The sequence below is a fragment of the Pseudochaenichthys georgianus genome, chromosome 22 (genome assembly GCF_902827115.2).
Source record: "Pseudochaenichthys georgianus chromosome 22, fPseGeo1.2, whole genome shotgun sequence".
Classification (NCBI taxonomy): domain Eukaryota; kingdom Metazoa; phylum Chordata; class Actinopteri; order Perciformes; family Channichthyidae; genus Pseudochaenichthys; species Pseudochaenichthys georgianus.
Genome location: NC_047524.1, coordinates 11,010,421 through 11,153,803, shown reverse-complemented (window position 1 = coordinate 11,153,803; position 143,383 = coordinate 11,010,421). Strand labels below are relative to the sequence as shown.

At 40.4% G+C, this 143,383-nt stretch overlaps 11 protein-coding genes and 1 long non-coding RNA gene across 18 annotated transcripts in view; 9 read left to right on the top strand and 3 right to left on the bottom strand.

Moving 5' to 3' along the window:
- The first annotated feature begins 10,143 nt into the window (after positions 1-10,143).
- LOC117467949 (B2 bradykinin receptor-like) lies at positions 10,144-12,941 on the top strand. The gene is made up of 2 exons (XM_034111895.1): positions 10,144-10,238; positions 11,576-12,941. Exons 1-2 carry the CDS (start codon positions 10,219-10,221, stop codon positions 12,618-12,620), a joined length of 1,065 nt encoding a protein of 354 aa, XP_033967786.1. The 5' UTR covers positions 10,144-10,218; the 3' UTR covers positions 12,621-12,941.
- A 1,110-nt stretch (positions 12,942-14,051) lies between these two features.
- Positions 14,052-15,080, top strand: LOC117468003 (B2 bradykinin receptor-like). Its single transcript, XM_034111955.1, has one exon. It carries the CDS (start codon positions 14,052-14,054, stop codon positions 15,078-15,080), a length of 1,029 nt encoding a protein of 342 aa, XP_033967846.1.
- Positions 15,081-17,146: 2,066 nt separating this feature from the next.
- bdkrb1 (bradykinin receptor B1) lies at positions 17,147-18,223 on the top strand. The gene has a single exon (XM_034111081.1). The coding sequence runs from the start codon at positions 17,147-17,149 to the stop codon at positions 18,221-18,223; it is 1,077 nt and encodes a 358-aa protein (XP_033966972.1).
- Positions 18,224-19,746: 1,523 nt separating this feature from the next.
- Positions 19,747-23,129, top strand: LOC117467731 (B2 bradykinin receptor-like). The gene is made up of 2 exons (XM_034111566.1): positions 19,747-19,833; positions 21,167-23,129. Exons 1-2 carry the CDS (start codon positions 19,814-19,816, stop codon positions 22,233-22,235), a joined length of 1,089 nt encoding a protein of 362 aa, XP_033967457.1. The 5' UTR covers positions 19,747-19,813; the 3' UTR covers positions 22,236-23,129.
- A 990-nt stretch (positions 23,130-24,119) lies between these two features.
- LOC117468002 (G-protein coupled receptor 4-like) lies at positions 24,120-24,920 on the top strand. The gene has a single exon (XM_034111954.1). It carries the CDS (start codon positions 24,120-24,122, stop codon positions 24,918-24,920), a length of 801 nt encoding a protein of 266 aa, XP_033967845.1.
- Positions 24,921-25,754: 834 nt separating this feature from the next.
- gpr65 (G protein-coupled receptor 65) lies at positions 25,755-29,063 on the top strand. The gene is made up of 2 exons (XM_034111952.1): positions 25,755-25,771; positions 26,813-29,063. The coding sequence occupies exons 1-2, from the start codon at positions 25,755-25,757 to the stop codon at positions 27,786-27,788; spliced, it is 993 nt and encodes a 330-aa protein (XP_033967843.1). The 3' UTR covers positions 27,789-29,063.
- A 15,010-nt stretch (positions 29,064-44,073) lies between these two features.
- Positions 44,074-59,448, bottom strand: kcnk10b (potassium channel, subfamily K, member 10b). 2 transcript variants are annotated; one of them, XM_034111799.2, is made up of 7 exons: positions 59,357-59,448; positions 55,122-55,537; positions 48,947-49,064; positions 47,206-47,366; positions 46,906-47,098; positions 46,568-46,710; positions 44,074-46,154 (listed from the first exon to the last, which is right to left on the bottom strand). In XM_034111799.2, coding segments are annotated over exons 1-7 (1,674 nt in total). In that variant the 5' UTR covers positions 59,358-59,448; the 3' UTR covers positions 44,074-45,512. The 2 variants fall into 2 exon arrangements, with proteins under 2 accessions (XP_033967690.1, XP_033967689.1); XM_034111798.2 differs by lacking the exon at positions 59,357-59,448 and adding an exon at positions 58,773-59,031.
- A 2,091-nt stretch (positions 59,449-61,539) lies between these two features.
- Positions 61,540-69,659, top strand: spata7 (spermatogenesis associated 7). Of its 2 annotated transcripts, none has more exons than XM_034111702.2 (12): positions 61,540-61,746; positions 62,462-62,518; positions 62,625-62,714; positions 62,980-63,027; positions 63,535-63,638; positions 63,717-64,186; positions 64,314-64,359; positions 67,590-67,711; positions 67,803-67,853; positions 68,019-68,096; positions 68,224-68,281; positions 68,431-69,659. In XM_034111702.2, exons 1-12 carry the CDS (start codon positions 61,704-61,706, stop codon positions 69,064-69,066), a joined length of 1,803 nt encoding a protein of 600 aa, XP_033967593.1. In that variant the 5' UTR covers positions 61,540-61,703; the 3' UTR covers positions 69,067-69,659. The 2 variants fall into 2 exon arrangements, with proteins under 2 accessions (XP_033967593.1, XP_033967591.1); XM_034111700.2 differs by having other exon boundaries at positions 67,587-67,711.
- A 319-nt stretch (positions 69,660-69,978) lies between these two features.
- On the top strand, positions 69,979-87,392 carry ptpn21 (protein tyrosine phosphatase non-receptor type 21). 4 transcript variants are annotated; one of them, XM_034111129.2, is made up of 20 exons: positions 69,979-69,995; positions 71,197-71,495; positions 72,567-72,736; positions 73,013-73,110; positions 73,965-74,032; positions 74,140-74,210; positions 74,437-74,524; positions 74,645-74,733; positions 75,183-75,270; positions 75,613-75,692; positions 75,809-75,916; positions 76,515-76,575; positions 76,713-76,794; positions 76,940-78,459; positions 79,355-79,495; positions 81,307-81,525; positions 82,392-82,520; positions 82,611-82,845; positions 83,475-83,635; positions 85,494-87,392. In XM_034111129.2, exons 2-20 carry the CDS (start codon positions 71,316-71,318, stop codon positions 85,620-85,622), a joined length of 3,717 nt encoding a protein of 1,238 aa, XP_033967020.1. In that variant the 5' UTR covers positions 69,979-69,995; positions 71,197-71,315; the 3' UTR covers positions 85,623-87,392. The 4 variants fall into 4 exon arrangements, with proteins under 4 accessions (XP_033967020.1, XP_033967018.1, XP_033967021.1 ...); XM_034111127.1 differs by lacking the exon at positions 69,979-69,995 and adding an exon at positions 70,174-70,358; XM_034111128.1 differs by lacking the exon at positions 69,979-69,995 and adding an exon at positions 70,441-70,483.
- A 232-nt stretch (positions 87,393-87,624) lies between these two features.
- fam98b (family with sequence similarity 98 member B) lies at positions 87,625-91,648 on the bottom strand. Its single transcript, XM_034111131.2, has 8 exons — positions 91,476-91,648; positions 90,727-90,875; positions 90,516-90,644; positions 90,247-90,419; positions 89,757-89,837; positions 89,539-89,655; positions 88,707-88,874; positions 87,625-88,623 (listed from the first exon to the last, which is right to left on the bottom strand). The coding sequence occupies exons 1-8, from the start codon at positions 91,523-91,525 to the stop codon at positions 88,357-88,359; spliced, it is 1,134 nt and encodes a 377-aa protein (XP_033967022.1). The 5' UTR covers positions 91,526-91,648; the 3' UTR covers positions 87,625-88,356.
- Positions 91,649-95,673: 4,025 nt separating this feature from the next.
- On the bottom strand, positions 95,674-126,708 carry spred1 (sprouty related EVH1 domain containing 1). Of its 2 annotated transcripts, none has more exons than XM_034111017.2 (6): positions 125,818-126,708; positions 114,739-115,006; positions 109,976-110,144; positions 106,282-106,328; positions 101,130-101,285; positions 95,674-100,941 (listed from the first exon to the last, which is right to left on the bottom strand). In XM_034111017.2, exons 1-6 carry the CDS (start codon positions 125,847-125,849, stop codon positions 100,243-100,245), a joined length of 1,371 nt encoding a protein of 456 aa, XP_033966908.1. In that variant the 5' UTR covers positions 125,850-126,708; the 3' UTR covers positions 95,674-100,242. The 2 variants fall into 2 exon arrangements, with proteins under 2 accessions (XP_033966908.1, XP_033966907.1); XM_034111016.2 differs by having other exon boundaries at positions 101,091-101,285; positions 125,818-126,707.
- A 15,485-nt stretch (positions 126,709-142,193) lies between these two features.
- The window catches only part of LOC117468198 (uncharacterized), a 2,610-nt gene continuing 1,420 nt past the window's right edge, over positions 142,194-143,383 (top strand). The window contains exon 1 of the long non-coding RNA XR_004554438.2: positions 142,194-142,399. This is a non-coding gene — a long non-coding RNA (uncharacterized lncRNA). The remainder of the gene's footprint in view (positions 142,400-143,383) is intronic.

Genomic DNA, 143,383 nt, shown 5'->3' with positions numbered 1-143,383 from the left:
ACGAAGCTGAGTATGCTAAACTAGAGAGGGAATCGCTAGCAAGGGTGGTACTACATGCATACATATAGTATCTTATATCATCTTCCCATTATACACACATGCATTTCCAAACATCTGGACTACCTATGTTGCAAATGTATTATCTTTTCAATTTACACACGGCATCTATTGCACGTCTGTCCGTCCTGGGAGAGGGATCCCTCCTCTGCTGCTCTCCCTGAGGTTTCTCCCATGTTCCCTTTAAACTGGGGGTTTTCTTCGGAAGTTTTTCCTTGTACGATGTGAGGGTCTTAGGACAGAGGGTGTCGTATTGTCATACTGATATGTATGGATGAATTCCCCCATCCAATCTCTTCACATTGGTCAAAACTTGTTCCTCTGCTGACGAGTCCGAACTGAAATACTCCACCATTTTTCCGTGTGTTGACAAAGTGAACGCATGGATGACGTCACGACCATCACGTGACTACTGAAAATGGCAAACATGGCGGCGGCCAGACGGAATATACAGGTCTTGATAAAAAAGAGCTATAAAATCATTATTTACCGGGGAATATCGCTGATTTCTTCAGGGTATGGTTTAAACATAACGTTTCACTAAATACTGAAGTTTTGATTAATTATCTAATGAGTGGACCATTCCTTTAATGACTCCCCAATACGGAGTCGTAATTGAAATAATTGCTTCCCCGCTGATTTATTAGGTCTACTTGCCATTTGTTTAGGCACAAGCAGCAGCCGAAATGTAGAAGTAATAATATCTATTCCACTTCTGCATTACCTTTTCCAATCTAGCTCCAATTGCATGGGATCTTGTGCTGGGAACATAGAGTCTTTATTGCAATCCCAAGGGCTCCACCAACCCCTGATGCTACAGCAGTCTCAGGGAAAATGCTTCATTACTGTTACTTTATGATGGGAGCTCAGCATCACCCGTCATCCAAGGCGCCCTATTCTCTTGATTTAGTATCGCTCTCTCTCTCTCTCCCTCCCTCTCTCTCTCTCCCTCTCTCTCTCTCTCTCTCTCTCTCTCTCTCTCTCATGGGAGAAGGACAAAGTATCTCTCTCGTTCTGATAACAGCCTTAGAAACTATTTATGAAGAAGGTGCCATTTTACAAAATAGCTACAGCCCTGCCCACCTGTGGCCTTTGCATAGTGTCTAACATAATAAGCGTTACAATCCGAATGTAAAGTCCAAATAGCTTGATCCAGGATGCCACGATGGAGCCAGGTCACTGAAACAGTTATATCTCACACAGGTCCCTCTACTGGACTCTAATCTTCCACCCCATATTGGGGCCAGGGAGGCTAGATTGCACCTCCTCTGTTATGTGGAGCGCACGGCTACCCTGAGGCGCACTGAACAGCTGTTTGTGTGCTTTGGGGGTGGTGTGGCCGGTAAAGCTATGTCCAAGAAACGCCTGGCAGGATGGTTCTGCCAGTATATTTCACGAGCCTTCCTCACTATTTTTTCATGCACACTCTTCACGAGGTAAGCGTGTCTGAGTGTGCTCTACCAGCCAAGTGATCTGCGGCCCGTCTTCTCCACGGTCACAACTGGAGGAGAGAGAGTGGCGGCGCAGTGGCTGTTAACCAAAGGCCGGTCAGGGGCAGTGTGGGGGGGCCGATGTTGTTGGACGACAGCGCGTTTATGCATCAGGGCTCCGCCCACTGTACCCATAGAGTCCAGTAGAGGGCAGAGCCTGTGTGAGATATAACAAGGGGTTACGTATTGTAACCCTAGGTATATAAGCACAGGCGGAGCCCTCTACTCGGGGCACTGTCTGTCCTATACCGCTTGCTGAAGAGGGTGTAGGATGACGGTCAGGAGGCGAGGCCGCCTTTTATACGGTGTGATTGTGCGTGCATTCAGGTAGGCCCGCCCCGGGGGCCGGCTACGTTTATAGAAGTCTCAGTGTGAATGCTTGCATGGTATGGTTGAGAGGTAGTACCCATAGAGTCCAGTAGAGGGCTCCGCCTGTGCTAATATGACTAGGGTTACAATATGTAACCCCTCGTTTCTGAGGTCAGGGGGTCCGCCTTATTATCTGTTGCGTTTGGTCCAGCAGATCTGGCAGGATACCCAGACAATTCAGTGGGCAGGGATCGTCTCAAGGTTTGTTTACTTTGTCCAATCCCCATTCTTCAATACAAATAATGTTCTTGAACCTTGGTTATCTGTGCCACATGTAATGTCAATCAAATCAGGCAGCTGTTTTTACTATGAAGATTTAAAAAATGTCAACCTTGTGGTGGTGGTAGAGGAAAAAGTCAGGGCTCACTTAAATTAGTACGATTCAAGCTATTCAATTATCTTGAGTGGAAATACAACCTACTTTAAATACAATTCTTAGAAAGTACCGGAGGATTTCTGGAAATAGATGCCAATACCTCAGCAAACCACGGCCACAGCTCCGTCGCTGAAAATGTAGAACATCAGCATGCAAATCATGCAGGCTGTCACCATGGAGACTGACATGTATCACTCCAGCTGCCTGATTGGCAGTCACAGTTGAGTCTGTCTTTCTCGGTTGCTTGCCAAAATTAAAGTGGAAACCACAGCGGGGGTAATGGGGGATCCATTGAAGAGAGAGTGAAACAAGTAAAGAGACAGATAGACGGATGCAATGGCTAAAAGGAAATGACAGGATGATTTAGAAGAGCAACAATGTTATAAAATGGGAAGGGAAAGGATCGGGATTAACAGTGGAATCCTCTTTCCAGTTCCCTGTTTTGTAAAGATTGCTGTGTTCTCTCAGAGATTGATTGATGTTGAACCTTGTCATCTCTAAATCACTAAGTACCAAGGCAACCCTTTTGTCTGCAATTTGTATTCTTTGTTATTTATGTTTCATGACAATTGTAAGGTCATTTCAGTACGACTTACGACAGTAACGTGTTGAGGGATCTTCTTAATTTAAGTAGTACACTAGTATATATATATATATATATAGTACATATTTTGGACTAAGGACAGTCATTGACTATCCCAACGTTAGCCTTAATGTCATGTGGTCTCCCAGTTTAAAGTAAAGGTCCTTCATTCAAGTGAAGTTCACAAGTATAATAATCACAATAAGGCGTCAAAGGTAACGATTATAAAGAATGGCTCATGTCAGCGTTTAAATATAATTGTTTCTCAGTGGTGGATAGGAAATGTACTTGTGTTCTCACTTTGTGTTACTTTATACTTTATACTTCTATTCTATGACAAATCAGAGGCTATTATTGTACTTTAATTACAAAGTCACAAAAAGTACAACATTTGAGTCAATGTACTTGAAGTAGTGCTTAATGTTATAGAGTATGATAGCATATTTTAGACAGACCAGATAAGGGTAATTTCTGGTCAGAAAGGTCACATCCTCACAAACCAAATATTTCAGTATGAGAAAAATAACAGGTCTTATGACACTCACATGGACATAATGTGTGTGTTAAGTATGTAATAGTTATTTTCATACATGTTTTATTGGGCCTGTGTTTAAAAAAGAGGAGGGCTGACTGTCTGCACACTTGGTATGTTGTCTATTATATATCCAAAGCTCACACTTTATAGTTCATCCAGTAGAGGGCTCTATATCAATAATTTGTTCAGACGGTGAATCAAGGATGATGAGGGTAAACATTATTTACAGTGCATTATAAACTGCTCACTGGACCAGCATGTTTTCAAATGTAACTTTTTAATTTTAAATATACTCACACTTGTGTCTGATGGCATAACAGTGTAATGATGCTTTAAATCAAACAAAGTATAGAAATAACACAGCATGTTGTTTTTATAGTTAGACTACATTGTTTACAAAAGGATCCATGGAGAATATATGTGTAAGTACAATAGATCCTTTTTTATTGCAGGGATATTGCACAGACATTGCTCTGTAAAGATAATATGGGTGATTTAACAGAGCACGATGTTCATTGAGCTGTGTAGCGCCGGCTAGAAGGAACAAGTTGAAGGAAATTGATTACGTGCATGGTGTGAGGAGTCTGTGGGGATTACTTCTCCTACCTATCTCAGACTATACATCCTTTTATTTTGACATAAAATATCATTCAAATATATTGTTATTCAATTGATGTGTTACAACAACATGTCATGGATTTCTAGAAGATCTAGAAGCAAATCAATTAAATGAAGGTTTAAAAAAGTTTGAAAACATATGCTTCTATGTTTTAAAGGAGGTTTTCTTTTTCGATAGAAGCTGTTTCAAGGAGGAGACACAATTGTGATGTGCCGAAGCAATCTTAAGTATCACTGTACTGTCAAAAGTAATGCAGTTACACAAGCAGTCATCTGTTTTGTCCCTCTGAGGCAAACATTTGTAGTCTATCAGTCGGCATCAGAGTAAAAAGACATATTTGACAAGAGCTGTCTGTTTGTCACGTTGCATTTAATGTAATTTATTAGACATAACTTTAATGGTGGAAAATCTCAGAAGCTGACATCTTGTATAACAAATAGTTTCTATTGTTTTTTTTTTATGGACTTTATGCATAACAAATGCTTCCATAGAAAATGTTCAAAAGATATTATGTGGCAAAGTAATTTGCTTGGGTGGTTTTAAGGACATATAAGAACTTGCAGTATTTGGTCTGATGCAAAGACCAGATTGGAAAAATCTCAAATTTCTCAACATCACTCGCAGATGTTGGACAACTTGTGGTCACTTAGAAGTTGTGTAGCCCAATAAAATCATTTGGAGTCATAACCACAACCATCCACTCTAATAGCGCCTGGATGATCAAATATTCATTCCCTCACTCAGTTCCTCTGTAAACTACTTAATTATTCTCCAAGCTTTCAGCTCGGTCATTGCGAACAAACATGTTTATTTGACCATAAATGGCAGGTTTTCTGGCTTAGCTCAAGTATTTTTTCTATTCGTTCTGACCAAATCACAGAATGAAAACAAGACTAAGTCCGACAACAGATGTTTGGATTCCGCCCACCAGTAGTTTACTTAATGTATTGCATAATGTCTTATGTCTGGTTTGTTAATGTAAAAGAGGGATGTGAAATTGAATCATTTTTTTTTCAACTTCCAATAGTCGATGTGTTGATTTTGCGTTGCCTTTATTTGAAAGAAAGATGGAAATAATAAATGAGCCATTTGAAATTCAAGAGGAAAATATGAGGGTGGACACAGATCACTATCCAAATCCTGTCTAAGCCTGGTGTGGAAAAAGGAAATTACTGTAAGTCCCTGTCTGTATAACAGTAAGTAAATAAATACTGGGTGGGCTGTGTTTTTGACGCCAGGAAAAAGTGAGCAGTCAGACACACATTATTAGAAGCAGCGGTTGAATTTTACTTAAAAAAAAAAAAATGACTTATTGTTCCATGGCTGGCTGCATTAGTGGTATCACACAGTGTTCGTCAAAGTTCTATAAGTGGTTTCGGACATGAGCCAAGCCGGCCCGGGGCCACTCCCAGCATCAGTCCCTGGGGTTGAACCGATACCATCTCTTTTGAGGTCTCATTCACTCCCCATTCAAAGCCCCTCATTGTAGCTGACAGCTGTGAAAACACATACATATAAACTACACAATAATGTGTGGCTATGAATGGCTTAAGTCAGTGAGGAGTAGCCTACTGAAAGAGGGAACTGGGCCGAAATCAGCACCAAGTTATGGAGCTCACAGCCTGGAAAAAAAATGTTAAGCAGACAGGCAGAAGGAGACAGGAAATGAGCTGAGTATTTTTGAAGAGAATCATGAGCATGGCCGCCCCCTCGTCCAGACATTAGTTTTATACCTCATTACACACCACTGAGACATAACTAACGGCAGCAGACAGACGTTGTAGTCTGTTGTCATGATAACTCAAGGACCTTTCAGTTTTATATGATAAATTACTTTAGAGTATGAAACAGTTATATATTGTGAGAAATCATTGGGTGTGTCTCTATATAATTATGAAGGATTAGACAAGGATGGAGACTTAAATCACTAATAGGCTTAAGTTTTGAGGCTGTTACATCTTATAAATGATATATGTGGCCCAACACCTCTAAGAAATCGCTTCACTTTCTACCCTTAATTAAGGTTTAATTTGCTGAGGTTTGAGAAAACCATTGTGTTTTGTGGTGCTCATGTCATTATTAAATTACAGCCTGTTCTTCTGGTAACTCACATTGTTTTGGTAACATCACTCAGAGCACAAGCCAAAGACCAGTGATTTCTGGGAAGCAAGCATGCAGAACAGAACATTCTCTTAAAAACTAAACAATGAAAACTATTTTGATGCAGGACCATTTCTAGAGAGGTTTATATATTTTTCCCTGGAAGTTTGTGCGATTACCTTTGTGGCTCAAACAATTCCCAGAAGTATCAAAAGGAAATGATTTGGATAAGTTTGGTTGTTGAAATAGTTTCAACCTTTCTGTTTCTAATTTACGTTTCCTTATCTGACTCTGTGAGGAAGCACACACTCCCTCACTATCATTTGGATACACTATTTGTTTGTAAAGAAATGTAGGCAATTTTTTTCCAGAATTGTCTTTATTTCATTTAAAGTTAATAATATAAATGTACATAGGCAAATTCATATACTATGTATTGAAATAAATCTCACTTCTTAAAAACACACAATCACAAAATGAAACACCATTTCCTTTGTTCAGACCTGGAAGCCATCTTGTGCCAGTGCTCGGGAACACGCCTCCGAAGTACTCCTCACATGTTCTGTATGAGTAGGAGGAGCCAATTGACAATTGACTTACAATAATAAAATATCAGTTTTATCAAATCTTTTTTGTTTTGAATGTACAATCTTTTTTGTAGATAAAGTGATGTATTGACTTAGGCTTTGAGGATTTTGTTTGTTTTGTTTGTGTTATTTTTGTGTTTAACTCTTTACTTCCCTTTCAGAGTCATGACCTGATTGGCCAGGAGGAATTAGGGAAGGCTGGCAATCAGCTATACATAGAAAAGAGTTGAAGGGTGGCATTTTTGTCCTTGTTGGTGAAAGAGCAAGGCATGTAGAGAAAAAGCAGTTTATGTTTCTGAAAAAGAAGGTTTTTGTTGATTTAAAGAAAACCCTCTCTCCTTGTGATGTTTTAACACCTGCACCTAACATTAAAACAGCCTAATTTTACTGTTTTAGATTTGGTTGAAAGAGATACGGCCAAATGTTGTTTTCACTGCAGAAATTATACTTCAGTCATAGCAATTCATCTACCAATACATGTCTACATATTTTGCATCTTAGGTATGTTGCAACATTTTGAATAAAAGGAACCAACAAGCTTTTCATGTTTATGTTTGGATCAAGATATTTAATTGTATTTGATATACAAAGATAGAGGAAATATGTTGTGTATCATTCTCTATTTGTAAACACAAACATAGCTTTATTGATTAAAGCTATTAATATGGCTCAATTAGGACATTGACAGTCTTAAAAAAACAACCAAAAAAAGCAATACGGAAAGAACAAGGTTCAGAGAGAAAACGAGGACCAAACCCGAGCTTATTGGAAAGATGAGGCCTGAGAGGAAGTTGACTGAGGGTCAAATATGTGTTCATATAGCGAGAACAAACAGGGAAAGCAAGTGTTATGATGTCTGAAGTGGCTCTCTTAAGAAGTTCAATTTATCAAAACACCGAAATGAACATATTAAAATATCTGTCATATCAAACCTGGTCATTCAAGGACTTCCATTGTTTGAAACATGGGTGTTGAATAACAACACTTGTTCTTGTGTTTGGATATCCAATATCCGTCTAATGTATTTTATTCCAAGGAAATGTACTGTAATGTGTCATGAGTGGGAAGTCAATAATATACTCAGTACACAGACCAATCTATTATACAAGTGTATAAAAACATCCGTCATTTGGGACATATGATTTTGATTCTTATTATATCTAAAAAGAGGAAAGGGGACAAAATGAGGAAACGATATCTCTGTGTCAACACCAGGAAGTCTCATGACTGGGCTGTTATTAGAGTCTATGTTTGACAGCCTGACCTGTCTTAGAAAATTAATGGTGGGCGAGAGAACGGCGTCAGAATGGCGCCAGCACCAACTGGATGCTGCTTCAGATGCTGCCAAAGCTATGGGCTCCCCCCTTACTGGAGGTCACTTCAAGGTTACCATTCAGATTGTCCTTTCACTAAAACACAGTTAAGGGAGCATGTGTCTTAATAACAGGTACATTTTCATTACGGTAAAGCACGAAGGTCTTCTTCCATGTCTGTGTGTTTTAAGGACCAACAGGAAGTGGCATAACTGAATCATTATCATTGCAACATGTCTTTTTTTAAATCAGTCATGCATTTACTGCACGTTAATCATATGAATGTGACACACCAGATCAGTTTTTACACATTATTGGCTGCCTTTAAGCCCCATTGTCTATTCTAATCAATGCTAACTAGAAGATGGCCTTTGGGTTAAAGTGAATTCTCCCTATTTAGCTGCACTGTGAGATCGTAATGTCCCTCAAATGGCCATGTTGTTCATCCCAAATGCTGGCTCTGAGATAAATGAAGATATCAGCCCTCAGATACAAGCTGATAATCACAGGCTTGATGATTGAGTCACCAGTCAATCTTCCTGCACACACACACAAACACAACCACACACAGCATAGAAAATTGAATTAGTCAATTATAAATATAGTTTAGTATATTTGAAAGATGATTGAAGGGGTCAATATGGAACGGACTGAGTCCTTATATAGCCGTAAACAACAAATAGGAAAACGTTTTTTGCATTGTTATAAGATAAATAACTTTGCTGTTCACAATTTCTACCCAATACATAACACCCTGCTTTCAGCAGTAGAACAGCATGTGGAAAAAAAAAGCCTTAACCAGCCACAATGGCAACCATTATAACTCCAACCCTGTTGTGTTGGTTAAGTCAACCCTTTGGAAAACTAAGCACACTCATCCTCATGCCAAACTTGCCATGTGCAGGGCCAGGGGATTGTGACACATGACGGGAAATGTTGGCTATGTTTTTAAGTGTTTTGTAAAAGCCTAATCTAGGAGAGGATCTTCAAATGGTTAAGATGATCTAGTCTAGCAGTGTGATTCATTGCACATTGTGTTAATCGTTTATAGGCATCAACATTATAAGATTTGTTTCGTGATACAATTATCTGTTCTTGAAAATGACTTTTGTAAAATGCAACAATCAAATATTTAATTGGCCATACTGGTTATGTAAGCCATGGTTTTAAGTTTACAACAGTAATCATAATGACTATCACAACGCCTTTCTAAAACCATTAAAAACGTTCAAACCAACCTGCAATAACAAACACAACGCAGTTGTGCTGGATGCACAGTCATCATTTAAAGGCTTTGTCACAATTCTTATGTCATGTCACGGTTTTAGTTTTGTGTCTGGTAATGGGTTTTGTTTTGCTGTTCTTTTCTCCCTGTGTTTTCCTCCCTGTCGTTAGTTTCCCTGGTGTGTCTGATTGTCTAATTGTGTTCACCTGTTGCCCTTGTGTTTCTGCCTCCCCTGCCCGGCCGTTTCTCGTCTCGTGATTACCCCTCCCTGTATTTAGTCTTGTCTCTTCTTGTGTTCCCCTGTCGGTTCATTGTTAGTCTTTCCCTTCATGTCACGCTCCATGTTTGTCCTTGAAGTTTTGGTCCTGGAATATTTACTCGTGCTCCCCTGTTTTGGTAATGCTAAGTTTGTCTTGTTTTCTTTTGTCATCGGCTTTTTTTGTAAATTAAAGCTCGCTTTTTGTTAATACTGCATTTGGGTCCTATCTTTTCCACACATCCTGACATCATCATCATAGTCCAAGCTCAAATAAATTGGACTTTAATTCTGAGAAAATAACACCACTATGCCCACATGTGAAATGTCTATGCAACAGGATTTTAGTGTTTATACTGAAATTCTCAAATATCTACACAAAGACAGATGTCTTCCTCCCACTTTGAAACTGTATACCTCCAGCTCAAGTGGCTGCAGGAACTAAAACATATTTATATAATGAAAAACATTTAGCAATAAAAAACGAACTAATAAACGTGCTAGATGACTAACACATGCTGTGTGTGATGACGAGGGCAGGGGACAAACAGGAGAGAGAGAGAATGCAGACAGAAGTTCCCCGACATCTTTTTAATTACAGTTTTCTATAAGAGAGCGAGTCAGTCACAGACAGAGGAGAGTAAGGGAGGGTTACTGGAGCAGTCGTGCATCTGGAGGTTTCACATCTGGACTTAGGACTCAGGAGCAATGAATCTTCAACCTACAAGGTATCTATAAGCTTTATTTAGTTATTTATCGTGAAATATGTATACATGATATTTTTTCACATGGAAATATCTATAGTTTCAATGTCAATGACTATAAAAGTTGTTTTGTAATGACATTTTCAGATTTATTCTACTTCTTTTGTCAAGATGTATTGAGTAACAAAATATCTTGATACATAATGGTAACATATACAGTAAAATACATCCAAAACTTAGCGTCTCATTTATTTAGTTTACATGTCAGCAAGCAGTAACCCCCCTCTTTTGTGCTGAGTACATTATGGTTATTTTTTTTTTTTTTTTTTCGACTATGCTGATACATTTAAAGTAACAATTTAAAATGTGTTGATTCAATCGAAATTTGAAAGAAAATGAATGAAATAACATTTATTGTGTTGATTATCTGAGCTCGAATTTTTTCCCTAAGTAAAAAAATGTATACAATAGAAAACCAAACATTTAACAACAAACATTTTGCACTTTTCAAAAGTTGATTGTACATGCCACAGAACTGGTACCTTCTACATAATGTACAGTAATAAAAACAATAAAAACAATCTAGTTAAAAAAAAAATGGATTTAGACCTACGCTCTTAAATCGCAGCTCTATTGTGATTGATTCTCAATAGGTGTAGAAACATTCGCATGTACGTATCATTAAAGAATACAGTTGACTTTGATGTAAAGGTTCAGTGCAAAACAGACTCCCAGATGACAAAGATGATAGCCTATCTCATATTGTGCAGAGCAAAACCAAATTACCCCTGGGGGAAATTAGGATGAACAGAGCCCAGCATGTTGCTCATTATGTGGAGATGGTGACCACTGTACTACGCAACTTACAATGCAAATACAATGGAGAGAGTAATCGATTGATGGGTGGCGGCAGGACTGCTGATGGAGCATTTCAAGATTACAATGCAGTGATCAGTAGTTCTCCCAGCAGTTAGATGTAGAGGGGGATGGATATTTAAATTCCCCGCTCTGTGTTATGATTTAAGTTTGAAGAGATCAAAGACCTTAGAGACTACATTCGTATTTTAATGGTTGGTTATGTCATTTTAGTGTGGTACGATGCCCAAACAGCTTGGGAGTTATGAAGCTCAGAGGAGGACCCTATAAAGACAATTTCCCCGCAAACAAATCACACAGGTTGAATGTTGCCAGGTTAATGCAGTTCATTCCCATGGCTTTCAGTATTTATGCTAAGCTAGTCTAACCAGCTTCACATTTACTGTCATGACAGGAGTATCGATCCTTTGACCTCCAAAGATTGTATGAAAATTATGTAAACGTTTTTATTAATATCAATGTTTAATTTACTTTTTTTTCCACAGCATCCCATACCTCAGCACCACAGCTTTCAATGGAGACCAAAACCACACCAATGGCACAGACTGTCCTCAACAGTACGACTGGGAGTGGCTCCACACCGGCCAGCCAGTGTATATCCTCATCATCACTGTGGTTGGGATTGTGTTCAACGTGTTTGTCCTGGGGGTTTTCTGCTTCCACAAGAAGGCCTGCACCGTGGCTGAGATCTACTTGAGCAACCTGGCGGCCGCTGACCTCATCCTGGTGGCTTGTTTGCCCTTTTGGGCTGTCTACATATCCAATGGTTTCAATTGGCCTTTTGGTCTGTTCATGTGCAAAGTCGTCAACCTGGGCATTAAGGTGAACTCCTACAGCAGCATCTACTTCCTCGTTCTGGTTAGCATAGATCGCTATGTGGCACTTGTTCATACGATGTCCCATGCCAGAATGCGTCGGACAAAATATGCCAAACTGGGCTGTCTGCTGATGTGGGGTTTCGGCTTGCTCTTGAGTCTACCCACCATTATCTTCAGGAGAGTGAAATATTTCCCTGAGTATGGTGGTGTGAACGCATGTTTTCTGGACTACCCAAATGTCACTGCAGGACTGTTCTTTGATGGGATTTTGATTGTTTTTAGCTTCATCATCCCCATTTTGTTTATCTCGTTCTGTACTATCAAAATTATTCAGGCTTTAAATATCCAGGCGATAGAGAGGTTCAATGCTCAGAACACGGAGAGGAAGGCCACCAATCTGATGCTGGCCGTCCTCCTGGCATTCCTCATCTGCTGGGTGCCTTTCCATGTGGTCACCGCACTAGATGTTCTCTTAAGAGCTGACATCCTCGGAGGATGTCACCTTGAGTCTGTCCTAGATATCTGCAATCAGATCTCCACCTACTTAGCTTTCTTCAACAGTGTTCTCAATCCCATTCTTTATGTCATCGTGGGAAAGAACTTCCGTAAGAAAGCTTGTGAACTCTTCCAGCATTGGAAAATTAGAAAAAACCCCAACTCTGAATCCTCACATTCATCACACTTGTCAGCTACACTGAAGACTTTGGTGTAAAATACTACTTTCATAATCACTGGAGTACATACAAATACTTATTTTTAAGAAATGTAAATATATGTGCAGGGACATAAAATGTCTTAAATTAATTGTTTTCTCAGTTTATAACAGTTGAACTACATGAATTAAACTAAACTTGTTTAAAACTTTTCCAAACAACTGTATCTTTAACATGATATCACATCATACATGTGATATAAATCAGCCTGGAGCTGTACAATTATTTATTTAACATACAGTTAACATATCCTGTCTTGTATATATTTGTTTTTGTTCTGAATATAAAAGGTCCAAATAAAATATACATATTGTTTTACAGATGCCTCGTGAATCTTTATAGTATATTTAAATGTTGATTGGAACACATAAACTAGAATGTAAGAGAGAACCAACAACTGCTTGCTACGTTTTTTCTGATGTTATGACTTAGTGTCTGCAGAGTTTAAAACGGTATCATGTCAAAGAGTTTCCAGTGCTGATACACAAACATTCCTCTTTTTGTTGGCTGTATGCACTTCGCTTCACATTTCTTACCACACCACCATTTTACTGCCCGATGTTGACTCATTGTGGGCTGTGGGCAAGAGTACACCCCTACTTGTCCCTTAAATTAAGGCACGTCTTGCCAAACAGGAAATCTGTGTTAGGAGTCTGTATTTACCACCATTGCCAGAGCTGGAAAATATTGTGAAACAGAAAAATGCAGGCGGACAAAGTTACCTTAAAATAGAAACGATGCATGCAAAAAATACACTGTTTGACCTTGTTGCCTCTCTGGATTTTGCTAATCTCCTAAATTGCTTGATTTTACCCTTTGAAGGGAATACACTTTTAACTTTATAATGCTTAAAGGTAAGGGAAATACAAACTTAGAGGGCAATACAGTATGATGACGTACTCCGTCAGTAGCAATCCATGGTAGTTGACTCCAATGTCAGCTTGCCTTTTAACCTGTAGCAAGAAGCTTGAAGTTTGGCCCAAAAATGTGTATATTCTCTTCTGAAAAATGGGAAAACACAATAGTTTAGTTAAGCATATATTCCCTTAGACAACATCTGAGCAGATGCCAGTTACATTTACATTGTAGTTATGCTGTATGTGTTTGTGAATGCATGCACGTACGTATTACAATGACAGACATATTCCATACAGTATCTGTTGCTAGGACATCCCTTTTTATGTTGGCATGAGCAGGCTGTGTGCTCTTACTGATAAACCACCATTAAATCACTAACAGTCCATTACATCTATTATTCCTTCTCACCTTGGAACTAACATTATGATGTGAAAGTAACAACAGAGACATTTAACCTGTGTTGACACAGTTGAAAGGTTTTTACTTGTATGTTCACTTTGAACGCAGCCTTTTCTTCTTACTCTTAAATCGTCGTTACTGTGGAACGGTCTTCACATTGAGCCACAGTTCTTATGGAGACTGCCACGAGAGATGAGCCTGTCTGCAACCACACAGATGCATGGGACTGGGTTTACACCATGCAGCCTGCCTACATGTCCATCATCTGCCTCTTTGGAGTGATCGGGAACTCCTTTGTGCTATGTGTGTTCTGTCTCCAGAAGCGACGCAGCACTGTGGCCGACATCTACCTGAGCAACCTGGCAGCAGCTGATCTCCTCATGGTCTCCTGCCTGCCGTTCTGGGTAGCAACAGTTATCAACAAGTTCCACTGGAGGTTTGGGGAGCCCATGTGCCAGCTTATCAACATTGTCATTGGGATGAATTATTATTGTAGTGTGCTGTTCCTTACGCTTGTGAGTGTGGACAGATACCTGGCACTTACCAGGCCCCTAACCCATGGGAGAGGGAGACGGGCCTTCTGGGCACATGGGATTTGCTTCACTATCTGGATTGCTGGGGTCTTGCTCAGTATCCCTGCTGTCTTCTTTCGCTCCGTACAGTTTTTCCCTGATCTGGGCGTTGAAGCATGCTACCTAGCATATCCACATGAAGGCTGGAGACTGCGCTACAACGTGACTGTCAGCACTGTGGGCTTCCTTATCCCCGTTCCTATTGTGTCCTTTTGTAGTTACCACATCACTAAAGTCCTTCGCCACAGCCAGAATCTGAGAAAAGGAAGCAGAGGCAGTGTGGAAAGCAAAGCGGCATATCTTGTTCTTGTTGTTTTGGCTGTGTTTATTCTCTGCTGGCTGCCCTACCAGCTTTTGATCTTCTTGGACACCTTAGATCATTATGAAGTTGTCTCTGGATGTACTTGGGCGTACGTGTTGGACATTGGAAACCAGTTGGCTACTTACCTTGGTTATAGTAACAGCTCATTAAATCCTTTCCTGTATGTGATTGTGGGGAAGCACTTCAAGCAGAGGGCAAGGGAAGTGTTTAGACGCGTGCTGTGCAGGAGGAAAAGGGAGTGTGGGAAGTCAGGTCGCTCCAATGTCAATCTCAACTCAACTAAACAAACTGAGAGTACTAAATTCTAAATCTACACACACACACACACACACACACACACACACACACACACACACACACACACACACACACACACACACACACACACACACACACAAAGAGAAACGTATCTATCTATCTATCAGTTTAAATTAAGTACAACAAAAAAAACAATTCAAAAGTCAATCATAAATCCACTGCCATTTGAAAGCCATATTTGGACATTTTGGGAATACTCTTATTTGGTTTTTGCTAGAGGTTATATGACTAGGTCAATACTACTCTTATTTATAGGCTAAGTGTGGAGATACAGCCATAATCCCATTAGCTTAGCATACGGACTGGAAGATGGGAAAGGGGTTATCATTGTGGTCGTGAGGTGACAAAATGTGCCTACCAGTACCTCTAAACCTAACTAATTATCATAACATCCGTGTTTGATACAAACACTTTAAAACCATACTATGTCGTTTTTTGCACTTTTTAAAGAATTAAATAAATGAGATCATGTGATGACACGTGATCTTCGAGGACCTCTTCCAAGGCTTTTTCTTAACTTCACATGTTGGAATCGGCTCTATAACTGATGCAACAGATATTAAGAGTAATAAATATGTCATATATTGTATCCTGCCGCTGTGTTATACATGTACGTATGAAATGTTTTCCTTCTGCAATATCAATATAACAGAAATGACGTGAATAGTATCACCCACAAAACATTTGAATTCCAGATAATAAAGTGTCTATTAGGGCTCTAATAAAGATGTTTTTCAAGTTAGTTAAACTATTTATTGACTGTTTCTTGTTTTCAATAAAGTATCATCTGTAATCCTCAAAATAAAAAAGAGTTTTTGTTTGGATAATAATGAACTGTGACAATGAGCCAGATTTCCTTTCAAAAATGTTTAACTCGACTGCATGATTCAAGCATGCTGTTATCATTTTGACCATAAAGGATGCAGCCTCATCCTCATTTTTAGATGACACTTCCCACTGCATACTGACAGCAACACTGTTTATATGTTGTATTCTGTCTCTGTTTGTTTGCTATTTAGTTGTTAACCATATCAAGTTGTTATGACGGCTTGAGTTGGAGGGACATTTAGAATAGAATAGGACAGGATAACATGACGGTACACGGATAAATAGGAACATGACAACCTTTGTTGGGATTAATTAGGCTATGTATTATCTGTATATGCAAAGGTAAAACTGATACAATAAAAAACACGTCAATCCTGATAATCGATGTGATCGGTTGGATAAAGATTTCTATCAACTGCACGTTATCTTCCCTTTGGACACGAGAATTGTTGTTGTGATAACATAGAAACACTCTGAATCCCTGTTTCACATTATCATTCATTTGATTGTTCATATAATAAAATACATAAAACTACCTTACCTTACCTAACCTTCCTTGACAGTCTGCACTACTGCTAATGGAGTTGAACACTCTCCAACACATTTGGTGCGATGCAGTTTAAGGCTGTCTATGACACTATTTGTGCATAGAGCACATTTTGACTCTCTCCTAAACAAGTTGATATATTGCATACTAGGTGAAGAGTGAGGAAGAATGCAACTGTATACAAAATCACTCGTAACAGATCTCTCCTCTGACTTGCTTTGCACTCTCACTGGGATCTCAGTGTACACATGAGCCCTGTCCCAGACATGCCTGTTATCATTAGCATCCTGAACATAGGAGGAACATGGTCATGAACAACACGGTAAGAACTTATTCATTCCATATTCTTTCCTTTTTTCTTTTTTGAACATCAACTTATATGTACTTTAAAGATGCTCAGAGATGCTAGATAGTCTTTCAGCATAGACTCAGAATGACAATTAATGATGTAGACTGTTTAGCCTTTTTGGTAGCACAACATTATTATTTTTCTCGGGCACTTAAGCTATCTAAATTTAAAACATTTTTGTGTATTTTCCAACATGTCTTATTTATTTTTGTTGAAGCTAATATCAAATGTTATGTCTCTGATGCAGTAGCTTTCAAAACGTGTTTTTCTCTCATTAAAAACGTTTTAATGATGAAGCATGCACACATATTTTTGTTTTCTAGCCGCCAATTATGCTTGTAGCTGTGGGGACATTGTGGTCTGAAAACAGCAGTGCGTCCCGGCCATCAGAGTTTCCTATCACTGCAGAATGGGAGCTTGTCCGTACCATCATTCCCCCGTACATCTTCACGTTGTCTCTGTTAGGCCTGCTCTTAAACATCTTTGTCCTGGGTGTGTTCTTCGCCCACAAGGATCGACTGACCGTAGCAGAGATCTACCTGAGCAACCTGGCGCTGGCTGACATTATTCTCCTGTGTGCCCTCCCCTTCTGGGCCATGAACATCCTCAACAACTTTAACTGGCCGTACGGAGACGTGTTATGCAAACTGGTCAACTCCATCATCATCCTCCATTTCTACACTAATATCTTCACCCTAGTCATGATTAGTGTTGACCGCTACCTGGCACTTGTAAAGACCATGAAGGCCAGGTGGCTAAGACGGACACTCTATGCCAAAGTGATCTGTTTCCTCCTGTGGATTTTAGCTCTTGCTTTGAGCACGCCAACAATGGTTCACAGAAAAGTGACGTTCATGCAGGAGATCGGAACAATGTCCTGTATTTTGGATTATAGTCAAGGCGACTCTTGGAAGTTGGCCCAGCAGATTCTGATGAATGTTGTTGGCTTTGTACTGCCTGTTCTGATCATTGTTTTCAGCAGTGGGAACATAATCAAAGCTTTAGTTCAGAGAAAGGAGAGGGTTGCATTCCATGACATTAATGACACAAAGGCCACAGTACTTTTGTATGCTGTCACACTACTATTCTTACTGTGTTGGGGCCCTTTCCAGGTCTTCACCTTCCTCGACACACTCTGTGATGTCAGAGTGCTGGATGAGGAATTGTGGTTCCATGCTCTCGATATAGGAACCCAGATTTCAGTGTATCTGGCCTTCCTCAACAGCGCCCTGAACCCACTGCTGTATGTCCTCTCAGGGCAGTACTTTAGGAGGAAAGTGTGCGCCATCTACAGGAGGACCAGACATTATCGCAGAGGATCAGATACGACAATATATCAACGCTCAGTTGTGTCCACTTACATTAACAGAACAGAGAAAATTAAGCCAGTGGTCATTCTAAATGCATAGGATCCCATTACATTCTCGACTTGCATAGCTGATTACGGTGAACATCTTTACAGTATACAGGATATGAGTCTCATAATTGTGCTTTCACGAGACAGTTAATGGTCTTATATGATTAACCAGCACTATCATCGGATGTTTCAGACTGTTCTAATGCATAAATAATGGACACAAGAGATAATGGCTGTAATTTGCAAAATACATAAAAGCAGATTTTATGTTTACACTTCTATCACGTTCTGAAGAAATGCAGTATGTATCTAACGTCATTAAAATGACTCGAAAAGTGCAGTTTACATTCTGCAGGCCAACCAAAGAGAAAGGCCACCCATGTACTTTGTGTGTATTCACATTCATAAATCCCCTTGTACGGTATATATCATGACATGTTAACAAAACATCTACTCGGTGACAAACACATGCAAGCTTTTCTTCAGTATCAACAGTCATTATTTAAGTATGTTTGTGTCTTGCTGGAATAATGTGTGCAATCAACTCAATTAAAGTACTAACATGCAAAGACATAGCGTAAGGCAGTGCTTCTCAAACTTTTTTCAGTAATGTACCCCCTTTGAAACATTTTCTCAGCCGAGTATCCCCTGACCGACCCCGAACATCTGTGATAGAAGAAGCCTATAAACATAATTACAATATAGTGATGTTCCATCAGTGTGTGATTTATTAACTCCTTCATGCATGAATTACAACAAACTAAGGATTGTTTCATCTTTGTGCATGAAAAAAAAGAACATAATACATAACGATTTTTCCAAGGAGTTTTTCAATTGAAGTAATATATATATATATATATGTTTAACAAACCAATGAACAAAATGATATATTATGAAAAACTATAAAATACAATACACAAATTTGACATGTTTATATGAGGACCCCCTTGGTGGTTCTAGAAATATTTTATATACAATTGTGTTTTCTATTGTACTAAGATTTTTATTTTATTTTTTAAATCTCACGTAACCCCTGCAGTACCCCAAGGTACCCCTAGGGGTCCGCGTACCCCCATTTGAGAATCACTGGCGTAAGGCATAACCTGTTGCAAACTCATAACTTTCCTAAACTTTTGTAAATGGATCCAAATGTATGTATGTATTGTAAAAACATTGTTGACACCTTCTGTTACATACATTAAACAGTATTAGTCAAGCAGGCCCTCTAACAGTGTCTACTTCAAGGGGGAATATGTGCCCTTCTCTCTTTTCAAGATATATGTTTCTTGAGTTTAAAAAAGCAACCACATTTCTTATCTTTGTTGACCTCCAATGGTCTAATTCCTCACTGTATTTTACAGAATCACGCCACGTTGTGTCAATGTTCACTCTATGCAGAAAGCTAACTTGTATTAGTAAAGTCTAATCATTTGAAGTTATTAGTGAAGTTCACTCCTGAACCGAGGCGTAAATACTTTAAAAAGCTGAAACCAGAGTGAGGATGAAGGCGGGGTCTCAACAGCTGTTGAGACATCTGACATCCTTTTTCATTGGATTCCTTTCCCTTTCGGAGAGCATGTCAGAGGCAGACCGAGGACAGTGAAACAAAGTATTGAAGCAGTGTATCTGCACAAGAAGAAGAATGGCTCTTCCGTCCACAAGGTAGGCATTAACAATCATATGGTTTGTATATTACTTTCTTAATGTTTTAACACGATTGACTGTTGGAATGTTAGCATGGGTTATAAATAAGGTTCAAGGCTTTTTTTTGTCATTTGTACATAGCTACAGTTTAGTTGTGACAATGAAAATCTTAGGTCACAGGACAACACAATAAAACAGATGAAACAGATCAAATAGTGCAAGTCAATCAAATAAAATATAATATAATAGAAATAGTGCAGAATAGTCAGTAAAGTAATTTGAATATTGATAGATATAAGTTGCAAACAGATGGATGATATGGATGATGTTCTTTCAAAAGTTCAGGTGTTCAACATGACCTGTGGGATGAAACTGAAATTTAGTTTAATATCGGCACCACATTTAGACACAGTCTGTTAAAATGGAAGACAGTATATATGTTACTTCCCATTGTAAAGCGTCCTTGGGTTTCGTGAAAGGTGCTATATAAATTGAAATTATTATTATTATTATTATTATATGTTTTTTCCAACAAATGAACAGTTCTCTAACTGCATAGTTTGTGTCTCAACATGTTATTAGATGAGGGTTAGATGTTAGACGATGGTGAGGTGTGTACTATGTTGATGCATTTTAGAATTACTCTTGATGCATTTATATTGAAAACATTTAAAATAGTAAATCAGTGGTGGCAGGTTTGGACATTTACTCAACTACTGTATTCAAATGACGATACTTGTACTTTACTTGAGTATTTAGAATTGCTGCTAATGTATACTTATTTACCGTTAATCTGCATATACAAATATGATCACGTATTAAAGAGAACAATCCTAAGAGGGCAGGGGCATCCCTTGGATTCCACTTCCAAAATCGTCAAAAGTCAGTTTTCTTTGTGAGAGCCAAATGTAGTTTGAAGATCAGAGTAAACCAGTCAGAGCATGTTTGCTCTCCAGCTATTCCTTATTTTGTTGAAATTCAAGATGTGCTATCCAATTCCACAGAATGAATGACATATTCACAACATTTATAACAGTTGTCGAGGGGAGAGAAATAAAAAGCCTGCAATAAAAGTTATTAAAAAAACCATTTCAGTACTTTTTGTTTTGCTTATACATAAACATACATGTATAAGTAACATCCTTATTATTATTTTGTCATCCTTTTTATTCATCATAAACTAGTCTGGCACCTGCATTACACTTGGAATACAACTATTTCACACTGTTCAGTGTAACTGTGTTTTCAAGCATTATCTCAGCATAACATATTTCAAAGGAAATGTTGAAGTTCCTTGAATTTGTGTTTGTTTAAACATTTTGTCTTGTTTGCCTTCCTCTTACTTCCACAGCATCCTCGCTGACTTCAACACTACGGCTATAAAAGGAGAGCAAAACAACACGAATGGGAGTCAGTGTTATAGTGACGAACCACATTTTTGGCACACCTCCGTGCTGCCGGTGTATATCCTGCTCGTCGCTGTGCTGGGAATTGTGTTGAATGTGTTTGTCCTCGGAGTTTTCTGTCTTCATAAGAAGTCCTGTACCGTGGCTGAGATCTACTTAAGCAACATAGCTGCTGCTGACCTCATCCTGACGTCATGTCTGCCCTTCTGGGCTGTGAATGCAGCCAACAAATTCAACTGGCCCTTTTCTTATCACCTGTGCCGACTGGTCAACTTTAGCATCAACATGAACGCCTACTCTAGCATCTACTTCCTCGTTTTGATAAGCATAGATCGTCGCATGGCACTGACGGACCCTCTGTCCCATAAAGGAATATCAAGGCCAAAATATGCCAAACTGGGCTGTGTGCTGGTGTGGGGTTTCGGCTTGCTCCTAAGTGTCCCCACACTTGTCTTCAGGGAAGTGAAATATTTCCGTGAAATGCAATCTAATATATGCCATATGGCTTTCCGAAATGTCACTGAAAGGGCTGTGTTTGATGTGATGCAGTTTACATTTGGCTTCATCATCCCCCTTTTCATCATCTTCTACTGTACTATACAGATTCTTCAAGCTCTGAACAACCGGATATTTGAGGGGTTAAACACCCAGAAGAAGGAGCAAAAGGCCACCACTCTGGTGCTGGCGGTCCTCCTGGCGTTTGTGATCTGCTGGATGCCATTCCACGTGACAAAGACATTACGTTTGCTGAAAGAAGTTAAAGCCCTGACAGGGTGTAGCCTTGAGTACGCCCTTAACATCTGCAGCCATGTCTTCATGTACCTCGCCTTCTTCAACAGTGTTCTCAACCCGATCCTCTACGTCATTGTAGGACAGCAATTTCGGCAAAAAGTGAGAGGACTCTTTAAACAGTTGAGATCTACCAGAAAATCGTCCGTTAACATCGCATGCACAAACTCAACCCGGATGAGTAGTGTTAGACCTCAGTTGTCTGTACTGAAGGACCTTTCTTAGGAGCTGTTGTTTTTGTTCACTTACTTTCACATAATGAAGTTATTAGTCATGTTCCCCGAAGAAGATATGGAACAGTAACTTAGTCATTTAGAATTTAGTCAGAATACACATTAAATACAATCCTGTCTGATGAGAGGATGTTGTCTCATACTCAGACCTTACTTTTTATTTCAGAATTAGATTGGTCTCTCCAAACTGTTTTCTTCATCTCATCTTCTTTGAGCAACAGGAGGAAACCGAGGGGAAGGAGGAGAAAGATAACCATAATATTTAGCAATATGTAAAATCTACTAACATTAATAGACCAGAGGAAATCAATGTTGTGGTCACCTTTTAATGCATGGGGTTATTACAATTTGAATGCCATTAGTAATGTAATGTTCAAAAGAGATGGAGACAGACTGTGTTTCTTTGTAAATGCATGTTATGAAGTCTTTACATGACACATAGTCTGTGTGTGCATATATGTGCTTCTGTGTACTGTCAAATGCTGTTGTTCTTACTTTCTTTATTATATTTTTTATATTTTAATGTACATCCGAAAAACATACTCTATATTTTCATATGTCTTTCCTGGTTATGATAACATTTTAGATAAAAATTAATTCCTGCTATTTGTTTATACAATGTCATTACTTTCATGCAGTTTGAAATCAAGCCAGCACTATAGCAAAATGATCAATGACCTTTTTTTGAAGTTTATTTAAAATTGAGTACACCCAAAATGTGATAAATAATCTCGCATTGGGTTTATGCATGCCCAAGTTATAATAAGGTCAAGGTTGGACTGAGCTGTGAGTCTGTTAACTTAACCAACCGGTTTTGTTTTATCTTATAATCATAAAATGTGTATTTACTGAGTTGTTCTTTGTAATTGCTCACGTAATAAAGTAGTGACCATAAAAGCAATGAGTCAGACTTAGTGATAACATCTGTATGATTGTGAAAGCTGTTGGTTGTTTTTAACCTGGAACATTTGTATTGACGTCGCACTGTTCCCAGAACTAATCCTAACTCATTGAATATAACACTTTGCAAATGCAGAAGTAGCCACAAAAAAACACAAGAGAGTGACATTACAGAATACCTTAAGAAAAGCATCCACACTTCCACACTCCAGATGCATTCTCTTCACCAAACTTTAACTCTAGCTACTTAGTCTTATTTGGTGAGCTTAGATTCTTAATTATTGGATAAGTAAACGTTCAACCCTCTCAGCCATCTCAGGCTTTTTAGCGTCACCATATTCTTGTAAATGTAGACAACAATCCACCCCCTATTCCGTGTTGCTGTATGGCCGGCCCTTTGTTCCTGGCTTGCCTGAGGAGCTTTGCCAAATTTCCTATCCAAATTATATACTTTTAATTCAACTTTAAAACATTTTTTAATGAAATAATAACTTTCTCTCTATATAGATCATAACATCTGAGGTTAATGGTAGAACTATTGTAGCTGACAACACAGTGCAGTGTCCATGTCATCCTACAAACACTCAGGTACAATGTAACGTTTTGGTTGGCCTTATCATGATCTTTGAAAGCAGCATACAATTACAGATGTCTACAATGAAAGCATTGGATGCTGTTTACATTATCAGCAAGGCCAAACATTTTTTAGCAGGAACTATTTGCATTGCCAAGCTTATCTCAGTTCACCAGAATACAGGGCTCTCCATTTTAATCCACATTCAGGTTTGGTCATCAACACATGAGGATGGACGCAGCTCCTGTTAACCAGACTAACTCATCTACCTCCTGCACCGTGGAGTCCTCAGTGGAAACGCACATGTATCCAGCTGTTTATTCTCTTTTTTTTATTGTGGGCTTACCGGCTAACTGCCTGTCTTTGTATGTAGCCTGGATGCTGATGAGGAATGGCAACAACATGGCAGTCTACCTCTTCAACCTGTCCATCTCTGACCTGCTCTACACTATCTCTCTGCCTGTGTGGATAGAGCTGGCCCTGCAGAGACCTCTCGGTGGTCTTTGCAGTCTGGTGGCAGTGATCATGTACAACAGCTTCTACGTAGGCTCGGGCCTCCTTTGCTGCATCTCTGTTGATCGCTACCTAGCAGTGGTCTATCCTCTCCACTTTCACTGGGTCAGAGAGGTGCAGACGGCAGCAATAGTGAGTATTGCCCTCTGGACTCTGGAGATTACCATTCACATCATCTTGCTTGACCACACGGGGGCACTGCAAGCTTTCTCCTCAAGAAACGTATGTGATGAGCGAATACCCATGACACAAGAAGACGGCAACCTCGCCCTTACACGTGTCACCCTGGGTTTCTTGGTCCCTATTTTCATCATGACCTTTTGTTTTCAGCAGATCATGCAATCGCTCAAAAAGAACATTTCAATCCTGACAGTGGAGCGCAGGAAAGTGGGACTGCTGCTGTTTTACCTTCTTCTAACCTACATCGTGGCTTTTATGCCCTACCAGATTGTCATGCTGCTGAGAGCCATACTGGAGCCAGGGACCTGCTCCTGGGCCACAAGGCTTAGAGATCCATACCTGGTCACTGTCGCCACGACAACCATAAATAGTACACTGGATCCCATAATATACTGTTTAATCAGCGAGAGCGCTCAGAGAGAGTTAAGGAAAGCTGTAGAGAAATGTTGGGGAGTTTTTCTGAGAAAGAAATTGTCAGAGAGTTCTAATCAAATTCAGTCAGTTTCCTAACCAAATTATCTATTTGTTTACATTCATTCATACATACATTCAACCCATAATTGCAAATCAAATTAAATATTAATGACAATATTGTATTGAGGCGAGGATGTCTTAGATCATTTAGAAGAGCACAGTGCTGTTTCTATCCAGGAAGGAAACTAAAATGTATCCTATGTAGGGGTAGTACATTTATAATACTTTAAATATAAATACAGTCATTTACATTTACATACACAGAGATGTTGTATTTCCACTTCTGAGTGGGTATTTTATAACTGTAATGTACTGCTTTGTTTGATTTTGAACAAGATCATTTTGGCCTTTATTTTTCTTAATTGATTTTATGTCTGATAATAAAACTTGAAAAGCAGGAAATCTAAATGTTCCTCTTTTGTTATGTTTTTTTTAAGTTAATTTCCTTTTTGTGGGTTGGTATTACTTTGGAAGATCATTATTTTATTAGTTAAACTTTGATTGGCTAATAAAAAATGTACTCAGAGCAAGGAATGTGGATTTTGTCCCCCTGTCACTTACACTGACATTTCTTTATGAAGGGATCTCCTTGTAGGCAGCATGGACCGGATTTAACAGCACACAAAAATACTTTAAATGTAAATATAGACTTGTGAGAATAAGAAAAGCCCAACAATAATGTATGTGCCTATAATTTAGGAGCAGGTAGGCTCAGCCAACATTATTACGCTATGGAAAAAATAACAGCCTTTATCAGACGGGTTTATGTCTATGTTGACACACCAAACATGAAGACAAGCAGTGTTATATAGACTTAGTTATTAAATTAAATCTGCCATGTGGTCTGTAACACCGGTAGTTTGTTCTGCCATGGCCTGTCACCCAGAGTAAGACATACGGTACTCAGGGACGACTCTTCCGGTTCCTCTGATCCGCCTGACCAAGCAGTGGAAGAGGAGACAACCGAATGAATCCACTCTGCATCTGCTTTAATGTTTTCATGTTGCCCTTAATTACTTTTATGGACATAATTTGGAGCGGAAACACTTCTGAGTAAAGAGTAAGTAGATCTTTATATGAGTTCAATTTAATTTGTGGTTTATTTGATCTGGCTAGAGGAATAAATGAATGTTTATGGTGCATTTGAAGCCTAAGTATAACAAAGGTTGTTCATGTTCTAGTCCATTAAGTAGACCTTTTATTAGTTATTTGTAACCACTCAAAATGCATTAGTTTTAGATTATTTCCCACCTTCCAGGGGTCTATTGGTTTTGATGCATTTCAGAAAAGTAAAACAAAATACTTTTAGTCTTGATTTTATGTAGATAGTCTATGATAGCAAACATCTGATCAACAATTGCTTTTGTCACACCATGTTTTTGTAATGCGGAAATGCAGGATGTGTTGTGAAATGACCCTCTTCCATAAAAGTGCAACATTAGAGATTTTAAAACGACATACTACTAATTAGTGATGTTACGTATTGCGCCGAGGCTTCGGAGCGTGTGTCGAGTAATCCCCGAAGCTTTTTGTGAAGCATGTATCGAGGCTTGCATCGTTTTGGGCCAGTGACGTCATCGATGACAAACGAAGCCTCGCTGCCTGTCGATACCACGTGACTGCTTCACGAAGCGATTCAGATCGGTTGAACCGGTGAACCACAACGCTCATAATACCCATGGATGTATAATAAGAACCATATTAGTAGTACTAATGTTACGGTGTGTGTAGGAAGCAGGACCCAAATGCAGATTAAAGTGTCAAAAATAACTCCTTTTATTTCAAGGCTTAAACTATTCACAAAGACAGAACAGAACACTCACCGAAGAGGTGAACAAACAAGACTTTGTTTGTTCTTAAGCTTGCCACAGAAGACATTATTGAATGTGACATAATTAGCTTGTTTCTTCCCTTGTTTCTCTGCAAAGGTATGAGCACATAAACTCCACATCTGCAATGGAAAACTTAACCCTGAGGTCAAATCATTCAGAATGCTACCCAGTTGATAGCGCTTCAAGGAGGAGGTCGTTTATGTTTTTTCACCTGGCTATCATCGTCACTGCCATCCCATCCAACGCCTTCTCCCTGTACGTGTCGTGGCAGCACATCAGACAGAAGAATGGTCTCGGTGTGTATCTATTTAACTTGGCGCTGAGTGACCTGACCTCCACCATCGGCCTCTCCATGTGGCTGGACTTTCTGTGGAAAGGACTTTGGATCCACGGAGGCTACGTTTGTATGCTATCTGTCTACTTCCTCTACACTAACTTTTACACCAGTGAAGCTCTCCTCTGCTGCATTGCTGTTGACCGCTACCTAGCAGTGGTTCACCCCTTTAAGTACACTTTCTTGAGGAAAGTGAATACTGCAGCAGCAATTGGTGTTGCCATTTGGTTGTTGGTGTTCTGTTTTAACGCTACAACCATCTCTTGGGAGGACTCATACCATGAGTACAACAAGTTTGCAGTGTGCTTTGATATTTTGCTCCCGCTGTCACGGAACCTTGTCTGGGCTAATCTAGCACGCTTTATCCTGGGCTTTATTCCCTTTCTCCTGGTGGTGTTTTCCACCTGGGGGATCTGGGAGGCCGTCAAATCCAATCAGGCCACAAAGGAACGAGAACGTAAACGTATCCTAAAGCTGCTGACGGTAGTTCTGCTCTGTGTTTTGTTCTGCTTTGGGCCTATCCACGTCATGATGCTCCTCCGCACACAAATGGATGACTGCAGGGAGGTTGCATGGCTCCTTTACCCATACAAAATCAGCATAGCTCTCTCCAGCTTAAACTGCCTTGCAGACCCTCTCCTTTACTGCTTCATTACTAGAACGGGGAAGGCAAATGTCAATCAGGTTGTTCTATTCTTCCAGGTAAAGAAAAGGAGCAATGATGAAGATGTGGTGTAGTTTTAAAAAAAAGTAAATAGCTAAACTATTATGACAAATGTGTGGTAAGATTTAGAGTTAGAGATTAAACTATATGATCCTGAAGTTTGTATCAGTTGCAGACACATGGTCAAATGTGAGAAAGTTGTCAACTGGTAAAGATTCTCAGCTATTACGCGACAAAGTTGGCAGTGTTGATATGTGTCTTGTTGACGACAAATCTCATTACACTAAACCAAACAATGGGTTACTCTGTCTCTAAAACAACTTCCTGGTACCGGTCTATTGCACCCGAACCCCAGAAGAAGTGGTGGAAGAAGTATTCTGTTTTGTTTTTCTTAGAGTAAAAATACTTTTAACATTCTGTGAAAAAGATACATTCAAAATCTTATTTAAGTAAAAATATATCAAAAGTATTATCAAAAATATGAGTACTCCCTGTTGTTATTGTCCCTTGATGTCAGTCTTTAAAAAAGAAGAAGTTTAACTACTGCACATAATAAGTCTCCTTAAGTTAAAGCTAAATTCTGCTTTTAGGATGTGTGCCGTGTCACACTTCGACCTTTTGACACACACATACATCGTTCTGCACACACCAACATGTTTAAACTGACAGTTTACTTTGCTTGCTTGCACCTCTGCTATCACGGCAGACAGCTGTGTATACACTTTATCAGCATGGACTTACATGCAACAGCTGTTCCAAGGAGGAGTATTTGTATAACATCAAAGCTATTCTTTTATATAAAATGCTCTCTACTGTATAGAAATTTGCACCATTTGTAGTTTGAATAAAACATGAGTAGGAAAATAAAATGTATAACAAACCCATTGACTTTAATCACTGGGCTATGACCACAAATCTGACTGGGGTTCGATTTAAGCTTATCTTACAACACCATTTGAATTTTGACAAAAAACAAACGAGTGGTTGTCAAGGGAAGTATATATTTGAGTCAATTATTTTCTCCTTTTCTAAAAAGCTATTTCTCTTAAAGAAAAAAGGACATATGACTGTAAAAGATTAATAGAAGCTGCATCACTCACTTAGAACAAATGGGAATCTAATGAAGTTGCAAAAAGAAAGGCTCTTTTCAGTAAACAGAGAATTGTTTTTATAAACTGGTCAAATGTGTGGCAGACTAAATGTGGATATATGTGGCTCTCTAGTGGACAATTATAGTAGTGCAGCAAACCGTTTACACTTTGAACAGTGGTTCATTTCCATTTGCACATATTGTTTCATGACACAACCTGTAGTGTTTTATGTACTCCAATTAAACCTCAAATGGTGAATATATGTCTTGTCTTTTTTTAATAACATGAGTGAGGATATAAAAGGTGGCCTTAGGTGGTCATTCTGGTATGTGTAAAACACAGAAACAATACACAGTCATGCAGCTCATACACACATGCATGTACAAACAAACACACATGCACACACAAACTGTGCAGGTATTAAAATGACACACACAGTTAACCAATAGGCAAGGCAAGTTTATTTATATAGCACTTTTCTGTACGCGACAATTCAAAGTGCTTTACAACACAAATTAAAAGACTTTTTAGGAATAAATACAGTAAAACACATTATATAATGGCATTTTACAACAGGCATTGCAAAGATAATAAAAAATAAACACCACAGGTATACAATACATGTTTAAAAGGCATACTGTAGTTCGAATATGATCATCTCAATTAAAAGCAGCGGCAAAGAGATATGTTTTTAGTCTCAATTTAAAAATAGTAAGCGTTTCTGCGGACGTGCATGATTTGGGTAGTTTGTTCCAGAGTGTCGGGGCATAACAGCTAAATGCTGCCGCTCCATGTTTTGTTGTTACTCTCGGAACCGGAATAGAGACCAGATTTCTGTTTCCAGGTGACAGGTGAGTCCCATTAATGTACACTCACACGCTTTTCCTGGTGCTATTATATATATATATATAATAGCACCAGGAAAAGCGCTATATAATGTTTTTATTATTATTATTATATATATATATATATATTTAATGTAACATTTAATGTATTAAATGACTCAAAAGTGGGCAAATCTGCAAGATTCCCCATCTAACATTTCCCGTGTGTAACATTTGAACTTCACAACAACAAAGTCAGGCAACGAAAGGTGTCCTTCCATGTTAGTCCTTGTCTTGCCTCTTTATTCTTTCCATCCATTCATCCATGTCAGATAATATGCTTCACCTATCGCTAAATAACCAGATGGAGGTTATAAAGCCCATTCGAACATCCATCTTCACCTCTCACCAGTGTCCTTGACTCTGGAGTAGACAGCCTTCATCATGTAAAGCACAGGTGTATGTAGGGATAGAGTTAGCTGAGGATCAATGGGCTTCTTAAGTGAATCCACCTGGATGTTGGCAGAGATTCAACAGTTGCTTAATGGTATGAGGGTCTGCTCCTTCTCATCCATGAATGGTGGTCTTTTTTGTGTAGTCACATTTAATGAAGCATGATGCTTGTTGGAATAACTATAGGCAAAGTGTACAAAGGCAAGGCAAGGCAAGGCAAGTTTATTTATATAGCACTTTTCAACATAAGGCAATTCAAAGTGCTTTACAAAAAATGAAAGACATTAAGCAAAAACACAAAACACAAAAAAATACAAAGCACAAAAAAATACAAAGCAAGTTGCAGTACTGTAGTTGATCCTTTGTTCAAAGTGTTGGGGTAAAAAACATCAACAGTGAATCCGTCTGTATTGACCAGATTACTCCTGGTATCTTGTCATTAAAAAGATCCACCTCTTTGGTTGGGAAAAAAAACACATCTCGAATCAGGATGCACAGCCACATTTTGGCCAATCCCAAGCCTGGCAGCTATGAGCGATGTTGGCAGGAAGGCTGTGGGGGCGGTCATGGTAACATACACAACCATGTGCCTCAATCTAAACTGAATACGCAGATGTGCTGAAGAAAGGAAACAGATGGAGAAATAAAGTGTAGAGTCGTGATGTCAATGTTACATAAGCCACTTTTTATGTAAACTTATAATATATCATCTATGTAGTTTCACCCCAGTGATTTTAATGGTGTTTATACATCTATAGACTGCACTTGCTACACCTGTAATACATCCTTCTTTATTGACTCTTTAGAATAAAGACATGCAGTAACCAGAACTGAAACAGAAATGTAGTCTCTATCTCCAAATTTAAAATCTAGCTCATAGGCTGAAGGCTTAAAGAAGAATCTGTAAATGTAGTTAGTTACATCCCACGAATTCATATTACACCTCTTTTTACTTCACAAGTATCTCACCTGCCAGACACGTTGTCAGGCAGATTTCACACTTCTCTCCCAATGCATTTCATGTCAAGCATGCTGGGCTCCTCCTGTGACTGTCTGACACTCCCCGCAATTCTTCCTCTTCATCAGGGAGGACACTGTTGCTCTAAGCACTTTCACACTTTCCACACAACAGCTCCCAATTCCAGCAACAACTCTCAAAATCTATGTGGGATAACAAAAAGTACTTGAAGGCAGGGGGTAGTTGTTTAGCTTGTTCATTTCAATAGACATCTCTGCAACACAATACATAATGAAGACGACATAATGTCAAAACGATTTCTGTTGCTGAACTTATCTGGTTGCCATACTCAGTTATCTGAAAAACCACATCTTTCTTTTATACAATGCTGGTTGTACTCTTTTGTCCTTTCATTCTATGCTACTTTTGCAAGGCTTTCCTTGATGGTGAAACATGATCATTTACATGTTTTAAGGGAAGTGAATGTGGGCATGAATCACTTGATCAATGTTTAACAGGCAGTGCATTTGTTTTATGCTCTCCATCACACACAAGCGACTTCTCAATCTGTTGTTACCCTTGCTGAGATTGCCTTATTAAAGATCACTTATAGATTCAGATGTGTGTTCATGTATGCAGGCCCATCCCTGCAGGGTGAGACACAAAAGCTATTTTCTCATTCATACACACACTCTTACAACATACAATTCTTCATAGTTTTGTGATTGTACGGAGGCCCTCGGGAAAATTGCACAGCTCTCTAATGGCTCACTAAGAGCTGTAAAGCAACAGCACTCTGATAGTTGACATCAGTTCATGTTTCTTTAACGGTCACTGCGCCAGACAAAAACTGGCTCCATAAAAGATGCTATTTGGCATCAGAGAAGTTGTAAGGCCATGGAATGTTCCGTTTGTCTCACTCTAGCAAAGTGTCATGATTTATGGAGGCCAGATGGATCAATATACTTTGCCAAAATATCAAACACATTCATGCTTCTTTCTATTGCATACAAACGCCAATTTCAAACCACTCCATACATCTTAATGTTCAGGTTTCATTTTAAATTGCACCTAAGACTGCATGTACAAATGGGACATATGCATTCTTCTTCCTTCCCGGCTTTCACTTTAACCAGTCATAAAAGGAGGCCTTTGGGTGCAATCAGATGAGGGTAGGCACCCATCACACTTCCTTTCATCCCCTACGGGGGGTAAATAAACACAGTTGATAGAAGGAGGTTCAACACTATGCATGCACACAGGATGAACAGAGGTAAATGGAGGAAGAAGGGAGCTGTAGAGGAAGACCTGCTCCACCCCACTCCTTCCTGCAACCTACGCTCCACTAATACCAACCTCCTGGCTCAACCAATCAAAACCAGGCATTGAACATGGGGCGACAAAGCCATTCTCCCTCCCTCTGGAAATTCTCTCCCCAAACACGTTCTTGCCAGTTTCAAATCTAAACACACCTTTTCAGAACTGCTTTTAATGCATGTTTCATATTGTGCTATATATATTTTGTGTTTTTTTTATATAATATAAAGTGTCCTACCCATTTACTAGAGACTGCACATGCACAGTTTTATTAACAAATAACAATGAATATGTTAATATACTACATAAATGATCTTTAACTAAATTATATACATTCGTGTACATTTTCTATTGAGGTTCTGAAAATGCATTCCCACACAAATGTGCATCATCATTCCTGCTTCAGCTCATCCTTCAAATCATGAAGCATGACAGCATGTCAATATTTATAACTGGGATTGTATAAGGGGTGAAAAATAGTTTCTGTTACCTCAGAGCAATGAGTATTCCAGTTGATCAGTTATATTTGAAAAGTGTATTCTTACATAACAATGTATATGGGAGGCCAACCCAGTCTCATGGCATTTCGTGTTCACCAACACGATTTTGAATCTATTGATTCGTGTTCACCTACACGATTTGCCCCTTTTTGCGTGTTGCACAGCACGATTTTTTTAAAAGCAATGTATTTCTACTGGTAATGTGTTTCGTGCCTGCAGGCTGCAGCACGTCTTTTTCTCCGGTCGGGTCGTGGAAGACCGGAAGCTGTGTGGTTCATAAAAACATGTTCTTACTCAATATCAAGCCACAGTTATTGCTTTTATTTTAAATCGTATAATTTCGGACTTTTGTTGCCGTCTGTGAGGAAAATAAATGGGGCTCAGAGCCTCAGGATACTGAAATCTGTATTTTTTAAATCTTTTTTTCCTTCTAATTTGTTATTCTTTTCAAAATAACACACTGTTATTTACTCACCAATAACACACAATTATCCTTGCTTTTATTTATTGGTTTGATTCCAAATTGATTAATCTCTGGCTTTTTTGGCGTCCGTCAGGAACTGAATTTCAAAATAAATATAACCGGAAACAGACGTCGGCATTTCGAGCGATTACCCAAGATGGTTTTAAGCTCGCTGATTGGATGTTTTAGCCGCAATTAGTGCTGCGTACCGGTACGCCGAACCGGTACTGGACTTGTAAAAAGTTTCGGTTCAAGTCCGGTTAAAACCGGAACGTCGGGAACCGGTACTTGGACTCGCAAAAAAACTAGCACTTACGTCTATTCTGGTTTCTGTGGTTATTTAAACATTCCCTGATAAACGTTATTCAGTGTCAATAAATGAGTGCTAATCCCAGTGTGCTCAGTGTACAACATCACATGTCATTTCACCTTCAATTCACGGTTTGAAAAAGTAGCATTTCGCCACATGCTAATGCTAACCGGAAGTGAATAATTTTCAGAATAAAAGTATTAAGTTAATAGTGTGTACTTCCGGTATTTTCAGAATAAAACTGATTTAAATTAAATAGTGTATTTAATTCAAAATTACGCCATATCAACATTGATTTTAATTTCTAACAGTATGTATGTATATCACTATGTATGTAGTATGTACTGTATAATGTACACATGTAGAGTTGTAGAAAAAATACATGGTGTACAGACAGTACAGTACACTCTGACTGTACAGTCACTACAATGTAGCCTATACTGTATAGTAGGTGTGTAACAGTGTAATGCGTATAGTCTACTCTACACTCTACCTTTCAGCAACGTTTTAGGCTCAGTCAGCTCAGGGACTGTTTGGTTACTTTAGTTTGGTAAATGAAATAAATGTTTGAACTTTGTAGTAGTTCACTGTAGTTGCTGTCATAAGTCATTTGTAGACTAAGTGGCAAAAAGTTTTTTTTTTACATTTGTACTTTGTAGAGAAATGTAGACACAAGTTGGAAGGGAGCACAATAAATCTGATGAGTTTGAATTTGAGTTGATTGAGTTAATTTTCAATTGATAATTAGCTCACAATAAGTTCACTTTAGTTACTCACACAACTTGACACAAGCCATGGGTTCAGGTCCGGACTTATAAATCCGGACCTGAACCTGAACCTCTGGACTTGAGTCCGGACCTGAACCTGAATGTGAGTCCAGGTACGCAGCACTAGCCGCAATGCATGCTGGGTTTTTCCAAAACTGAAGAAATGCCGCCGAAACTGAATACTTGACGTGGATCATAAATATATCAACAATTAAACAACATCTTCAATTTCTCTTCACACAATACGTCTCCTTGCAGTATCATCACTAATTCGGCTGACTTTTACATTTGATCTAATTCACAGATTTATTTATCTAAGTTATATTTACACCATAACGGTGCACAGCTGATATAAAAGGACTGTAGTTTTTAAAGATATTACTGATTTTCTTTGAATGTAAGAATGTAAATACTGAGTCTGAAATAGTATAACAATATGCTGTAAAATTATGTGAAAGCATGCATAAAACTATACATCTTCAGATGTTGTACATACATAAGCCTACACTAATAATACAAAGTTATTATGGCTGTGTGTACCTTGTGTGCACCTCCTAGTGGTTAAAGCACGTTATTGAATTATTGTTTTTATGTTATATTTGATTAAAAAAATATTACAGTAGTAGTACATAATTTCATAGGGGGAAAGTATAAATATAGAAATATAGAATATAAAAAATCAAGAAGATACTATAAGTGATCTCTACAATAAAACAGTTTAGTGCAGGATGTACAAAGATATTAATAGGAGGAGGTACAAAACAGAAAAACGAATTAACCTTTATTTAAACATTAAATAACAGATTAAGGTCTTCTTTTAAATAAGAAAAAAACTTTGGGGGTATCTATCTACAGATAAATATTAAGCCTGACAAAGTACTTAACGTCTAATATATTGCTTTCCTGCAATGTTAACTATGTTGAAGCACTTATTTTAACTGATATTATACATATGAATTATACTCTTATGTATGTAGATAGAATAAGAAATGTGCAGAATATGACAGTTTAATGGTGGAGGTACACACATATTGATAGATGTCTTGTAATGCACTGTTGAGGAACCTGTGACCCAAGTTTTTCATTCATTGCATAACGACACCGTAGTTGTGTAAATGATATGTCAATAAACCTTTGAAAATCTTGAAAGGGATGTGCATAATAGCCATAATATACAGTCTTTAATGAACTATTAGTAGAGAATAACGAGTAATGAATATACTTTATTACTCGTTTCCATTCATGTCAATTGCAGATACATGTTTAGTCTTCTCAAGCATCAAATATCTCTCCTGATTGTTGGCCCTTGACAATCACCTTCCATGAATTTTACTCAGGTGTAACTAAAGTCTGATTTAAGGGTTGTTTATATTTCACATCATTAATCAGAATCTGCAAAGTAACTCAAATAAATGCAGTGGAGTAAAAATACCAGGTTAACCTCTGAATTGTAGTGGAGTAGAATTACAAAGTAACAATGAGCTGTCATGTGGGTATATATTAATGCTGCGCATTATGGACACAAGCGATTTTCACCCAAATATTAATTATATGTTTTACATTTGATAACACCAATGTGTTTAATACTGGCAACTTCTAATTGTGGGAAAAACGAAAACGTTCAGTAGAGACGTCCCATAGAACATTTTGCGAAACACAATAGCCAGCATGTGTAGTTCTGGGGGGGTGTTCGATTCCAGTTTTGGATAGTCTGGCGTGATTTCGTTCCATTTCACACAGCTGTTTGACGCTCTGCGTAACCTTACGGGGACTGTAGTCCTAAACGATAAGTAAGTAAGTAAAACTTTATTTATATAGCACCCTTCTCAACACGGATGTACAAAGTGCTTTACAGTACAGTACACAGTTCTACAAAATGTAGAATAAAAGGCATAAAACGGCAGCAGGTAAGACGTAGGATAAAACATACGACAAAACAAAATAAAAAAAAGAGAAAAAAAGAAGACAGCCACTAACTCACCTCCTCCGACGACCCAAAGGCCTGTCGGAAGAGGTGGGTCTTTAACCGCCCCTTAAAAATCTCTATTGAGGCCGAGGTTTTCATTATTCAGCTATTTATAATAGCTGGGGATTATGGGTAGTGTAGTGTCTTCGGCCATCCTAAACTCAGAAATGTTGACAATCGCAATGATGCTCGAAATGTCCCTTATCTGTTTCCGGTTATTTTTATTTTAAAATTCAGTTCCTGACGGACACCAAAAAAGCCCGAGATTATGGAATTAAACCAATAAATAAAAGCAAGGATAATTGTGTGTTATTGGTGAGTAAATAACAGTGTGTTATTTTGAAAAGAATAACAAATTAGAAGGAAACAAATATTTAAAAATACAGATTTCAGTATTCTGAGGCTCTGAGCCCCATTTATTTTCCTCACAGACAGCAACAAAGTCCGAAATTATACGATTTAAAATAAAAGCAATTATTGTGGCTTGATATTGAGTAAAAACATGTTTTTATGAACCACACAGCTTCCGGTCTTCCACGACCCGACCGGAGAAAAAGACGTGCTGCAGCCTGCAGGCACGAAACACATTACCAGTAGAAATACATTGCTTTTAAAAAAATCGTGCTGTGCAACACGAAAAAAGGGGCAAATCGTGTTGGTGAACACGAATCAATAGATTAAAAATCGTGTTGGTATGGTACACGAAATGCCGTGAGACTGGGTTGGGGAGGCACAACTTTGAATGGAAATACAAAACATCGTATTTTTAATCTAATTATAATTCTTGAATTGTATATATGACTATTACTAATTGCATGCATGGCACTTTTAATCATCACCTCTTGTTTGTCCAGATATTTCAGTTTCCTGTGTTTCTTCCAGCCTCTTCCGTATTGCCGATTGATTCTCCAAGGACATGAGTAAATACACTAATGAACAACAAAAATATGAATAGAAAGCAGTTGTTGAATCATCATATGTGTGAGGGAGGGACAGATGTAAAGCTGGATGGGCAGAAATATAATGAGAGACACACATTGACTACATGCATTTCCTAGAGACTTATCCTAACCTTAACACGAGTTTCCTCCATCAACCAAACCCATCAATTTGAGTAAATATTGTCCCCTTGAAAACCGTTACTGAACTGATTTTGGATATTTGTACTTTGATAACCATTAATCTGCCTTCAATGTTGACCATTTTCTGGATCTTCTCGGGGATTCTTCAAGTCCCGCCAAAGTATGTGTGACGTCATTGCAGGCACAGCGCTCCAGCTGCACCGTTCAGGATCCCAGCATCTGCATGTAAACCATGGATGTATAAACGCACGACGGCGCACGGCACACAGCAGCAAGCTCAGACAGCGGTGACAGTTTAATTTTGAACGTGTCTGAGAGCTCATATGAGGCTGAAGGATCGGTTTATGTTGAATCTATTAGAAGTTTAGGAATGAGGTGCGTCAATATGGTCATGTAGCCAGTGGTGGACTGGGACTAAAAATCATCCCGGGACTCTCGACCGGCCCACTTCGGTACCGCTAGTAAATTGTCAACGGGGGGAGTGGGGATGTCAGGGGCGGCGGGTGCTGTAGATAGTAAATGTAAATATTTGTGTCACTGCATCCTGGTATAATACAAATATAATGTATAATGTCTGTGTCTTTGACATTAGCGCTGCTAGCCACCTGTGCCCTGTACTACGAAGCCAGTTCAACATACCCTTGATATTATGTTTGAGTAACAAACAAACTAACAACAACAAACTAACAAACGAGATCTCGCTAAGCGGTCCTATGACGCTGGTTATCAACTCGGTAAATCAAGCCAGGGTTTCTCTCTCCAGCTGAGAGCGCGTTCACGTCTAAGACACGAGTGGATCTGACTTTAATTACATTTGACTCGAGTGTTTCGTCAACATAATGTGTTGCTTAAAATAATACTTCTGCATACAGTATGTGACACTGTAAGTGTTGCACGGCCAGATACGGCTCAGCTGACTCAGATAAGGAAATATATGTTTATGATTAGTGCTGTCAAAATTATCGCGTTAACGGCGGTAATTAATTTTTTGAATTAATTGCGTTAAAATATTTAACGCATTTAACGCATGTGCAGAATGGCCCGCCCCATACGTGCCACCAGTGGCAGCGCCAGGGTATGGCTGGGGTAGGCTACACCCATACCAAGAAATGGCTTAGCCCCACCATGAAAAATGATGTTAAAGTAAGCAAAATAAAGTCTGCCAACTCGCGCGGAGTAAATTGCACAGACAGCAGTTAGTAAGATTGATTTCAGTAGCCGCGGTTTTGAAAACTTTTGTCACGTAGTGATCGTCTTCTCAATAGAACATCTTTGATAACGGCGTGGTGTTGTTGCAGGAAGTCCCGACGCAGAATACTTTTGCTGTAGTACAGGGCAGAGCCAGATAATAGTAATAATATGGCTCTGGTACAGGGGTGCACATAACTGGTACGCAGGTTATGTGCGTAATCTGAAATGCGTACCGTCACTTGTGTCACAACGCGCATTTGCGTACCGACGTACTTGTGAAGCTTTTCCAGAAGGCGGTTAGATCACCGGACGACAGAGTCGGTCTCCGTGTGCACAGACAGGGCTGCTGTTAACGTCGGTCTGTACAACGGATTTGTGCCAAAACTACGCCAACCGGCTGCGGAGGGAGACTCCCCCCCCCCCCTTCACTGGAGAACTGCGCTAAAACAGCTGATCACAACGTTCACACTCTGTGGTCACGAAGTACTCCACTAGCCCCCCCCCGTCGACTTTCCTGAAGTACTCCCCCGTTGATAGAAATCAACACGTAATGAATTAAGACCCCACGGTTTGATGATTGATAGGTGTGTGGGTTGTCTTTCATTTTGACATGCAGACAAATGTTATAATAAACATAGATACTGTATGTTAAATTGATATATCCGCCTTCTTTCATTTATCTTTCCATTCCCACAACAATATACATAAATAAATGGCATATTTTGGACATAGTTCGAATGGTGATTAATCATGATTAATTAATTTTTAAGCTGTGATTAATCTGATTAAAAATTGTAATCGTTTGACAGCCCTAATTATGATATTATATGATCGATGATCTGATTGATGATGTAATATGAATGATAAGTGCGACACGTCGGCATCTTCTCTGCATACGGCAGTTTAAACTGTATTTCCTTTATCCTGTAATATGACTTGAGAGATTTAAACTTCGCACACTGAGTTGATCTCTTTTCTATAGACGCCGGAGGCGGGCAGCGTCAGGTAAAAAAAGTTATTTAGCCTTCTCAAACCTGAGCCTCACGCGCCGCCTATGGGGGATGTGCTAGTGACTTATCCGACCGGCCCACTTCGGTACCGGCCCATCGGGATTCGTCCCGATGGCCAGTCCGCCACTGCACCCAGCCCACGTAAACTGTCAACGGGGGGAGCCTCGCTGCGGGGAAACGGTGGACCTAGTATCCCGATCGGAGTGGGAATAATAATAATAATAATAATCCGTGCATTTTATCCATTAATTTCCCCAACATTGTGGTAAAAAACCACACGTTTAATCCATGTTGGTGTACTACAACTACAAAAAGCATCGGTTTGTTTTCTCATCAGGAAATACAGACCGACACAAACAAACGATTTTTAATCATCATTCTCACGATCATTTAATCTATCATATGTTGGCCGAATTGACATGAAAGCACTAATAAATGTAGTTTCATCCACTTGAGTTTACAACTACAAAAATAATCGATTTGTTTTTATATCACATCCTACGGGAGGAAATTCAGTAGCTCTCACTACCGATTTTTAATCCTAATGTAATCATCTTCACCACGATCATTTATGTTTATGTTCGCCGAATTGACATGAAAGCACTGACACATATGAATATACTGTAGTCAACTTCATTAAAACGTTATTAACGTGCCTAAACTCAGTAATTCACCATTTCTACGCATGACAACACACTTTGTCCGTGTTTGGCTCTCTCGCCGCACAGTGAAGCGTTCCCGCATTGACGTCACTTCCGGCTTCCCCCAAAACTTCAAAATGAGTCGAAGGAATTTCCCCGCGATGTTCGAAATTATTGATATTTAACGGAACGGTATCGCTTTTTCTTTTTTAAACTGACGGTTCGAGATTACCAGTAGCCCAATATTTCATTGCACAACCGTTGTTGGGATCAGGGGCGGCGCCCCCCAGGATTGCCAAAAGCACCCCCAAGAAATATGTGTTTTTTTTCGAAAATTATTATTCTTTTTATTAAATTAAATTAAATCAGAAAAAGTATTGATTACATCAATGCAAATGTGAAACAAATAAATGTTTGACCAAAAACATAAAGCCAACACAGGTGATATGATTAGGCCAATGGCCAGCACCCATTCGATTTTTGACCTACCCATAGGCTAAATTACTTTGTGACACTTGATTGACTTCCTGTTAGCTGGAGCCCCAAATGATTTGCTAACAGCAAAGTGACAAATGGATCGTTTTTTAGTCCTTTCACGTCGTGTGGACACTCAATCAAAACCACCTGAAAGCGAGAGGAATTCTGCTGTGTGTGTGTGTGTGTGTGTGTGTGTGTGTGTGTGTGTGTGTGTGTGTGTGTGTGTGTGTGTGTGTGTGTGTGTGTGTGTGTGTGTGTGTGGCACGAGCCATTTTGTGTGCGTGCGCAAGCGAGCGAGAGAGAGAGCTCGCGCACCGGTGGGTATCTACCGGAGATCGTTGTGGTTAGCATCTGGTGCTAGCTAGCCAAGCTAACGGATATAAGGAGCTTTTTCAACAACAAGGTGGAGGGAGAACTCTCTCCTGTCAGACTGAGAGTCTCAGATAACCTCAGCTTAGGTGAAGTAAAGGACTCTCAGTGTTTAGATAGTTAACTTTAGTCTAGTTATCTCAGTGGGTCTCAAACGGTTTGTTTTAAAAGGGGAGTGATTTGTAAAATATCTATAAAGAAATAGAAAATCTGTTTACAGTTCTGTTTCATATGTATGTTGAGAGATACTGTATATCCATAGATCTCTTCATTTTGGCTCTCAAAGTGCACCAGATTGATGCTTTTAACTTCAATATTTAAAAAAAAATCTTCCCGGGGGAGCAAGCTCTCCTGGACCCCACTAGAGGAGGTGAGGACTCTCCTAGAGGAGGTGAGGTCCACTCCCCACTTGTAAAAATTGCACTTTACCCCTGCTTACACCTATATGCCGTGAGCTGATTACCGAGCCTTCATTGTAACAGTCGCGGGTACACTGTGTGGGGAGTGTTGCAGTAGAAAATGCAACTGTAGCGCTGGTGCATTAATGGGAAACCCTTAATGTTTGAGCACCCTCTATGAAACGTCAAGCTACCCCACAGCACCTCCTAGAGAAAATCTCTGGCGCCGCCACTGGTTGGGATGCTGTCACAGGCTCTTTAACCATAACCAACACATGCCTAACCCTAACCCTTACCCTAACCCTAATCCTAAACCTAACAAAGTCTTCACCCTAAAATTAATGATTCCCCTTATGGGGACCTCCAATTTGTCCCCATAAGGGAGGCGAGTCCCCACACGTGACTATGTAAACAGATTTAGGTCCCCACAAGTATAGTAATGCTAGTCCACACACACACACACACACACACACACACACACACACACACACACACACACACACACACACACACACACACACACACACACACACACACACACACACACACACACACACAATTTATAGCTCTGCCTTTACTGACTTGTCTCCCTGATTAATTCTATTGTGGAGCTGTCAGCTGCTCTTTCTTCCTGGGTGCCTGAACACACTTTGACACACACGACTCTGACACGCACTGATGGAGACCTTGGGCTCCAGCATCCTTTAAAACGCTAGTTAGCTACAAAATAATTAATTCTTTAATTGAATTACACACATGCAGCATCAAGGCAAATTCAAATCAATTTTATCTTGTTAGGCTTAAAAGTGGGTAAGTTTGAGGAACCGGCTCGAGATACACTTTTTGTTATATTCCATGGAATGCTCTTAACATCCCGATAGCAATGAATATCTTAAGTGCTTTGACAAAAAATCCATAAAAAAATGTCATCTGTGGAAGCCGTAATACTGTAAAAAGTACAACCAGCCTTCCATCTCGTGCACGCACAAATGTATCTCGCGCCCTCATTGGGCGTGCATTGCAGCAGTACTTCAATGACTCGCCAGCAACAGGCGGCCACTTTCACCAGTCTGCTGACGTCATGTGCGCGTTCATGTGTGTTGGAGGAGGTGCTCTGTAAGGAAGTCTGAAGGACGGGGCGGATTCTTTTCGGCTGTGTACTTTCAAATTTTAGTGCACTCGAGCCGGTTTCTGAAATGTACCTACCCCACCTTTAAATGTTGAAAGGAGTGAAAAAAAGTGATAAAAAAACTTTTGCAGAGAAGCAATGATTTGTTCACATAATGTGTTGGAATAAAATAAGTCAAATGAGAGCATGTGAGTTTGAGTAGGAAAGAGACAAAATAACAATATACAAAATTGCTGTAGAAAATGCTATCATTGAATAATGTGATCTATAATAGAGCACTATAAGAGCACTTAGGGTTAGGGTACTGTATATTTAAAAACATGTAAATACATATAATATATATATATATATATATATATATATAAAAGTATACAAGGATAATAACATTATGCTACATACCCTGCTAAAGGACCCTTCACATTGTTTTACAGTATGTCACATAAATGAAGTCCATTATGCTAGAGGTCAAATTTAGCCATTAGTGTTAAATGGACCATAATTCCTCACAGCAACCTGCCAGTAGAAACCCCATCGACCAGAAATGTACGGTGACAAAAGCAAAATGCCTGAAAGATAATTGAATGATAGCCAAATACCATTAAGATGCTTCAGTTTCAGTTCATGCTGTTTTGCATTCTGGCTCATTGACACACTGTCTTGACTCATTGCCGACAGAACAAAACAACCATTAACGTTGTAATTGTCGCTAAACAACTATCCGTGTTCTAGTATCAACAAGTCATAATACCTGATGTGAAAAATAAACAATATTTATAATATTTCATTTGCAGCAATAACTCTAGAAAAGCAACGATTCCCAGTACAACATATAACGAAATAATATGCAAATGGTTGTGTCTCGTCAAATGTGCTAGTTATGTTTATGTATTTTGTCTGTCATTTCCTGTTTTATTTTGTATTTACCTCGTCTTTCATTTCGGGCCCTGTTTCTTCCTCCCCTTGTGTGTTTTTCCCGCCATCATCAGTGTCTGCCCCACCCCTGATTGTTTCCACCTGTTCCCACTCACCTCATGTTTAAATAGTCCTGTCTCTCCCCTGTCCTGTCAGTTTGTCTTGTTTGTTGCCCCGAATGGTCGTGCCAAGCCTCTACTCAGAAAGGATTGCTTTCTCTCATGTCAGGTTATGTTATTTTGTTGATTTTTGTAGCCTTAAGTTTTTTCTCCTTTTGTTATGCCTAGTTCTTTCCTCCTTGTGAGCGCTTTTTGTTTATTCCAGCACCTACTCTGTTAAGAGAGATTTCCTGATCATTGGAATTAATAAATACATGTTATTACATTTAAGACTTTGTCTCTGGGTCGTGCATTTGGGTTCATCAGTTTGTGTCGAGGTCCTGACACAAATACAGCATTTGATATAGTTACAACAACATCTTTAATTACCTGTGTAGTCTTTATTATTTGGAAAAAGGCACTCACTACATTTAATGTGATCTGTTCGTAAAATAAACTGTACACAACAAACTTGTCACAGGTCATGGTCAAAGGAAAAGGTTAATGATATCAGATGAATAGGTTACGAGTACCACCAGTGTGTACTTTGTCTTTAGTATGCATGCAATGCACACTATAGTGATACGTTGAATAATTCAGTAACATTTCAAGACGGCGTTGAGTAGTGCCAGTGCCTATTTGTAAAATGCAAATATGAATTGGTGATGTGTCAAACATTTCAGTCAGTTAATGTAGGAACAACAGCAAAACACATTTCAGTGTGAAGACGATTGAAGCTACTGTTTGACTGTGTTCCAGAAAAAATAAATACGATAAAAGAAACTTGTTTTGTTCATATTCTCGATTCTATGAAAAATATAACTCAAGTGCTTGGCTGGTATAAAACAAAGTAAACACGTATACAAACATGCCTGATAAGTAAAAAATCAACAGCATCACATTCATTAATTAAAAAGTAGTTGAAGTCGTCAGAAGACATGTGTGATAAAAGTGAATGTAATTTACAAAATATGTGTTTTCAACATGGCGGACAATCTCATAGCCAACGGTGATTAAATGCGTCTATCAGGTGAATTCCAGGTTGGTGTATTCTTTTTTTACAAAATGTTAAATTAAGCAGTACATTTCATTTTATTAAAAATATTATTACAGCTGTATTTCAAGCTTTCAAGTAAGTAAATTATCTGCAATGCTTGTGGTTTAATAACCATGCACAATTAAGGTGAATAGTTATTTTTTATGAGCTCTTATGTAGTAGTTTAAGCCCTAAGGCTGCATTTTCAAAGCCACATACCATATAGGAATACTTGTACATGCCAGGAAGGTAAATGCTTGTATTGTCTCTTGATCCAGCAGAAACACAACCTTCCACCCTCCAGACGTTGTAGTCTTTAAGCAGCAGAGCTCAAAATAGCCAACACAGCATGAAACGACAAAGCGGCGATCGATAGTGGTTTTGAAGATGGATGACATTTTACTAGCTCTCTGGATGTCCTGCCCACATCTGTAAAAAATAATATTCTGCATTATTATTCTGACAGCCGTTGCCCAAGTGTCTCTTAAGAGTCGTCTGGAAGACAACCAAACTGGATTGATAGCTCCCGTAGAAATGAAGGTTCTTAAGTAGCCCAGTCTACAGTAACATCCCATGTGAGGTATTTTAACTAAAGCCTCTTCTGTCTCTTTACATTTTTGGCAACACATTTCTTTCTCATGGCTATGGCACAATGACTGAATTTCCTTGGGAGCAGTTATGATGTAAGTGTAGGAAACAGAAAGGCACATTTACTGACATCTCAAAGGTCCATGCACTCTTTTTCTGCGTCTCTGTCTCTGTGTGTTTCACTCTGTCTCTCTCTGAAGCACTCGAGTATTCATCGCCTAGTCGTTCTCTCCCTCTTTTACATTCACTGTTGTGAACCCATTCAACTTGCTGCGCTCCGTTGCGTAATGTGACAGGTTTGTCAGACTGGTGTTTCCCTCTTTTCTTTCTCGACTTTCCTCGTCTGGCTCCACATCTCCTTCTTCTTCCGTCCTCTCCTCACCCAGCATGGCATTATTTATTCCTAGGCTTGTCCGTTGCACATCTTCATTAATGTTCCTCCGCAGTTCACGGTTCTTGTTGCGTCTGGCCAGCTTGGTAAGGGATCCAAAGCGCAGGTTGGAGAGATTCTCCTCTGAGGAAGATGCTGTCTGTGGTGTTTGCTCGCTCGCCTGATGGTCGTACGCCTCACAGGCCCCCTTCAGCCTCAGGTTGTTGAGCTTGGTGTCGATGCTCTCCTGAGAGGAAGTCTTGAAGCGAGCAGCATCCAGACTGGCAAACAAGGCCCTCTTCTCAGGAGACAGCATGTCCAGAGAGAGAGCTCGCTGCTCCAGGCCCAGCTGGCGGCGCTCCATGCTGCGGATGGTGGCGGCCCGCTGGAGCTTGTCATGGATCTCAACACTCAGGCGCCGCCGCGTTTCACGAAACTCTGCTCTAACATTTGCCTTCCATTCAGCAGCATGAGCTTTAATCTCCCCAACCTGTGACGATAGTGCAAAAAGGAAAGGATCAGGAATCGGTTTCAGAAAAAAAAAAGAATTCTAATTCAGCTTTTGCAAAGAAGTGTGAGTGATGGGTACTTCGATGATAACAAAATGTTCTGCCAACGTTTGTACAGTTGTTTTTTTTTCACTTTAACCTTACCAACGAAATCTGAATAAATGAAGATTTTTACAACTACTTATACCTACCTATACAGCGTTTTCATTTCATTGTCTTCTATTTGGACGATGCTGAACAACTCAAACAATATAGCAGCCTGTTAGATACCATTTTGACAAGAGCTAATCAGCGATTATTGGGAGAAATATAAGAGCAGAAGGGTAGAGAAGGCAGTAGCAGGGTCGGAATGTCTAGTTCTATTATAGTTTCTCTACAATTGTATGAACCTCACCTCTTCTTTGGTCTTTATGGACAGTACTCGAAGCCAGTCTCCAATCATGCTGAGGACGGCCGCAAAGTATGCTAAACCCACCAAGATCCAGAACCACACCAGGGGTTTGTACCACTGCATATAGTCGATTCTACGGTCACCACCTGGAGGGGAAGGAAAAACACCAAATATGTAAGTCATGATAGTTCAATTAAACAATAATCTACATCGAGAGATACAGTACAATTCAGTTTTCAATCATCATCAAATGTTGAGATTTCCTGTTTTTTTCTGTTCGATTTGATATACAAAATGTTGGCTGAAGAAAGAAAACATTCTTTAGTTGTAGCATGATCTACCTGCCACATAGTCTCCTATTCCCACTGTGGTGAGTGTGATCACAACAAAGTAGATAGCCTCTAGTGTGGTCCAGCCCTCGATGTGTTTGAAGACGACAGCAGGGATGGTGACAAAAACAATGCAGCCAGCCAGAATGAACAGGATGGTTGACGTCACTCTGATCTTAGTTTGGCTGATCTGTTTGTGTTTTTGCTGAAAAAGACAAACAGGGGATGCCATTAGAACAATATAAGAAGTTAAAAGAGGATAAAAACTGGCAAATACGAATAAAACAATATCTGAAACTAGCTTAAACTCACCCTGAATATCTTCTCAACTCTCAAGATGCTTTTCCCAAAGAGGGTCCCCAGCTGGTCTCCAATCCCCGCCAACAAAAAGCCAAAGAGAGGGATGCCAAATATGGCATAAAGGATGCAAAGGATTTTCCCGCCCTCCGTGCTTGGAGCTATGTTTCCATAACCTGATAAAAACAAGGGAAACACGATGAAGAGCAGAGAAAACAAAAAAGATTATTGAATCATGGCCAAGTGGTGAGGGGGAGGGGGAGTGTTATGAAAGCAATAGAAGACAATCAAGACCTTCTTAACCAACAATCAATTGAAGTCCATATCATGCTCCATATCAAGGGTCTGTAGTAAATAAGCTCCTCAAGAAGAAATGATCCTCCTGAGAGATATTGCATTATTATTTGACAGAGATACCAGGCCAGGGAGACACATAAAGGACAGTTTCATCATGTATATTTCAAATGCAATTGAATTGAAACTCATTGAAGAGGATACATTTTTATTTTATTTGTAACATGTTTAATTTAAAGCTGTGTAGGGTCTTACTTCTTGTATTCTCTTAAATCTGATATCTAAAAATCTGATATCCAGATGTTAATGAAGCAACTAAAAACTACTGTATCGTAGCGTAGTTGCAAATCCCTAGTTAATGAAATCTCTGGACCATAACGAGAGGTTCGGGACTTTGTGTTTTTTCCCTTTTATTTGAAATGAGGGGACATGCAGCTAATAGCGAAATATAAACTTTAATGTATGATTTTTATGTTGGAATTATAGCTCCTATATGGAACTATATCTATTTTAAATATTCAAAGCATCAAGAGCCTTTCAATTTCATTGCAAAATATGTTTGATCAATCAATTGTTTTTCTTGTTAGAGCAAGTAAAAAAAGCTCATAGAGAGACATAAGGTGAATTGAAACTAAATAATCTGCATAAGCAGTGTGTGTTTTGAACTTCACCGGTTGTTAAATCCCACAGGGCTTTGTATTGCATCATTTAGCACCACCTCATGAGGGTGAAGGGATTTGTAAAACTCACCTGAGGATAGCAATAAGAGGGAGGGATTTACACAGCTTCACAGACATGTGTGTTGAGAAACACCTTCGACAAACTGAAAGGACAAAGCCTTTCAAAAGCATTCTAATCCCTTTTCAAGGTCTTGCATAATAACATGTTGTTGTTTGGTTCATCACAAAAATATTTGTTTTTTTCAGTGAAAATTACAATTTTTAGAATAGTACTAATGTCATATTGTTTTTCTCTACACACAAGCAGTGTTAGGATTCTGGGTCACTTTTTAATTGATTGGGTAAAAAGTGTATGGCCATTTTTCGAAATAACATGAATCGGTCAACACCTCTATTTTTTTTATTTTTTTTTTAAACCTTTATTTATACAGATAAATCCCATTGAGATCATTGATCTCTTTTCCAAGGGAGACCTGTTCAAGTAGTTCCACATGAAACATAAAAACATAAATAGAACAACAAAAGGACATCATACAGCATCATTTACATAATTATCCACATAAACAGGTACCAATAGCTTCCGATTGACTAGCATCCAACCGAGCTTTAAAAACATTTAGTGACACCAGATTGTTCAGTTTCCATTTAATTTGCAGACTATTCCAAGACAGAGGAGCTGCGCATCTAAAAGCTGTCTTAGTTTGGCTGATCTATGATATGACCTTATGCAACATAACTATAGCAGAAATGAAAGCATTAGAGTGGATTATTCAAAACGTTACCTATGGTTGTGATGACAGTCCCAGCGAAGAAGAATGCGCTGCCCATGTCCCAGTAACTGGAAGTGTAGGATGTGTTTCCAATAGGACTCACTCCCGCATTCACAGCATCTATAGCATGCTGCAATTAGAACATAATGGAATATAAATTAGATAGAGACAATCCTAGATGCATGTCATAAGCTGATTATACGTTCAGCTAAGTAGATGCAGTTACAATAAATTAAATCAGTTCAACATTGGTGTATCTGCCATTGGAATCATATGCTGATGTGATCATGGGTGTGTGTTACAAAACGCTGTTGTGTTATAACATTTAATTAAAAAATAACTAAATAAGCATTGCATTGAACAACACACATACAAATCAGTAAATGCGGAAACATCTATGAGATCTGTTTCTCATTATTCAGTGTCTGACTCTTCACACAGAGCAGTGTCTGCATTCTAACCCACTGCATGTTTTTACACTTCACTGACTTAATCTACATTGACTTTCACTTGCAGCAAACAGACCTTAATCTATTTGTTCTTCTATGTCAGGTTTTCCTTTACTCCCGGAGCTTTCCTTTGTCTCCAGCTTGTCTAGGGAAACATTTAGAACCTACAACGCTCTCACACCCTGCATCATTATTCTCAATGATCTCATTCTGAGCTCCATTATGTAGCAATAAAAGTGAATACACCATCTTGAATTGTTTCTACATTTTCTGTTTATGAGCTTTTTATGAGAATCGCATTTAATTTTCTTATCTTTGTGGACATTAATAGTTTGCATTTAGCTTCTGGGCTCAACATCACTTTCTGCTGGCATGAAAGTCATGGTTGCCATTGGTAAAAAAATAGTGCATTTAACAACATCCTGAATTCCGGGCAACCCCCCTAAACTATCCATGCAAGCTGTTAGTAAAATGCACGTCCATCTGATAAAATATGTATCAACTCTTTTGACATAGCCTACATTTCAAAGCAGACAGAGTAAGGGATCACTTCCACATTGCTGCACCTGCCTACTCATAATCATGCATGTGATTACCTCGGCTCCATCAGTGCACCCCCGCACCCCCCCCACCCCCCCACCCCCGATGAGACAGACTTTGGTATCTGAAATAGAGTCATGCCCACATAGCCTCAATATAGGAGCCAAATCTGAGCGGTAATTATATAATAAATCCCAAATAGCCTATTTCTTGAGCCAAGAGAGAGCTAATAATAGCCTCACAATATATCTGAATACTTGATGAGGAAGTCTATTTTTGCCTCCAGTTTTCACAGCCAAGTTCACAGTGCATTAGATATGTGGAAAATCCTCTTTATCCAGGGGCACTTATGAAACACGAGGATGCTGACGATGATTTGTGTTGTTGTGTGCTAATTACGACGCAACTTGTGTTATAATGTTAAAGCAACTCTCCTCCTATTTGATTGCACAGAAGATTAAGCACACAGACGTTATTGTAGACACACAGTCAACCCCAAATGTTTGTGACGTGCCCTTTGCTAATGTGTGTTTTTATATTCTTCACTTCAGGATCAATAAAGTGCAGGCTAAATCACTGCAAATCTTTATCCTCTCAGTGTGTCCTTCTGCCCCACAGCAGGTGACAGCAATGATCCAGCCAGCATGGTGCCTCGCTCTCTGTGAGCCGGTGCCAAGCTCTCTCCCCTGCAGCACTCGCTCTTTGACTAGTATCTATAACTTCTTCTAAACCACTTTGAAGCATTAAAGGTGCCTAAATGACTGCCAAACTGGAAGACTCTGGTCCATCACAGATAAGGCTAATCATCAAAACAGTTTTAAAGTGAGCAAAAATAATCAAAACCCAGCTTTGATACACAGATATATTTCATTTTTTTGCACAAAATCTTCCTGGTTTGTGGTTTTATTTAACATGAGATATATATTTTTCCATATGTTTTACAATTCACTTTTTAGTTTAGGAACTTTGTGCCAAACCCTTGCGGAGCCTCTTTCTCATGAATCACTGTAGACCTTTAATAAAGCAGCCTAACTTTGACAATCATTCTCACAAATAACTATACATCCATATAACAAAAATAAAAAAATAAAAATCACGTAAATCATGCTGTGAACAATTATTATGCTGTTATTTCTGTGTCATGACATAGATTCCCTGCAGGTAGTCCAGTGTTTTTGAAAGTATTTTGTAGATTAAGTGAGTCATCAATAAAAGAGATTTGACAGGTGGCAACAACAGCACGGCTCCACATTGTGCCAAAGAGTGAGTCATCCCGACAGCGCTGGAAAAGCCAATTTGGTCCGCTGCCTTTGTGGGCGCCCAGCGGGTAGGTGGACAGCACAGATGCTGAAGCAGACATGAGTGAGCGGGTCAACATACATACATTGACAAGCACACACGAACACACAGACACACACTGAGCCAACATGGGTTTTGGAGCAAAGCCTTACAAGTGCTTGGTCTATACACCGTCTTCTTTTCGCTCACCCACACACTAGCTGTACATTTACACACATGTCTCTTAAAGTTGCAATTTTTCAATCAAATCCTTTGCCAAATATTCACTGAACTGTCAGTAATCACTGCCGTGTTACCATAGAGGATCTTTGTTTGAGTGACAGGCTCCACGCAGCAGGAACGGACCGATAACAGAACCTGTGACCAGACAGACTCTATGATGGAGTACTTGTGAAGAAATATGTCCTGAAGGCCTTTTTTTAAGACAGCCAAGGGAAAAAAGTGTTATTTGTCAGTTCGAGTTTCACACATGGCACGATTTTCGTTATTTTATACTTGAAGAACTGTCATAGCTTAGTGGAAGGATATCTGAAGGAACAGTTTGAAACTTTGGAAATTCACTTTCTTACAGATGATTAGCAGAGAAAACTCTCAATCTGGTACGCATTATATCTGCAAACAGTTAGTTTATCCTTATCTAAATCATGATATGTCATTTGTTTAATCTGTAGACAAACAGTAATGTAAACATGACATGTTGTAGTTTAAGGTTGCTTGGGTCACTGCTTCTTACAAAAAATAATCTGGCACATAAACCATAACTTTGTTTACAATTAGATTGTTGTACGTTTAACACAGCAGATTCTGTTCAGTTTGGGTAGACCTAGTTAGGCTACATGTCTCCCTGTATTTCCAGTGAACGTTAGGTTAACTGGCTGCTGGTACTAACTTTATAAACCATATCGACATAAAGGCAGCGGTATTGATCTACTAATTTATCTCTCTGCAGAAAAGCCAATGGATCAACTCAAACTTAATCTGATCTCATCATAGTTGTACAAGGACTATACAAATCCTATCATTGTTAATACATTCAATTTGGCAGAGGTAATATTGTAAATTAGTTCTAAAACAGTTTAATAGAGGCAAATAACTGGTGAGACATGCCGTCATAGACGTTATGTCCTGTCTCTGGATCTGATCATTAGTCAGCTGTTGCTGCTGCTGCTGCTTGGAGCCACAGGAGGTCTGTGACTGCTGGCCTGTGCAATAAATAATTGATTCCCTCCAGACCTCAGGCACACCTAAAGGTTTTCATTTACAAACATCTCCCAAGGAAATACTGTCGTTGATTTATTTTCACAAACCCGGGATAGCACTTTTGTGCTTTAAAGGTTGAGTGCTGCGAGGGAGGAGAAGAAAGGATGCTTTTCTGAAATAGAGTAACAGAACAGGCGTGGGTGTGCAGAAGGAGGGAGAGACAGATCGGCAGTCCAATATTTACTGGAGCAGTGTTGAAGAAGCTACCTTCAAATGGAGCCATAGTAGCAAAGTGAAAGTGAAAGTGAAGCACACCAAATGCCTTTGGGGCACTAACATACATGGAAAGCACATTATGCAAAAAAGCTCTCTTTTTCACAATCTACTGTATTCATGTGATTTCATATGTTTTCTGCTGAATTATGCTAGTGAGGTACTACTTAGGCAGGTAAAAGGGATTTGCCATTTGGGCCTTGTGTCACAAACATTTGCCCTCAAAGAAATTAACCCACATAGATGCAGAATCCCTCCCTCTCTTGAGAATATTCTCTGCATAGGAGTGTTTGAGTGATCTGAGTCCCGCTTTTTTCTTTTGCAGCACACCCTCACAAATAAAAGTTTCAACACAGCAGAGTGCAAGCCGACAGATCTCAAATTATTTTCCAATCGCGCTTCCAGTTATCAGCTTGATGTATTGACCTTAAATCTCGACATATACTATCAGAGAGCGGCGCAAAGCATTGCTATACACTGTGGTATAAAGCAGCTGACACCACAAGGAAATGCCCAATAAAGTCATGATGTGATGGGCATGATTTTTGTCACTATCTGCTTGCTATCTAGTCCAGTTCACACAGGTATTGGTTGATAATGAAAGCTTCTTATTCTGTATTAGAAACATGTGGAACATTGCAGAAACAGCATGATTTAGGTCGACCTGTCTCAAGGGTTGTCACTCGTGTTTTTAACAACAAGCTGTTTAATCAAGATACACATGTTAGAATGAATCATTCTTAAGGTTGTCATGATCTGATTTTATGATCAGACAGACATTGATGTGATGCCAAGAATAGCGTTAAGAATTCAGGGTCCATCTGCCCCAGAAATCTCTCTGGATCTTTCCAGTTTAACAAAATGTCTTGTTAAAATAGAAAATATATCACACACTGTTTTGGTAGAAGACAGAGAAAAACTTGGCTACAAACGTTTCTTACAGCAAAGACAACAATGCTCTTGTGGCCGTGAGCTAGTTTCCTTATTTAAAACGTGTGGGTGTAGTTAAAGCCTCACTCTGGAATATCATGCACAAATACATGTATTGTTGAGGGTATTAAGATATAGCTTAGTTATACAATCTTGATCTCAAAACAACCCACAATCTTTTGTAATGTGGGTTGTTTACTATTACTAGTACTATTTGTTTGCTCAAGTTGAGTCAGGGACACAACAACATCAATGTAGACCTGCGATTACAATTCACCGTTCTCCACTCTAAGCAGCTGTAATCCACCATTTTGACTAGGATAAACAATTTCCCTTACTATGAATACTGGTTACTGTATATACTGTTACGTAACATTCAACTGTATGTGCTAGCAGGTCAAGTCGGTTTACTGACATATGTGAAGTGTCACTGAGAATTATGGGTATCTCTGTGGTGACCCTGAAGGTATTAATGTGCTCCCCGCTGAATGATGGATCTGCCTCTAAGTCTTCTCGTGACATTTACCCATCATCTGGGGGGGCCCAGAGCATGGGAGTGTCTTCTGTCACATGTGTCTATAAATAAGCATTATCGGAGCAATAACAGCACTCTGGAAAAGGTTGTGATTGAGTTCAATACAACCCTTAAAACCTAAATCTTAATTTGAGTGACTCGACATATTCAAACCATCTCCTTGCATACCTATGTGGAGGTTAATTGCGACTGAATAGAGAAGTACAATAACAACGAGTCAAGGTATTGGGTTCTAACAATCATTTTTCAAGAAAGAGGACTTCACTGCTCCAAGTAAACACCTACACAATTTCTAAAGGTTACGAGGTAACGAAGCAGTATTATCATTTGTTTGGTTAATTTCTTACTCATTGTCATTTCTACCCTTGTTATTCTAAAAATGTTATTTATAGCAGCTTTTAGTCGAGGCTATTTGTACAAATAATCTTTGCAAATCAGAACTCTTCAAAAATCAGCAATCAAGATGTTTTACTCAATATTTAAATACAGAAATTGCTATATCTATTATAAACAAACATGACAACAATTTTTTTGAAAAACCTAAACAATTATACCGTAAAATTCTGCAAAAAGGACAATGACATCAAAGTCTTGATCTTGAAAGACAGTATCATCCAAGATTTTCATGTGAAAAGCTAAAGAAACAAGATTTAATTAACCTGAGAACCTCTAACTACCTCTGATAGCAATCACCATCTTGAAAACTGGTGCTACAAAAAGGTAAGTCCTCTGATTCTCTTCCTCTTATCTACCAATCACATGGAATGGCAGTCAGTATCAGATCACTTTAATTAAATCTCTCTAATCGTTCTATCCTCTTACAAACTAATCTTTGGATGAAGATATACTGTGATGAACAGATACAATAAACGCAATGCACAATCAAAGGGCTGAATGAACAGATGAAAGGAAGTTCAGGTCTGTTAAATGTGCAGATCCATCTCGACTTTCAATCCCTTACCTTGATGAGTACCTCGAGCTCTTGAGGAGTAACACACGGGTTTCTCTCCAGGAACGAAGCCTTCTCCAGAGTGATGCTGGTCTTCTGGTTGCTCTCAAACGGCTGCTCCAGCGCCTTGAAAGCCAGACCTCCGCAGACCAGGTAGAGAACGACCATGATGAACACGGCCAGCACCGTCTTCCACTTCATCACTGAGTGGAGTGCAGCGGCCATGCCGTCACAGCTGGCGTCCATGCTGGCCACAACACTGGCAGAGCGGGAGGAGATGGACAGGCGTGGCAGTGGACAGTGACCATTGGCCTTAGGATCGCAGCTCATCGGATTCTGCATGGTGGCCACACTGGCCTGGACAAGACTCGACTTCGCCATGCCAGACTGGGCCTTTTTGGGAGGGACCAAGTTGCTTTGGACCGCCACTAGGAAAAAATTGGAAAGAAGAGAATATTGTTTTGTTTGTCATTGTATTTGAGGATACCAAGAAATAAACTGCAATCCTGTATCTTCTGAAAGTGATTCTCTGATGATTTTATGCAAATAAAACTAATAGACCATTCTTGGCTGAAGGCTTTGAATCTGTTACAGACAGATTGAGCTTTGAGAACCATTCCTCTGAGATTATTTATGATAACACACTAATTGTTTTTACATTCATTTGTTCTATGCCCAACTCTGATAACAAGTCTTTTGAGTAAAAAATACAGTATTTTCTCTATCCTTTAAGCTTTCATGCACGTCAAATGCATTAACATCAAAAAGGAGCCAATAATAAAAATGTTCTGCTTCCCAGGTACAATAAGTAAAGCAATATAGCTTTAATATAAGTCCAAATTGGGTATTCATCAGGTTCATACTAGGTATCAACACTGATTGTTTAACTCTGTTAGTAAGAAAGGCCTCCAAATATTGTACTTTTTTTTTTTAAGTAAATAATTTTAAAGGGAGGTCTTAGGAAATATATCACTGTGCAGGTTTGGACTCCCCAAGCACAAGAGAAATGTGTATCTGTTTTGCACATTGAACACGACATTGGACATAAACACAGGGTCATTAGCCATTAAAACCTATAACCACCTCATTACGCATTAGAACGTAATTTCCCTTCTACTCTGAGCTGATAAAGGGCTCTTCACAAAGCTAACACTTAAAGCTATCAGCATAAAGGACATATTCAATACGCTCAACAGCAGTCATCTCACACTTCACATACTGAGAATTTGGTTTGGGTTTTAAACATAAAAGCCACTATATCTGTGAATTGCAGTCTCTGCGCTACCACCTCAATCACGCAGGCAGAACATCTTGTCATCGAATTATTGTAATAAATGAAAAAAATGGAGGTAACAAGCATGAGTCTGCAAAACGGAAAAATAAGAAAATACATTTACAAATATCTAAAACATAACACAACCAAACCCTCACAATATTGCTAAGAGGAGGTGAAAGCTGAGTTACCCTCTGCTAAGAAAGCAGGATTCAATTATGCCAATTCACTGTAAGAGGGGGTAGGGGGGATGAGTACCACTTTCAGTAATAGGTTTCTGGGTGGGTTTTTAGAATAACGCATGGGTGCTGGAACAGGTCAACGAAGTGGCAAACAGCATCTGGAAGGTGGCCACATTTAGATTCCTTTAATGTGTATAACGCATTGAATAAGCTATTCAGAGCATCAACCTTCACCCCTGACGCCCCCACCTATCTTAGATCGGAGAGTGCGGCATGCCTCGAGCCATGGGTGGAGCCTGTTGGCTTTAATGTTGGAACTCTTGTATGCAGGAACACAATATGGATATGTTTGAGAGACACTCTTTTACTGGTATGGGATCACTAATGGGATATTCTAAGTACAATGTATCCTCTCACTCACACACCCCACCTTGATGAGTCAAGGGCATCCAGGAAGTGTCTCGTTCTCTGCAGGAGCTATGAATCGTGTTAGTTAATGCTTGTATCATGAGTGAATCAATAACAGCAGAGTGATGTCAAGCTTAGGAAGGTGCAAAACTGCCACTTTCAATGTATACATGTGTTTAAGGGCAGTGGCTGGCTATTTTTTAGAAAATGAGATGGATTGGAAAATTAGAACTGAATGCTGAAGCAGAAGAAAGAAAAATAACACATCAATATTGTATGCTGCATTTGATCTTGATAGATGTAGATGAACTTCAACTGTCAAATGAATTGCAAATTGGGCCAAATCAATAACTAGTTACACTGAGACAAGAATGCATCTCATCTCAACTCATCTGAAATGTAATAAATCAGTTATTTGCAGCAGAGTGACGGCAGCTATAGGCAGTTCAAAAACATGGATATTATTGAGTTTAGTTCAGCTATGTAATAGAAAAACCTAAGAGTAATAAATAAATAAAGCATAAATAAAAGGTTACATGTCTGTCAAAGTTTAAAACCATAGGGGCAAAATCGAACCGGGGATAAAGATAATTGTCTTTGCATTTCATATTTTTGAGGCTCTATCGCATTCTGAGTGGGACACCGTAATTTGTATCTGATAGTATCTCTCTCTCAGCCCTTCCTCTATTTCCAGCAGGTCTGGCCAAAGCAGAGGTAATGTTCACTCACTGGGGACTCAGGTCCATAAAACAATGGAAAGAATATCAGGATGCTAATGAGAATTCTAATGATAGCAATTAAATGTTGCATTTATAATGTAACACACTGTTTAATGGGGCACAGTTGTGATGGGACAATACCATTCAATTTGTCAATATTTCAGCATACAAATGCACATTGCGTGTAGAAAAGCATTATTTACCCAGTGATAAACAAAATGCTAAACAGCAGAAACAGTTAACACGAGGGAGCATTAAGGGTTGGTTCAGGACTCTAGGCTCAGTTCTTCCCTGGGGTGCAAGGTTATAGGCGTTGAACTAACCAGCTGGGACCAACATCTAGCATCAAGCCAGCCTGAATCACACATGAAGGCCAAGTAGGCCTACTTCCGGCAAAAAACTGATTCCAAAATAAAACTGAGTACGTTTCAAGGAGTGGTGGACTGGTCCTGCTAACTCTATATCACAAAACAAAAGTAGAACAAGTAATTACAATATCATTCAAAGACCAAGCAAAATCCTCATGTTTTCTGTAACCTATGTTAGGCATAATAAATAAACTCACATTCAGAGTAGTCGTGGTTAATTTCCTACGAGATTAATTATGTAATAAATAATCCACTGTCACCAGCCATCTTTGGTAGTTATAATTGTATTATAGTAGGCCTATGTCTTATTTTTTAGGATAAGTCATATAACATTATTCTTCAGCAGCAACTGTATGCTTTTATTTTTATACTGTTTCCGGTTTCACGCAGGTGGCTGAAGCTCCGCTCTCAGCAGCGTCTCCATGCACAACAGAGCACAAGGAGGATAGAGAATTAAAAAATACCCCCAACATCATTGTTGCTTGTTAAATGTCCATATCGAAACACAGACTAGACAGAAGAGAAAACACGAAGTGTAATCAGCTAAAGTAGATACAAAATAGTGCAAAAGTGTTCAATTCCTTGAATAATGCAGCCTGGTGTAAATTGGTGTGTCTCCATGAGATGTTTCTGAGACTAGGAGTAGTTTAAATGACTAAATGACACATATATATCTAAAGTGATCAGATAATAAGAAAGCATTTTTCACCAACCTTGTTCTGGTTCCCAGTTAACTTGTTTCCTTGGGGTTTCTATTGGAAATTTCATCTCTGTTTTTGTTCTCAATCAAAACGTAAGGGACTTTCAATATGATTTTAAAAATAAAATAAAAATATCCAAATCACGAGGAGTCATCCAGCATCTTCGGGACATCATATGTTTGTGGATGGTGGAGTAAATTCTACGCAGGAATAAACGCATCGCAAAACCGCATTGTCTGCCTCTGCTTGTCCCCCCCTCCCTTTTTCTCCTCCTCGCTTGGACGCGCGGTGGTAGTCTGACAAGAGAGATCCTTGAGAGACCTTTCACTGAGCTGTCGCACAGGAGGACCAAACCAACCACATCACGTCTCACACCCGAACACACAAAAAATGGGTTGGTCCGGTCCACAAACACAGCCACAGGGTGTCCAAAATAGCAACTTTACGCCAGAAGGTATAGAACAACAGGGATGCTCTCCACCCTTCCATTCCCAAAGCTCTACTCCACATGCTTTGCTGTAAATACCTGGAGGAAATGTGCCTCTTGCATCGGTTACATACTCACACATGTTCATAATACATTTTTGAATACTTACTGTTTTGGTTATTTTATTCCCCAAAACGGGATTATCTTCTCGTCATTTGGCAACCGGCGACGGAGCACATGGCGCAGGGCGGCAAGTCAGAGCTGCACGGCAAATCAGCTGACTCAAACCATGACATCATTCACATGTATGGGAAAACGTTGTATTATTTATGAACTTCTACAAAGTCACTTCCTCCATCCCGTCAGAAGCTGACCAATTTAGGGAGCCATTTTTTAACAGAGCCAACATTGACATTTGTAGAAACTAAATTGAGCCTGAATTTATTTTGATTATGCCAATGCTGTTTAAGTCATTTTCACACAGCAATTAAGACATCCACAATCGTTTGCATGTAAATGACACGAGGGGTCAAAAGGTTTATAAAACAATACAAGGAACACAGCAGAGTTAACAATACGCTGCTGACAGACGTTTCCCATGTCCAACATGCACTCAGTTGAATCAGAATGTATAGCACTGTGTACTCCCCACCACATTATATATAAATGAGGCCACTGGTTTTGTTTTTTAGCAGGCCAGATGGTGTGTTTGCCTCAAACTGTCCTCAAAACAGCAAACCAGTAATTAACAAGAGGCTATCAGCCAGTAATTAGGAGCAGCATGCACATAACTAACAATAATAGATTCAATATAAGTGTGATAATGGATGGATGGATAGATAGAGATAGATAGATAGATAGATAGATAGATAGATATGTAGATAGATAGATAGATAGATAGATAGATATGTAGATAGATAGATAGATAGATAGATAGATAGATAGATAGATAGATAGATAGATTGATTATTGATCCCAACATCTATTATAAGTTGATGGAGACATTATCTCTCTTGTCCCCTCTTCTGGATAATATTTAACTAAACGATTAGGCAGACAATTATATAAAATGCGGTGCAAGTTTAAAGCCATTTCTGGCAAAGGAGCTACAGTTCGATCCAGTTTATTTAATTGGTGGAAGAAGTGTTGATTCAGCTATTTGTATAGTTCTACTTCTACAGAAATACTCCTAATCTTGTTCAAGTATAAATACAAAAGCAAGTAGGCCTATTTGATATTTCTAATGTCGTGGATCTGATTGAATTCTGAGTTATATACGTTATGCCTTGTTGTTTTTGTTCACTATTTCCTTTCAAGTGACAGGTGTGTTGTGTATGGGGGTGAGTGGTTGGGGCAAGGCAAGGCAAGGAAAGGCAAGTTTATTTATATAACACTTTTCAACACAAGGCAATTCAAAGTGCTTTACAAAAAATGAAAGACATTAAGAAAATGGCATTTAAAATCAGTCATTAAAAAGAAAAGCTAATAAAAGAAACATTAAAAGAAAAAATACATGGATACAAGTTACAGTGCAGTCTAAGATATGAATAGTTCAATTAAACATTAAAAGAAAAAGTACAAGGATAAAAGTTACAGTGCAGTCTAAGATATGAATAGTTCAATTAAAAGCAGTGACAAAAAGAAAAGTCTTCTAGCTGGATTTAAAAGTAGTCAGAGTTGCAGCGGACCTGCAGGTTTCTGGGAGTTTGTTCCAGATATTTGGAGCATAATAACTGAACGCTGCTTCTCCATGTTTAGTTCTGACTCTGGGGACAGAAAGCTGACCAGTCCCTGAAGACCTGAGAGATCTGGATGGTTCATCATTTAGCAGGAGGTCAGAAATGTGTTTTGGGCCTAAACCATTCAGTGCTTTATAAACCAGCAGCAGTATTTTGAAATATATTCTTTGACACACAGGAAGCCAGTGTAAAGACTTCAGAACAGGAGTGATGTGATCCACTTTCTTAGTGTTAGTGAGGACTCGAGCAGCGGCGTTCTGAATCAGCTGCAGCTTCCTAATAGATTTTTTAGTGAGACCTGTGAACACCATTGCAGTAGTCGAGTCTACTGAAGATAAAAGCATGGACAAGTTTTTCCAAATCCTGCTGTGACATTAGTCTTTTAATCCTAGATATATTCTTTAGGTGATAGTAGGTTGATTTAGTAACTGTTTTAATGTGACTGTTGAAACTCAGGTCAGAGTCCATGACTACACCTAGATTTCTGGCTTTATCTGTTGTTTTGAACATTGCAGACTGAAGCTCAGCGCTAACTTTTATACTGGGCGTGAGTGACTTTCCTTACGCATGAGCGTGATGACGAAAGCAATCATAGCAACCAGCATGGCGACGGGGAAGCTTCGCTCCGCCACTCATCTGCTTATAAACTCGTATTAGGCTGTTACCGTTTCGTTACTTGATTAGCTTTCAGCGTTAAAATGTCCGTCGTTAAGTACACTATAGTTTCTGGATGTATCCAAGCTCTACCGTCGCTGCCCAATAGTATTTCTGAGGAAAATGGGATACGCTGAGTGTAACATTACCATGGAATCGAGAATAGGTATGCAACTACTGTTAGCATTAGCTAAAATAGCTGTTTGGCTAGTGGATCAGCTGCATGAAGCTAATTCAAATTGTGCCTAGGCAGCTATGTGAAGATCAACTCTGGCTAAATCTGTATACGCTCACTAATGTGGCTTCACGTTTATGTAGATACTGGTCAGCCCTTTACTAACTTGTTAAACTTGAAATCTATAACAACACAGTAGCGTTTAAGCCTGTAACACGGTGCTTCTGTTAAAGTTAGCTAAAAATAGGTTACTTTATTGTGGTACATTTATAGTTCATAGTACACGTGCTAATGTATTTTCTCAAAGATGTTCTTAAAGTTCAAATTAAATGTATTTCTGTAAACTTCAAAAAAGGATAAACTTAATGTAAAATGGACCGATTGTATTTTTTCAGATCACATATTTGTTGATAAGATATCTGTTCTGAAAAATATTGACATATTACTACTACTCATAATAACTGAGCAAGAATGGAAATGTGTAGAAATACAACACAAAACGTGTTTACCCCATAGAAAGACCTACAAGTATTAACCAAGACTGAAGGACTGTTAAATAATACATTTCAATACATATACATTATATTTGAATAGTTTAATGTAAATAAATAATCGGTTTAATATTTGTAATCGATTAGTAAGCACATATATCATTCAGTAAGTTATAGCATGTTTAACATGTCAACATGTATCTGTTTTCATTCAGGGAGTGTATCATCTGGAGGGGGCTGCAGTGTGAGAGGACGGACTTCAAAAAGTAGCCGTGAGTAATATTATGCGCTTATATTATCATTTAAAACATTCAAATGAAAGCTTGATTATATCATTTACTGCATGTTGTATGTGTGTTTTCTGTCTTGCTTCTATAGCATTCTGCCCTCGCTCCTCCAGCATGTTGACACAGTCCATCGTAAAAGACCACATGGTGTCTCATTACAAGAAGGTTTACTCAGCTAAAGGTGAGCTACATGGCAGGAATACATTATGATCATTACATTGACATTCTGTAAAACAACTAAATCAGCTCCTGAGAATTCTGAATAACTAGTTTGGTCATGCAATCATGGACAACTTTTAATCTTGTTGAAGCATGTAAAGCACTTTGTAATTTGATTTTTAAATGCTCTTTATAAATAAATAAAAAAATCTGTTATTATTAGTGGTTGCAAAGTAATTGGATTCATTTTCTGTTGTGATCTTACATTTTTTTGCCTCGTTCTACAGCTGCCATTGATGCCTCAGTACCCAAAAGCCTGATACACAGTGTAAAGTGTAAGTTTAAAAGTATCAAATATCACATTATTAATTACAATCGAAACACTGTTTTGCTGCTGAATTTAGGGTGTACCTTATATTACCATTACTGTTTTTCTATTTACAGTATATTTAATTCTCATTTACTGTCACTATAATATAACCACAACCAATCAGATAATGGTATCTCACTGGTTATCAGAATCAAAGACCAAAACGTTCTCTTTAAACCCAACATTTTGCCCAGTTGTTCAGTATTAAAGTCCGACCTGTTTAGTTTTACAGGCAGACAGGCTGACAGTAGCCTCAATAGGCAATAATGCAATGCAATCACTGATCCTGTTTGAGTACAGGATGTATGTAGCTCATCCTTATCTTTACTGGTAAAGTAATGCTCTCTTCTAATGACTGTACTATAACAACTGCTCTCTTGCCCCTCTCATACGCTGCACTTAAGTACAGTGAGTCTTGGCCTATTGTTGACTATTCCCTGTGTCTATTCACTCTTCCGTTGCCTGTTTCTAGACAATGACCAGATCACACAGGAGCGGTTGAGGAGAGGGGGTCGTCCTCAGTCAGCCAGCTCTCTCTCCCAGAGGAACAGCAGAGCCTCCTGCTCACCTGCCCAGGTAAGAAATCAAGACAGATTCACTGATGTGTCACTCAGAAGCCAGACATTGTTTAAAAACAACATGTTTCCTTTTCAGAGTAGATTATCTGTGCAGTATGATGACAGCCGCTACCTCTACTCAAGGAGTTCCTCAGTATCCAGCCCAGGATTCAGCTCCTCCTTCCATGCCAAGGAGATAGTTTATCCATCGTATACAGTGGATTCTGACAAGTTCTCTCATCACATACGGCCAGCTTCAGAAATAAAATACCGTAGTCCTCCTGAGGCAACTTCACACAGAAGGCAGTCAGCATATTCAATGGGAGCTTCAGGAGATCACAGTCACTACACGTCTTTCCAGGACCCTGTTCAGAAGACTTACAGTGGAGACTTGCTCCAGAAACATTCACAGCACTTTACCCAAGACAAACCCTTCACCCCTAAGACTCTGAAGTCAGAAAAGAGTTCATACCTTTCACAATATCGCTACTACCGAGCTCCCCGGAGGAAACCTACTCAGGATAGCACCAGCTCAAAATGTATGCGACAGGAGACATATCATGGAAGGTACTTACCACACATCTACATGAGTCTCAAGGGAAAACAATAGATATACTGTATGTCTTTAAAACATTTTCTTAACCTGTGTTCCTATGTGTTACAAATAACGTGAATTCAACCTTTTTCTATGCAGCACAAAGCCCAAGGAATACACACAAGAATTATATGAGCCATCTCAGGTAATTTTGAGGGATTAATTTGATTATTGAAATATGTTTTCCAATGAGTCTTACAATCCTAGTACGGTGTCAACTTATCTTTTGTTAATCAAATTATCCATTTAACCCATCCTTTTGTATAATGGTGGAATGTTTTTTTCTCAAGTTATTGTTTGTGGTTTATCAAGGTTTTAATGCTTGCACTGCACTTCCCGAATATCAATTAAGATATTTAACATTTGCATTAAGCCTTAGCTGTTATCCCATAATTATTTCCAAGGTCATAAAAGCCACATGTTTAGTAAAACCAACACTTACTGAATCAGAGGGCATTCTGTGGTGCAGTAGCCACATACAAATAGTGGTTTATAATTATTTGTTGCTCAATGTTGGTCATACACTGAACACAAATATAAATGCAACACTTTTGTTTTTGCTCCCATTTTTCATGAGATGAACTCAAAGATCTAAAACATTTTCTATATACACAAAATAACCATTTCTCTCAAATATTGTTCACAAATCTGAAAAAATCTGTGATAGTGAGCACTTCTCCTTTGCCGAGATAATCCATCCCACCTCACAGGTGTGGCATATCAAGATGCTGATTAGACAGCATGATTATTGCACAGGTGTGCCTTAGGCTGGCCACAATAAAAGGCCACTCTAAAATGTTCAGTTTTATCACACAGCACAATGCCACAGATGTCGCAAGTTTTGAGGGAGCGTGCAATTGGCATGCTGACAGCAGGAATGTCCACCAGAGCTGTTGCCCGTGAATTGAATGTTCATTTCTCTACCATAAGACATCTCCAAAGGCATTTCCGAGAATTTGGCAGTGCATCCAACCGGCCTCACAACAGCAGACCACGTGTAACCACACCAGCCCAGGACCTCCACATCCAGCATGTTCACCTCCAAAATCGTCTGAGACCAGCCACTCGGACAGCTGCTGCAACAATCGGTTTGCATAACCAAAGAATTTCTGCACAAACTGTCAGAAACCGTCTCAGGGAAGCTCATCTGCATGCTCGTCGTCCTCATCGGGGTCTCCACCTGACTCCGGTTCGTCGTCGTAACCGGCTTGAGTGGGCAAATGCTCACATTCGATGGCGTCTGGCACGTTGGAGAGGTGTTCTCTTCAGGGATGAATCCCGGTTTTCACTGTTCAGGGCAGATGGCAGATGAGCGGTTTTCTGATGTCAATGTTGTGAATCGAGTGGCCTATGGTGGTGGTGGGGTTATGGTATGAGCAGGCGTATGGTATGGGCAGGCGTATGTTATGGACGACGAACACAGGTGCATTTTATTGATGGCATTGTGAATGCACAGAGATACCTTGACGAGATCCTGAGGCCCATTGTTGTGCCATTCATCCACGACCATCACCTCATGTTGCAGCATGATAATGCACGGCCCCATGTTGCAAGGATCTGTACACAATTCCTGGAGGCTGAAAACATCCCAGTTCTTGCATGGCCAGCATACTCACCGGACATGTCACCCTTTGAGCATGTTTGGGATGCTCTGGATCGGCGTATACGACAGCGTGTTCCAGTTCCTGCCAATATCCAGCAACTTCGCACAGCCATTGAAGAGGAGTGGACCAACATTCCACAGGCCACAATCAACAACCTGATCAACTCTATGCGAAGGAGATGTGTTGCACTGCGTGAGGCAAATGGTGGTCACACCAGATACTGACTGGTTTTCAGACCCCCCCAGACCCCCCCAATAAAGCAGAACTGCACGTTTCAGAGTGGCCTTTTATTGTGGCCAGCCTAAGGCACACCTGTGCAATAATCATGCTGTCTAATCAGCATCTTGATATGCCACACCTGTGAGGTGGGATGGATTATCTCGGCAAAGGAGAAGTGCTCACTATCACAGATTTTTTCAGAGTTGTGAACAATATTTGAGAGAAATGGTTATTTTGTGTATATAGAAAATGTTTTAGATCTTTGAGTTCATCTCATGAAAAATGGGAGCAAAAACAAAAGTGTTGCATTTATATTGTGTAAATCCTCGAGTTGTTTATCATCCCTTTAGATCAGGGGTGGGGAACCTCCGGCCCCCGGGCCGTATACGGCCCGCGAGACCATTTGGTGTGGCCCTCGAGGTAATTTATAAACACACGCAAAAAAGAAAAAAATTAAAGAAATCTAGACCGCAAAATAATTAAACAAGTGAGTGCCTGTTTTTCCTGGCCACGGTCAGGGTCCTTGAACACAACACAAGCCTAATGTGTCATCACGTGGTATATATGTCGTCTGACAGGGGTGTAGTTCTGACGGAGAGCAGTGAGCACCAGAACGCAGCTCCGCTCCGGCACTTCCAAAAATTGCAGTACCCATAAGGAGCCGTACACATGCTGCAGTTTTTGCGTGGCTGTGTCTTAGTTGTAAACCCAGTGGCGATCTGTCATACTGATCATACAGTCAATAACTTTGTTGTTATTAGCATCTGGTTAGCTAGCTATGCTAACGAATATAAGAAGCTTTTTCTACAACCAGTGAGGTAAAGGCACATCTTTATATGATCATTATAGTTATAAAAAAATAAGAGAATAAAGTAAACAGGTATAAAATACTATATGACAGTAAAAAAAAGTTGTTATTAATAAACAAGAATACAGTTTGAAAGGGGAGTGATTTGTAAAATATCCATAAAGAAAAAGAAAATCTGCTTACAGTTATGTTTCATATGGGTGTTGAGAGATGTATCCATACGTAGATCTAATGTTGCTCTCAAAGTGCACCAGATTGATGCTTTTAACTTCAACATTTAAAAAAAAAAATCTTCCCGGGGGGGAGCATGCCCCCGGACCCTCCTAGAGAAGGTTAGGTCCCCCCCACTTAAATCATGTTCACATGGATAGGAAACTAAATACATTTGCACACATCTTGTGTCCATATCTTTCTGTTTTGGTGGTCATGCCACAACCGTGCACGTGCATGCATACGTGAGTCATGGTAAGATATCTGGATTAAGAGGTTGCTTTTTCTTTGCACAACATGAAAGAAAGGCGAATTGAATGGGCTGTGATTTTAGTATTTTTAAGCAGAGGTCAATAATTTGTACGGCCCTCGGAGGATGTTGAAAACATTGAAATGGCCCTTGAGAGGAAAAAGGTTCCCCACCCCTGCTTTAGATCATGAAGAACTTAAGTATTTACAGCTACATTAAACACTTAATCGTGAGGCAGTCTTGGCAATATTTAATGTCCTCATTCAATCCTTTTTGTTTAGCAGGGATTTCATACAGAGCACGAGTGGTCTGAAGAAGAATTCAATGGCACATATTTCTCTGCATCGAGACAACAGAGTCGAGCACACAAGAGCAGAGACCGTGATTTATTTGACTCCTCATCCAGGTGAAATCATTGCATTGCATTTTAAACCAAATGTTATACCTGGTGTATTTTGTGTTTAAAGTCCTAAAATAATTAAATTCTCATTTATTAGGGGCTCACTGGACGGCGATAAATCTTCCATCAACAAAAGTTTATCTGCAGAGTAAGTTCTCTTTGATAATGTCTAATCCTTAAACAGCTTTAATTCATATAAACCAAAGCTCTTGCCAGATGTATAGGGGTTGACAGTACGACACTTCTGTGATTCTTTGGTTCCATGAACAATAATGTCTCTGGGAAGTTGCTCATTCTAATTTTTGTTTAACAGGGAAGAAGAATTAATGTACCTCGAATTCATTTCTGCTGTAACAGAGGATATATTGTCCAAGGGGCACATCTCTGACAGGTTTGTCATGTTTTCTATGAACCGCTTTATGTTATGCTACAGACATTTACAGGATGGCACTTTTTTAATAGGCATGTGTTCTATATTTGATTATATTGTTAAACCATCTGTCTGTGTCCTCTTCTAGGTTCTTAGACCGGGTGATGAATCGCCATATCGACATGAATCGGCATCAGCTTGATGTGGTTAGTGACTTTTTGCAGAATATGTTAAGCAAGTCTTTTTTAAGTGTTCGGTTTACAGCTTTAAATACAAAATACAAAATTAAAAGGAAATGTAAAACATTGTCACAAAGGACTTTTTTCTTGCATCTGATTATATTGTTTGTTTTTAGGGTAAAATGCGCCACCTTCTGGAAGTGCTGCGTAAAGAGTTTGAAGAGCCAGCCAACTCATTCACCCCCAGTACAGAGATAGAAAAAAAGAAGAATGATCGGGGTGATTCATCCTTGCCATATGTTGAATCAGGAGGGAAACAAGAAAAGACCAAAAAAGACGATGACCTTCTTTCCTATGCATCACTTATTAAATCCTGCGTTTTGCAAGATTATGCTGATCCCCTCTTGGTGTCTACGCCCTTATACTCTCCTGGAACGACTGCTGCCTCACCAACTGAAACAAACGAAAAAGACGAAGCAGTTGACAATCAGGAAGAAGGCAATAGCTCTCCTTGTCTCAGTGACCATGTTTCTAATAATACAGAAATCAGTGAAGAAGTCCATCAAAATCAAACTGGCACAACTGAGTCAAACAAAGAAGTCACCTCTGAAAACCATGAAGTTACCCCCATAACCAGTGACCGAGACCAAGAAGAAGTCAGTTATGATGGACAATCTAAAGAACTTGAAGATCTGGGGAGAAGTTTGTCAGAGTCGCTTCATGTATCCAGCAATAAAAACCACGGCAATGAGGATACTGTTGCTGAGCAACCTGCACATTCAGTTGCGTCTGTCAGTGATGACGAGTTCTGAGTTTTACCTGTATTCTGTGATTGAATGTTCTTTTATATTCTTGTTACCAAGTGAGTGTTTTTTCCAGAGAGTAATGTAATATTTGAAATTTCTGATAGTATAGTTTTGTATTTCTGATTTATCACTGGTTGTTTTGTCCAATTTTCTTTTTACAAACCCCACCAAAATGGTGTTATATTCTGAATTTTTAAAAGAAATGTTTACAAAAATAAACAGAGAAATTATACTTCCTAATTTGGGATATTGTAAAGTGGCCACTTACTGGCCGTAGTGGTATATCTTCAATTGACCCTCAGATTACATTTTCTAGATTGCCCTGTGGTATCTAGTGAGAATAGCCAATTTGCAAATGATAGCACTGATGTCAGATGTGTGAAATGTGTGGTTTCATTTTGATTTAGTCGATTGCAGAGTTTACCTATAGTCTTAATGTAGCTGCTGTTTACATTTGTTGATTTCCAAAAAACAACAACAACACTTGTTGTAAAGAAATATAAACATTTTCCAGTGTGTTTGACTTGACATATGCCTCAGAGATGTAGCAACTAGGAGATGATTGTCACCGGAAAGTGTCTTTACAATTGCAATACATTTCTTTTGATCCTTGAATCCTGGTATTTTTATTATTAACACTTTATTACAAACTGATAATTATTCGATATGCAACCTGCAACAAGCGCGGCCATTATTACCACATTGAGGGAGACTTTTACATTTTAGCAAAAATAATCTATGTTTGCAATTACAGCTGTCAGCCGATGTAAAGGTAAACAGACAGGTCAGCGGCCAGCAGTTCCAGGCAGCTGTCCCATTTCTGGCATTTTCACCGCTCCGCATTCCAGCAGTGTGATGTCATGGCTCTGAAAACCTAAGTGTATTCCTCCGCCACGGATGCACTATAATGCATTTTGAAACGTCTGCTCAAACAGGTACGTTTAATCATATATTGTGTATGCAATTATTGAAAAGTCGGTATATATTCCAATGTTATAAGGTGATTTATAAGATGTTGAAGGACAGCTAATATATCTATAGTGCCGCGGATGTAGACGGAATACGCTTGTTGCTCTTCCAATCCCAGGAAGCGAAACACGCTTGGAACTTGAGTGAACTGTTGGACCAAGAGGCATGGGGTGCTACGTTAGTTTTGATCCACCAACAAACTACAGACCAACAGGCTGTCTCTAATTTAGAAACATATCTAAACAGTAGAGTGAGCCATTGACCTTGATGGCGGAATCCGTCAGGACTGAATCCTAGTTGGACTACTTTTTTGCATCTGGTGGCTAACGGTAACGTTAACGTTTTTGGCCAAAATAAATATTTACCGGCAACGTCAGCTTCCCAAGGGTGTCGTCTATTTGCTGGAACACAAGTTAGCATGCTAGCATTCAAGCTAATTTGACGCCAGTTGTAGGTAACGGTTAAAGTTATGGATGTATCAAAACGACTAACGAAAAGTAGGAAGTAAGAGCGGAAATTAACAAATATTTGGGAAACCCATCCTTTAGTTTCAGTAATGCTAAGTCGGTTAAGTTATAGAGTATAACCGTTGTAATACAATGGTTGTATGTTTGAGTTGGAAAGCAGTAGGGATTTTGCAGTATTGTGTTCGACAGTAGTAGCTTGCTGCGTATTGAATCTGGTTGCTCTTGTCAGTGTTTGTATCAGACTATTCACTGGAAGGGTTTCATTTGACCACAATCGAGGAATATGGCTTGCATACCATGTTATACAATGTCAATTAGACAGGTCAGGAAGCCTATTACAAATAGCTGTCTATCGATTTGCTATAAATGTTTGTTTGAGTGTAAACTTAGAGAACTGCATTATGAATTGGTAGCAAACTCAAGCCAAGTCAGGTATTTAAAAACATGCCTAATTTAAGAAGATTACTCTTCGATAAGTCCTGTGTTGTCTGGTCTGGCGTCTGGTTCAGGGTGACAGACTGACTAGCTGTGAAGAAACTGTTGTTTCTGTTGTGATGATGTGTTGTGATGAGTTTCTGTTGTGATGAGTAAGAACACTATGGTTGTGATTCATCATGGCATTTATCATCCTATTCCAAGTTTTCTATTTTATATCGTTATGTAATTTTTGTGAATTTACGTCTCTTTTCTCTCTTTTCAGATCTGTCTGTTGATGATGAACCTCATGAGATGTAACATTCACACAGTGTTCGAGGGGACAGTAAGGAGAACTATTTCTCTGGACTAAGTGAATAGCTCCCTCTTGGAAAAGTGTGAAACATGCCCTTGCCATTTGGCTTAAAACTCAAAAGGACTCGAAGGTATACTGTTTCAAGCAAGAGCTGTCTTGTCACTCGGATTCAGCTGCTCAATGGAGAGTTTGTTGAGTTTACACTTTCAGTGGAGAGCACCGGGCAGGAATGTTTGGAAGCAGTTGCTCAGAGACTTGAGTTAAGAGAGGTATGTCTGTTTTTTCATCCAAAACAAGTGCAGATTGTTCTCTCTTATATACTTTTTGAGAATCATCTCAGATACTTATCTTTTGGAAATGTGTTAATTACATATTCTGTTAGTATTGATATGTAATAACATGCATGTTATCAACTCATCACAACTTGTTGCCCACATTCACTTTCTTTTTTGTATTTCCTTTTAAACAAAAGTTCCAGCTCTCAAATCATGAACAATATGTTCAAGAAAAACTGTGAGTCAGAATTGAATAATGCAATGAGCTGAAATAGATGCTGTCATTGTTAGACACAACTCAAATTAACAATAGATACTGCTATACAAACAGGTGTTTTGCCTGGGAACATGCACTAAATCACAGTGTCTGTTATTTTGATGCAAAGTGGCTAACGGGACTAAGCCTCTAGCCACATTTAAACGTTTTCTTGACAGAGCAATAACCATATTGTTTTTTTTTTTATATCACTAGGTTTTTTGTGTGCAATCATGTGGTTCTCGATCCATCTCTCGTAGAGCATGTTCTGTCACTTTACTTGATTTAGGGATGATATTTACAACCACTGTCTTATGTGTTACTATTTTCTCTCCTCCAGATCATTATTATTTAAACAACATTTTTATTAATGGCCACATAGCTTTAAATAATAGTTTCCAAACAGTGTTGTTATGTTGGCCATGTTTCTAGTTGTGATTTGAGAGTTGCTGCAAATCACAAAAGGCCTCTTTCAGCAAATGTGTCTTTGGTAGACAGCAAGCCTATAGGGGGTTACTTTTCTTACCAGTGTTTATTGTGAGATGTTCGGGCAGTCACAAGACTGAACAGGGACTGCCAACAGCCTATACATCTGGGAACGTCTTTGTTATAGGTCTTCATAAGTGTTGAATGTAATGATGTGCAGTATTGATCTAAAGCAGTCACTCAATATTGTTCTAAAGTTGAGTGTGCATTCATTTGGGGTTCAGTACAGATAGTAAAACCAACATTCTTCAGCAAAATGTCCTTAGGGTTTCTTTCATCACAGCATGCCTAAGGTGTAATGTTTTTGCTTCTCTGCTTGTTAGATAACATTCTTCAGCTTGTGGTACTTCAACAAGCAGAACCAGCAGAGATGGATCGACTTGGAAAAGCCGCTGAAAAAGCAGCTGGACAAGTATGGGCTAGAGCCCACCGTTTACTTTGGAGTCGTGTTTTACATACCCAGTGTCAACCAACTGCAACAGGAGATCACAAGGTGAGGTTTCGTCAGTGGCACGAGGTCTCTTGTACTAGGCCTATTACCTTAGTGACAATTTATACAATTAATGCCAATCAAAGAGGTATTTTGAGATCATTTTGCCTGGTTAAAGTGGCCAACGGGAAAATAAGTTCATCAAGCACAGTTGATCAGTGATTTCATTTTACCTATGTTTGTTTTAATACACACATCAATTCAGAGCAGTCATTTCTTTTTTTCTTTTCGAGTGCTTGTTTATTCCCCACAGAAGTAACCCTCTCTTCTTCTCCACAGATATCAGTATTACCTACAGATGAAGAAGGATTTTACGGAGGGCAGGATCTCTTGCTTACCAGAACAAGCTATTCGTTTAGCTAGCCTGGCAGTGCAAGGTAAATAATAAATACATGATACAAGTCGAGAAAAGAAACCTGGGGTTGACAAGCCTGGTGTTTCCTGACATAAACTTGTCATTTTAAACATTGACTGGCGGCTTTTGCTAGTTTTTCCCCCAACTATTATACAGCACCTAACAAGCACCATTAAACCTAAACCAGCCTATTAAATGGGTCAGTGGTGTGTTGGTGTGTGAATGTGAACTCCCCTTGCAAGAGTTTTAGCCCTGACACGTCCTCCCACTTCTGGCCAACCAGAAGAATCTCAAACACTGCTGGCAAAGTTAAATCAGGCTCTGCAACTTACTGGCCTGGGTGTTGGAATAGCACAGCCTCCGAGATCACTTACTGCTGCGGCCATCTTCAAATGACTGACCAGCATGCATTATGTACATATTAAGAAAAGCTTCTTCCAAGTTTACTAAAGATAAGACACTGCTCAAGTTGTCATGCAGACTTTGCATGACTTTAAAAGTGCAGTGTGCAGTTCCTATTTTCTCTCCCTGGCTGGGGTATTTTGGAGTGAAGGGCAGTTGTAGCGTTTAAGCAGGGCTGATTCCTGGGATAGCCAACATAGTTGTGAATGTTGCTAGCAGACAGCCTGAAGCTAATAACAGCTTTGGACTTCTGCGTTGTCAGACGCTAGAGCAATCCCCTTTCTTTACAAATGGGCCCCTCCTCTCCTAAAATGTGTGGCACTGCAGCTTTCCAAGAGGCATTACAGCATGCTGCAATCCTTGAATGTCTATTTAGGCTTGTACTCAATGCAGAATTGGACATGTAATCAAGTTTATTCAGAACGCGGTGTTACGCACAGTATGCTCATGAAGTCTGTCTTTCTTTGTACACAGCTGACTTTGGAGACTTCAATCGATATGATTCCCAGGATTTCCTCCAGAAGCTTGCGTTGTTCCCTATTGTAAGCTTTTTTTTTATTTACATGTGAAATGAAAATTGTTGAGGCTATTGTGTTCTTATTTGTATTTAAATACCAACATTGTTTCAATTGTGATATTCTCTTTGCAGGACTGGATCCAGGATGAGCGTGTGCTTGAAGAGGCCACTCAGAAAGTGGCTCTTCTGTATCAGTCCTACAGGTGAGCATCAGCCGGTCTGTGCTGTGTGGATAAACAGACAAACAGCTTTGCACAGACAAAAGCAGTCCTTTTTGCTTCTATAAAGCCACGCATTATCTTTGTTCATTTAGAATCTTACTGAGGCCATACAGTTACTACCATGACTTATTGCAATGCAGTGATTCTTTCTTGTTTTTTTGTAGGTGAATGGGTTTTGATGGTGGTTTTGTCCTGTTATCTTTTTCAGGGGCTTATCAGCTCCAGAGGCAGAGATGTTGTACATGCAGGAGGTGGAGAAAATGGAAGGCTATGGTCAGGAGAGCTATCAAGCCAAGGTAAGTTAACACGTTGCTTTGATCCCCGACAGCTCAAACACTGAAGCATACTATGTGTCTGGATTCTTTCACCTCAAATGATGTTCTGAATGTCTTTATCCTCTCCACGCATCTAAACAGGACAGTACAGGCACAGATGTTTCCATGGGGTCGTGCCTCGATGGCATCTTTGTCAAGCATAAAAATGGCAGGCCGCTTCTTTTATTTAGGTAAGTCTAACCAGAAATTGGTTCCAAATTATCTTTACTTCTAACAGTGAAGAATAAAGGTGTTCAAAATGTTGATTGTGAGAAGTAATTGTTTTGAATCTGTCAGTATGAAATGAGTTTATGGCGCAGCTCACAGCTATTCTTGGGTTAGGTGGTCTCCTTAATGCTAGGTCTGAATGCGGCCTAAGTGAAATGAGTCAAGTAAAGTAACATTGTTGTAGCATTATCTGTCTGTCTAGTGAGTGGGAGTACATTCTTGACTTTCCATGAACTGTATCTATCTACATACCATTATAGGTACTGCATACCTTATTTCATAGACTCCCACATGCATTGCTTAAGCAGTGCCAAAGTCTCTTTAAAAATGCCACAAAGTCATGTGACTGCCATGACATGTGTTTTTCTTTTCCCTCTCTCTCTCTGCCACCTTACTTTAAACGGCTGCGTAGGTGGAATGAAATTAACAACATGAGTCATAACAGGTCCTTCTTTGTCCTGGAGCTCACCAACAGAGAGGAGAGTGTCCAGTTCCAGACAGTAAGTCTCTGCTGCCATTGCACCTTGTCTGCCCTGCTCGTCCCCGGAGACATTTCAGTCTCTTATTGAATTTGGCTAAATTAGACATTGCCATCGTCAGGGAGCTGAGCATCAGCTAGTCTGAACAATGCACCTGTGTTTGTGTGTGGGTTTGGCTGCTGCTAGGGATGTTTGGGTATGTTAGTTATGTGTTGCTCATAAAGTCACATACCATTAGCCGAAACTGAATGTAGCAAGTATTTGATAGCATACAGAGGAACAACTTTACTTAGAGATAACTAAGCAAACACCACCTTTGTACTACTTGTGTTAACATCTAATGCTTTTCTTTTCTTTGTGTAGGAAGACATGGAAACCTCCAAATACGTGTGCCGGATGTGTCTGGCCAGACTCAAGTTTTATAAGATAAACAAGAGTAGCCTGTAAGTGTTTCTTACATGTCTAGCCTAGTTCCTGTCTCTTTGTTCCTTGTGGTCTCGTGCATGTGTCTCCTCTTCGGTGTAGCCTCACTTCTATCCTCCTCTCCTCCTCTCTTCAGAGAGGAGTGTGACCCTCTGCCTTCTGAGGGCTCCCAGAAGTCCCTTCTCACTCTATCCTTTCCTCGCTTTCCAATGCTCTCTCGTCCCTCTCTGCCTTCTAATAAAGGGTGAGCATTACAACCAGCCCTGCCCATAATATTTGACATACGGCTGTTTAGCAGGTGCCAACACCAAGCCATTTGTGATTCACTCTAGACAACACTGCATCAACAAACAAGCTCCCTTCTTTGCAGCTGAAAGGCCCTTTGGTTGTAATTCTTGTGTATCAAAATGATTACAATTAATTTTTCAATCTTTTTTCTCAGCACTATTTGTAAAATCAAGATGATCGTTTAAAATCTTGGCATTACCTGTTCAGTATTCTCTCTTACAGTAATTCATTTACTTTTGAGTTGATCAGATATTTACAGATCTACATTTTCTAAGTTTATACTATATTTGATTAAGCTTCATGTGTTTAGAAAATACTCGACACACAGAAATGTGCTCTGTTTTATGAGTCAATCAAAAATAAAAACACATCGCATGACTCTTCTCTTACACCATGTGTGCTGGTGTACTTTAAGACATGTGGAAAATGTTGCATGGTGTTCTGGAGAAGAGTTGAGCAATGCGTTTTTAAGTCTGAACCATGTCTGCTGTGTGTGCAATGAAAAGAAGGTCTTTTTAAAAGTTATAATAATACACATTTGTTTTACCCACCAGCCAAACCCAGCCTGTCGTTGTGAACCCAGTCAGACGGAGATCCTCTACTAGAATTACTCTGGTAATGTCCATGCACATATTTTCCTGATTTTCTAGCTTGCAGTTCAGAACATGATGTATTTTCCAATACAGACTTATTTTTAATCATTTTCTCAGATCATATGAGCTGTGGCTGAATTCCTCTCTTGTTTGTTTCAGCCAAAGCCTCAGGCCTACATGATGCCCCCTCCACAAATGCACTACAATGGTCATTTCACAGAGCCTTACACATCATCACAAGGTAATTAATGGCAACTACGAACCTGAAAAGCAGTGCACAAGATGGCATTAGAAGTTTTTCCTTCAACTACATTTAATGTTGCATGGTTTTATAAATGTAATCCATTGTCCATGTAAGGATGTGTTTTTAATTTGCTTTCTCACAGACAACCTGTACATGAACAATCAGAACGGTTATTACTACCACTCTCAGACCAGCCTGGACTGCTCCCCTCTGGAATACAGCAGCGGGGGGCGGTTACGTAACGGCAGTGTGTACAGCGCCCACAGCACCAGCTCTCTCACTAATCCCCAGCACTACCTCCAGCCCTCACCCATGTCCTCCAACCCCTCCATCACCAGCGACATCACCAGGCCCGACTATGTCCCCTCGCATCGCCACAGCGCGCTCATCCCCCCGTCCTACCGCGCCACCCCGGATTACGAGACAGTGATGCGTCAGAAGAACCGCGGAGCAGGATTTGGGATGCTTTCGTCTCAAGACCACCGGCAGAGCCACTCCATGAGGAACCTGAACATTGGTAACTCGTACGCCTACAGCAGACCGGACCCTCTAGTTTACAGCCAGCCAGAGATCAGAGGAGAGCACGGCGGAGCAGCCCCCCACCATCACTATCCCTTCCACCTGGGCTCCAGCTTCCACAGCCCCTCTCCTTACCCCTATCCCACAGAGAGAAGGCCCGTAGTGGGGGCGGTCAGTGTCCCGGAGCTCACTAATGTCCAGCTGCAACAGGCACAGGAGTACCCCGCCCCTAACATCATGAGAACACATGTGTACCGACCACCTCCCCCCTACCCGTACGCCCACCCCCGGCCCGCTAACAGCACCCCTGACCTGTCGCGTCACCTCTACGTCAGCAGCAGCAACCCAGACCTGATCATCACCAGGCGTGTGCACCACTCGGTCCAGACCTTCCAGGAGGACAGCCTACCGGTAGCCCACTCCTTACAAGAGGTGTCGGAGCCTCTTTTCAGCGGACCCCCACAGAGACACCCTTACCACGCTCAGAAGCGGAACTCCATTGAGATCGCTGGATTAGCACACAGTCTGGAGGGGATGAGGGTGAAGGAGCGCACCGTGTCTTCCTCGGCCGCCGAAACCGTCACGCCCCCTCCCCCCCTGCGAGGCGGTCGCTCTCAAGGATCTCATCTCAACGTGTATTTGGAACGCATAAAGACGGACGACAGGGGCGACATTAAGGAGGACGTACAGTACGGACACAAGAAGTCCCTTTCCGACGCCACCATGCTGGTTCACAGCAGTGGGGAAGAGGAGGAGTTCGAGGAGGACAGTGGACGCCACACTCCTCTTTCCCTGGATGCACTAGAAGCTGTTCCCGTGCAGCCGCCCCAACAGCACAACAGTTTGACACCTCTGTCGCTCCTTCAGCAGCAAACTCCCTCAGAGCCGCCTCCTGCGTATCCCATCGGCTCCTCTCTGGACCCCTCTATAACCAGCTCCTTGACTTACAACGTTCACTCCCAGAGCCAGGAGGGCGAGCCTCTTTACCTGCTGTCAGATTTACGACAGCCCAGAATAATGCCCTCTGTGTCTGAGGGAGACCTGAGTGGCCAGGCTAAGCAGAAGACTAAAAAAGACTTCAAGAAGAGGCCTGTGTCTGATGTGCCTGCCGGGAAGAAAACAGTGGAAGGGTTGCCCCCTCCGGTGAGTGCTGTTCTCAGTTCCATCACATTCTCAGCATGGTGCAGTAGTTAATAATCCTTATGACATTTAGACATTTCTCCTGGCCACCTCTGGTTATAGATATCGTATTTCTCTAGGATTCTGTATTCCAAATTGGCATGAAATCAAGATTGAGGATATAGCAGCTATTTATTTGTTTTATTGTGGTCTTCCAACTAGGAATGGGAATGATTCATCGAATATTCAAAATGATTCAAGTATTCGAATATGAGTTATGAATATTTTTATTGTAATTTATTTTCCTTCCTAATACGACAGTGCCATTTAAAATATCTTAAGAAATACATGAAAGAAAACTTGGTTTATTTTCTATATTTATTTGAAATGTTATTTAAACCTTTTTTTAATTTCTTAAAGTTTAAAAAAACTAAAACATTTATAGGATATGTAAATTCTGTTAGCCGTTTTTTTGGGGGTCGAATATTCTAATATAAATTTGCTTTCAAATTCCCATCCCTACTTAGCACATCTTATCACACTCCAGCTCTGAAATGTCTTTGTAGTTGCACTGTAATAATACCTCCGGAAACCTACTCCAAGCTTGCTATAAGTATATAAGTGTTTTGTTCTCAGACATGTTTTTTGCTCATTTGAAAGTCACATGAGTATGCACTAAGATAACATTAGGAAGTCTGAACATAGTGTTGGAGTCAGTTTCAGGGGCCAGCTCTCAATGACGCAAGCACGCACACTATAACAAAGAATGTAGCTGGAGTACCTTGTAAAACCGGCCAGGTGACATTCCCTGAGCAAACACCCAGCAGGCTGCGTTGTCCCGCCCCTCTTGCATGCTGACTCCCTCACAGCGACACATCGTCCTCACTGTTGCTCTGTCCCCTCTCTGTTGTCACACCAGGGCATGAAGAAAGGAGCCAGGTCAGAGTTCAAGAAGAGGGGCCCAATGAAAGAGGCTTATCTAAACGGCCTGTCGGTGTCGAGGCAGCCGATGCACGAAGAGGTGAAGGATGAGCCTGAGAGAGCATCCAATGAAGAGAGGGTAGGACAACTTTCTGTCGTAATGGTTTGCTTCTTGACAGACAGATTTACAAATATAAAAAAAACTTAGTTGGGTGTATGTAGGCAATGGAAAGCTAAGATATGTCAGATGTGTTACAGTATGCTTGTACTCATTAGCAGGTTCTACTGTTTGTGTTTATATTCACCTGCTGCTAGGTGAAGCCTTGTTGAACAGGTACATGGGGACAACGTTTTGTCAATGTTCTTGTTCTGGAGGTTAAACGCAGCTCAACTGGTCAGCCTAATTAGTCTTGATGCTTGTTGCTTTAACACCGATGTTACATTTCCATTTCCAAAATAAATGAATATGTTTGATCTGTGAGCATACAGTAGATTCCCAAATGTCTCATACTCACAGGATTGTAGAAAGATGAAAATGTCAACCATACATATCACTAACATTTCTTTATTTAGTTATTATTTCTACATGGCTTCTTTACTTATTGAAATAATTCATCTCCTTGTGTCATCCGTCTATTCATCATTTGCAAAACTCCACTACTGCACATCTATATCTTTTAGATGAGAATATTAAATGTTCCTTTAGTGCTTTTGAAAGTTTCCAAAATAACTAAGCAAGAATGGTGCTACATGTTTTTCCGGTTAGGGTCTTGGGGCTGAACTTTTAAACTTTTAAGCAACAACCACATTCAATACCTAAGGAGTAAATTGCATTAACATGAGTGACTTGCTTGTACCAAGATCAAATGATGCTGGGATTAGAACATTTTTAAACTACACCCAGTCTTTTGATAACATTCACAACTGAAAGCTTTGTCCTCTTATAGCGAGCACAACTCAGAGTAGTTCTTCCCTTATAGAAAGTAAAACTATAATCATAGAAAGTTAGGATAATCCTATTTATGAAAATGTGTCTCTGCTGACTCAGATTTAATTGACCAACAACCAATCACATGAATCTCCCGTCCCGCACACACAAGCACGCGGTTTGATTGGCTAGAGCTTGTACTGGCATATGATTTGATTGGCTGACGCTTCCGCCGAAGCTTCAAAAGTTGAACATTGCTCAACTTTTGAAGCGAGCAAAGCGAAGCAACGCTCCCACAATGCAGTTCGGCAAAGTGTGACGTCACTCCATTCAAAGTGAATGGGCAGAAGCTTCAACGCACGCTGCCGTGTATATGTCATTGCAGCGTTTATAATATGTACCGGTGATATTCACGTTCGGGTGATGCCTTTTCAAATGAGTGTGCAAGTTTGATGTATTGCCAGCCAATTTTAGTTGAACAATGGCGACAAACAGCTTTGGTTCGGTCCACCTGTCTTTGTCCGTTATCCTTGTACGTAACTGCGAAACCAAAATGTTCCCAAACCGGAGACTTCAGTGATGCTGGAGGATTTTCAAGCTCAACTTTATCTGCGTTCGCCATTTCGACAGTTTCTCAAAATTACTGACTAAATTTGAACGCATCCCTGTGACCAGCTCTCATAGTATGCCTCTCGTCCAATGAAATGACTTGCTCGCTCTATGACGCGTTGAACCCAAGGTGAGCAAATTACTCTGAATGCTGCGACGCAGCACCTGAGATTACTTCCAAAAAGTTGTTCACGTTCTCAATTTTTTACGTTTAACGTTATATTCGTTCGGTACACTTCGGTACACACGTGTACCGAACCGAAGGGCCTGTACCGAATAATTTCGGTACGGGTACGTATAGCCCTAGTATGTATACATAATTGGGATTGGGCCAAGGAAGTCCAAACAGGGGAAGGTTGTTTAGGAGTCAGGACTGCATCACCCATTGTTTCCTGTTTCCTCGTGTGTGTTAGTGTAAGGTTCTGGAGCAGCATATGGAGAGAGGAGAGATGCTGAAGGAGTATGACAGCATCCCGAAGCGCCGCCCGGGGGGGGGGTGCTCCATCGCCCAGCTGCCGGAGAGCGGAGACAAGAACCGCTTCCAGGACGTCATGCCGTACGATGACACCCGAGTGGAGCTGGTTCCCACTAAAGAGAACAACACGGGATACATCAACGCATCACATGTTAGAGTAAGTTGTCTTGTCGCATGACACATCACATGTTCCTGATTTTGTTTCATAATTAGGACAACAAAGCACTTGGAGCAGAAACGTTTGCTCATGATGATCAGTGAAGTTGCCTCTGGTTTATTTGTCTTTCTATGAATGTAGGGTTGGGTAATAATGGCATAAATCCATATGCATTGTTACGTCAATACAACAGGCTGATAAGCTTTTCCAGAAAATCCATTCCAAAGAAACGCCCTACCATTATGTCATTCTACATGTGATGTCAGTGTAAAATGATATATAATTAAGTGTTTCCACAACATTGACATTACTGTCTGACTCAGAGCAAAGGTATACATTTCAAAACCATGCCACTACCTTAGAAAATTCGGTTTGGCTTTCCAATACAAAGACTATTTGTTCCTTCTTTTTTTGATTTGAGATCAAGGGTGGCTTTATGTTTGAACTATGTTTGAACAGCTGTTACTATGTAGCTGCTTCTCCACCACCTGCAGAAAATCACATGCAGGAACACATCATCAGTACAGGACTGACTTTAAACACAATGGAAATACTTGGAATTAAGAATGGCCTGCTTTAAATACAGGATGTGGTTGGGAAGAGTAAGTTATATTCCAAAAACGTAAGCTAAGCATGATAACACTAAACTTTCTCTATCCTTTGAATAACAAAGTCTAAACCATCAAAGTCCAGCTCTGATAACAAACCATGACTCTGTTTCTATGGCTGCTGCCGCTTCTCATTCACTCTTCATTATCAAATCTATGACACAATCAACAACAAAAATCTATACTGTTCTCTAGTTGTGTTTTTTAGAGAATGTATGATGAGTACCTGAAACATATCCCCCTCTCCTCTCTCATCAGATAACGGTGAATGGGCAGGAGTGGAGCTACATAGCGACGCAGGGTCCGATGTCCAACACGTGTCCGGACTTCTGGCAGATGGTGTGGGAACAGGGTGTCTCCATCATCGCCATGGTCACCGCTGAAGAGGTACGATTTCATATTAACAGCACCCCATTTTTTCTTTCACTCCTCATCATTACCCCGTTTGACCTTTTGTTTGTCCTCTGCTTCCTCCAGGAGAGCGGCCGAGAAAAGAGTTTCCGTTATTGGCCGCGCCTCGGCTCTCGTCACAACACGGTGACGTACGGCCGCTTCAAGATCACAACGCGCTTCCGCACAGAGTCCGGCTGCTACGCCACCACCGGGCTGAAGATCAAACACCTGCTGACGGGCCAGGAGAGGACCGTCTGGCACCTGCAGTACACGGACTGGCCCGACCACGGCTGCCCCGAGGACTTCAAAGGCTTCCTCAGTGAGTGGGACCCATATCTGTTTGTCCGTTACATGCTTTATGTTCAGATATCTACCAGGAAGACTGAACATGTGTGGCATCATTAGTTTGACTTAATAATAGTAGGCCAGTTTTGATGGAAATTGAGTTAAACTCTCATAGTCTTAAAAAATAAAATGTTAAGTTCTCTCCTGGCATTTATTAAATCCTTAAAAACTGATCTCAGATTACATATTTGGCATGAAATGGCTAACACATCACTCATCTGCCTCAGTTAGATGAATAGGCACTGTTCCCTTTTCCTTGAAAGCTTGGGAATTTGAAAGAAAAAAAATCCATGCCTTAAATATTGTCTTTATTAGATTAATATAGACATGGATAATTGAAGGTGCCTGCATTTTGTATATATTTTAGTTGTATTTTATTTTACTAAGCCTAAGTATATGTTCAGCGTTGTAACAGTATTAACGTTGATCCTTGTCCCAAACAACCCTGTCTTTAAATGTATTGTAATAGAGCCCGGAGATTCTTTGAAAAGTAATTGTTTAGATAGTATTGGAACTCTCTAAGAAAGTTACTAAGTAGATTTGTATTGGATATATTCATTGATTGTGTCCCTACTTAAAGTTGCTGTCCTCATGTTTCTGCAGCGTACCTGGAGGAGATCCAGTCTGTGAGGAGACACACCAACAGCATCAGTGAGCCAAAGAACACCAACCTGCCGGTGCTGGTGCACTGCAGCGCGGGGGTGGGCCGCACCGGGGTGGTCATCCTGTCTGAGGTCATGATCGCCTGTCTGGAGCACAACGAGGTAACGTCCCCGCTGAAAAGACGACCTCATCTTAGGGTGACCAGGTGTCCTGCTTTGTGCGGGACTGCACAGCATTTTGATCATTTGTCCCACACATTTGTCCGGCATTTCACCATTAGCTGTGTCAGAGGTCGATCAATCAACAGAGAAATGTATTAACTTATGGGTGTAGTCGGTGGAGGGAGTTATTGTCAGATTTGCCAGAATTTCTGTTAAGTTGCGCATGGTGAATATGGTTTGAGCGACGCTTCACCGAAACGCCTGGCTCATAAAGAAAATATCGATCTATGGATATATTCCTCCCGAAACCAAAAGAGATGAGGTAACAGCAGCTGATTTAATAAACATTTAGCACACAGGTCAGCAGACTGTGGCAGTAAGCTAGCTCCGGTCATTTTTTTGTCATAATAATTTGTTATGTTAATTCCATTCAAAAACAAATATAATTAATTCCTTCACTTGCATAGTTTGTGCAAACATTAAACCAAAGTAAAGCGTTGTTATTCATATTTATAAGCTAATAGTTTCAAATCAAATCAAGTTTTATTTATATAGCACATTTATAAACGATTTTTGGTCGAGCCAAAGTGCTGTACATAAAATAAAAATAGCCTACAGTAGAGACACTTTACAGCAAATACAACAGCACAGATTGTTTAATATAAATGTTTATTCTTAAGGGTTAGATAGACGTTATATATACATCTAATCCAGCTCTTTGCAAAGCAGTAACATGTCCCGCAAAAAACGTCATATTTGTCCCACATGTTGCTTGTTCTCACCTGGTCACCCTACCTCATCTGGGGCCTCATTTATAAAGGGATATACGCTTAAAAAAAAATGGCGTACGCCAGTTTCTACGCAATGTTTGCGATTTATAAAATACTAACTTGACGGGAAAACGTGCGGTCCTCCACGCAAACTCTAACCCATGCGTACGCATTAAGCACAAAAACGGGAGAGACGAGAAACTGCGACACCGTTGGCAGAAGGAAGAATGGAGAGAAATATGTGGAAATAATACCATAAACAAAATGTTACCTCTCATTTATCATATATGAAGAATTCTTTTGGGGGGGTTGAGACCATAGACTGGTTGAAATGCACAGGCTGCAGTGGAGGCTGCGCACAGCTGATCGACAGCTGGGACACAAACCACCAAATACGAAAACATAATTCAGATCCAGTCGTCATGACTCCACTCCGGAGAGATTCCCCGATCACTTCTTACAGTCTCTCATCAAGGGGGGGGGGGGGGGGGGGTCTCCTGTCCCCGGTACAAACACACTGCCTGAGGAAGGCTATGTGTATTTTTTTTGTCATTAACTTTTTTCGGACCACTTATTTATTTATTTTGGTGACGATCCGACCTCCATGCTGCTACTCTGGTTCAAACTGCATCCACCAAACAATATGATTTATCTCGACCTCCCAAAATAACCAAAATCTGACACGGTGTGAGATGTCTTTTTTAGCTGTTCTGTCGTCATTTCCTGCGATCTTCTTCATGCAGTCAGTCAGAATGAATGAATGGGCGTTTCTTTGACTATTTATAGGCAAATATGGGCGTTACGTGAAGCCCGCAAAAGCTGCACCGCATTTCGAGTCGATTGTGATTTATAAAGGGAAACCGGCGTAGGAAGTGCTGTCCGCACTTTCCTCGCCGGTACGCAATGTTTGGCGAATCGGAAAATGTCGGAACATTTCTGTACCTATTTTTTGGATTTCTACTACGTAAGCAACCTTCCCACGTGAATCCTACGCACGGCGTTATAAATGAGGCCCCTGGAGTCAATATTCTTTCAACGTCTCGTGTTTTTAGATGAAACTGTCGTACTAACTGCTCGTCTTGTTTCAGGCGCTGGATGTCCCAAAGTTCCTGTTGAAGCTTCGTCAGCAGAGGATGATGATGGTCCAGACCTTCTCTCAGTACACCTTCATCTACAAGGTCATCATCCAGTACCTCCGCAACTCCAGGCTCATATGAGTGTGTGTTCAACCCTCAGCACACACCACCACAGGTTATTGAAGGGTGGAGTCTGCCCCAGGTTTATGCCAAACTGCACTGTGATGATGATGATGATGATGATGATGATGATGATGATGATGATGATGATGCAGCTGTATGAAACTGCTCACTGTCGCGCTCTGAGGACTCTGATTGGTCAAGTATTAAAGTCAGGTGTCTGAAGGAAGGATGTGTGGATACACAAACGGGAAGCGATGCCACATGAAGGAGCATAAAGACTTACGACCTGCCTCTAAACAGTATTATATATATTGTTTTTTACATACAATATTGCTTAATAAAGCCCAGCACTTTTACAGTACTTAGCTGTACACGATGAACCAATGTTAAGCTGCATTACGAAACTCTTTAGGATAGATGGGTTTCAATGAAGAAGAACATTGGTTCTGATAATGAAGGACGTTTCTGTAGTCATGAAGTGGATAAAGAGCTAAAGTATCATGTGACTCATATAAAGGTTTATTACAGAGCCCAGATCAGGTGGATTTGAACTTCATCATTGGCCTGTGGTGGCGCAAAGGTTTTGTACCTGCATTTAATTTAATAGGAACATAGGATGACATGATACAGAAGGATACCGTACAGCCAGATTCGGTAAAAAACGTTTACCCACCAAACGTTATCAAAACACAACAGGAACCGTCTCCTGTCCTCAAAGATGGGAGATAGTGGATTGATGGGTTTGAGAAGGAGGTGAGGGAAAAGTCAAATTGGATAAATCATTTTGTACTGTTCATTATTTTTTTACAATGAGAAATCCGAGTGCTGTATTTTAGCCAGATCAAGATACTTTAAGATGTTATTACAAGACAAAGTGCCTACATATCTGCGTTTAAAAAGGACTATTATTGCATCATAAGAAGGAAACGTATTAGTTTTCTTACTCAGTGTAATTTAATGCTTGTTTGATTGCAGTGATGTTTTTGTACCGCCAATCAATACATTTTAGGGACAGAAATGGCAAACTATGATAATAATTTAATTTGGTTCAACCCTTCAGTAGTGACAGTTTTGCCATCGTTAAATACATAGAAATGGAGCAGTGGAGTGGAGCAATACTATATTTGACAGTATTGAGAAACAACAGTGCTCAGTGACACTTTGACATCCCGACTATCTTTATTTTTATTATTATTATTCCTGCTGTTACAAATAGCATCCTGACTTTTAGTGAACACTTTCCTTTCCTGCTCGAGCTACAGAGCGTATTTAAAGCCAATTATGAATTCACCTGTCCAGGAACAATGCGTACAGGCGAAGTTTACATAAAGGTAAACTACTTTTTAGCAATTAGAAATATGTTTGCCTTTATTATCAATGCAAGACACCAATTTAATTTATAATGTGGCCAAAGTGATTTTTAACCCCTTATTTGTCTTACCTTGTTGTGGGTGTCAGACGCGTGGGCAGTGATCTAACTTAACTGGAGGAAACTCATCTGAAGTGAAGTTGAGATGAGTTAAACTGGATCTTTTTAAACGCCTGTATGAATTTGCTTCAGGTTTTTGGTTTGAAGATACTGAATGAGTCTTAGTGTGGAGGAGACTGAAGAGTGATTTTGGATGCCAAGGTGTAACTGTTGTCCATGTTGTTCATAATGTACAATTCTGCTTTTATGAATATTGGTTATTGTACAAACTGTATAAACTATCTATTGAACAAGAAATGGTGCCATTGGAAAAAAGTGTAGAAAATCTTTTCAGCCAAGAATAAATATTTGGAAATACATTGTTTCTCTGTTTAATTCATCACACACATGCCCCCTTGTGGTAGGAATTATTCTGCCTCTATTTCTATATCTGTTGCATCAAAATAAGAGAGTTTACTTTAGAAAGAGGTCTTTATTAAATAAATTCAGAGTTGGAAAAGATACAGCTGGTACAGAATCTTCAAGGAAATGAGGCGAGAGCTGATCCTCAGTTTTCTAACAGGTCGCAGTGATTTCAGTCAAAGACAGATGTGTTCTCTATCCTTCCCTTTATCACTTCAATAACACACGATTAAAAGGGTAGCGTGTTATTTTATGCCAAGAAAAAAACATGTGTAGTGTCTTTGTTCATCTCATCAGTGGCTCCTCCCTCTGATATCTGTCGAATTGTAAGCCGGGTCCCAAATTCCAAAATAAATGTATACAATAAACAGATTTTCATAGTATCCTTTTCAGGCTTTTTTGCAGATATGATAAAAGAAAATACACCTACTGAACTGGATATAGTTTTCCCCAGATTATAATGTTTGACGAACATCTGCTATTAGTTTTAAAGTTATGAACAGTTAATAATAATAGCTTGGATTTATATAGCGCCTTTCAGGAAACCCAAGGTCGCTTTACAAGGAAGTTCACCCTTTTCTTAAGTTTTTGTCAATACATATACTTTAAATATGTTAAATGTAGTTACGTGTAAACACAATACACACTGAAGCATCCTTAGTCAGTATGAAATATGGATTTGGGACACAGTTACAGAATTGTGGCACAATGCCGCTGTTAAATCATTTGCTCCTGTGCAAATTCTATTCTAAAATGATTGCTGTTATTTTTGAGAGATGAGAAAATTAAAAAGGCAAAATGAAGCACAAATTAAAAAGTAGAAATACTGTTACTTTTTCTTCCTTTGTGGAGTTCAGTTCATGTCCAATATGATTTTTTTGATCACTTCTATAAAAAAACACAAGATAGTGTCGGTCGAAACTAATACTGGTACCGTCCTCTCTTTCCTTCTTGTTCACCATGTCCTCCTTGGTTTTGTTCACCACGTCCTCCTTGGTTCCGTCCTCCTCCTCGGTTCCGTCCACCTCCTCGGTTCCATCCACCTCCTCCACCCCCTCCCCATCTGCCTCCTCCTCTTCCACCACCGCATCCGCCATCTTCTCTTTCTTTCCAGGTTGGCATCTCAGGAGCCGGGGCTGATAACTCTGAGGGTCGTCCTCCTCTGTCCGGGACCCTCCCCATTAGAATCTGCGGACAAGTGGACATAGAAATGGTTGGGAAACATCGAATGAATGGCATTTTGTTGACAGAAAGGAACCGTTCTTCTGTACCTTGTTGACAGCGCAGCTGGTCTTCTCCGTGCTGGAGCCGCTGCTGGTCTTCACCACGTTGCAGATGTCCTCTCTGGCCGCCAGCAGCTGGGCCATGTCCACGGTGGACTGAGGCTTCAGAGAGTGTCTCCTGGGCTGGTAGGCCCTCGCCATGCTGTCCACCCTTACCTAACAACCACAGGCACACATGGGGTTAAATCAGCTGCTAAACACACATTACTTTGCCCTTTTTAGGCATATATTATGAGTCTCAGATATAATATATAATACCAAACAGATCATGCACTTTAGACATCCCTCATATCCCATATAAAAAAAAGAGGAGGGGGAGCTTGTGCCTGCTCATAATTCTACGAGATACAGCTAAATGCTGCTGTGATTAAACGGTGAGTTACTTTTTTTATTTCCTGCTTACACAGGCTCTCTCCAGTTAGCTCTGAGTGTTAGCGATGCTTGCTAATGTAAACAAAGACCATATTACTTCCAAAAGACGTCGTGCATTATTTCTGATAGGGCCGTGGGTGTAAAGCCAGCCCACATTTCCGATATTACGTCATATCGGACGCAAATCTGGATCAGATCCGTTGTAGCCCCGTTTTTAGAGATTTGGGTACGGAGGAAAAGAGAGGGTTTTATTTTCTGACGCCGCGTGAGTTCCCCGACACAGCGGGGACACATATTTATGTATAAAAGACATCAAAAAGTGCATTTTGCATGATAGGTTCCCTTTAAAGAATCACCATCTTCCCCATATGGTCATCAGTTTAGATTCCCCTGTGATGGAGAAAGAGGACAAAGAACATTATGATGTGTAGGTTTTATATAAACATGCCTTGGCTCTGTCCGACCACCCAAAGGACTGAACTGTGACGTCCAGCCGTTTGATCAGCATCCTGCGCCGACACTCGTACTCTGAAGACAGAGCTGCGTTAATGTTGTACAACTTCTCCTGCAGAGATAAAAAACAACAACATTATAAACCCACCTAGCTACTAATATACAGATATAATAGTTTTGAACGTGGTCGATTTCATTATTGTATCCACTTACCCATTGTTCACCGTCTAGAGATGTCTTTAGTACTGGGTTTTCAATGGAGCCATCTGGAAGTTCTTTAAGTACTTTTTCAACCTATAATGACACACAGGGTCTGTCATACACACAACAAGTGTATTGTTCATTTAATTTACAATAGTGTTTAGGTAAAGATCAAGTTGAAGGGTAGATAGTATTGCAAACAGGAGCTATGAGAAAATGGCAACCCAAAAGCTAATTAAAAAACGTACTTATGGATCAATTTAAAGCCTTAAACATTGCAAATAAACTTTTTTAAATCAATATGAAATGTGTTAGGAAGTCAATGCAAGTCTGCGAGAAGTGGTTTGAATATACAAATAATATAATATACAACAATGTTTCAAACCACTTAACATCATGCACTCGACACACCATTTTTGCTAGCTTTGAGGACTAAGACTAACAGAGAAATGCTGGTGGCTTTGACATAAATGTACTTAAATGATATTAGATTAGATATTACCTTGTCTTGGACTTGAGACAGAACCACTGCTGCGTCCTGTCCTCTGGGCCCCGGCAGGTTCAGTGTCTCACAGATGACCAGGAGCTCCTCCCAAACAGGACCCTCTTCTTGTTTACGAGAGTCTGCTCTGCTCCTCACAATCTGAGCCGCCTGGAGCTCAGAGCTCAGAAACACTTCATAAGACACACAAAGCATGTCAGTGACTCACTGAACATGCAGACAACTTGTAGAACAATTCATGGAATAAGCAGTAGGATGTGATTACATACAGAGACATTTGAGATGATCCCTTGTATTCTGCACACTGCCTTTGAGAATCCCTGAAACGAGATCTCTATAAGGACAGTGCAGCTCTTTGAGCAGACCACTCATCTCCAGCTGAAGGCTGTCCAAGTCTTCTAGAGGGAGGCAGACAGGAAACAGGTTGAGAGGAAAACAAGACTTAGTATCACAATCAGGTGTGAATGGAGGTGAGCTAACCTGGACCGGAAATAATGCTCTCCTCCAGGTCACACAGCGACTTCAGGCTGGAGGCCAGCCACCGGCACAGCTCCACAAACTCTGGAGATGACAGGCCTCCCTCTGCGGCTCCGAGCAGCGCCTTCTCCTCCAGCAGAGGACCGGCGTAGCTACGGAGAGAGAGGAGAGTCAAATCACCACATATTAACTAGATCGTTTAACCCTCCTGTCCTGTTCGTTTCTCCCTCCTTACTTTTATGTTCTCGTCTGTTTTAACTGCTCTTACATTTACACAAAAACGTTAATCAGCACAGCATTTTAAGCTGTATAAACAATGTCTCAGACCACTGGTTTAAACAAATACCTGAAGTGAATATACAAAGAATAGACAGTCAAAATGTATTCCAAAATGAACATTTTGCTGATTTGTGGGTGTCTACTATCTGATGGATGGACATAAACTAGGGTTACCCCATTCATTTCCTTTTGCGGTCATTTTTGACAGTGTGGCAATCAACAATGTTATAATTGTATATGTTCAAATGCCTAATGTGGAGGATATTATAAGGACTTGACGCAAAGAAAAAATATAACACAATATTTATAATTGATGAAAGTAGTTAACATTTGACCAGAACACGACAGGAGGGTTACACCAGGTTCTCTACAACTTGCTAAATAGCTTTCACAGCCACTCTGCCTTTTGTAAACACGCAGACTGATAACATAACGGAGTGTTGATGCTAAATGCTAACAGCACATTAGCTTACCCAAGCTCCTCCAAAGAGTCCAAAATGTCGCACTCCATCGTTAAATCCATAGGTGTTTTTGATATGTTTTATACTACTGAAAACATGACGCCGTTACGGATATAACACTGTCAACATGTCCAGGTTTTTGCACCCATTCATTTCTGCGTCGCTCTCCTCTCATGCCTTTTTGCTGTTCCGGTTACTGACGTAATCCGGAGGGAAACCAGCGACATTCAATCTATGGTTCCGCTGCAATGGTTCCGCCCTATACTAGCTGTGTACTCTCCACAATGAAGGATCTGTTTATCAAAACCATGATCAAAACGTGTAATAGAAGTGGCGTGGGAGTAGGAAAGAAACAATTAAATGTAATAGAAAATGAATCGAGTCGTCAAATATTTTGGGAGCACGCTTTAATAATGTTGATATACTGATTTATAGGTTAACACTTGTATTCTTAAAAATACAACTGCCTGAAATGTATTTTGTTGTTAAATTACAAAAAAACAGAAATTCTGAAAAGTTTAGATTTTGGAGATATTTACTTTATTTTTAATACTTTCTAATGTAAAACATTGATCTGCAACGTAACAGAAACAGTAAATGTAGTGCAGTAAAATAACATAAAATGTAATGTTTGATATAGTATCAAAAGCATAAAGTCAGAGAAAATGGAAAGTTCATAAAATGTTATTGTATAATTAGGTACTTATACGTAAACATACTCCTAATTAGGTACTTGAGTAAACATACCTACTGCCTAATACCATTGTAGATCTTTGTTAAAAATGTCATTCAAGGTTAATCAAAAACTTAATTTACCATTATGCGTCATAAAGTACTTAATAACATTTTGTCATAAAACGCAACTAGACCATGAGACGTATTTCTACGCCAATTTAAATGGCATTCTCCAACATAAATACAGGCACACCACATTGTCACTTCCTCGAAGCTTTTGGAGTAGCAAAGAGTTATTTAGAGAAAAATGGAAATCAACTTTTTATTAAAAGCAAAGGTGGCGTCTCGTTTTGTCTGAGTAACAATCCAACAGTCTATATGGTTTGATATGACTTAAAGGTCCCATGACATGATTTTCTTGTTAATTTCCGTCCCCTTACCAATCCGCAGAGCTCCACACACACACACACACACACACACACACACACACACACACACACACACACACACACACACACACACACACACACACACACACACACACACACACACACACACACACACACACACACACACACACACACACACACACACACACACACACACACACACACACACACACACACACACACACACACACACAGCCTTATCAATCAATCAATCAATCAATCAATCAATCAATCAATCAATGTTTATTTATATAGCCCAATATCACAAATGTTACATTTGTCTCAGGACGGACAGACGTGCAATAGATGCCGTGTGTAAATTGAAAAGATAATACATTTGCAACATAGGTAGTCCAAATGTTTGGAAATGCATGTGTCTATAATAATAAGATGAATCCACGAGGATATCCATCCAGGACTTATGGTCCAGGACCACAGCCACGACTCAAGATCCAGAGCTCGCGATCCAGGACACAGGACCGCAGCAACAGGATCATCCATGACTCCGGATCTCGGCGTATATAGACACCAAAAAGAAAGAAATTTGGGGAAGCTGGTGAGCGGCTGATTCTATAAGCTTTATCAAAAAGGAAGGTCTTAAGCACACTCTTAAAAACGGATAAGGTGTCTGCCGCCCGAACACAAACTGGAAGCTGATTCCACAAATGTGGAGCTTGATAAGAAAAGGCTCTGGCTCCCATTGTACTTTTAGAGACTCTCGGAACAACCAACAACCCTGCATTCTTGGAACGCAATGCCCTAGTAGGACAGTAGGGTATAATGGGTTATTTAAGGTAAGATGGCGCCTGCCCATTAAGGGCTTTGTAGGTGAGAAGAATAATTTTAAATTCTATCCTGTGTTCTATAGGGAGCCAGTGTAAGGCAGCCAGAACAGGAGTAATGTGGTCCCTTTTCCTAACTCTGGTTAGTACACGAGCCGCAGCATTTTGAATCAGCTAAAGCAACTTAACTGACTTTTTGGTACACCCTGATAATAAGGAGTTACAATAATCCAGCCTTGAAGTAACAAATGCATGGACTAGTTTCTCTGCATCGTTTTGAGGCAAGATATGCCTGATTTTTGCAATGTTACGTAGATGGAAGTAGGCGGTCCTTGAAATTGATTTTATGTGGGCGTTAAAGGATAAATCCTGATCAAATATAACACCAAGATTCCTTACAGTCTCACTGGAGGCCAAATTAATGCCATCCATAGTTAGTATATCTTTAGATAATTTGTTTCGTAGATTCTTCGGTCCGAGTACAATAACTTCAGTTTTGGTCGTGTTTAACATCAAAACGTTTAAGGTCATCCACGTTTTTAAGTCCTTGAGGCAGTCTTGAATTTTATTTAGATGATTAATTTCATCAGGCTTGATTGATAAATATAGTTGAGTATCATCCGCATAACAATGAACATTTACAGAATGATTCCTTATAATATTGCCGGACGCATATATAATGTGAACAAAATAGGTCCGAGCACTGAGCCCTGTGGCACTCCATGGCTAACTTTGGTTTGCGTGGAAGATTCATCGTTGACACGTACAAACTGAGAGCGTTCAGATAGATAGGACCTAAACCAGCCTAAAGCAGTTCCCTGTATGCCAACTAAGTGCTCTAGTCTTTGCAATAAGATGTCATGATCGATAGTATCAAATGCAGCACTGAGCTCGAGCAAGACAAGAATAGAGACAAGTCCTTTGTCTGAGGCTATTAGAATGTCATTTGTGACTTTAACCAGAGCTGTCTCTGTGCTATGATGTGTTCTAAAGCCAGACTAAAAATCTTCAAATAAATCATTGTTTTTTAAGTAATCACACAGCTGTTTTGCGACCGCTTTCTCAAGAATATTTGAGAGGAACGGCAGATTAGAAATAGGTCTATAGTTGGCTAAAACCTCTGGATCGAGGTTGTGCTTTTTAAGAAGCGGTTTTATCACTGCTACTTTGAATGATTGTGGAACATAGCCTAATAATAAAGACATATTCACAATATTTAATAAAGAAGTGCTAATTAATGGAACAACTTCCTTCAACAGCTTAGTTGGAATTGGGTCTAAGATACACGTTGATGGTTTAGAAGAGAGAATCATTGAATTTAATTGTTCAAGGTTTATGGCTGAAAAGCATTCTAGTTTACTATCTAGTGTAATATTAGAACTTACGTTTCCGGGAGCTGTTGATAACACTATACTGATCAAAAGCAAGAGGTCATTAATTTTGTTTCTAAGAGTAACAATGTTATCGTTAAAAAAGCACATAAAATCATTACTACTGAGTGCAATGGGAATAGAAGGCTCAATCGAGCTGTGGCTCTCTGTCAGCCTGGCTACAGTGCTGAAAAGAAATCTTGCATTATTCTTATTCTCATCTATTAATGAAGAGTAGTAGGCTGCTCTCGCTTTACGCAGTGCTTTCTTATATTCATTGAGAGTAATATGCCAAATTAAACGAGATTCTTCAAGTTTAGTGGAACGCCATATCCTTTCAAGTTGTCTGGACTTTTGCTTTATTTTGCGGGTTTCGGCATTATGCCATGGAGCTAATCTATGTTTTATTTGCTTCTTTTTCAAAAGGAGCAACAGTCTAATTTTATTCGCAGCGCATCTTAGCACTATCAACAACATGATCAATTTGTATAAGTTTCCTCCCTTACATGCAGACATGCTATCGAGTTATCTTTGTCATGGGACCTTTAAGAAACAAAGAACATGGAACCAAATAATGTATGCCATTTTTGGTCAACTGACCTAAACGCACACATTGTTTGTCCGGAAATGTTGAAGTTACATCTTCTATGAATAGAAAAAAGGGTTTCAGCTCGACTTCTGGTTAATTTAGCTGTCTGGATTTTTACAGACATTAAGACCGATAAGCATTTCAAATGCAGAAGTAGAGTCGTTCGGAGATTTCAGTCTTGATAATTGATCTTCATGTTTTTTCAAAAGAGGAAGAAGGTTATTTAAATATTCTGACCACAGTAAACTTGATCATGTGCCCTTGGTTTATCTTCACAAAACAACTCATTAGTATTCTTATAACATGGATGACTGATACAAAAAAGGCAATGAAGCTTACACAGCAAAAGATTAAAACTCACCATTTTATTATGATAATGTTATTTGATATGTCAAATTACAAGTGTATGATGTAACATAAAAACAGTTACAAACATATGTATGCATATTTACATTATATATTTATGAAAAGTAACGAGCTACATCTGTATAAAGAAAATACAACTATGACATGAGTTATTGGGACTATAAATCATATACTTGGTATTCTCGAACCATGAGAAGAAATACCTAGACGTGTAGAAACCAATAGAACCAGAACGAGAGATGTTAAATTATAAAATGGAAACTAGGATGGACGTGAGGCACTTTTTTGAGGTTGTCAGGATGTGAAAGCCGATGGCATTAAGAAACTTAAGGAACAAATAGATGCACAGGAAAGAAATATGCATGAAGAGAGTGAAAGAAAGAAAAAAAGAAAGAAAACAGGCAGTGTTTACAGAATAGTTAAGAGTAGTACCATTTATACTGCAAGTTTCAAAACACAAATGTCTTCCACTATTTAGAACTAATCACATAAATGTTACATCAAGCGCTGTAAGATGAAAAAAAGCTTACATATAGTATCATCAGTGCACCAAAGCATCGGAGAATTGAAACATAACTCAACTGCTGTGAAAAGTAACCTTTTTAAAACAATACACTGAAGAGAAACAGGTTTATATAGCTTTTTCTTTTTTTAAATCTACACAATGTCAAGAATGTACACTTGTATGCATTCCCAAAGATATGCACAATTTCCAAGATTGAAAGAGGATAAAAGACTAGCAGCAAAGTGGTTAAAACTGAAGTCTTATATAATGCAGGTCAAAAAATATATATATTAAAGCAGACAGACACATGTTGCATATATAATACAGTACATGACAGGAAGTCGCACTGTGCTGGTTAATGCAGAATGAGAAGTGTTATTTCAGCATTCTCTACACTTTGTATAAATGCACGTCCTACATTTTTGCTTCTCAGCCAGCAAGTTTTAATCAGGTTAATCAAACCTTGGTTCAGCTTGCAATAATGCAGGGCAATCCAATTACAATGGGAGAATATGACAACCATCCAAACATCTGGTCACACACCAACCCCGCACGCACACAGCCAGCACACTGGAAACACACACACGCAGTACACACACACACACACACTCGTGGGCACACAAGAACGCACATTTATAGTAACACTCGCTCACCCACACACATGCACAAGTGTCCACTCACACAGAGCAATCAAACATTTAAAAACTCACTGTCATGGTTATATGCTGTTGGAGAATTAGGGTTAACAGTCGTTCATAGCTGATTTTCTCTGTCAACACAATAAAATTAGTGATTGTATCTAGCAGCTTTATATGTATGTATGTATATATATATTTATATATCAAATATGCCACTACTGTACCGTGTTAGCACTATCCTTCCTTCTACCGTACAAAACTATAGAGAAACTCTATTAGAAGCTCAATAGTCATTTCCATCACAAACGCCCTCTACTTTTCAATGTGAAATAATACTAAAAGGTGACCTATGTACATAATGCTGTCAATTGAAGCTACGGTATATGCTGACAGCAACGATAAATACAGCTCTATCTTTAAAATGTAAAAGACAAAAAAGCTGGGATTATTATCAGAATTTAAATATAGTGTTAAGTATTTACAGGTTGTTTGGAGTTTGATACCAGGGGGCGGTCGTCTACATCTATATCGCGTTAAAGTGTCCGATCCCGTCACTGACTCAGTCTGCAGAGAGGTCAATGTGTTTCCCACGTTAGAAAGTTTGCATAGAAAGTAAAGGGAGCATCGGTCGGGGGGGAATTAGGAAAATATACGTTTCTCCTGTAATCTGAAGTGCCATTACTACTATTATTTTAGCCAGGAGGGAGAGGAGATGCATATCTGTTAGCAACATAGATGTCATGCCAAATCTGCTGTTAAATACTGCGGGGAATCACAATTAGCATTAATTTCAAACATGCCAATGCCTTAGTTAGGAATCCTTTCTTCAGTTAGCAAGACCTATTGCAGCTGGACATCCAGGCTGAACTGTTATAACTGTCGGAAGTTTGTCGTTGTTCAGGACTAGTTCGAGACAACATTTAGTTAGTTGAGGAAGCCAGTTCAATTGAAATATGTTCTTCTCTTTTGGGCGGGAAATAGGATTCAAACACAACTCGACTTCCTGTTTCCCAAAGGATCTTAAAGATGTAGTTTGACATTTTGGGAATTGTGCTTTCTTGTTGAGTGAGAAGATCGATACCATTTTCATATGTGGTCTTTAAATACGAAGCTGCTTCGCTTAGCATAGGGAAGCGAACAGGTAACTGTGACAAAATCCTCCTACTGCCACAGCTAAAGCTCATTAAATAATAGATTATATATATTCTTATTTGAAAAATGGCCAATTGAGGTTTTACGAATTATTTTTTGTCCAGGCACAGTACCCTCATGGTGACAACAGGACTTAGTCACTGTGCCTGTTCAAGAAATAGTCCCACACATGACCCGCAGTAAAATCCCAAATTATCATCTTTACACTTTCGTTTTTATACTAATCAAACAAATGATATAACCTGTTAATCGGTTAACTTTAAGATGCTATAAAGCAGAGTTTAATACATTGTAATGGAGCCAGGCTATCCGTTTCCCCGTTGTACGCTAGGCTAAGCGGCTGCTAGCTCCAATTTAACAAAAGTTACAATAGCGAATCGTTTTGATCTTCTCACTAACCACTGTAAAGAAAGCAGATAAGTGAAATTCCCAGGATGTTAAACTTTTCCTTTAACAGTTCCATCGTCTCTTTGTTAAATAGACGCTTCAGGAAACAGGACGTGGTTACAAGTCAAAGCCTTAATCACAAAGTCAGAGGTGACATGACACCAGATCAACAGTGCATATGTAGACCTATGCACACACACACACACACACACACACACACACACACGCACGCACGCACGCACGCACGCACGCACACATAACACTTGTATGTTTAATAGCTAAGATACTCAGCATTCCTGAAGCAATGCATTCATTCATCCAGGGCCTGTTAAATGAAGACATACGGAAGGAGTGCACTTTTGAGGAACAAAGAAGTACTACATTTACACATGATGTGCGGGGAAATTAAAAGAACACAAAAAAACGGATTCATGTGACAAACATGGACATTTGGAGAGGGTGCTGCAACCAAAGCTTGGAGAGCAGTGCTTTCAGGAGTATTCCCAATGGCAAATTAAATGTTATATTAGTCAAATATATGTACAGACTAATTATAAAATCTAAAGGATTCCCAATAAAAGAACAACCTAATTTAAGTGCCTCATCATTAAACCAAGGAGCACTGTAACCCATTTACTCACCGAAACAAAACTTGCTGGTTGAGCAACATTTCAGCTTTTGTTTAAAAAATAATTATAAAATGAGCAGGAAAATAACAAGTAAGAAATAAAAACACCAATTTCACAACAGCAGTAAATAACTGGACTAAAACTGGAATTCATTGGAGTAAATCAAATCGTGGCTTCAAAATTTAAACGGTTCAAGATGTTTTAATGCCATTTAAATGATGTGGAAAAAACTATTTTGGGGAACTCTGCATGGTAAAGTCATTACCATTGTATCCCTTCTAAATCATGGAATCGATCCCTTTTTTTTGGAATGCAATCAAATAGTCTAAATCACCTCGGGAAGGCAAGGTACTCATTTTAACATCTTATAATTAATGTCAAAAGCAAAACCAAGCTGCACCTTCAGAAACAAGCTGTCACCTTCTGAATTTGTTCAACATTCGATGGAAAGGAAAACAAGGAATTGGCCATACATCCACCACAGAAACATCTCTTAAATGTTACAATTACACTACAAAAGGTGGTTAATGTACCACAAGAATTTGAGGGGGTTACCTTTACTCAGGGGGGGAAACCATTTCTAGTGCACTTTTCTCTGTCTAGTAATTACATTGTCAGCAAATGCTTAAGCCATGAAGGAAAGGCCACTGTTACCCAACTGTAAATTCACAAAAAAGCAAGAACATATCCCTTTTAGCATACTCAAAAGTATTTTTTCTGAAACGCAGAATAGTTTTGTTTTCTTTTTTCGTCATTAAGTTGTTTGCTCTCTGTACAAAAGACAATTTTTCCTTCATAAAGTTACACATTTCCTGCAGTAGAGTCCTGACATTTGTCAATGCATGAGTGTGAATGTGAGAGATAGGTGTGTGTGTGTGTGTGTGTGTGTGTGTGTGTGTGTGTGTGTGTGTGTGTGTGTGTGTGTGTGTACAGGTGTGTTTAGTAACATCTCCAAGTCTATTAATCTTGACGTTGCCTGCTGCTCCTCTCCTCAGTTTAAGCCCCTGAACATAGCTTGATGCTCAGAGCTCCCACAAAGCATTTGGTTTGTCCTCCACCGCTGCTTGTCGGCGACAAACACAAACTGAAATCTCCAAAAGCCCTCAGAGCTGGGGATCAACAACATCACCCCGTCTGAGAGGGGAATGAAAAAAGGATGCCGGCTTTTTTATTTTTCCGCATTTATCCACTTCCTGTGTTAGCTAGCTTTGAGGGTGTCCCAGAGTCCGTTGTGGGGTCACCCCGCCGCCTTGTGCTTTCCCCCGCAGCAGCGGCAGGCCTCCCCACAGTGGTGGCAGGCGCGCAGGGGCAGGTAGCAACACATGCAGGGCGCGATGAAGGACAGCGCCACCAGGGCCAGCCAGCGCAGGCAGAACTGCTCGTCGGACGTGTCACATGAGCAGGGGTCTGAGAAGTCCCCCTCGGAGTCGGACATGCAGTGGTACAGCATGCTCTCGGCGCAGAGCATGCAGCTGACTTTGTAGATGCACTGCTTGATGGGGTCGGGGGCGTCCTGGCACTGCCCCCGCCAGTTGTCTTCGTGGTTGAACATTTCCCGACAGTAGATGCAGCGCGAACGCTCGCCGTCCTCTCGCCGCCGCCGGCCCTTCTTAGACTTGAGCAGGGGCGAGGGCTGGGTCTTGATGGCTGTGTCCTTGCCAAGACCCATACCCATACCTGTTCCAATGCCCATGCCGGGGCCAGAGTGGGGGTCCCCACATGGCCCATCGGGGAAGAGATACTCGCACTTCTTACTGTCTAGTTTGTGGAAGGCGGTGGGGAAGTCCATGTCCTCGCGGTCGGACTCCTGTTTCCACATGACAGGGTGGCGGTAGTCCTCATAGCCGCGGATTAGCACGTCTTTGCGTGGGTTGATGCGAACAATCTCCTCTTCGTCCATGTGAAAACTGACATGACGAGTTGACTTGAAGGAGACCTTGATGAGAGGAGAAATGGGGAATTAGTGGGATTATAAAACAAGAATGGGAAGTGAATATGAGAAATACTTCATTCATAGAATCTCACAAGCTTTAATCTTCCTCTTAAAGATCCAAAATGTTGCAATTTTATGTAATTTTTACAAACTTTTGCAGATGGGTGAGTTTGTGCTGGGCAGAAGCAGACCTGGGGAGGCAGGTAGCGGCGGTTGCTGGAGTTGAACTCGTCGAAGGGTTGGGCGCGGACGTAGCAGCCCCTGAAGGGCTCGGTGGAGACGACGTTGTTCAGGGGAGAGAAAGGCTCTTTCATTGGGGTACATAAGGAGGGAGGCTCATCACACACCTGCAGAAATATCAGAAACAAATCATATTAGTCGGAGAAAATTCTATTATAAGGATGCATGAAGAAAAGAGACAGAAAACTGAACATAAATTGAATACTTAGCTCATAATAAATGTTAGTTCAAACCCCTTAAAATGCATTATTCTCACATTCTGTGTTACCATTCAATTGCGGAGAGCACAAATGGATTTCTGGACCACAGCTGTTTTGACTCAGGTGTGGAGGCTGTGTGTTCCACTTGTGACCACCAGAGGGCCTCCTGCGCCCACGCTTGGCCAAATGAGTGTGCTGTGATGACTCAAGGCCCTTCTGTTAAGAACTCCGAGTTCCCATCAGGCTTGCATGTGTTCCCATAAACATTTTAACTGATGCAAAATCTACAAACACTGGCCTAAAAAAAAGAGGCGCTTGAACTATGCGATGAAAAAGAGAAATGTTGGAAGCCATGTGAGGCTGAGCGAATATGTCTTACACCTCACGCCAAACTATCTCACAATTACACGAGAGAAGCTCAATGTTGACATCAATCGGAAAGAGAAGTCTATAAATAACATCTCGTGAATGCCAGAAATGTGAACACAGCAAAAGAATAAACATATTTCTAGTAATACATAGTTATAGATCAAATAGAAGTGGTCCAACACTTCCGTACTCATGGCAACAACATCAAAAGTGATGATATTTCATGTCCAGCATTATTTCAGGACAACCATCTGTATCGTTACATGATGCAGATCACTTGGAGATAAACTGAATTACAATCACAATCAGAATCACAAGTTGTTCCTTATTTCTCAGTACAGTCTTTCAGATAGAAACTGTCTGAAAACAGTCCAAATAAACTGCGAAATAAAGGGTATTCAAGGGTCTATATCTCTTCGCACATGGACACACGTCGAGGTATATCTCCACACGTACCAGTTCGATCCAACCATATTCAAGCCTTGTACACACTGGCTAGCTGTCCCTCTTTTCCCACACACCCCGACCTCATCAAGGCAGGGTTAGTCCTCCTCTCTTCTCCCTCCTTCTCCCACCCTCTCTCTCCCTCTCTCTCTGCTCTGCGTGTGGAGGAGGCGGCTGGCTCTGGTTAGTCAGTGCCGTGTGTAAAGTAGCCCACGCCAGTGCTTTAACGCACAGCGGAAATCTGGTTTGCTCCCAGCTGCTGCTACAGTAATTACTGTCCTGTGGTTGCTAAGAGATGCTTCCTTTGACTTCTTTTTTTCCCTCTCTTTCTCTTCTTTTTTTCCCTCCCTCTCCTCTGCTTGCACCCCCCGCCCCCCTAGACTGCTAACACATGGTGTGTGTATGTGTGTGACTTTGCTCCCTCTTTGCCTCCAAACATACCAAGTGGTGTAACGCACATCCACAGCGTCTGCAGGGGAATGTGAGGAATAGGAGACAGTGGAGGGAGAGAAGAGAAGGAACAGAACAGGAAAAAATGACTTTGTGTTGTATATGTGTGTGTGTGTGTGTGTGTGTGTGTGTGTGTGTGTGTGTGTGTGTGTGTGTGTGTGTGTGTGTGTGTGTGTGTGTGTGTGAGAGAGAGAGAGAGAGAGAGAGGGAGAAAGAGAGCGAGAGGCCAAAGAGTCTGCCGAGGGAATGTCATAAACCAGCTCCAGCTGGAGAAATGCAGCACAGAACTTAAAAAGCCAGATGACAGCTGTGTGTGTATGTGGGAGAAAGAAAGAAAGGAGCGAGGGGTGGGGGGGTGAAATGGGAAACAGACTTGGGCTTCCTTTTAAAGCGCTTGCCTAAGCCCCACCATTCAAAGGCATGCGTGGGGGCCAATCTGGAGCTGAGCTGACCCTAGAGATGTGGCTGGGTGAGGGAGGAGGGGAGGGGAGAGGAGGGGATGGAGGTGCTGGGAGCCCGGGGCAACCTGGCTCCACACCAAGATCAGGGGTCCGTGCACTTCCGCCCTCAAAGGCAGAGGGGCTCGGGACAGGGAGGGCTGGCGTCCATGTACTGAAAACGACAGAACATGCTAGATCTCTGAATCACACTGAGGAAAGAGGATGTGCGTGCTCTGGTGGTTGATCACAAACACTTAATGGTGTACTACTTTGAATATGTGTTTATCACACTCCAAAAATAGGGATCGGCCATCATCTGCGTCTTGTTACCTTAAAAACAAAGAAGTATAGCACAGCTCGAGGATACACCCCATCCACTTGGTTGCAGAGAGTTTGATAACAAGACTTTGTAGATTTGATGTGAAGCTTCAGCCAGCACCTGGTTAGCTTAGCTTAGCATAACAATTGGATCCTAATGTAACAAAACCCGCTTGCCAGCATCTTTAAAACTCACATATCAACATGTTACATCTTGTTTATTTAATTATTTTAAAGTGTTGGTTGTGGTTTCTTTGCCCCAACCCTAAAACCACTGCATGTCATTTTAATGCTTCAGGTTTTGTACCAATTAAAATAAAATGATATACCATTGTTAATTAGCTATCTTCTGAAGGAGATAGAAGGGCATCACATATTGTTACAATGGGGAAAGTTCCGGTCTTTATGCTAAGCTAACATTGCAGCAGGTACATGTGAGAGTGGTATTAAACGTATCTAACTTAAATGAAGTAAAACATATATATATATCCTTCAAACATATCTATTTCCTGGCTACAGGTGCTTCACAGAGCTCGATTTTAAACGTTTCTGGTCTGTGAGTGAGGCTGTAAAAGTCAACTGGCCAACAAAACCTCTGTGTACTAAACTGATAAGAGAAAACTTCCTGCCAGCGCTAAATTAGATGCGGATGTGTTCCTGTGGCATTCGAAAAAAAATACAATTTTGTCTTTGTACTAGCGGAAGGACTGTGGTGGTACGGAATAATTCCTGGCAGTGGGTCATCACAGCTGAGTAGGGTGTTGTGCAACTAGGTTTTTTTAATGGGTAAAATATGTTGCATGTGCATATAGTGCATGTGTTGTGTGTTTCTGAGTGAGAGGAAGAATGTGGTAAGCTTGTGAAGGGCATACAAGTGGGTGCTGAGCCTCGGTGGGCAGGATGTGGGCGGAGGACGACCATCTTCAACGCATGTACATGAACACACTCACACACACAACTCACACACATGCACAAACAAGCCTGCTCTCACACACACAAGTGAAACACTTCTAGCAATGCAAGGCTAAGATGGATTCCAGACAATTCTAAGGACAAGCGATTTTTTTTTTTTTAGAGATGTCTGCATCTAATCAAGGGAATAAACAAGGCTTGATGGTGACCTCCGATGCTGATGAAACGCTGTCCGTTCTCAACAAGGTCAAGACAGGAATGATCTAAAGGGGGCCGCCAATAACACAAACTAAAGACCAGAACAAAGAATTTTCTACTACTTTTTTCTCTACCATCCACCAAAATCCTCTCCAACCCAGTATGCTGTTGTTTATCAGGTGATCTTTGTGAACAGTGGTATAACTTTATGGTGGAGCGTAGAGCAGCACACCTTGTTGAGTGCTGGTATGTGCTAGCTCTCTGGCTGCAGCCCCTGGTTCACTTCTCTTCCTCTGTAGCCCAGGTCTCCGACCGCAACATTCGGATGCCAAATCACCATGGTGACACCCTCGGTGGCTCACTCACTGAACCTTGTGAACACCCCCTTCTATCCCCCCTCCCGCTGAACCCCCCCCCCCCCCAGCCCCTGCTGCCTAGCAACAGTGGTGCCATTGGATTTCCTGTATGTTCAGGCGGATTCCTTAAAGAGGAACTTCGCCACAGGAACAGGAACGCAGCTCTCCCTCCTTCTCCTACATCGTACAGGATGTGAGACACTAGGCAGGCCAAAGGTGATGACATCCTCTGACTAATGCTCAAAACTACGTTATGGGGGGTGCAGTATGATGTCAAAGTTATGGTTCAAGCTTGTTGAACTTGAGGGGCATTTTACATCAATCAGAAAAACATTGAATTGTAATGCAATACCACATAACTGCAATGAATACGGTTAATATTAAAGTTGTCTGTGTGTCGACTCATTCTTTATCAAGTTTTTAAGATAATTAATTAACTTTGTTGAATGAAAATCTCTTAAAAACTGTGTCAGCAGTAATTCATTGTTAGTTTCAAGTATTGCAGGACTAATTTCTTGTCACTCAGTTTACGTGTGCATGACAAGATCTGCCATTCCTTCCACGGTGGATGGTGTCTTTTCACCTACTTTACAATCAGAAGCAGAACAGGTGACTAGCGTTCCCTAACAGATCCGATATCTAAATCAAATGAACATGGGTGGAGTAGACTTGAACTATATACCTACTAAAGAGAACACGGCTATCTCAACCACACATGTCGACATGTCAATACATCGCCACATGCCAGGAAATATATACAACTCTTAACATAATGCTCTCAAAAGTAGATTCAGTTTGGAGAACAGGGAAATCACAGAGCAGTCTTGCCAAGCTGCTTTAGAACAAACAGCTCCTGAGGCAATAGTTATTATTTCGGCATCAATTCTAACTCGAGTGACAGTTACCAAGTTAGATTGAGAGAGACAACTAAGCCTGTCCTAGCACATTTGCTGGCCAACACCCAGCTCCACCTCAAGGTCTGCTTGGCACTGGTTAAACACCTGTAAATCTCCAAGAACAACTGTTAGAAAACAAAGGCAGGTGTCAGCGCCTGGGTGGGACGCATCAGGGCTCAAACATATGGCTTGGCTCAAGTTTGAGCTATGACCTGCCTTCGTTTTTAATAGTGAGGGAGCGTTGAGTAATAAATCCAACTTTAAACACCTTCAGTAGGTGCACTTTAACATCCTATGATCCATTTACCATTCCACAACGAAAGGATACTTTATAGAGTTAAATGTCTCCTTTTTTTGTGAATGGGTTTTACAGTGGGAAAAAAATAAAACATGAACATGTTTGCTTAAAACAACCAGAGAGAGATAGCTCCTCAAACTCAGCCGGGAAAAAATGCATGTGATTTCAAGATCAAATATATTCTTTATAGTCAATAGCCTCTCAGCTTTATATCACACTTACCGGCAGTCCATCCTCGGGAATATCCCCTTCCCCAAACGGCCGAAATCCTGAAGGAAAAACACAAAGTGGAAAAAGATGAGTGGCCCGTCATCATTTGATATGCTTAAAAAACAACAGAGGAACTGTTATGGCCATATAAGCAACACAATGCTAACAAAAGGAAAGTACTAACAGCTCAACATTTAAATTAGCATGTACCTTGATTAAAACATCCTCACACAGTCAGCCGCCAATGTTATTAATGACGTGTAGCATTAGGAGTTTGGGACAAGTCTGTAAGTACACATAGCACCAATAATTTAGACTTCTTTTTGTAACTCAACCAGTAGGGGGCAAAAACACAAGGAACAGTATGGTGTAGCAGTCATGTCGACTTGTACCATTTCCAAAGCTTAGCTATCTTTCTATTAATTATATTGTCAAATCCATTCCACTCTCAATGGACGCAGACTCCTCAACAAAGCATATTTGAGTGAACAGATTTACATTGCTAATTCTTGTCAGGCCAGAAAATGACAAGACTTCTGCTTTCCTCTGACTGTGGCCTTACGGGGAAATGAAAGCTGCTTTGTGTCAGTGGGGCACACAGACGTTAATGAAATATGCATGTCTAGAATAATGTAACCCCGACCTCGGCTTCAAACCCCCATGTGCCATTTCCGCATCCAAAACACCTCTTCCACCAATGCTGGAGTCAGAGCTTATGTTTCAGGTAACAGGCCGACCATGTTACAGATTTTCATTAGCACAGAGAATGAAACTGTGGAGGGTGTAACCGAAGGAAAGACACTAATGCTGCTGACATTTTTTAAAGAATCGGTTGGTTTTTTAAACACTTTTCTACATTTTCAAATTGAGAGGCCCAATAACATAAATGAAAACCTTTAGCCACACACGGCTTCTAACCATTTTCGATATTTGAGTTTCACATTAACTTAACTGCTATACAAATTTAACAGAATATTCTGATAAAAATATACAATTTCTGCAAAACGACAAAGGATATAAGTTGAGGTCAGTATGATTTAGTGAATGAAGTACTATTTACTGTAATTATCACTTTACAGCAGGGGTCTCAAACTCAAGGCCCGGGGGCCAAATCCGGGCCGCGACTTCATTTTATGTAGCCCCACAAGAGCTTGCAAAGAATATAATACGTTTATTATACGGTAACATGCCACTTTACAGAAGCAGGTTGCCCATAAACTACATGTCCCACAATGCATCTCGTTTTGTGACATGAGCACTAAAGAGACTTGCCATTATTTGCCCTGGACTTCTGCTTTCAGACGTAGTTAATTAAGTTATTATCCTATCCGATAATAAGCCAATTCAGAGGCAATAATGTCATATAATACATTATTTCATATTATATATTTATATAGTTACAACCGGCCCTTTGAGTGCAACCTTTATGCGAATGTGGCCCGCGATGAAATTGAGTTTGATACCCCTGCTTTACAGGTACTGATATTCAGAGTAGTATTGTGGTTTTACCAAGCCCTAGTAAACACACAACAATAAAGCAAACCATGCATTCGACTTTTATGATAAAAGAAAACACTGTTAAATAAACTAAATAGAAGAGAAGATGGTTGAGGCTATGGCCTTGGCAATGTTGCAAAAAGGAGGGATTAAACATGTTCCACTGGGATGAAGGAAAAGTGTACCTGGGGCTCTAAGAGGTTCTGTTTAGAACTTAGGTTCAGTTCATTAGGACCACTGCGGCCTCATTTGAAGGATTGAGGATTGGCCTGTCTGCTGCATTCAGGCAGGAGAGGAATGCAGCGAGACAGAGGACAGAATAATTCACTGGGCTGGTGTCAGACCCATGTCCATCTGTCTGTCTGTGTGTCTCTGATTCACATGAGAAAGGTGTTGGTGTGTCTGTATGCATTTCTGCTCTACAGAGAGAAAGAGGCTTCCTGCAGCACGACTCTGGCAGTGCTGGGCCGCGAAGCTGCCTGAGCCATGTGCCCAGCGTGGCAACAGAGGACTGCAAGACTGATACACACAAAACATATTCTTTTTCTCTCTCTTACAACACACACACACACACACACACACACACACACACACACACACACACACACACACACACACACACACACACACACACACACACACACACACACACACACACACACACACACACACACACACACACACACACACACACACACACACACACACACACACACACACACACACACACGATGCAACAGGAATACAGAAGAACCTGCCTGAGCTGAAGAGAGGCATTACACAACACTGAAGAATACAGAAGATGCCAGGAGAGAGAGAGAGAGAGAGAGAGAGAGAGAGAGAGAGAGAGAGAGAGAGAGAGTGCAGGCACCGGGGAGACAAAACTCAGCATCACCTGCCGAAGCTGACATTCACAGGGAAGAGTTGAAGCATTTACAAGCAGACAGACACAGACTCTTGGTGAGGTGAGGGATGTGTTTGATCACGCTGACCAGCAATTAGAGATTTTCGACCCAAAGGAGACACGTTGTGTTGTGTAATGGAAGTACTAATTGTGGGATCTTTGATTTTAAACATAATTTATTGACCAGCAAACATTGTTTCCTGTAAATCTACTGATATATCAAATTAAGTAAAACAGTAAACTAGCTCTCACACAAACCAAGCAGCCCTGACCTTCGATATGACATTGTCATCTTCTCATTATTGTAGTGTTTTGGATTGATCATTGCCTTTTGCAAAGCCAGCCTCTCAGCTGTTCCCCATGCTTACCTGTTACCTAGACTGTGTGTGGACTTGTGCCCAGGAAGTACAAATCTCAGATAAACACTTGTGGGCAAGAGGCGACTGATGCCTGGTGCTGATAAGCTTTTACGATATGTTTTGCTGTACCTCCTCTACGCTCCCCAGGGTTCCAGGTCTACAGGGTAAAGGAGATTATAGCTCTCCAGCCAGCCAGCCTCTTGTGTAACACGGGGCTGGGTGGCAGATTGCTGAGCTGGCGATTCTCTTGCTAATTGGATGACTTTGCAACCTCTGGCACTGTACTAAAAAGTATTGCTTATCAGGACCCAAAGTTGCTAAGTAAACTCAGAGACCAAGTGTTATATCTAGTTTAGCTCAAAATAAAAAGTAGAAAAAGTAGAAAATTGTTGAAAGTAGAGCAAAACCTTATATTTTTTTAATCAAACATTAGCTCAAACAGAACACAAGCCTAACCTGGTCAAGTTTCTTCTGACAGTTTCTACCCCCCCCCTCCCTCTTTCTCACCAACTCTCCCCCCTGTCCCATATCACTCACTGTGTTGCCCTGCCAGTCTATACAGGAAGTGGGAACTTTATCTGGGCAGCTGGCACTGATAAGATACCGCAGGAGGGGTCATGCTTGGGTGAATGAGCAGGTATCAGTGGGGGAAGTCATCAACGCTAATCAACGCTATGCATCTCTCGTGGAACAGATGCTAGGTCAGCCATTACAAGCCAATGACAAACAGGCAGAAAAACAGGCTGCAGACACCCGCTTACAGATGCATGCCATGTTCATACACATACACCCGTATCACTTTACACGCATTGGATGGCTGCCAACACACATAGAATAGTGCAGCCTCTGAGAGGGAATTCCAAACAAATCTGGTGTTTGGTTTTTGAAATCCGAAAACACACGCAGGGACCATTGACAATCTGCCAACACACAACCGCACACACACCTTGGTTGATGTCCTCAATGGCCCGACGTATGCCCCGGTCAAAAGCACGAGCGTCAGCAGGGCTCTGGAAAGTCAGTCCAAACTTCTTGTTGTTGATCCTCCAGTGGTGGAAGATGGGGTTGACCTTGTTGTATATTACGTCTTTCTGCAGGACACACTCCAGCACCACCTGATAAAACACAGTGTCAGATTGAAACCAGGCTTATTAGTAATATTTTTGTCAAGCCGGAGTTGTTTAAATGTGTCTCATTCAATTACTCCACATTGACATGAGTAAGAGAAGAGAGAGAAAGAGATTGAGGCTTGCATCAAGAACTGCACATAACTCAAGGGTGTCTAAAAATAGAGAAGAAAAATCATTCTAAACCCAATCATTTCACATACTCCTTTGGATCATTTGTAAAACACATTCTAAATGGTGGGGTTCTCATTACAGATGAAGATAAAAAGTTGGAAAGCAGTGGTGGTGGCTGAATGGGGGGGGGGAATGTTTTGGAGCCAGGCAGCCCAAGTGTGTGGCGTGGAGAGACTGTGTTTCCAAAGCCTATTATTAATCAGAGCTACTGGGCTGCCTCCCGGCCTTCCTTTAGGCAGATTAAATGAAATGAGAGACGGCCATTACAGTCTTTGAGGTTTTTTACAGACGTGCACGAGAGGTGGCTTGTAGGGTGTGAATGTGTGAGCGTGCGCATTGGTAATTTGCGTGAGAGAATGCGTGAGCACAGGAGCTGGTGTGATGAAAAGCTCAATGACCCGAGCGCTACACTTTGCATCTTCGCAGTGCAAATGCCTCGTCAAAAACCAATACTGGTGTAGTGAAAGCAGGTGGCAACGTTCCTCGTTGTTTCGGACAACAGTCAACGTGCACACCTTAAGAGGTTGATACCTCGTGGCAGCTGTACGAGAGTTTGGTGATATGCGATACGCGTGTCATAGAGGGTGTACACAGGTCTACATTTCATTCGGAACGTCCAAGTGCGAGATGAAGCAGGGCCAAAAGGTTAAGCCTGTGTGTTTACCCAAAGCCAGTGGATGAGGGGAGTAAAGAAGAGAGGGATGGATGTGAGGAGGATCGGGTGGGGGGGGGGGGCCTCTGGGGCTGATTGTGGAGGCGAGACTGAATGGAGCCGGAGCAGGTAAGGTGAGCGCACAGCGAGGCCAGCAGAGGAGGAAGTATCACAGTTGCATGGAAGGACGATACTTAACACCGCATTCCACACTGTGCTCAGAGAAAAGAGAGGAGGAGGAGCCAGATACGGAGCAGAGGCTGGAGATGTTAGGAGGAGGAGAGGGACGGAGACAGACGGAGGTGAGACGTGCCGAGAGTAGTGAAGAGATAGCGTGAGAGCGGAAAAGGGGGAAGATAGAGCGACTACGTTGACATGCATAGAAGAAAGAAACCAGGCTAGAATCTCGGAACACTGCCTCTGCCATCTTGTAGTTATAAGATGTCTCGGAAACAACGCTCAAAATTAAAAGGATATATTTTAATATGAACTATCTTAGAATAAAGAAATGTGTTTTGAGCATTTACAAGGCAGAACTATAGATATAAAACATGAAAAATGGCTTGTAATAATATTTAAGCACTGCGTTTTCAAGGTTTATCAAGAAGCATTGGTTGAAATAGATACATGTTTTTCCATACACCCAAGACTTTAAGATAATAAAGCATATTTTGCTAGCAAAGATAAGTTAAACAATCAAATGACAAGGTTTAACAGTAGAAATAAACATCTGTATCAGGTGTGCCCCTGCCTCTGGGAAAGGCCTTTTAGAGTAGGCCCAGACTACACCACATTCACGGCTTTATCAATCAAAGGGACGCACAGACGATCGACGTCAGAAAACGAGGTGAAAGCTCAGCCAGCGATTTGTCATAATCCGAGAGCCAGTGTGGTAAGTAATCATCAACCAATTAGATCTGTAGTTTTTAAGAGAGTCAGAGAATGGGAGTAGAGGAGAGAGGGACCAGGGAGAAGGGAGGGGGCACGGAGAAGAGTGATTGGTAGCTATATGGAGAGCCAGCTGAGTCATCACCAGTACACTCTGTGCCGCATCACTGCGCTTATAGACAGATCCCCTCCACCTCTCCCGTCTATCTGGCTCCACCTCTGTTTCCTGCTCTTTGACTACACACATCTCTTTCCCCGATTCCTCTCATATCTTATGCACCCCAATCACCTCATTTCTTCCAGCCAGCATCACTCCTTTTGTGATTTCAAAATAACTGCATCTCTGATCCGTTTCGTCCTGTATCTAGCTCAAGTTCCTATCAGGCATGGCAGATGTCATTGTGCCTATTCTGGTCTGTCCATTTCTGGCTGATTTGAAATCACTGAAGTCTATCCCTTAAGAGAAAAACATATCTTTAACATGAAGCAGGATTTCCCTTTTCTGCTCTTTAAAATGTAACAAACCACAGTGTCATCGACAGGTTTTCGTAAGACTACAGTAGATGGACATGTTTATGAATCTATAGTAGGACATATTAGAGTATGGGGGTCTGTCCCGGTCTACGTAATTAGACGAAACAGCCCTCTAAACATTCAAAGACTCTTCCCCATCTAATTCTTTTCCACATCACTTGCACAACATAATTGGGGTCTTTCATTTACCTCAAAACACTGATGTTATGGTTTCAGACAATACTGTGGTAACAAGCGCCGTTTCTTCCGCAAAAAGTCAACGTGCTCTTATGTGGTTTTCTCTGTTGCTGTTGATTTCATTCCGCACTGTGCCTATGCTCCTCTGATGCCCTCAGACTGTCGGTAGCACTGTAGTTGACGCCAACACCATGGCACTGGGTGGCATCCCGACAGACCTACATATGGTTGGGTGTTTGTTGTGGTGGCTGGGGGTAGACTCTGGCGTTGATAGGGGTGTTTTTACCACATCCCAGAGCAGTCGCCGGGGTCTCTGAGCAATGTCTATACCCTGTCTGAACAACAGCATTCCCGTCACACCCTTTCCTGTGCCACACACACACACACTTGGATAGCAACGTACAAACACAAACATGTCGTAAACACAAACATGTCGTAAACACGAAGCGCGTATAAAATGTGCTCGGTGAAAAAAGATAAAGAAGGTGATTTAGACGCCGTACTGCAAGAAGCTTCTAATGTTAGATTGTCAGGAGCCACCAGACTCTGAGCATCATGGTGGCCGCATCGTCTCCTGACATCTGACAGACAGTTCTCTCTCTCTGTCACACAAACACAGATTTACAGTCTCATTACCACAGACCGGGATTAACCCAGAGCATCTACTGGCTCTGTTTTAGATCTACGACACAGAATGAGTTTGTGACAAGAAGATCATGAGCTTTACAGAAACTACAGCAAAAGCTATAATAATAATAATAATAATAATAATAATAATAATAATAATAATAATAATGGGTTCCATTTATAAAGCACTTCATATTTGAATTCAAATCCCGAAGTGCTACAAGTAGTGAGCATGAACAGTATAAATAAACATTACACAACACGGTAGAATTAATAAAAAAGCAATAAAAAAAAGAATAAAAAAAAAAAAAAAAAGATAAGGATTAAAGCGAAGCAGCGTACAATGGGATCTTTCGAAGCCTCATTGTTATTTCTGAGAATAACCGAATGACCACACACTCTGCAGCTTACCCGTATGTTTACTATGGTGCCAAAATATTGGAAATGAAATGGAAAAATTCTAACTATTTACAGTGTTAGCAAGTAGTCACTTCTAATAACGCCTCTGTTATTTTGAATGTAAATGTTAATAATTCAAATTTGGTAAATGATTATAGGGCCTACATATTGTGTTATATGGATAATTATTTTGTTGATTTAAAATCGGCCAAAAAAGAGCAATACACTTGATGAGCAGTTGATTCAAAGATAACTGTTTTACAAAAAATATGATATATGTTATTTGTGTGAATATTTTTCAAGTAAAATTCCAAATATTTGCTAGTGCCAGCTTTTGTTGTTCTTTTTGTCATATATGATAATTAAGTATAATTGTTTATTGCAGCCATAGTTCAAGAAAACCCAGCTTGTTAAAACAAAGCATTATATTTCTATATACATTTTGAAATGTATTTATTTTTCATAGGTTTATAAAACAAGCTATATCTGAAAATGCTTTTTCCTTATCCCTAACTACATTAACTTTAGCACACGATTGATGATTTTTTATTTTGTTAGAATAACCAGGAACATGTTTTTTTGACTTAATTAATTCGACCATACAGCCGCCTTTACATTACACATCAAGTAAAAGGAAATGCTCATAAAAAGGGTAGACAAATTCTTGTGTACTCATGGAAAACCAGAGTGAGTGTGAATGTCCAGCCCCTATTCCATCATTTAGCTTCTTTTCCAAGCCCTTTGTGCGTTTTCCCACATTCTCTTCTCCTGAGTAATCTGCCCTTCTCCTGATGATATCATCATGCATCACAGCATCAAGCTCCTATTTTCAGATACCTGCGCCATGGAGGAAAGCCAAATAACCACTTCCTGTGTGTGAGTGTGTGAATGAGTATGTGTGAGGGAGACAGAGGGTGGGGGGTCTAGCAAAGGGGGGCTCAGGATGATCTCATCCAAGAAAATGCACCATCTCTGGTTTTTGCACCTGAGTGTGCATGACAGAGTGGGGATGATTAAATACCCAAGAATGTAAACACACAAACTAGCTGGTTAAATAAATGGTATTAACATGAACTTATGAAGTGTTGCATAACTTATATGTTTCTCCATTATGAATGCACGTTCCCTTACCGATTTGTCTTTGAGCCTCTCGCCCTTGATGTGATATTCCACAGCGGTGGGGCTGGGGCTGGGGCTAGGACTAGAAGTGGAGCTACACGGGCTGAGGTTGCTGCTGCTGCTGCCTCCGCTGCCTCCACTGTGGATGCTGCTGCTGTCCTCCGCCCGGCTGACCTTATAGACGGTGACACAGCTAAGGCCTCCGCCCGCCAGGGGAAGCCACCCACCACTGGAGTCATCCCGAGTCATGACCACTGCTCTCACACGCGCATAACTGTCACTGTGGAGGAGAGGAAGGAAGTAGGACAAGGAGAGGGGAAGGAGCAGAAAGAAAAACAATGCTTTTAGTGAACGTAATCAGTAGCAATCAACATTTCAACATTTTCAGCTGGCTTTTTATCACTCTTCTCTGGTGACCTTTTATAGCACGATTAAAAACATCATCAAAAGTAGACAGCTTACATTAAATATCAGCCCACATAGTTCAGTTTAACTGCAGCATTAACAAGTTGTAGTACATGTACACAAAAGTGTTTGTAAACGTGAAGTAAGGAACACACCACAAAGACATACAGACAACATAAAGTTAGGAAATGGGTCTGAAGTGTACACACCAAGTTATAAAGTTTACAAAATCACATCAGAACAACCCTGTTCATTTGGCTAAATAACTCAAGGAAACTACTGGGGAATCTGGGTTGTGTCAAAAGCTACTACTAGCTATCGTAAAATCTATAGGCCAACTAAAAAAAGAATGTGAAGGTGCAAAGTCCAGTATTAAAAATTGGGTGGAATGGTTATTTGGTTTAAGTGCATGATAGAGCAGACAACTGGATAAGATTTCTAAAGTCTGATCAGTGTATGTTTAACCCAGGTCCGAGGGTGACTGACCATGTGGACGAGTTCAGGCTGTGGTTGCTGCTGGTTTCCAACCTTTCCCCTAAGCAGGTGGTTTCAAACGACACAACGAATGACAGGGGCTCCACATCAACATCTTTGCTTTCTTTTTGACGCTAATACTGCCGTCTCACTTCGTTCCCTTTAAATGCTTTGAATCCCAGCATATTACATAAATGATCTACTTGTTTTTATAGAAAACATGGAAAAGGGCTGGACTGCCAGAATAATAATAATGCAGATATAAAAGGTTTGTAGAAAGGAATCAAAACTCATTGTATTGCTGTATTGATCCCAGCATGTCAGTAGACTATCATCTGATGACACCCTCCATTTCACGCCATAGTTTTATACTGACTATTATAAAAGACATTATAGACATTTTACCTCTACATCTATTTATCCCCAATACAATTGTCCCTTCCCGCCTCCTTTGACTCTCTGTCCCTTCTCTTCAGAGTCCGATGTTTCCCTGATTATATAACACAGTTGGGCCACCGGAAATGACAAGGGTCAGGGTGTGCTGAGGGCAGCATTTTGCAGAAACTTCTGGTAACATATTAAAGGCTGTGGAAGATCTGAGCGCGGATAGAAACGGGCGAAGAGAGGGAAGAATGTGCTGCCGGATGTGTTCCTGTGACACATTGCTCTCTGGCCGACGTCCAGGTTGACCAATGAAGGGGACGTCACAGGGTCTGAAACGTTTCCTAAAGAATTTCTTCTCTGATGATGGCCAAATAGAAAACAGTGAATAAGGGAGACAACAAGTAGCTGCTCTTAAAACAGCTGTGTTCTCCCACTTACTGCCTTTCCTCTCTTAATCTACTCCATAAGGCTAACCTTTGCCCTGCTGCCTTCCACACCCTTGGCAAACATCAATGCCCAGGTTATTGGTTATTAATTAATCCAAGAGCCAGTGAGCATACAACCTGAAGCTATTTTGTCTGTTCATGTGAAGCTTTGATATCCTTGCACATGGTAATAGTTGACTAAAGTTCCTTCAAAAGGATTGATGAGCATGATGAATATGGACAACTCAATAATAGCTGAATAAATCAAAGACCACACATTTTATTCTGGCTAATTCATGTCTGGTCAGACAAACAGATAAAAGTATAATAGTATTTTTAAGACATAAGACAAATGTACTTCACTGCAATTTCTTTAATATACGTTAAAAAAAAATACATACAGTATGCTACTTGTCCAACACTAAACAGCAAACCAACACACTTATGAGATAGAAAATATATTTTAGCATTTAGCAACTGAAGAGACATATACTTACCTCAGGAATTGGTACAGACCAAAGATAGAGCGAAAAATAATCAATGTTGAGCTACATGCATTAGGTGGCAGAAACAGAACTTGTAACAACTGTTTGCTAACAGGTTCGCAATATTAAATATAAAGTTGATAATGAGTCAATAGAACATTTATCCTTTTCATTTACTTACATTGAAGGATGATTAATCAAATATGAATTGACTTGAAAATGATATGCCCTTAGTCCAATACTCTTACTATCTGGAAAATGGTTCGATGAGAATGACATTTAATTGATAAGTCAGAAAAGCTTAGCCGGCTTGCTATTACATGTTTTTAGTTATACTAAAAACAGATAAGAGGCTTAGTGAGGATGCAAGTCTTTTACTTTATATTAATGTTATATAATAAGTATAATAGTAAATATAATGTCACCCTAAATCAAGTTTTTTTCCTTCTATTTCCAATGAAATACTGAATTAAGCAACTATTTTGCTAATCGAATAAACATAGGCAACAAAAAGAAAGAACGGAAAGAAGTGCTAGACAATAACAGTTGCAGACTTTATGAAATGACCAACAATACGGATTCATACTAAATGCTAAAGCTAAACAGTAACTGGTCGTGGGAAACTGACAGAAAAATATCACCACAACTTACTTCCCCCTTGCACCTACCAAGAAACACCCTTTCTGGTTACACCTCATAACAGCGTCACAGAAGTAGTGCTTAACCTTACACAAGAACCCCTGCCACAGCCGGAAAATGCATTTTGAGCATTATAACGGGCAGTAAAAGAGGGAAATACTGCTGCTGTTACACCCCGCTATGGCCCCCAATAAAGGATGCGGGTGATGGGTGCAGGAGGGGCTGTCAGTCAGACGGGGGTCCCTGGGGGGGACAGAAGGCAGGCGGTGGTGTCGCTCAGCCATGACCAGGGCACAATGACCAGGGCCTGACCCTTCAGACCTACCATCACACACATGCCAGCAACCATGACACTCACAGGGAGGGGGGCTGGGCCCAGAGAGGAAGTTAAGTGGACTGTGTGTACGTGCATTTTTGCATCTTGCTGAAAAACCCTAGCAACCTCGTTTTGAGAATAACTGTACCTAAAACTACTGAAGGTGAATAGTCAATAATAATTTAAAATGTCTTGTGAAACCTTCAGACCAACCACTCAAAGATCAACAAGCAACTAAACTATAGATCCATTTAATAAAATCTTTAAGACGGGGGAATACAAAGGTTACATCCGCTCCTCTTTTTCCCCTCACATAAAGAATCTTTCCTTCCTTGTTGTAAAAACAGTCAGTGGTCCAAAAGGATATTTGAGTGCAACCTGCTGCAACACACATACACAGTACACACAGTTCAGAGTGGGACGGTGGAGACAAAGGCTGCCTTCCACGCCCCTCGCTGGGAGCACACAGTCGACTGGACACACAATTGAGAGCGGAAGCAGATCAGCTGGCCTGGGCCTGAGAGAGGCGGGGGGGAGGGGGAGATAGAGAGAAAGGAGCCCCCCATTTCAAATTATTCCAAGTTATTCTGCTGGATGACTGACTTCATTTCCGACCAAAAGCAGGAGAGAAACACAGAGGGAGGGGTGAGAGAGTAACGGAGGCCTGTGGGGAGAGGAGGAGGAGGAGGCTGTGGATGGGGACAGGGTGGAGACCAAGGTGACAGTCAACAGCTCCCAGCCACATTTGAATATGGCCTTTTTCTAGTCACAAAAAAGGATGTGCAAAGGCTTTTATGGCATCTATATAATAAGAGTTATGCGGTATCTTACTATTTAAAACCTTATTTGAAGTGAGAACAAAGTGCCAACAAAACACCATGACTTAAAGCGGAGTTAAGCCTACATGTAAAGAATATATTTGAAGAGAAGAGAAGGCGTGATGAGGGAGCACGTGCAGAGCAGGCAGGCCTGGGCCTCGAGGCCGGCTGCTCCAGTGTGTGGTGGAGAAGGGGGATCCTGGGACAACCATTTCCTAAGTTGACAAAGTGGCCGTTTGTCTGCTGCTCCGGCCCATGGCTCACTGGGCTCCAGCATGCCATCATGCTTTGCTCCTGTCTCAGCCTTGGGCTTCCCACCCCAGAGGGGAGTGGTGGTGGAGGGGAGTGGAGGGTATGAGGGGGGTATTGAGAGACAGACAGAAGGGAGAGAAGAAGGGAAGGAGGAGAAGGAAGAAGAGGAGAAGTGCAGGAGGAGAGGAGAGAGAGAAAGGATGTGGCCTGAGCCCTGGGTGCTGGCCAAGTCACCCTCCCTTTCCTCCGCTCAGTCTCCCCCTTCTACCCAACCCCTCCCCGGCTGCCTCTTTCTACACAATGGCCGCTTCTCTGCTGAAATTTCACGTTATTGGATCCCGGGCCTGGAGTTTTGTCCTCCCACAATGTCCAGGCAGCGGAGCATGCTGCAGGGGAGACACACTCTGCAAGCTAAAAGCTGGAAAACCATTCCTCCTTTCATTAGCATCAGAAAAGGGGAGAAACCCCCCCCTCAACCTCTTTTTTTCCATCGCCCCTTTTCCTCCCCATCTCTACCCTGTATCAAAACCGAAGGAAGGCTGTCAAGCTCGGTCAAGCTCCACTAGTCCACTTTGGTTTGTTGGACTTCCGGGGGAATCATTAAAATATCATTGGGAAAATAAACACAAGCTACTTATCCCAATCCGATTCTATAGATTATCCTCCAAAGGGAAAGCAATCGCTAGGAAAGTAGAGGGGGGAACGGAAGATGGTGTGAAAAGCTACTCAAGTGTGTGGCCATCTTTCACAGCTGTTATCTCTGAGAAAGTATGCTACTTTTACATTTGCTCAACAACTTTGTCCTTTAATAAAACGCAAGATGCCTCCATGTAGTCAGTTTAGATCAACTCTAAGGTTTGTAGATATAACATGAAGAAAAGCAACATTTGAATGCAGTCAAGAGTTTATAAAAAAACTTTTTTCACCACAAACTAAATTCTAGAGTAACTTGGCAACTTTGACTTGGCTAAAGTTGTAAGTGGATAAAGTGGTACAGTTTCCTTCACTGCGTTCACGCCTCATTGAAGAAATAAATAACACACAATCTGGGAATCGACCGTCGATTCCAGCAGTGCATCTAATCTGAACGGTGCAAACTAGCTGGCCAATTAGCCATGGTTCAAATCCCCCAAATAACCAGTGGCAAACTCAAGGGCACGGACATACACAAAACAAACACCAACATGACCCAACATGGATGCAGAGCAAATTATAACACAAGGCCCAAACAAGACACTTTTGAAGGGGCTGTCTGTTAGCCATTAATACAAAAAAAAGAACTAATAATGGGACAATGCCTACAGAAACACCAACAGGCAGCCAGCATCACAAGCCTGCTACATTAGCTGCAGTGAAAACCAATACGTTGGCTATAGAAAGAGACATTTGCCCTATCTCCTCTCAACACCTCAGGCTGCTGGTGAGTCATCCCGCTCACAAGAACATTCAGCTTAGCTACCAACTGACTCAGAAAAAAAAAACAGAACAAGCCTGCTCTGCACTTCGTAGTGAATCTACACTTCACATTTACCACCATCCTTTCACAGAAATACCACCTAGTATGACAGCAGATGAACTGATCACAGTCACTTCTGGTAGCACCCGTCACAGATAGCATATAGTGGATCAAATTAGCCTGTAACCCAAACCAAAGAGACCGAAAACAGCAAATGAGTGTCAAAACTGCTCACTCCGACAGCGTTGCTACCATTGATTTTCTAACCAACCCCTCTATTACTGGATTGGGCCTGCAACCCCAACAACAATGTTCTAGGTGCCGCTGCGCTGCGGCACTATACATCACAAGAATTCCATATGTGTATGAAATGCCAAAAAACTATTCTGAAACATCAATCTAAGCCACATATTGAGATGATCTTAATTTGAACTGCAAGCATATGGAAAATTAAAACCTTGCGCTTGCCATTACCAAAAAGAAAAATAAGAGGAACCGCAGAATTCGACTGGTGCGTCTCTGGTCTCCTTTGATGTGAGTGTAGTCCCAAGGGACCCTAAGCATCTACTCGTCATACTTACCAAGAGGCAAGCAGAGAGAACAAGGCAGCCGTCTGGTTATGGGACGATCCATCAATAGAGCTCAGCCCCAACTTGGGAAGAATAAACCACCAGACCATGATGACGGCCCATGGTTGTAAGGATAAACTGCTATGACAAGTTGTTAACTATCACAGCATGCCCTGTTGATGGGTAAAACATAACATAAGTATCATATCAGAAACCAACTTATTACTCTATCTTGAAAGTCCATTTGATTCACATTAAATCAGCTTTCCATAAAACCTCTGTCTCAAAGGTTTGTTAAAAGTCAAGAAACTTAAAATAAGCCATAAACACCTGTTTCAGACTCTGAATATTTCCACTAGACAGGAACAAATATATTCAAAAGATAAGGGAAAATAAAAATATATGTTCTTAAAGGCCTCCAAATGTAAATCAATGTAATCGCTCAATATTTTATTTATTGGATAACATAAAGCTATGGTTTCCCGAAATTCACTCAAATAGGATCCAGGCTTATCTCCCAGGCACATGCCAAATGTTCCCAGAGAAATAAACACACAAGTGTGTGCACCAACACACACAGAACCCCCTTCCTGTTTTCAAAGTGTTTGGAAACTCAATCAAAGACACAAGGTTTAGGATTTACATCTGTGCCCTTTTATGTCTGTGGCCTCGCAGGAAAGAACCATCTCAGCCCAGCTGCAGCAAAGAGCTCACAACAAGGCCCAGCCTTCATGCTCCTGCATGCAGCACAACTGAAAACAATATCCACAGCTAAAAGCACTTCTTAGAGCCATTGAGATATGGTCTGTGAACATCAGAGGCTCTGCTTGACAAGAAATAAAGACAAGCCGTGCTATCAGGATGTTGTGATGGCGACACAAAATAATCAGAACGTTTTTTTTAGTCTAGGCCTACATACAGAGCAAAACACCACACCGGGTCTTTGTCTTGGAAATAAGAAATTATGATTGAATTATGTTCAAAACACACTGCTGACATTTATGCTTGCTCTTAAAATACTTGAAGAGGAAATGAAAATTATAAGAGGGAAGTGGCTCGGGTTTAAAATACACAGGATCCAGGCCTAAATCTGGCCACGGAATGGAACAGTCCACCACTATACAAGGCCTGTTCAGTTTGTTGGCTTGTCTCAGTTACAGACAGTCCAAGCCCTCTGGTTATACAGAGGATCATTGTCATTAATCACACAAACAATACGACAGCAACAGACACCGGGGCATAAATATTCTGTACACAAAATAACTTTTAGGATTGTACAACTCTTCAGTCTACGTAAATCAGGTGAAACTGAGTGAGATTAATATACACTTTACATTCTACAATGGCCTGTGTGTAATATATCTTAGTCATACATCTACGTCAAATAAAATGTGAGAACATGCCTAGCAACCAGGAAGGTAAACTGCTGTTACAAGCGCCCTTATGTATATTTGTCAAATAACACATTTTTGTAGTCTCCACCGCAGTCACAAGCGACACTTCCTCAAAAGAATACAGAAGCAAAACTAAAGATGTGTTCAGCTCAGCAGACTTTGTCGAATGTAAGATAATGTCTGTAGTTAAGACTAGGCCAGCTAGTAAAGCTTAGTGTCCATGGAGGTCATAACCAACAACTGGCAATAACCCCAAATAATATCATCTATAAAAATGGTCCAGGAAATTATTTAGCTTAACATAAGGGCCACAGGATATAGGCAATTACCCAGGCCATAAAGCACTAACCCTAACAGCTGAAGTAGCTGTCTCCCTTTGTCGTTTCAGGACATGATGGGGGTTGTTTAGGAGGAATGTGTTTGGAAAGCTCTGCAACAGGAATGGGAGTGCAAAACAGCCCTCAGGTGATAAGATCACGACACCCACATTGGCAGATAAAACGCTGAGCTGTCAAATCAATTACACAGATAGGAAGAGGACACAGAGAGGAATCACCTGACTGGCAACAGACAATACCACCAAACTGCAGGAATCTAAAACAATGAGGCCATACCCTAGCTGTTATACGTTCAGAGAAACATAGAGGCATCTGGCCTGCACTGACAAAAATGTATTCATTTGACAAATTCTAGCAAAAAAGTCTGGAGGCCCATACAAACTAAAATTATCAGCAGTTTTATTTTCTTATTGTACTGATTAATGAGGACAATGCAGCCTCTATTTGTCTAATTATAACCTACTTCATGTTTTGAAAAGGAAACTGCAGTTTAAAATATCAGAATTGTGATTTTTTTTTTGGCTTAACACAGAATAAGATGTCATTTCTAACAACAAGGTGTTCATGTATACAATGACGTTGTGAAAGAAATATCTAGAGTACACAGATAAAAGGTACCAGTACAGTGCACCTCAACAGACAAATGCTTCGGTTCAGATAAATATTTTAGATAAGCGTGACATTCAGCAGAGATGCAGCTTGCACTATACTTTCATACATCTCCCACTACTCCCAGCATAACCATAGCCCTTGACTGAAAAATTCACATTGGCCTTATATCACACTAACAACACACCCGAGAGCAGACGCAAACCAAAATCTGACAGGGCTTTATGTGCAGTCTTGTCATTTCAGCCTTGTGAACATAGTTGCACCAAGGCCAAGTAACATGTTCTCAGCATAGGGTGTGCTGGGAGCACTCCAGCTCGGCTTACCACCCATCATTCAGACAAAACCACTTCAGGACCATCTCGTCACATACTTGGTGGAGATTTTCAAATGAAATGTTCATGATGCAATACAAACTACAAACAATTGCCATTTAAGAAAAGACTGATTTTCTTTTACAATTTGGCAAATGACTCATCAAAGACCTATATTTATCTTGAAGAGTGCACAATGTCACAATGTAAAAAGGAACACACAACTGTGAAAGACATTTTGATTTGAAAAAGATCCTTGATGCTTAAAATATCTTATTTTTGTGAATAGCTGTTATTAGAAAGAGCATATTAAAATGGACAATATCTTCGGTAAAAACAAACAACTTACAGACAACGCTCTGTATTCTGTTCACTTCAACACTATGAATCATCGGGTCAGAAAGGTGGTGTAATCATAGCAACAATGTTTGGATCGCTTCGCCATCTTAGCTGTTGCCATCATGCAGTGTGGAACAAATGCAGCATACTGTATCTTGCACATTACTGATGATCTGTAGCCGATGTAGTTCCCAAAGCAGGGCCTGGTGGTCCTGAGATCCCACCAAATCTAGGAATGCTTCCATTTCTCAGTCATTTCTCTCATTACGCTTAACTGGATGACAAAATGTTTTCAAAATGAGATATTTCACCGTTCCTACTAGCATCAATAATGCTAGGTTGTGACACAATTTAAGCTAAATCTGATTAACAGTAAAAAAAAAAATCAGCTTATATTAATTAACCTAAACCAATGTGTAGTTAATTAAAGGTGAATTATTATCTATTTGGTGTGGATTCATATGAGGAAAAAGAGCTCTATGACATATGTTACATAAAACACACTAGTGTAGTTCAAGGACAAAGCCTGCACACATTAAATCAATCAACCTCATTTATGCCACATAGATGGAAAGGGGGAAAACATGGGTGTGTTTCGAACAGTAAAACATGACACTGTAAATGGCTGAACAGGGGCATATGACTTCCTCTGTGACAAATACATTATCAAAGAAAATCCTCAGAGATAGTGTACAAGCATCGGTTAAATAACGCACGCATCTGAAATAAAAGGCGAGAAGAGAAGCACTGGTGTTTATATGTTAGTTATTGAACAGTAAATGCAGGAAATGTGATCATTGTGTGATCGTCGGTGCAATGCGAAACAGTGTACAGTGCTGTGAATGGGCAGGCAGGTACTTTATGAATGGAGGAGATCATGTGACCGCAGCACCTCCCGAAGCAGATATTTCTCACTGACTGTCAACAAGCGCACACAAGGGATCAGTCCATTAAAACAATACCAAAATGCGAATACAAATGGGCGCGACGTGTACCAAAACACCTCATGTGCATTTTACAACAGATCCCCGTACGTTGTGTGGATTTGGTTGTGAATGTGACGGCTTTTTAATGCGTTTTTATGAATGGAGATTGTGATATGTAAATGAGTGTGATTGAGAAAAAAAAAATGGCATCTTCAGCCTTTCAACGTTGACATTGCCGCAATCGACTCGAAGGGTTTTCATTATAAAAAAAAAAGGCTGAACGGAAATACAAAACATGAATTGCACGATGCTTATCGATGCTTATATTCTAAAAATCATGGCGGACAACAGAAACATACACATCTAGGCTGTGAATGTAACGCTTTCTAATGCTGATGTAACGCTACTGATCAGACATGTAAAATCATATTTAGACTGGATTATTGCTGTGTACGTCTATAACGAGTGATCCCTCATAAACTGTCATATAACTGCCAATCTATAAAGCCATAATACATATCATGGGCATATAATGTTAAATAAATGATGTGCAGGCAATTGATAATATGCCTTTATATACAAAGCCCAAATACGAAGCATTATAGCAACCACGTTCATAAAACCAACATTATTAAGAATGAGATGGGTTTTTTTTTCACAATGGGCCTATGCATCTGCCTGTCAGACACTGTTCTTGTGAGACTCATGTGTAGCTTTCTATTAACATACATAACAATCAGACAAATATATTATAAGTATGTGCTTCGTATTGCTTATAATAGTAAAGTAAGGCGATAAAATAGCAGCTTCGCTCGGGTTAGAAATGTCATTGGGAACTGGTAGTGGATAGCTTATCGAGTAAAGCGTGTGTTAACATCTAAAGATAATTAAGTACTTATCGTTGCAGCTGTACATGTAAATGGAAAAATGTGTATAAGCAGTACTCACTCGTTGTTTGGATTTGTTGAATCTTCACTCATTTTTTCCTCACGGGGATCCAAATCCTAGCAATAGCATCGACGACGCAGTGACGGCGGGATAAAATACCACAAATATCACCATTTTCCGTCACATATAGAAATTACCCCCTATTTTGGATAGTAAGTAAAGGATGTAGAATGGGGCATGCCTGTGTAAGCGTCCCTTGAAAGCCAAGAGGAGCTAGCTTTATGTTAGCTTCGCTGCCTGGAACTAACGTTAAATCGCGAGGAGGAATGACAACCGTTGATTCATTTTATCCTCCCTGGAAGTAAAATCCGACCACAACAAATGAGCCATCGGGATCATCCTCTTCAACAAGCACAGTTCCCCGCTTTGCAAAAAATGCGATTAGATCCTCAAAAAATGTTGCAGGCTTTAACGTTTGGCAGGTTATTTATGGCTGACTGTCGAGCATCCATTCGCCAACTTCGGCTCCAGGACAACACTTGAAAAAGCGGAGCGTTGCTCCGTCAACGTGTCCGAGTAATTTGCAGTAAAGGCATCCAAAGCCAAAAAAAGGGTTCAACTGTTTTCGATATGAATACTGACGGCGTAAAGCAAAAGCACCTAGACTTGAAATTTCCTTGAGAAGTTGGTGGACATCTGCTTTAATCGAACTCCATTTTCAACTCGGGGGGAATGAAACATCGGAAAACTGGGCGGATGTGTCGACCCTCGCTTGAGAAAATTAGATCCTTCCGCGACGTAGTAAAACACAACACTCTTGCGATAAAATACGCTCAACTAGCACACAATATATTGGTTTTAGTTAAAGAGAAACATATATAGTACTCAACCGCGTCCCCTTTTAGCAATATGCAGTGCATACTGTGTGTTTCTTTCCAAAGTTGACCTAAAGTAGTCCCCGCACTTCCCAAAAGAAGTTTCCCTTCAATCACGCATTGATACAAGAGGGAAGCGTCTGTGTGATAGCACGCACAGTAGAAAATAATCTGGAGGAAGGACTTGGACTGACACAAACTCGGCCATTAACAATTTCTGTTGTTTTCTTTCAATAAAACAGTCACCATGATAGACCCTCCCCGAACCATTTAAACCATCTTAATTGTGGCTAAATGCTTGCAATGCACATTATAACGACTCCTGCAGCACATGGAATTAAATTAGATCCTCCTTCAGATTAAAGCCTATTCAGTATTTTCTGTTATCTGTTTTTACTATTATTCAATCATGATGTTCACAAGCAGAGCTTCAAGACAGAAAGAAAAATTTAGGAAATGCATATCTCAAAATGAGAATATGTTTTGAAACACATGTATCTCTAACCTATTCTGAGGGCTAGTTTGCAAATTGCAGCATGGTATTGTGGAGTAATGCAATAGAAATAATGGTAACGATATTAACCTCTATCAGCCACAGACAGGGGTTTTGATAAAGTCAAAGCTGCCCCTCCTTGCACCCCAAACATCCCCCCAGGCAGCTGGAACACCCTCCAAAATAAAACACCCTCAGAGGCTACCAGAAAAATCCACGTGTGCACCTATGAATCTTATTTGCAAATGTGTTCAAAGCCTTGCAGAGCGAATCGGTAGCATGGTTGCGTAAGACTTAAATGCTATTGGATTTCTGTGCTGTGTGGAATGGCAAGAGATCAGGCTAAATGATTCTGCCTGGTTGTCATAGTGACAGCATGTTGTGTGAGAAGTTTCTTTGTGTTTCTCTGGCTTTCATACAGCTTGTGCCACAGTCTTATGTTGCAGCCATATAAAACACCCCTGTCACTGTATATAGATAGCCTGTGCACACAGGACCCCCACATGTGCAGCCGTGACACATATTGTGCACTTCCTTTGGTATTGGTGCTCCTAGTACTAGACTCCTGGTACTAGGATGGGTTAAATGCAGAGGCCACATTTCACTGTGTGTGCTGTGTGCTCTGCATGCGTGACCATTAAAGAGGGTTTCAACCCTCCCAATTCTTCTTCATTTGATTAGATTTCCTGCCTGACGTGTGTGCTCCTGGTGACTGCCAAAGGTGAAATGACTCCATGGATTGTTTCTCACCAACACACGTCATTTAAATGTGTAAGAATGGATTTATCTATAAACAAAAGTATGCATTTCTAAAAAGTCTCACATTGCACAATCATGTAACAGTTGACTGTCTCTGTCCACATTTTATTAATGCCACTTGTCTTCACTTCTTCTTTTTTGAATCGGGTTACCATGGCCAGGATCAAGCTCACAAGTCCAGATAAAGTGTCCCTTGTTTCAGATAGAGCAGAAAAGGCAATGACCATGCATTTTTTCCCACTAGCATGCCTGTATCCTTTAGAGTATTCAGAGTTCAGGAAGTCAGCCTCTTTCTCATCTCACAAATGTGGATGGCCCTAGTGTGCATTTCCTGTGTTTTTCACACACTGAAAACAATACACTGAAGATTACTAATACAACAACAGGATGTTTAGCTAACAGACGCATCCCTTGAATTCCCTCACTAAGTGCAATCAGGGTCATCACAATTCTCTTTAAGACGGTAAACAAGCTAACATTCCTGTGTTGCCAATAAGCAACCGCAGCATAAAGGATGTGTTTTGCTTAACACACACCTCATTCAGGAGGTTCCAACACAAACAGAAGTTTACTTGACTTTCAGGAAGATTGCTAAAATGATTTGCAGATCATAGTCACGTTTCTTAATTTTTATAAATAAATTAGTACTGACACTTATTTTACAAACTTTTTTGGCTAGTTCTTGGATTTCACTAGACTTTAATTTACAGTATGATCACTTATGAACTTGGGAGATTTTTTTGCTGACATTATTTAACACTTGAAATGCATAAATAACAGCTTTCTGGGGACTTTTGTAATGTTGACCTAATCCCTAATACGTTTATGTATAACTGTACATTTAGCTGTTTGCAGAAGATAAACAGAACCTCATTACTATACTGAGCTAAACAAATATATATTCTCAAACTTGTTGACATGATAGTATGAGTATCAGATAGTTTTGAAAAGGTAAATTACTGATGGCCGACAAACAAATGTAGTTTATGTCATAGAAGAACAAGAAACTGCATGGCCACTTTTATGCATGATAGCACGGGAGATTCATTCCTGGAATTGGACCATGATGTCTTGAATTAGATGATGACCTTAAAACACAGGTGATGTGATCACCAGCTCCTAGCGGAACAGGCAGCCTTTGGTCACAAGAGAGGAGAAGTGAAGGCCTCTCTTTGTACAGCAGCTATGGAAAGGAAATGCAGTGTGTTTAGTTGCCGCCATACAGTCTGCGGAGACCTCAGGGCATCTAGTGAGAAAGACCGGAGATGGCTGATGACAGCTCTTTGTAAATAACCTAATCTCAGGATCCTCTGCCTTACATTCGTTTTACCTCCCTGCTTTTGTCAACACGTTAGACATTTGACACCGTTGTTGATGTGTGGACTTCCAGTTTTTGTAGAGGTAACATTTTTGTTTATTTTCATTCTTAAAAACACACACCCGTCCTTCTCAAGTTTGTCTGTCTCAGACCACGACAGCGGACTCAGCGCTCTGAGCCAATAGGTGTGGCTTAAACAAGAGGTGCTGATTTTTAAAGGCCTGGAAGCGGAACAGAACAATGCATACCTATGATTAGTGTGGGCCTGGCCTCGGAAGCCTGCCACTTTTAGGCACGCTAATTGTAGGGTGGTGAGTAGAAAAGGTGTAGTGGCTAGAGGGGAAGGAAGTGTGAGGGCCTTCAGGCATGTTTGACTATGTACTGTAGCTCTCTGTCTCTCGTTCAGACAGTGTTTGTTTATATCCATATGACCGGTCTTTAAAATAAAGATGCAAACATTTATTATATTGCTTGAACATCCTTACAATACTGATCATGAAGTCTTTGAAGTTAGCGGCATTAGGGGATTTTCTTTTACAATAATCTGTTTCAAGAATATCTTAGAAGAAAGATGGATGTGGATAACAAGATGAGTGAAGTGTGTCCAGCTTAAAGAGCTGGTCTTGTGACCATGCACAAGGATGTTGGTTCAGGTGGAAGGTCATTATGGCTGCAAAGCCCTTGAGAGAAACACATCTCTGGGATTGTTTCATGTTTAACTATGTGAACATTCAACAAAACATACTACAGTGTGTTTTACTGGAGAAAATAGATTGTGCACTGTGCTTAGAATGAACAAAAAGCTACAGTTTAGTGCTGTACATAAAAGCAAATGTTGCTTTATACTATAGAGTTATCTGTATTATACATTACAAGACATTTTCACTAGATTTGGAATTTGCTGTTAAGTTTGATACAAGGCTTGATTACAGTTAATGTTCAAGATCTGCTTGCCAGTAAATTTGTACCAGTTGCTAACGTCTCAACTACAAAAATGAGACACTAAATTGGTTTCAGCCGCAGTTAGCTTTTTCAGCGCCTGAGACTCTGTTACTTCCTATTGTTTGCATGTTGTGCGTGGGCTTGATTGAAACCTGATCTAGCTGGGGAAGCTGTGTTTAGGGTGAGGTGGACAGGCCTTTGTTGCTGCCTGAGGGGTGTTTATTTGGGCGGCTTCAGTTGGATTCCCTGTAATCATCATCCAGCCCCACAGGATAGAAGGGATTAATGAATATGTTGGAGGGGAAGTTGCAGATGACTATTTTTTATTCTCATGGGGATAGGGGCAGCATGGGAGACGCGGTACAAGTGTGTATGTGCATGTGTGTGGGCCAACCCAGTCTCACGGCATTTCGTGTTCACCAACACGATTTTTAATCTATTGATTCGTGTTCACCAACACGATTTGCCCCTTTTTTTTCGTGTTGCACAGCACGATTTTAAAAGCAATGTATTTCCACATGCAGGTTGTGTGTTAATCTATTTAAGAAAGTAAAGCTAGAATACAGAGCTGGACATAATTTGTATATTATTTTTGATCAAATATATGATTATTTTATGTCCAGAGTTAGATGAAAAGACTAATTCAGTTTTCATGAGAAGCCTGTTAGCTTAGCTTAGCACAAGGCCTGAAAACAGGTGAAAACAGAATCAAACATTTGGTACATAATGTGTTTAGAAGTGTGCTTTGGTCTGAGCATGGCTAGCTACCCCACAGGTTTCAGTCTTTATGCTAGGCTAAGCTAACAGACTGCTGGTTTCTTACCAAACAGACAGAAGAGTGGTATCAATCCTCTTGTCTAACTATCAGCAACCAACCTTAGGCAAAACACCTTAAGTACACAGAGGTCATACATTTGCCATTGCCAAACATACATTTAATATAGATGTTTTAATTGAGTTGTTTTGGGTTTTCTTTTAAAGATGAAAGATTAATTTTCACTGTACTGTTTTCACTTCTACATTTCAATTGTTCATCAAACAAGAAGGAATCAATGAGTCTAAAACCTCTGACTCAGACATGACTATTACTCTTTGGGAAAGTGTACAGATGTCTTCCCTTTTCCCAAAATACCTCATCACACAAAACTTCATACACACATATTATTGTTATGAAAATCCAGTAACAATACATTCCGCGCCCCCTCCTCCTCAGCTGTGTAGCCCCCATCCCTCTCTTTCTCTCCCCTATGGCCTCCTCCACTTAATCCTCCCGCTCATCTGGGAACCACCAGCATCCCTCCATGAAGAGGCGCATTGTGCCCAGATTATTTGATTGTTTTCAGATGTTGAAGCTTTCCTACAAAAGGGGAAGAACAGGGTTTGTCCAAAAGCCCTAGGCTACTTGGCCAATAGATGGACACTCAGGGGGAGGGGGAGGAGAAGGGATCGGTGCAGGGCTAAGGGAGCGGACACACGAGTCAGGAAGTGACCCCTGCAATGCCAGATTACAAACAATGTGCTCTCTCAACTTCTGCAGTCCTCGCTGTGGAACATACCACTTCTGCGACAGCCAAAGGGGTGGCGCTTGTAGGAGGAAGGAACGACGGTTTCAGCCCTCTCTCTCTCTTTAATGCTGCATCCATTCAGTGAGTGGCAGAGGGAGTAGGTGGGGTGGGGGTAGTCGGGCCAGGAAGGCACTTCACTGATGAAAAGTCGCCACATGGAAATGGATGAGAAGTGGGCTGACGGGGGTGGGGGGTGAGTGGGAGAAGGGCGGGAATTGGCTCGCGCTACCAGCAGACATGAACTGGGATGTGAAAGGGAGGGAGGTGAAGGATGAGAGACAAGGAAGGAGAAAAAGGATAAGGATAGCGATGGGGAATGCAGGAATAGGGGAAGTAAGCGTAACGGTGAGGGAGGAATGCCAAAGAGTAATGGTCTGATTCAGTGCTTGTCAAGCATGGAGTCCCGTGCCTGTCAAATAGCATGTATCCAACAACCTTTTTCTCTGTGTGATGGTGGAATAGTGGGGAAGGGAAGCAGCGCGTTAACACTGAATAGAGCTTTTGTTCAGGGGTCGTTGTGTCTTTACATTTGACCAAGCCTGCAGATTGAACTGACTTTGCATGAGGCGAGCATCCAATTTTCTCTCACATGAAGCCATCCGTCCCCATCCCATTGCTCCTGCTTTTATCCCCTCAACTCCCCCTCCCATTGATAAGAGGTGATTATTATCACGTTCTACCTCTTTGGTGGGCTTGTTCACATTAAAAAACATGTTCTGGTTTATTCTCATCAAGTCTAGAAAAGAAAGTAAATATCTTGATAAATGAATGAAAAGACCCGGATGGGGACGTGCACACATCATACACACAAACAAATAGACGCACACGCACACACACCACCCCCGTCTGCACTGTCATGTGTGACTCACAGTGCATCGCAGCACCGTATGAACTTCAAAAGAGGCTGGCTGTACATTCACAGTGTATTCAACCCCTGCTCTTTAAATAGCTCAACCTCCTCCAAACATAAAAGTCCATGCATTAAAAATGACTGAATCATACAAGAATTAAAGAGGCAGCGAACATCTTTTCACATATTGTAGCAGCACAACAGCAGCACTGCACAGACAATGCTAATTCATCTTGGTTTAAGCCTACGTGTTTTCATGTGAGCGAGGTAGAACATGTATGTACACAGAATGTGTACAGTATGTGTGTGTCTTACACGGATGTATGTGGGTGGGTGTGTGTTTAGCGGAAGGTTAATGAGGTTATTTCATTTTTTTTTACTTTTTAAATGTCAACATACATTACAAATAGCTGTACTGTATGACCACCTATAAGATCATGTATGCACACATTGGTATGACTGTTCGTGCCTACACATGTTATATTTGTGATCGAGCATGTGTGTTTCTGAACTGAATGTTGTTTGTCTAAATGTGTGCGTGTGTGTGTGTGCATGTGTGTGTGCGTGTGTGTATGTTCTGGAATGCACCTGGCCTGATAGGCAGGGAGAGGAATGCTGAATACTGTCTCTCGCCCAGGGAGGCAGTGCTGGAATGTGGCCCAGGCCCTATTCTTCTCTCCACTACACAGCACAGGAGAGCTGCAGGTTCACACACACACACACACACACACACACACACACACACACACACACACACACACACACACACACACACACACACACGCACGCACGCACGCACGCACGCACGCACGCACGCACACACACACACACACACACACACACACACACACACACACACACACACACGCACGCACGCACACACACACACACACACACACACACACACACACAGTTGTGTCCTCAGGCCCGGTGCTGCTCCAAGGTTCTACGAGCACCTGTGTGCCTGTGTGAATATGTGACTGTCTGTTGGTGGGGGGCGATAAAGTGCCCAATGAGTGTGTGTGTGTGCGTGCACGTGCTGGAATGAACAAACTTATCCAGAGTGCAACCTGAGAGCAATTATTTTTTCCTTTCGAGCGGGAGCTGTGTAATTTTCATTGCTTCACGCATTGTTATTAAGTTGTTCCATGGTGCTGCAAATTCCAACCGACAAAGTGAGCTTTGGGCTTCTTTTAAAACTTGCCAGATCTACTGTCCCTTTACTTCAACCTCCTCGAACCCGATACACTCCATTGACGCTCAAGTCCTTAACACACAGCATCTGAGTAACCCAGTCTGTGTGGTGTAATTGTATTGCATGGCAACGGAGTTTAATGTTGAATCAAACAAATGCATTATATGTTCTATCACTGACTTTAAGTGCTGCATACAGTAAAGTTATTGATACATTTTTCAAATGAACTGTGATTTACACAATATCAAACCGGAATGAAAGTAAACAAAACTATAAACTTTCATTTAGGTTCAAGCAGGAGTATGTCAGCATTTTACGTCTTTTCCTGCTGTGGTGTGCTGTATATGACATGCTATCCATTCTCTCCTTGGCTCTCGGAGCTGCCTCTGGCCTGAGCTCACTACATAGCACTCAGATCAAAGAGTTAATTAAAGAGCCTGGGAAGTATGGGGGAAGTTGGCCTCTATGGTTTATATGTCTGTCACCCGCCAGCACACATGCAGACCGGAAAACTAGGTTTCTTAATTGATTGTGAGTAATTAGTATGTTTCCTACAGAAAGTATGGCTTTTCAGGGCCTTGACAAATTTGACTATCATGATGAAGTTCAGCTTTCTAAGGAGCCTAATGTATGAAAAGATGTTTGGGTGGATTTGTCTAGAAGATGGATTCGATTTAACACAACTATTATTCATTCCCGTAAGCATTGTCAAGAACCACAGAAGCTTGGTTTCTGTAAGTTTTGCCACTTGGGAATGACAATACCACAAAACCAATCACATGCTTTTAGTCAAAAGTCCCCTGACATGAATTTAGAAAAAGGGAGACAAGAGTTGGGTACTCTAAATTCACCAAAGTTGTATTTTTAATTTTTTAAAGGAGGAACTATAACAAGAAGACAATCCACATAGTGCTGTCATTCAGGGCCAATTTACTGCATGGCCGTCTTGAGACTTGCAGAGCCAATTGAGTTATGCAATGCCTTTTTGATCTCTTACACAACGCAAGGATCTCTGGACTGTTTTCTTAATGGGACAAATAAACAGGGTGTGTGTGGTTTTTTTTGGAATGGGGAAAGAGAAGGCAAAGGCAGAAGAAAAAAAGGATGTGGTTGAGGGTGAATGGAGGAAAGTGGGAGACAGAGGGTAAAAGTGGTGGGAGTAATTCTACTATTAGAGCCTGTTGCATTGACTCTAACCATGGCCTGAAAGCCAAATCAAAGCGTTCCCATTCACACTGAAAGTGGCTTTATGTGGACTGACAGTAGCACTGGGCTGCATGACGGAGCTCTTGTATGGACACAGTCTTTTCCTAGCACTGCGGCCTGTTCTGTTTGTCTATAATGATTTCCACTTGTTTTAATTCCATTGTTTATGTATGCAGAATCCAACTGTTTATCTCCATATACATGTTAGTGCTTGCGGATGAATAAGGTTTTATTTATCAGCCTATATGCAATTGTACCTGAGCTAGCGTGCCTGCATGCACTTGTGATGGATTGTTTGTACATGTGAAAGTGGAAGGGCCTCACGTGTAACCATGTAGGTGTGTGAATGAACAAGCAGCAGCCCTGTTGCTAAGTGAAACTTGAATCGCTTCATTGTCAGTGCTTTCTTTTGGTCTGTACTGCCATCAAGTGGGAGAATGTGGTTAATATTGTTTATCATGTCCCACAATTGTTCAAGTTCTTATGTAGAAAGAAGCCAAGAAGAGAAACAAAAGAAAGGTACTAAGTCAAGACTGAGATGTTGTAGAATATATTTCAAAACTGTTATGGAGCTTATAATTTCTATTCATCAGACTAATTTGTATTAGTCTGAGGTTGAAGGGCATAATTTAATACAAATATCTTTCTGCTAGCCCATAATAAAAGACAAGTCTGAAACATAGCTCAAATACAAGACAAAAATTCAACAAAACGTTATTACCTATCTATCTAACAAAAACAACACACAGTAGTGTAAAATACGTGTGCTTAGCTCCACCTTGTGGTTGATGATGTGGTGTTCAGGAAACAGGTCTCAGCCCAAAATATGTGATGTCATTCTCTTTATCAACCTCCACACTATATATGGCAGCACAGTATTTTTAGGGAAATTTCACATCCATAAAAATAAATGGGCTGATTCCAAACCAAATATTGTACATTTCTATCAAGAATTTAAACAATATGTTAGCATTATTAAAAACATTAGCGATAACAAGGCGATCAAAACTAATTTGATATTTAAAAAATATTTAATCTATTTTATTTATTTATATATTTGTTTGACAGGGACAGTGCACATTGATTGACATGTCTGTAAATGTGCCAGAGTTAGCCAACAGGCTATTTTTCGTCTGTAGTCCCTGGACAGATGTTGAAAGTCATCCGAAGTATCAAAATGTATTGTTGCTTTGTATGTCTGCCCCTGGACTTTGTTGTATGTAGAAATGTATGATGTTAATGATATTGAATAGATGAATAAAAAAATGTATGGCAGCACAAAAATATATTCTTTGTTTACCAGATTGATGGTTATGTAAAATGGTCTACACACTTCTGAAAAAGGACATTTAACTCTGTAATTGTGTTTGTGTAGATGAGCTTCCTAATAAGAAACCGACCAAAAATAGGGGAGCACACTATACAAATAATTTATTTGGCGGTAAAAACAAAGTTCAAGTTCCAGAAATATCGAAATTGAAATATAAACATTCTATAACAGAACTACACATATTCACATTGGTTCAACTAATCTGTGTAGTGGTTGCTATTAACAAGTTATACAAAACATATTAAATCATATACTTTATGAACACATCATATTTATGTGTTTTTGTATGAGCTAACTTATTATAGAGCATTCTCAGTGCATATTTTTTTACACAGGGCAGGAAAACAACAGGTGTGACAAATAACATTTATGATAGCTTTATTTCATTTAGGTGTGAAGCTGTAAGACATTGGTAATGAACCAACACAACCCAACTTGCAAAGATGAGAGACATGTCTTCATCTTCTGTATATCTTCATGAGTGGGATATGTCCTACGGTTGTTTTTATAATAAGTGTCATTGGTAAACTTGAGCAATCGCTAAGTATACCCTAATTACGTTGACCTTACTTGAAAAACATAACAAATCAACCGCCCGACTTCCGCATCACGTGCCCCTCATATTGATAGGGTGCGCAGCTGGATCGTCTTCCCACCCTATGGGTCCCACATAGTTTGTGCACTAGTAGGCCCTACAGAGAACTTTGAAACTTACAGTAGGCCTGTAGTTTGTGATGTACAATGTCTAGCTAATGGCTAAGATTGGGTGTTGATACATTGTGATTCTGCATAAATTACTAAAACTGCATTTACCTGAACTTTATTCCTCAATGATTCGCTGCACCGCCCGGTGAGAATGTTTAGTGACCCAAATCAAGCGCCCCTAAGTGAACCGCGTGTCCAGTCAAACATTTCAAAACAAGGATGGAGACTACAGCCTATTCGTCAAAAATCCGAAAGCAGCTTTAGAAATATAGTGGCATTGAAAACGGGAACATGAGGACATTTTGTAGAAAGAAGTTCCCGAATCGTCGCAAGCGAGCGAAGAAGAATATGCCAGCTGGATTCACCTGCTAAACAGTGAGCTTTAATTGGCTTTACTTGCTTTTGTTTTGATCGTGATCGGCTTTATGTGATGTCTTGATGGTGTTCTGCTGTTGAGTAAGATTTGTTCATCATTAATGTAGCGCCCTCCGTGGTGTCAACTTCCTTTATGAAATGTTTTAATCCTGGCTTGGTTTGATATGCTAACTGAAGTCAGGCTTGTCACAGCTAACCCGGGTTTCCTAGACATCATGATCCTCATGTCTTTGGTTTTGCTGCTGACATAACATTGTTGATGTTGCTCTGTCCCAAGACTCACTTGTAAAGGCGATTCTTATTTTCAATGGGAAACACTCCTCGTTGAATAAAGGACAAACAAACAAACAAACAAACAAACAAACAAACTACTAGTGATGGCGAGATCAAGCCTTATGAAGCTTTGAAGCTTTCCAGCCAATTGGTTCGGAAAAGGGTTGATCTCATGTGCGGCTTTCACACCAGCGCTTTTCAGTTTCTAGCTCCGAGCGGGAGCTTTTCTGGTTCAGCTCCGGTTTCCCTTTTCAGCTCCCGCTCTGTTCACACGGCCCACTGGCGCCCCAGAGCTGCCCCTGCTGCGTCATGACGTCACCGTTTACATCGCTGATTTGCCCCACAACGGCACCCATAGCGAACCGCAGTGACGCGTCCTAAAACCCGGATGTAAACTTCTTCCGGTTCCTTCGTCAAAAACGCAATGCAATTTCTCCATAGGATTTTGGAAAATAGCTCTAAATAAGGTCTGTGGTTGACACACATTTAAGAGAAGGATCACGTTTTGTTCAGCCGGATAATCTCCACATGTCTCCCCTACTTTTATAATTTTTGAATCATAAATCTAGTCGCCAAAAGCGAAACGCTAACGTTATGCTATAAACGAACTACAAGCCAGTACAGCAGCAGGGTCGCACGATTTCAACGTCACGCCATGACGCCAATTTAAGATCGTTTCAACTGACTTGCACTGAAACTGCACTTTGAACACTTTAAATATATTAACATTTTAAACTGTATACCCCGGTTATCTAGGCCCGTTTTGTTTTATGTATAGGCTACATGTCACACTGTGGGAAACGATATTTCTGGATGTATAACACATGTAGAATTTGTTTACAATAAAGCTGACTTTAACTTCTGCGTGCTTGCATATTTTAACAAAGCTTTTCATTTTAGCCACACTGAATTTAACTAGAAGTCATGGCTGTGTCAATTACCAGTCTGATATCGTTTTACAAAGATGACAAGAAGAATGGAGATAGAGGAGAGAACCACTACAAGTCAGGACACGTCCAGCCTCGATGAAGGTGTACTTACCGGTGTTGTCAGGGCTAGCATGAGGGACAAGGATTATAGAGTGTCGGTGAGTAGTTATAGCAAGAGTACCGTTAACCTAGAGTTAATTTATTCACATTAATTCCCATCAACAAATCCATTTTATGTGTCACATGAAATCTTTATTAGGCAAGGCAAGTTTATTTATATAGCACTTTTCAACACATGGCAATTCAAAGTGCTTTACAAAAAATGAAAGACATTAAGAAATGGCATTTAAAACCAGTCATTAAAAAGAAAAGCTAATAAAATAAACATTAAAAGAAAAAATACATGGATAAAAGTTACAGTGCAGTTTAAGATATGAATAGTTCAATTAAAAGCAGCGGCGAAAAGTATTTTTGCTGGATTTAAAAGTAATCAGAGTTGCAGCGGACCTGCAGGTTTCTGGGAGTTTGTTCCAGATATCTGGAGCATAATAACTGAACGCTGCTTTAACATGTTTAGTTCTGACTCTGGGGACAGAAAGCTGACCAGTCCCTGAAGACCTGAGAGATCTGGATGGTTCATAATTTAGCAGGAGGTCAGAAATGTATTTTGGGCCTAAACCATTCAGTGCTTTATAAACCAGCAGCAGTATTTAGAAATCTATTCTTTGACACACAGGAAGCCAGTGTAAAGACTTCAGAGCAGGAGTGATGTGATCCACTTTCTTAGTGTTAGTGAGGACTCGAGCAGCGACGTTCTGAATCAGCTGCAGCTTTCTAATAGATGTTTTAGTGAGATCTGTGAAGACACCATTGCAGTAGTCCAGTCTACTGAAGATAAAAGCATGGACAAGTTTCTCCAGATCCTGCTGTGACATTAGTCTTTTAATCCTAGATATGTTCTTTAGGTGATAGTAGGCTGATTTAGTAACTGTTTTAATGTGACTGTTGAAACTCAGGTCAGAGTCCATGACTACACCTAGATTTCTGGCTTCATCTGTTGTTTTGAACATTGCAGGCTGAAGCTCAGCGCTAACTTTTATACGTTCCACCTTGGCTCCAAAAACCATTACCTCAGTTTTATCTTTGTTTAATTGGAGAAAGTTCTGACACATCCAGTCATTGATTTGTTCAATGCACTCACTCAGTGTTTGAATTGGAGCATCGTCTCCTGGTGAAATGGTTATGTAAATGTGTGTGTCATCTGCATAGCTATGGTAACTTATTTTGTTGTTCTTCATTATCTGAGCCAGTGGTAGCATGCAGATGTTAAAGAGAAGAGGCCCCAAGATTACAAATATTACACACCAGAAAACACAGAAATATCTATGAAATAAACATACAGTAGGCTATAAACAATTAAAGGGATAATTGGGAAGGCATTACAAATGTAAATATATTTTAAATAATAAAACAATCCCACCACCACAGGTATCACTATCTACAGGAGAAGAGGGAATTCTCTCCAAAGAATGTGAATGCCCACGTGGAGAATGGAAATGCAGTCATGCGGCTGCATTAGCCATCTTTGCCATCCACAGTTTCAGCTGCACTGACACCCCCCGTCAGTGGAAGAAGCCAAAGGCAGCTAAACGTACGCATTCAGTGGAGGAGCTATTTCCTCCAACCAATAACTCATTCAACCCGCTGACAACAGAGCCCACCTCCGAAGATCGTGACTGGCTGAGGGACAGACTCGGGGGCAGGTTCTCAGGAATATCTTGGCTTCTCTCCCCCGAGCCAGAAGAGGAACACTACAGCTTGGAAACACTTACTGTTCCTGAAATTCTCAAATCTGTTGGGCATCAGGGACCTGAGGCAATTGTGGCAAGCATGGCATTGTCTGAGGAGCAACAGAGGGCAATTCAGGTGGCTACACTGGTCAGCGAACCAACCCAAACTGGCATTTGTTCAGGAAAGGAAGGTTGACTGGCAGCAACGTTGGAGCTGTCCTGAGGTCAAAGCGTGTGACTGCTTCCCTTATTGCCAGGGTGCTAGGGCAACAACAGGCCCTTGATGGTGTTTTGTCTGTACAGTGGGGGACTATGAATGAATGTGAGGGCGTCAGGGCATTCACCACTGCATCCCAGATGCAGGTCCATGAGTCAGGTTTGTGGCTCTCCCAATCAGGAGTGTTGGGGGCATCTCCAGATGGTCTGGTAGGTTCTTCCGCTGTGCTGGAGGTAAAGTGTCCCTACGGAGCCAGGGAAATGACAATTAGTGAAGCATTGCAAATCAAGGGCTTCTGTGTCAGTAAGGAAGAGAAACATTCAGCCTGCGTGAGGAGCATCCTTACTGGCACCAAGTGCAAGGTCAGCTTCACCTCACTGCAAGAAAGAAGAAGACATTAAGAAATTGTGAATCGTTTTTAATTTACATTTACTCACCTTTGCAATGTTGTGGTTGTTAGAGTGTTAGGCTTCCTGTCAGCTCGTCTGTTGGGAAGATATAAAATATTAGTTTCATGGAAGTCACACCGTCACATATAAGAGCATTAAGACATACAGTACATAGGCTAAAACAAAACATCTAAAGATATAACCTTGCACTTTGTCTCGTGAACATTTTCACTATTTTGACATTTTTATAGATCAAAATTGAACTAAAGAAATAAAGGTAGATTAATCCATATTGAAAATAGGTGTCAGCTGCTACACTAATTATAATAGTTATATTTCTTAATTAATTAAGATATTACTGTATTGATCCCAATTGGGGAAATGTTTGTGTTGCAGCAGCATAACAAGAAAAACAAAATATAAGTTATTATATATACAAAAGTATGTGAGGGATGGAATATTAAATTGAATATAAATGTAAAATGTACATGTGATTTTACGTCCAAGAGAAGCTATGGAGCAGAGAGTTCTCTGCCAGCCAGAGGTTATTTGTTATTAGTTCAATATGTCAAACTGATTTCCCTGAATACAATATTTAGTTACATGGTGAAACGTTATGCTGCTTGTACTAATTAGACTTATCATATAAGCCACACAGGTTTTAATAGGATGTATTCATTATCTTTACTTATGTTGCGGTCTTTTCAGCAGTGCCATCTCTAAAACGGCGATACACTATGGAAGCAAACAAGAGACATAAGTATTTGAATTTGATCAGACACCGAATTTATAGCATTGAAAATAATTACTTTGAAAATCATGTATCTGAATGTTTTTTGCTCCGAATTTACCTATGTGAAATAAAAATGTTCAAATTCAGATCCCAAAAATTCAAGTGAAAAAAATTCGAAGTCAAATATTTCGGTGTTTAAAATTCGATGTAAAAAAATTCGGTGTATAAAATTCGAGTCAAAAATTGCGATGCAGCATCATTCGGGCTACTCAGACAGGATAAGCAATCGAGCCCGAATGCAATCAACCCGACTTCTGGGGGACAGTGCTGTGAAGCTCAATGCTGCAAACTGTAGGCGATGGATGCATATGGGAGCAATTCTCGTAGACCCTATGTTAAAATGTCCAACTTAACATCAGAAAATTAACATGTTTATAGCCTGGATCCACAAAAACATATTCTGTATATAGTTAGATTCCCCCTTCATGACAACAGGGCTGCTTCTCCTGGCTCCTCTGTCTCACTGCTAGCTCCGTTAGCTCCATTGGCTCCGTGATGCTACAGCGGCTCAGCTCATGAGGAGAACACTACTTGAACTCGGCCGTGTTTGTTGTGTTGGCTCCTGGTGGACTATTCGTCATGCAAATATAGGATTTATCTGCGGTTAAAATAGACCGACCGTGAATGCAGTTTCTTGGGTAAGTCAACCCTGCATAAAGTACATAAAGTACTTATGTTATGTTACTGGTGTTTTTATTAAGCTAACGTTAATGAATGTTTAGAGTTGGGTTAGCATTTGAGCAATCGTAGCTCCATCTGTGCTAACGATGCTATGCGTAGCATCCCTGAGTGTATAACATTAAGTGGGATGCTACTGTATACCAAAAGGCTTCTGTGCGAGGTTGCTAAAATAAGGTCATCCTTGTACGTTAGATAGTTAGGTTACTGTATGCATTGTTAAGGTTCGTTTAAATTCGCTATGCTCTACTATAGCATACAATAGACTAGCTAACGTCAACGTATTGTTGAAGAGAGGCTTAGTGTATATTAAATCAACCTCACAATGAAATGTGTGTATCTTTAAAATATGAGCGTCACATTTCAAGATGGTCCAGAAATAACGCTCCCTTAGATATTGTAATATGGTTTGTTGAACTGGAGTTATTTATTGCAGCTAACCGCCTATCCGACGAACGACACAAACATTGTTGTTTTTAATATTATTATTACCAATGCCTCTTTTAATTGTATTATCCTCACACTTGAGAAACAGCCTCATCGTGGCTGTAGAACAGAACATGTAACTTAATGCCTGCATTTAAGGATGATGAATAGCGTAGTCAATGCTTTAGTGACAAGGAAATTATTTGTTTAAGTATTAGATATGACGTTATCTGTGACTTCAGTGAAAATTAAGCTTATCCATTGCATTTGTTCAATAGGTTTGTGTCTTACTCTTACGTGTGTGATACATATGAATATGGCATATGAAAACATTAATTTGACTGACTCATGAAAAACTCATCCAAAGTAACAGTAAAATAAAAAGGACATACACAATAATACTCAATCAAACTGATACAGTATAAGGACTGTGATATCCAGCAATTTCTTAAGTATAACAATAAGATTATGACCTGTTTTTAAAAGAAGATAAAAAGTAGTTTGTATGTAAAGAAGTC

Coding starts and splice junctions, on each gene's coding strand:
- LOC117467949 (XM_034111895.1), top strand. CDS start 10,219: ATGAATCTTCAACCTACAAG. Junction 10,239..11,575: donor ATGAATCTTCAACCTACAAG/GTATCTATAAGC, acceptor TTTTTTCCACAG/CATCCCATACCTCAGCACCA.
- LOC117468003 (XM_034111955.1), top strand. CDS start 14,052: ATGGAGACTGCCACGAGAGATGAGCCTGTCTGCAACCACACAGATGCA.
- bdkrb1 (XM_034111081.1), top strand. CDS start 17,147: ATGCTTGTAGCTGTGGGGACATTGTGGTCTGAAAACAGCAGTGCGTCC.
- LOC117467731 (XM_034111566.1), top strand. CDS start 19,814: ATGGCTCTTCCGTCCACAAG. Junction 19,834..21,166: donor ATGGCTCTTCCGTCCACAAG/GTAGGCATTAAC, acceptor TTACTTCCACAG/CATCCTCGCTGACTTCAACA.
- LOC117468002 (XM_034111954.1), top strand. CDS start 24,120: ATGGCAGTCTACCTCTTCAACCTGTCCATCTCTGACCTGCTCTACACT.
- kcnk10b (XM_034111798.2), bottom strand. CDS start 58,827: ATGAAATTTCCAATAGAAACCCCAAGGAAACAAGTTAACTGGGAACCA. Junction 55,538..58,772: donor TAACTGGGAACCAGAACAAG/GTTGGTGAAAAA, acceptor ATTTTTTCCTAG/TGGCGGTCCAAAGCAACTTG. Junction 47,367..48,946: donor GACTGTCATCACAACCATAG/GTAACGTTTTGA, acceptor TGTTTTTATCAG/GTTATGGAAACATAGCTCCA.
- spata7 (XM_034111700.2), top strand. CDS start 61,704: ATGGGATACGCTGAGTGTAACATTACCATGGAATCGAGAATAG. Junction 67,854..68,018: donor AACAAAAGTTTATCTGCAGA/GTAAGTTCTCTT, acceptor TTTGTTTAACAG/GGAAGAAGAATTAATGTACC. Junction 68,282..68,430: donor ATCGGCATCAGCTTGATGTG/GTTAGTGACTTT, acceptor GTTTGTTTTTAG/GGTAAAATGCGCCACCTTCT.
- ptpn21 (XM_034111129.2), top strand. CDS start 71,316: ATGCCCTTGCCATTTGGCTTAAAACTCAAAAGGACTCGAAGGTATACT. Junction 71,496..72,566: donor AGAGACTTGAGTTAAGAGAG/GTATGTCTGTTT, acceptor TCTGCTTGTTAG/ATAACATTCTTCAGCTTGTG. Junction 74,734..75,182: donor AGGCCGCTTCTTTTATTTAG/GTAAGTCTAACC, acceptor ACGGCTGCGTAG/GTGGAATGAAATTAACAACA.
- fam98b (XM_034111131.2), bottom strand. CDS start 91,525: ATGGATTTAACGATGGAGTGCGACATTTTGGACTCTTTGGAGGAGCTT. Junction 90,420..90,515: donor GGATCATCTCAAATGTCTCT/GTATGTAATCAC, acceptor TGTCTTATGAAG/TGTTTCTGAGCTCTGAGCTC. Junction 89,838..90,246: donor TGTCTCAAGTCCAAGACAAG/GTAATATCTAAT, acceptor GTGTCATTATAG/GTTGAAAAAGTACTTAAAGA.
- spred1 (XM_034111016.2), bottom strand. CDS start 125,849: ATGAGTGAAGATTCAACAAATCCAAACAACGA. Junction 115,007..125,817: donor TCAACAAATCCAAACAACGA/GTGAGTACTGCT, acceptor TCTCCTCCACAG/TGACAGTTATGCGCGTGTGA. Junction 101,286..106,281: donor TTCCCGAGGATGGACTGCCG/GTAAGTGTGATA, acceptor ATATTTCTGCAG/GTGTGTGATGAGCCTCCCTC.